The 115,464-nt window shown below is 40.2% G+C and overlaps 1 protein-coding gene across 8 annotated transcripts; it reads right to left on the bottom strand.

The window, feature by feature from the left end:
- Positions 1–13,744: 13,744 nt before the first annotated feature.
- On the bottom strand, positions 13,745–112,697 carry KLHL2 (kelch like family member 2). 8 transcript variants are annotated; one of them, XM_073232625.1, is made up of 16 exons: positions 112,378–112,696; positions 100,758–100,883; positions 93,392–93,508; positions 91,228–91,334; positions 83,462–83,583; positions 53,832–53,994; positions 36,104–36,198; positions 32,269–32,385; positions 30,993–31,142; positions 25,974–26,091; positions 21,299–21,496; positions 20,654–20,755; positions 19,244–19,372; positions 18,481–18,621; positions 15,953–16,096; positions 13,745–14,852 (listed from the first exon to the last, which is right to left on the bottom strand). In XM_073232625.1, the coding sequence occupies exons 1-16, from the start codon at positions 112,401–112,403 to the stop codon at positions 14,824–14,826; spliced, it is 1,884 nt and encodes a 627-aa protein (XP_073088726.1). In that variant the 5' UTR covers positions 112,404–112,696; the 3' UTR covers positions 13,745–14,823. The 8 variants fall into 8 exon arrangements, with proteins under 8 accessions (XP_073088726.1, XP_073088725.1, XP_073088727.1 ...); XM_073232624.1 differs by having other exon boundaries at positions 36,104–36,213; positions 112,378–112,695; XM_073232626.1 differs by lacking the exon at positions 20,654–20,755 and having other exon boundaries at positions 36,104–36,213; positions 112,378–112,697.
- Between the last annotated feature and the right edge of the window lie 2,767 nt (positions 112,698–115,464).

Raw genomic sequence — 115,464 nt, 5'->3', positions numbered from 1 at the left:
ATGCGACCTTGGGCAGCCCTGGGAACGGCGAGATCAGCAGACTCACCTTCCAAGGGCGGAGGACTGGGAGGAGCCTCTGCCACGGGAACCAGCTCATGAGTGGGCCATGGGCCATGTCCTCCTGATGGCCTTGCCTGGGATCACCCCTGCCTGCAGTTCCTACAGTCTCACACGCCCCCCTTTTGTAATGTGCCCTGGGTCAGAAAGGGGCGTGGCCCCAATACAGGCACATGCAAGAGAAAACACAGTTTAGGAGGAGGATGCCCAAACCAGTGACAGTCTGTTAAGTACTCCTGAGTGATCACAGGCTCTTTCCCCTGTGACTCATTCCCTCCTGAGGGGCTTCCCCTGGACGTGCACTGTGTACCTGCAGGAGCTGCCGCTCTGTGGGGTTTATCAGATTTCTGTCTACTTTGGAGCTGAGACAAAAGCCCAGGGGTAATCTCCCCTTCTGTTGACTCTGCCACAGTGCCTGACCCCTCCTGTCCAGACAGAAACCCATAACTCAAATGGTAGCCCTGCTTAGGAGATGCCCTTTAACCTGCCTCACTAGTACTTGGCCTCTCAAAGGCGGCCTGCTGCTCTGCTGCCTAGTCCCACTTGTGCCCTTTCTTTTCTAGGTGGTGTAAGAGATGGAGATATTACACCAGGTGGAGAATAAAAGTCCTCCAAGCCCCAATCCCCACAAGGGATTGCACCTCTTTCCCATACTTGGAGGTTGGATAAGCTTGCACCTTATCAGTCACAGCTTCTGGCATCACACATCTTATCCAACCAAACAACTCCCAAAACCTTAAGGCAATGCCTGGGCCTTGAATTTTCTGTGGGTTTACCACACATCCTCTCCCTCGTAGATGCTCCAGCAGAGCCTGCAGGTGCTCCTGCTGAGCATCTTCATGTCTTAACATATGTTGTTGCTGCAAGGGGCCCCTCTTACTAACGTGGGAGAGGGAGATGGGGCAGGTCCTGGGCCATCCCCCATGACACACAGTGGGCTGTGCAGGTGCACTTGGGGAAGCACTTGAAAGCACCATTATTGCCACTCATATGTGAAGGGACATTGATCATGTGACTCAGTGTCCACACTGGAAAAGGTATTGCTGAGTCCAATGAGGGGGCTGCACTTTTAGGACCGCGGCCGAGGGAGCTAAGATGGAGGCCCTGTTGGCCCAGCCACGTGGGTGGGTGGCACTCCCTAGTTCAGTTCTTTGTGGACCACCCTCGTCCACCATGAGCCACCTGGCTTTTTACTGGCCACTCTGGCTGTTGAAAGCACTGTGGGTGGGCATAACAACTCAGCTCGGCTCTTGGACAGTTTCTATGTCCTTTTGCTCCCATGTGATTTATCCTGTTTGATGGTTGCCACTCAGGTAGTGGCAGGCCTGCCAGATCATAGTTGGCATTTCCCCCAGCACTGCCTGCTGTGATTCCTCTAACCAGGAGGCAAAATTCATGGGTGTAGGTTAGCAGGGTCTGACCTTGGAGGCTTTCGATGTCTGGGATCTTCTCTGGTATTGGAGAGAAAAAGCTCATACCTCATGGACGGGGTGGGCGCACCCAATTTGCAGTGTCCAAGGACCTTCCTGACCATAACTGTTTGCCATCTATAACCACTGTGGGGCTCAGAAAAGAACAGAGGGTGACTCCCTATCAGAGCACATTCAGCTTCAGGAGCCATCAGAGCCACTGGCTTCTGTTTATTTCTGGGGAACCAGGCAACGATGAGTTCAATGTGAGGCCTCTGACCACCTACATAGACCTTCACCTGGAGGCAGCCTGACCTGTGTCCTATACCTGGGGCGTGGGAGGCACTCACCTCAAATAGGACTGTCCCTGAGGCCTCTTCTGGGACAGGGGAGCACCAGGGAGAGTAGGGGCAGTGGGGCAGGTCTGAACTGTCACTCAGGTTTTAAGGTTTCCCACACAGCACTGCGTTGTCGGTCTACCTGTTGAGGCAGGGTCTCTGTGGCAGTGAGGTTAAACCACATCTGCTTCTGGGTTATTTCTACAGGACCCTTTTTGCTGATTGGGAGAGCTTTTGGGTGTCTGGGCCCCTTCTCTGTCTCCAGTCTTCCACAGCTGGAATTCATTCCCAGGAATTGTCAATTTCCCCCAGATCAGTAGTGGGTTGACCAACTTAAAAAATATCTTGCCCCATAACTGGGCTCAGTGCAGATGTCAGTGTCCAGTTCCAGGTTCTGGAGTGGACTGGAGAAGCTTGGCTTTCATTCCCCCAGCAAATGTGACCTCATCAGGGCCTGTCAAGACCTGTCTCAATCCCAACACCCTGAGAACTGGGACCTCCTCTATAGATTCCCAGGGAGGTTCCCTCCTGGCCCAGGCCCCCTGTGGGCTAGAATAATCCATCTGTAAGGGGGCATGTCCCCAGAGCCCCCAGGAGGGCAGAGCAGTGCCACAGCTGACCCACAGCTCCCTGGCCACGCCTGACACTCACCCGCCTTTCCCTGGAACTGGCAGCTGTGCAGTGAGTGCAGCAGAAGTGTTCTCTGTCATCCAGGCAGTCCTGCCCTGGGGCTGCCCACCTGCATGCCTGGCTGCTGAGCTTTGCTGGCCTTGGGATGGGGTTAAGGCAGCCCAGACACACTGGTGAGGTCCCGCAGCACCCCCGCTTGCCCTCTCTTCTCCAGGGACTCTGCACAATTCCTCAGATGGGCATATTTAAACGGCCCCATTTTAGGGACATCAGGTGGTCATGCAGCAGTCCACTGGTCACCCCTCCCCACATAGAGGTCATCTCAGCGTTCCCCATGTGGATGCCTCTTTGCCAAGAGCCATTTCTTCAGTCTCCCAACTCACCTGCCAATTGTTGGGTCAAGGCCTCCTCTGGAGCTTCCTGTGTGATCTGAAATCTGCTTCCTTACACAAAGGGCAGGCAGAGACCCAAGAAAGAGGCAGGGGGTTCCAGGCTGGTAAGTGGCAGGTTTAATAACGAAGGCGATGTAGATGTATTACATATGCACAATGGAATATTACTCAGAAGAGTGAAATCCGGCCATAGTAACAACATGGATGGACCTAGAGGGCATTATGCTGAGTGAAATGAGTCAGACAGAGAAAGACAAATACCAAATGATTTCACTTACATGTGGATTTGAAAAACAAATGAACACACATCAAAAAAGCCAGAAAAAGACTCACAGATACAGAGAACAGACTGGCAGTTGCCAGAGGAGGAGTGAGGGGGTGGACAAAACAGAAGGGTATAAAGTACAAACTTTCAGTTACATAGTAGGAAGTCACAGGGATAAAAGTACAGCACAGAGAATATAGTGTTGACCATGGAAGAGGGGAGAACCAAATAAAAGCTTTTATTTGGGGTCTTAGAATTGCAATTTGGTGGGCACAGATTCAGGTAGCAAACCAAGTTGTGTCCCATAGGGAACAAAAATTAGGGGTTTTTAAAGGCAAAGGGGAATGTATAAATTGTTAACAAAAAGAGTTTTGATTGGTGTTGGAGACAGTAAACTAATCTCGGTGGAATACCATTGGTTGCCATGGCGATGGCCAAGCCACTCTCATCTGCTGCAGGTGCAGGTGTTCAGGTTGAATCCTTGGAGTTTTTGCAGTTTAGCCCAGTCCAAGTTTATGGTTCCACCATCAGGGACACGCATAGGCCCATCTCCTTAATGGCCTCCTGGCTCTATTTTAAAACCCCTGGACATAAGTGACTCCATTTCCTGTCACCTTCTATAAGAGTTAATAACAAATGTAGTAGCTTTGTGTGGTGACATGTACAGCGAGCATTTTGTAATGGAAATAAACATTGAATCACTATGGTGTGCACCTGAAACTGATGTAGTATTATGTCAACTATACTTCAATGGAAATTTTTTTAAATTAAGAAAGGGAATTTACATACCAGACTTGGTATGTAAACTCTACACACCTACCTGCCAAATCTTAAGTGTATGTAGAGGCTGTAACTGGGCTCAGCCATGGGTGCCATTCAGATGGACTGATGGTATTCCCATCTGCAGGCTGTGTCCTTGGGCAGCCCTGGCTATGGAGAGGTCAGCAGACCCACCTTCCAAGGGCGTGGAGGGGAAGGGGCTACAGTTGCCAGGACCCCACTCATAGTCAACCAGCGGTCATGTCCTCTCCATAACTTCCCCAACACTTGTGCAGTACCTGGGCTGAGAATGCCCAGACGTTGTAGGGCCTGTGTGGGACAGAGTGCTAAAACACTCCTAAGTTTGCCTATGGTGCCAACCTCATCTCAGGCACTACAATACTGTGCATGGGCTACAACAATGTGTGTGGAGGTGTGATTACACATGAATTTAAACCCTTTTAAAAATTTGCACAAGGGTACCACTTGGGCTAGTTGAAGGCACTTTCTATACAGTTTCTAGAAACAGGATGGTGCTGTTTCTCTCATGGCCCTGCTCAAACCAGCTCTTCTGCCAGAAACAATCAACCATCTCGTCCCTGACCCATCCATCCAGGTACAATCTGCTTGAAGGGTCCTCTCTCTAAAGGATCCTTTCATCAGCACATCATACAAGTCAGCATAGAGGCATTTTGCTCAAGACCAAACTGAAACAAGAGGGAAGCTTGGCATCCCCCCTGTGCAATGTTATGCTCCTTTTGTTCTAAAAAATTAAGAAGGCACATAACTCAGCAGCCGAGATTAAAAATACCTGGGTCTTCATGCTGTAAGGGATTATAATAAATACCAGGAATCATGCCAGAGTCCATAAGGACAGGACCGAGTCTCCTGGCATTATACATACCTCTACCCTAGCCATCACTGCTTTCAGCCAAGGAATAGGTCAAAGCAAAGCAGGCTTACAGAGTTGCTCACGATGCAGGTTGCAGGCACACCCTACTTTACTGCACTTTGCAGACACTGTTTTTACAAACTCAATGTCTGTGGCACCCATGTCCAGCCAGTCTGTTGGCACCGCCTTTCCAACAGCATTTGCTCACTTTGTGACTTTATCACATTTTGGCAATTCTTGCAGTATTTCAGAGTTTTTCATTATTATTGCATTTGTCATGGTGACCTGTAAGCAGTGATCTCTGATGTCACTGTTGTGACTGTTTTGGGGCACCATGAACTGTGCCCATGAGGCGGCAAACTTAAATGATTGGTGTTGTGTGTGTCCTGACCACTCCACTGGCCAGCCACTGCCCCTACTCTCTCCTCGGGCCTCCCTATTCTCTGAGCCATAATACTGAAATTAAGCCAATTAATACTCTACAATGGCCTCCAAGTGTTCAAGTGAAGGAAGAGTTGCATGTCTGTCACTTTCAACTAAAAGTTAGAAACGATTAAGCTCAGTGAGGAAGGTGTGTCCAGAGCCAGGACAGGCTGAAAGCTGGGCCTCCGGTACCAGTCAGCCAACTTGTGAAAACAAAGGAAAGTTCTTGGAGGATGAAAATTGCTCCTCCAGTGAGCACACGAATGGTAAGAAAGCAAAACAGCCTGTTGCTGATGTGGAGAAAGTTGGAGTGGTCTGGAAAGAAGTCAAACCAGCCCCAACAGTCCCTTAAGCCAAAGCCTAATCTGGAGCAAGGCCCTCACTCTCTTCACCTCTGTGAAGGCTGAGAGAGGGGAGGAAGCTGCAGAGGAAAAGCTGGAAGCCATGCAGTGTAAGGAAAGAAGCATCTCCATAACATAAAAGAGTAGGTGAAGCAGCAGGTGCTGATGGAGAAGCTGCAGCAAGTTACCCAGAAGATCCAGCTGAGATCAGTAATGAAGGTGGCTGCACTACACAACAGATTTTCAATGTAGAAGAAACAGCCTTTAACAGAAGATGACAACGAGGGCCTTCATAGCTAGAGAGAAGTTAATGCCTGGCTTCAAAGCATCAAAGGATGGGCTGACTCTTTTGTTAGGGGCTAATGCAGCTGGTGACTTTGAGTTTAAACCAATGCCCACTTACCGTTCTGAAAGTCCCAGAGCCCTTCAGTACAGCACGGAGAAAACAAGTAATGACTCTATAGCATCTTACTATACTGATAGACAGTGACTACAATAGAGGGGGTGGGGACTTGATAATATGGGTGAATGTGGAAACCAGTGTTGTTTATGTGAAACCATCATAAGATTGTATATAAATGATATTTTAATAAAAGAAAAGTCCTAGGGCCTTTAAGAATTATTCTTAATCTACTCTGCCTGTGCTCTATAAATGGAACAAGAAACCTGGATGACAGCCTATCTGTTTACAACATGGTTTACTGAATATTTGAAGTCCACTGGTGAGAACTACTGCTCAGATAAAAAGATTCCTTTCAAACTATGACTGCTCATTGATGATGCACCTGGTCACCCAAGTGCTCTGATGGAGATGGATAACAAGATTTATGTTGTTTTCATGCTGGCAAACACAGCATCTATTTGCAGACCACGGATTAAGGAGTCATTGCAACTTCAAGTCTTATTACTTAAGAAATGCATGTTGTAAGAGTATAGTTGCCATAGACAGTGATTCCTCTGATGGATCTGGCAAAGCAAATTGAAAACCTTCCAGAGAGGATTCATCATTCTAGATGCCATTAAGAACATTAATGGTTCATGGGAAGAGGTCAAAATACCAACATTCACAGGCATTTGAAAGTTAATTCTGGCCCTCATGGATGACTTTGAGGGGTTCAACAAACATTTCAGCTGAGAAAGTGACTACAGATGGGGCAGGAATAGCAAGAGAACTAGAATTAGAAGTGGGGCCTGAAGATGTGGCTAAATTGCTGCAATGTCATGATCAAACTTGAATGGATGAGGAGCTTTGTTTTAGGGATGAGTAAAAGAAGTGATTTCTTGAGATGGAATCTACTACTCATGAAGACTGTTGAAATGACAATAAAATTTAGAATATAAATATATTTGATAAAACATAAATATAGTTGATAAAACAACAGAGGACAGACCCGAATTTTGAATGCTTTGTGGGTAAAATGCTTTCAAATAGCATCACACGCTAGAGAAATCATTCAGGAAAGGAAGAGCCCATCAATGTAGCAAACATCACTGCTGTCCATTTTAAGAAATGGCCACAACAGCACCCCCTTCAGCAGCCAGCACCCTATCAGTCAGCATCAGCTTGGAGACAGGACCCTCCAACAGCAAAAATGTTAAGAATTGCTAGAAGTTCAGATGATATTTCAGCAATATTTTCAGTTAAGGTATGTGCACTGGCTTTTTAGATGTAATGCTGTTGCACACTTAATGGACTACAGTATAGTGTAAATATAACTTTTTTTGTCACATTTTTATTTGAAGAATTTCATATGTTGGGGTTCCTTCCACTGATAATAGCCTTTACTCCTCCAAACCTTGACTCACGATCTTCATGACAGTCCTTTTAAAATCACTTTGGGGGATTAAACAAGATGGCACTGGAGATGTGATGCAGAAACCTCCTTTCAAAACCACATATAACAAGAAAATACAGCAAATACAAATAATCCTGAAAGAGCGACCTGAAAGACTACAACAGACTGCCTACATCTGGGGAAAAGAGAAGACCTTACAGAAAGGGTAAAGTAGCAAAGCTGTGATCCAGCGGCACCCAAGCCCTCCCCCAACCCCAGTTCACAGACAGGAGGAAGAGAAACAGAGCAGGGAGGGAGTGGACGCCAAGGGCTGCCGAATACCAACTCCTAGAGGTCTGCTCCAGGAGGATGGAGCCACATTACATGGTGCTCTAGAGATTAGAGGGGTTGGAAAGCAAACAGGCAGAATACTCGGAGAGACTGAGATTCCAGCCACTTGTGGGGAAAGGTACCCACAACTGGCCCCTCTGGGATGAAAGAAAGGTGGGCACTTGAAAGACTGCCCAACAGCGAGAGGGCCATTAAAGGGGAAAGGATTACACAGAGCTTGCTGCTCACTAGAAAGGACAAGTAGACATAATCGTCCCAGCACACTCAGCCCAACAGGTTGGTAACTTTCAGGAGCTTCAGGTGCTCCATTCCCCTGGTTGGCAATGCAGTGCTGAGGCCCGCCACTGCGATACGCAGACTGCCGCTCCTCCCTCCCAGCAGGCACCAGTTGGCAAATGTACTGCCCCAACCATCATGCCAGGCCATTGGAGGGAGACCCCATCTACAGCAGCTTCAGCAGTGTAGCATAGAGGCCCTCCCTGCACAGTCTGCCCACTGGCCCTGGCAGTGGAAAAAGCAGGAAAGAGCTTTTTCCTCCTGGCAGGCACTGGCACCACTTGTCTGCAACCCCCTCTATTGCTCCAGGGGCTGGGCAGCTCCAGAGAGCACACCTTCTGGGCAATACACGGTGTCACCTACATAAAGTTATTTTTCCATGGTAATCATTAGAAATATGAAACAGCAAAAGTACTTTGTACAAACTAAAATCCCACTAACACCAGAAAGAGGGATGAGTGAAACTGAAATTACCAATCTTCTTAAAGATTTCAAAATAAAAGTCATAATCATGCTCACAAAGCTACAGAAAAATATTTAAAACCTCAGGGAGGACTTCAAGAAAGAGACAGAAACTTTGAAAAACACAGTATCTGAAATGAAACATACAGTGGAGGGATTTTAAATCAGATTAGATGAGGTAAAGGAGATGGCAAATGAAATAGAAATTAGAGAAAGGAATAAAAGAAGCTGAGGCACAGAGAGAAAAAAGACCACTAGGAATGTAACAATATTAAGAGAACTGTGTAACCAATCCAAACAGAACAATACTTGCATTATAGAGGTACCAGAAGAAGTGAGAAAAAAAGGAATAGAAAGGGTGTTTGAGGAAGTAATTGCTGAAAACATCTCCAATCTGGGGAAGGAAATAGTCTCTCAGGCCATGGAAGTGCACAGATCTCCCAGCACAAGGGACTCTATGAAGACAACATCAAGACACATAATAATTAAAATGGCAAAAAACAAGGACAAGGACAGAGTATTAAAAGCAGTCAGAGAGAGAAAAAAAGATCACATAAAGGAAAACACATCAGGCCATCATCAGACCTCTCAGCAGAAACCTTACAGGCCAGAAGGGAGTGTCATGATATATTTAATGCAATGAAACAGAAGGGCCTCAAACCAAGAACACTCTACCTGGCAAGATTATAATTTAAATTTGAAGCAGGGATTAGACAATTACCAGATATGCAAAAGTTGAGGGAATTTACCTCCCACAAACTGTCTGTACAGTGTTATTTTGGAGGGACTGCTATAGATTGAAGTCCTAAGGCTAAACAGCTGTCACTAGAGAAAATAAAAGCACAGTAAAGGAAGTATTTACAATTAATTACTAAGCAAATGAAAAATTATATCAACTCAACTACCCCAAAAGTTAGTCAAAGGATACACAAAGAGTACAAAATATGACACCTAATATATAATGAGTAGAGGAGGAAGGAAAAGAGGGAGAAAAATAAAAAGAACCTTAAGATTGTTTTTGAAATAATGCAATAAGAGAGTTAAGTTAGACTGTTGGATAGTAAAGAGGCTGCCCTTGAACCTTTGGTAACCATGTATCTAAAGTCTGCCATGGCAATAAGTACATATCTATTGATAATCACTCTAAATGTAAATGGACTGAATGCACCAATCAAAAGACACAGACTTACTGAATGGATAAAACAGCACGATCCATCTATATGCTGTCTACAAGAGACTCACTTCAAACCCAAAGACATACACAAACTAAAATGAAGGGATGGAAAAAGATATTTCATGCAACTAATAGGGAGAAAAAAGCAGGATTTGCAGTACTTGTATCAGACAAAATAGATTTCAAAACAAAGAAAGTCACAAGAGACAAAGAAGGACATTACATAATGATAAAGGGGTCAGCCCAACAAGAGGATATACCCTTTATAAATATCTATGCACCCAACAAAGAAGCTCCCAAATATGTGAAACAAATACTACAGAATTAAAGGGGGAAATAGAATGCAATGTACTAATTTTAGGAGACTTCAACATACCACTCACTCCAAAGAACTGATCAACCAGACAGAAAATAAGTAAGGAGACAGGTACTGAATATCACATAGAACAGATGGACCTAACAGACATCTACAGAACACTCTACCCAAAAGCAGCAGGATATACATTCTTCTCAAGGGCACATGGAACATTTTCAAGAATAGATCACATGCTAGGCCACAAAAACAGCCTCAGTAAATTCAAAAGCATTGAAATTGTACCAACCAGCATCTCAGACCACAAAGGTATTAACGTAGAAATAAATTATGCCAAGAAAGCAAAAAATCCCACAAACACATGGAGGTTTAACAACATGCTCCTAAATAATCAGGATCAATGACCAAATAAAAACAAAGATCAAGCAATATAAGGAGACAAATGAAAACAACTCCACACCCCAAAATCTGTGGGATGCAGCAAAGGAAGTTCTAAGAGGGAAATACATTATCTCAAGAAAGAACAATCCCAAATAAACAGTCTAAGCTTACAATTAATCAAACTAGAAAAAGAAGAACAAATGATGCCCAAAGTCAGTAGGAGGGACATAATAAAGATGAGAGCAGAAATAAATGAAAACAATAGAATAAATGAAACCAGGTGCTAGTTCTTCGAGAAAATAAACAAAACAGATAAACCCCAGCCAGACTTATCAAGAAAAAAAGAGAGTCTACACACAAAACAGAATCAGAAGTGTGAAAAGAAAAATCACTATTGACACCACTGAAATACAAAGAATTATTAGAGAATACTATGAAAAACTATATGCTAACAAATTGGGTAACCTAGAAGAAATATACAACTTTCTAGAAAAATTCAACCATCCAAGACTGACCCAGGGGGAAACAGAAAATCTGAACGGACCAATTACCATCAATGAACTTAAATGGGCAATCAAAAAACTATCTAAGAATAAAAACGCTGGACCAGATGGCTTCACTGCTGAATTTTATCAAACTGAATTTAGAGAAGACCTAATACCTATCCTTCCTAAAGTTTTCTAAAAAGGAGAAGAGGAGGGAATACTTCCAAACTCATTCTATAAGGCCAGCATCACTCTAATACCCAAACCAGGCAAAGACACCACAAAAAAAGAAAACCACAGAACAATAGATGCAAAAATACTCAACAAAATATTAGCAAACCGAATTAAAAAATACATCAAGAGGATCATGATCTAGTAGGATTCATCCCAGAGATGCAAGGATGGTACAACATTCAAAAGTCCATTGACTACATCAACAAAAAGGGCAAACACCACAGGATCATTTCAACAGATGCTGAAAAAGCATTTGACAAAATTCAACAACCATTCATGATAAAAACTCTCAACAAAATGGGTATAGAAAGCAAGTACCTCAACATAATAAAGGCCATTTATGTCAAACCCATAGCCAACATCATACTTAACAGCGTGAAGCTGAAAGCTTTTCCTCTAAGATCAGGAACAAGACAAGGATGCCCACTCTCCCTGCTTTTATTCAATATAGTACTGGAGGTCCTAACCATGGCAATCAGACAACACAAAGAAATAAAAGGCATCCAGATTGATAAGGAAGAAGAAGCTAAACTGTCACTGTTTGCAGGTGACATGATATTGTACATAAAAAACCCTAAAGAATCCACCACAAAGCTACTAGAACTAATAACTGAATTCAGCAAAGTTGTAGGATACAAAATTAATATACAAAGATCTGTTGCATTCCTATATATGAATGATGAACTAGCAGGAAGAGAAATCAGGAAAACAATTCCATTCACAATTGCATCAAAAAGAATAAAATACCTAGGAATAAACCTAGCCAAGGAGGTGAAAGACCTATACCCTGACTCATGAGAGAAATTAAAGACACCAATAAAAGGAAATACATTATGTGCTCATGGATAGGAAGAATTAATATTATCAAAATGGCCATCCTGACTAAAGCATTCTACAGATTCAGTGCAATCCCTACCAAAATACTGACAGCATTCTTCAACGAACTAGAACAAATAGTTCTAAAATTCATATGGAACCACAAAATACTCTGAATAGCAAAATCAATTCTGAGAAGAAATAATAATGCTGGAGGTATTATGCTCCCTGACTTCAAGCTCTACTGCAAAGCCACAGTAATCTAAACAATTGGGTACTGGCACAAGAAGAGATCCATAAATCAATGGAACATTAGAGAGAGCCCAGATGTAAGCCCAAACATATACGGCCAATTAATATACAATAAAGGAGCCAATTAACATACAATGGGGAAATGACAGCCTCTTTAAAAACTGGTGTTGGCAAACCTGGACAGCTACATGTAGGAGAAAGAGACTGGATTATTGTCTAACTATACACAAAGGTAAACTTGAAACAAATCAAAGACGTGCTTGTAAGTCATGAAACCATTAAACTCACAGAAGAAAACATAGGCAAAAATCTCTTGAATATGAGCAATTTTTCCCTGAACACTTCTCCTCGGGCAAGGGAAACAAAGGCAAAAATGAACAAATGGGACTATATCAAACTAAAAAGCTTCAAAGGACACCATCAGTAGAACGGAAAGGCATCCTACAGTATGGGAGAATATATTCATAAATAACATATCTGACAAGGGGTTAACATCCAAAATTTATATATATAACTCACATGCCTCAACCTGGTGGTCAGACCTGGTGCTATTTCCTTGGTCGGATTTCTAAAACAGGATTTCTCTGCCTTAACTGTTGACCTCTCTTTTTTGTACAGTAATAGAGTAAGCTGGTAACACTTTCATATGCAAAAAAACAAAAACAGAAAAACTCAAGATGTTTCAAAGACTCGTGTGGGAGAGGAGGATGTATCCACAGCTTTGCTATTATACAGTTAGGAATACAGTCACTGACAAATCTTGGCAAACTTCTCTATAGTACAGCTATTAAAGCTGAAAAGAAAAAATAAAGACAAAGGTATTTGATGTACTAAGTATATAGTAAGACTTTGTTACCCTAATAGATATTTTCAAGAAAACCTTAAAATTGTTTTTAGCTATTTGATACATTCATGAGGCATTTCACGGACCATTTAGCTGTTTGCAAGTGATCAGGAGATAATGGCATTTTCCCTGGTGCGAGTCGGAAAACAGTCAACAGTGCTTCCGTTTCAGCAGCGTTCTAACATGTTTTTGTTGGCAGCGGATGTTTTTGCTTGAAGCCACAGTAATTCAATGTGAGCTGAGGCTTTTTCTTTTTCTGATTAAATTCTTCGTATTCCCACTTACAATAGAAAGCTTAGCCAAGTATTCAAATAAGGTTTTGTATTTAAATTAGAACACTCTATATTAACCAAACAGGAATGTTACCATAGGTGTAATTCTTTCCTCTTTATTATCACTTGTTCTAGCTTATCTTTACTCATGCTAACTCTTTAAATTCCTCTCCTGAGAACAGCCCACGTGCCACCTCCCAGCAGGGTCCTGCCCCTCTGCTCTCCTTCACACTCCTCCACCCCCATTTCCTCAATTCATTTGGTATCGGAACTATAATTTATTCCTCCATTGCTTTAAGTAGGTATTTTTTCTTTGATTTTCTTTTTGGTCCAGTGCTATTTCTTTTTTCGCTGTCTTGTGCCCTGCCCTTATTAGGCGCAGAAGAATATAAAGACTAAATTCCAGCAACACGTGGAAGACTTCCTGGATGGCTCAGGCACTTCCTCGGAGAGCAATTTCTAGTGACTTCAGTTACTGATAACACATTTGTCTTGTAAGTTACTTTGACAAACTGATTTGTGAAATTAGAAAAAAACAGAAGAGATGAACAGGCAACCTTCTTAATATCAAATTAAATAGATAAAAATCAAGGATAAGTGAAATAAATAATATACAAACTTTTATTCAAAGATAATTCAAGAAAGACATGTTTTGGTCATTTTTAAAGTGAGACTAATTAAAGATCTCAGAAAAATTGTATCTGATCAACATACATGGCTACTCACAGAAAGTTCTCTTCTGTTAATAGCTAAATGTATACACACAGAAAAAATTCTTAAGACCATGCAAATTCAGTTGAATTCCATACATTCATGATATTCATCAAAAACCTGCAGTAATGTTCATGCCAAAGTGTTACTTTAAGAAATTAAAAATACACTTCAAAACATGACTAAGATTAAACTGAAGAAAATAATAAATAAGCATAATTTATATTTTATTTTAAAAAGTTTGGCATCACACATCTTCATGTGTGTTACACCATGTTCATTCCTTGGAAGTGGCATTTTAAAGTGTTAAGCATTGTTAAATATCAAAATATACAACTCTGTTTTACAATGTAGTACTGGCATAATTCAAAGTACTGTGCCAATTATAAATAGTATAATCAAATTTCAAACATCTTTCAAACATAGTTAAAGGAAAGCATATAGACACACATTTATATGCACACAATTTATTATACTCATGTAATCAAATATTTTATAAAAGCAAAGTTTTATCCCTCAACTAGTTTGCATACTTACATGGATTTTAATACCTATTCAAAGATTTTCAGTTTCTGTGTATACAGATTTCAGGAGAAGGAATAAAGTTCAATTTAAATTTTACAAGAACACGTTACTTTATCCACCTTCACAAAACAATCCATAGCCATCCAAGGTGGATAAGAACTAGTCTTCATGAGAGCAACTGATGTCTAAGACAGCAGGGCAGGGCCAGTGCTGTGGGCAGGTGTCAGTAAAATTCAGTCAGCTGCTACTCACTGCAGAAAAAGCCTATACGGAGCTTCTACCAGAAATAATCTTCAGCATCGAGGCCTGTAAAGGCAGACGGTTGTGTCTTCTGCTGAGACTTAAAGTGCAGTCACAAGTGGAGCAGTGCTAGATTTCCAGTCACTTCAGAAATACCTATTTAAGTCTTTTTCCATGTATAAATATGCTGAAAATGTCCTTCATGCTCATAATGGTTTATCAATAACTGTGACTCCTGAGCAAAGAAATGAAGAAATAAAACAGACGTTAGGCAGCATTCTATATCTGAGAAGATAATGAATTCTTTATTACTAAAACAGGGACTGAACAAATCATGTCTCAAAATCTCTTAAACTTTAGTACTTCTATTTTAACCTAAACGACAGTGAAATCTGTTTAATTATGGATCAAAAAACAACATCAGACTATTTATCATCAGAACTGGTCTTCTGCTCTCTGTAGTTACAATTAAGGGAAAATGATTTTACTCAGGAAATACCAAAATCCACCTAATACCCAAAGGGACACAAGGAAACTTTTGGGGGTTATGAATATTATCATTATCTTGATTGTGGTGATGGTTTCATGGGTATATACGTATGTTAAAATTAGTAGAATTGCACTTTTTAAAATGTATGCTGTTTATTTTATGTCAGTTATATGAAGCTGCTATTTGGGATCCACTTTACCTAGTTCTTATAATAAATGTTGTTTTAGATGATACATAAACAACAGTGATGGTTAATTAGTAAAACTTCTTTCAATATTTGAAAGTTACTGAAACATTCTAATATTTAAAGAAACATAAATATCATAAGCATAATTAATGTGCAACATATAGTTTAAGAGACTCTTCATTGTATTTAAAAATATTTTCTCTTGCTAAGAGAATGGGTCAAAAAATCGTGTAATTCAGCCAGGACTCAGCTAAGTAAAAGAAATTACCCCACAGCCTCACTATAATACTATCACATGGGGTCCTGCCAGGGGAGGTATAGGGCCATATTTCTTAGATATCTGAGTAATTAAAGCCTTGGCATATAATAAGTTCCACTCCCTGTATACAGAGGTTAATCATATTAAATTTTATTGTGTGGGTCTGCACTAGAAAGGTTGGGATTTTGAATACAGATCACTGTAAAACAAAAGAACACTACTAATGTAGTGTTTTATCAAGAATATATACATCCAATATCAATTATTTTAAGAGTAAGAAATAAAATACTTTGAGAAATTACTGTCATTTTAAAACAGAACATTCTTAATATAAAAATTATAATGATGTAATCTTCTGTATTCTAATAGAAGACTATAAGAAAATTAGACAATTATTACCTGCATAACTTCGCCCTGTGCTCATACAAGATGACACAACGGTCCATTTATCAGTCGTTGGGTTATAATATTCTACTGAAGCCAAGTTACAGGAACCATCATCCCCTCCAACTACATATAACAGGCCATTAACTGCACAAACTCCTTTAAAAAATTATGCAGAGAGAAAACAGTTATTTTAAAAATATGGATGAGAAAGAATGATTCAGAGACACTGTTTCCTTGAATGGCAGCAAAAAAGAAAAAAAAAAGATGGTGAACATGGAAAAAATTCCTTTTATATTTGAAAGTCTAAAACCACTTCTGAACTCCTATTCATGTCCCATTATACTTCAGAGCTCCTATTTATACAGAAGTGGCTTTATATATGTATTATTTCATTTAATCTTCACAATAACCTTACTTTACAAGGCCAGAAACTATTGTAATCCCCATTAAAAAAAAAGAAAAATTAAGAGTTAAAGTAGTTTAATAGCTCCCCCAATAGTCAGCTTATCAGGGAACTTTAAGGAAAAAATATATATTAGTAGAAGGTAAAAATGATTCTGAATTTTAATTATTATAATGAATGGTTAACTATTTTTATCTCCTTTAAAAGTAGAGAACAATATTATTTCATTATTAGAATAACTCATTTTTTTGCAAATTCAAAACATCTAGAAAGGTATGTTTAAAAAAAGTGATCACCTCTAGTCCTATGCTGGTTAGAAGAGTGACCATGAAATTCCGGCCTCACTTTTGCTGACTCTTTCTTTTGCTAATAATCAGAGTCTCTTCTCTCCAACTTCAAAAGGGCTTACAGCACAAATGCTACTTTATTACTCCCACCAAAAAACAAATCTTGGACATTTCCCTAAGTTAATAATATAGATCTACATAAATTTTAATGGGTGCATAGTACCCTATGTATGATAATACCAAAATTTATTTGTCTTTTCTAATGGTTATAATTTTCAGTTTAGTCTATCAATGATGCTGCAATAAACAAGGAAGCCTCTTGCATACTTTTTTGCATACTACTTGTACAACTTTTTTCTTAATGTAAATTTTTACAAGAAAAATTGCTGAGTTAAAAAATAAACACCTCTTAAAACCTCTTTATTTCAATGTATTTTTTAAAAGCATACTTAATAGCTTTAAACAAGGTTCCGAGCTACTATGACCTGGTACTAGGATGGTCAAAACATCCAGAATGAAGCTGTCCACACATTGGTCTCTGTAGTTTTGTAGATAGTTTTGCTAGCATAAATTTTTTTAACCTAATAGAGCTGTGCACAGTAGCATCAGCATCCTCTGTGTCAATGGGCCCGGCCACCTCTATTCCACCTCAGCTGGGTCACTACTCCAGTCTGACAGGAAGCAAACTTTAAAGTAGTCCAAATACTTGAAAAGCTAGTAGGACAATGACAGCTGTACACATGCAAATTATCTTATTCTTCATTGCTGGAAGAAATGGGCTAATTTTGATTTGAAAACAATAAAACACAGATAGAGGAAAAAATATTATTTCAACCTGTAGGAAAATAATAATGGAAGTTCAAAATGCAAGTAAGTTTCCTAATCTTGGAAGGCATGTGCACACATTACTGTGGCTTTTCCAACTTACTACGCACTGGGTCAAGCCCTGACTCCACGGGGGGCCTCACCATGGCTCTGGACTCTACAGCTCAGGGCTTCAGTGCCTCACCAACTGACTGGAGGAGCGGCAAGGTCAGATAGAATTAAATATAAATCCACTCAGTCCCACATCCTGAGTCTCCCTTGGTTATCACATTAAAGAGAAATTGAGCACTTTGGGGGGGCTGAAGGTGCATCTTGCAGCACCATCCAGTGTGTGGAATAAGTTTGAGAATCATCAGGAACTTATTTTGGACTTTGGGAAATGGCATGAAGATAATGGCATTTTAAAGAAGACTGGCATCTCCTGAAAGGACTGTCTGGCTGTCCTGAAGCCGTTTTCCATTGCCATTTCCCTTCCATGGGTCTTCTTTTCAAGTAGTTAGTTTTCTAATCTTGAAGCCTTCAGCTTTCTTGAAATTATTTGTTTTAGCTTTTATTTTCTAGAAATCCTGGACTGTATTAAATTAGGGTTAGCTTCTTCAGGCTTCCCCTCCAGATTCAGATAAGCAACTAGCTTTTTAACCTGGTATATATCTTTACTTCAGCTAGACTGAATTCCCTGAGAACTGGGCTCTCCAGTACGTGATACATGGTAAGTCAAAAAAATATCTGGTTAAGAATGAATGAATTCAAGCATCAAATAAAGAGGGCTTGTCTTCTAATTTAGTCTCCGTATTCATCGCTGGAAGTAGCCACTAGTAGAAATTGTAAGTTAATGAAGTGTCAGCCTGCTATGTTCTAGACACTATGCTTGGCATTTACCATGTAGGATTACTACATAAGTTTCTGCCTTTAAAGAACTAGTCTATTAAGGAAACCAAATCTGTAAAAGAACAATGGAAATACAGTGATAATAGTAGAACTGAATATAAATCATCATAAATTTGATAATCAAACAAGAGCAATACCTGCATTTCTTCTGCACATGTTCATATCTGCAACCTGTCTCCATGAATTGGTGTTGGGATCATATACTTCAACACTTTTTCGCACTAAAGGACCATCATGACCCCCTACAGCATACAGTAAGTTGTTCAACACACCAACACCTATAACACAGAAACAACCAAACAACCAAACTGTAAGAGGGATAAGACATTTATGAAGTATTAAGACTTTTTCAAATGACTAAGACTTTTGATATTATTATTTATAATAAAAGTAAGTCAATGTTAAACATACAACCTAAGAACTGGAAATGAATAGAATTGACAAATGAGAATCTCAGTAAGAGCTATTCTAAAAAACATGTCAAATAGAATAAAAATAGCATGTAGGTGAAACACAGGGAGGAGCTGTGTGATCCTTTAACAATCGTTTTGAAAACAAGTTTCATGATAAAAGCAAACTACTATTAAAGCAGAAATTTGTAAGAAGCAAAGAGACTTGATTATTACACAAGTTCCCCAATAAGTACTAAAAACAAAAAAACATAAAGGAATACCAAGCAATATAATGAAAAGGGACAAAGGCTTTAAGATAGCACCTACAAGTTTTATAAACTGAAAATTTATGGGCTACCAGCTACATAATTTAAGAGATAGTTAAATGTCATTAAAATCAGTATATAAAATATTTTCTGGTAATACAGACAAGCAACGAATCATTTCACTTGTTTGACTCTCTTCCATCATTTCCATGGTCCAAGTGCTAAGCAAGGCACTCATTCACCTGCTCCACTCCGCCTCGTGCTCATTTCTGCTGTGTAGGTCCACTCATTTGCTGCAGAGCTGTAGCACTCCACGGTGCTCAGACACTGCCGTGAAGCCCCATCATAACCCCCTACCGCATAGAGCAGACCTGCACATGGGGTCACAAAGAAAGCCAAGTTCATAAACAGCTGTTGATTCTCAAGTCAGGAAATGATACATCAGCTTCCACGGGAGGGAAGTTTCCCTTCAAAGTGTTAGTGGGTTTTAAGACTATTAAGGTCTCTGCTAATGGTGATAAATAGTTTCCAAATTACATTATGAAGATCTGCAGGGTATATACTATGACATTAACTTAACATTTTCATCAATAAATGAGGCTGATAGAGAAAGTACACTCATTACATTTTTGAACAACACTGGCAGGTGAACAACATCTTGGAAAAGAAGAATTAAGTTATCAAAGTTATCTTAGTAAATTGGAAAAAAAAAGGTTAAACTAAGTTAGTGCCAGCATGCAATGAAGTATTATTTGGCAATAAAAAGAAATGAGGTACTAGTACTTGGTAGGAATGGATTAGCCTTAAAGTCATTACATTAAATCAAAGAGGCCAGTCACAAAGAACCACGTCATGCAGGCATTAATATGAAGTGCCTGGAAACTGGGAATTTACGTAGAAATGTAAAGTAGAGGAGTAGTTACTGAGGGCTGGGAGGATGGGGGGTGACAGCTAAGGCAGTACAATTGCTTTCTGGGATAATAAAAATGTTCTGAAATTAATTGTGGTGAGGCATACATACTTAAACAGGTGGGTGAACTGTATGGTACATGAATTATCTCAAACTATTAAAGAAAAATTCGTGCATAAAATTATACCCACAGTGGGCAAGAGGTGGGAACCCACAAACCTGGCCAAGCCCCCACTGCCCCCACCCCCAGAAAAAAACCAAACCCACAAAACTATAGCTTATCTTAAACTCTGTTGGGGAATGAAGTAGGATATAAATAATGTGACTACCCATCCCTTAAACATTAAACACCCCTTCTCCAGATACAAAATTTTATATATATTTCATCTGATTTGTTCTCCAAACCATTATTAAGTCAAGTTAACAGTTTTATATACATTACACAAACACTCCCAGATAAAGAAGAAAGTGGGGGAAGGGAGAGGGAGGAAGGGTGGAAGACGGGGAAGGAGGGAGGGATTGGGGGGTGCTTGGGATGGAAAGGGGGAGGGGGAGGGGGGTAGGGGACTTCTGTAGGTCAGCTGTACAAACAAGCGGGTTTCGGGGAGGATGCTCAAGAGCTTCACAACCGCTGCTTTCCCTTTCCGAGAGGTCCCAAAGCGATCCCGGTTAGGGAGTGCTGGCTGTCGCTTGGGACCAATATGGGCCTGCAGCCACGGGCACCGGGGTGCCCCGTGCCCACCTCCAACCACGCCAACGCCCACGCTGCTCCTACGCGTGTTCATCGGGGCCACGTGGAACCACTCATTGGCCTTGATGTTGTAGGCCTCTACCGACGACAAACCTGCAATGAAGCATCACCATCTTCATCTCGTCTGGGCAGACCTAAGAAAATGTTCTTTTACACCTCCTATTAGGGAACAACTCAGGAAGGCTGCACCAGGCTGATGTTAAGGGTATAAACTGTGCAGTGCAAATTGGGCTAAAACTAAGTGGAAATGGTGCAGTGCAAACCGGACTAAAACTAAGTAGAAACAGTGCAGTGCAAACCGGGCTAAAACTAAGGGGAAATGGTACGGTGCCAACAGGACTAAAACTAAGGAAAAATGGTCGGTGCAAACAGGATTAAAACTAAGGGGAAACAATGCAGCGCAGAGGCGAGATGCAGGATTTGCAAGGCTTGCCCCCTTGGGGGCTCCCATCCTTGGGGGCTCCCATCCCAGCCCCTGGGGTCTCTGGCCTTCACACCTGGGCCCACACCTGGTGGGTGACTGACACTGAGGTACACCCTCCACACTCCTCAGCACTGCTGTTCCTGCGGGGCTCTGGCTGCCCCCCCAGGCTGCTAGGACTCCCTGCTCCAGCGTTGCCCTGGGGAAGGGTTCACCTGTGCTCCCGTCGAAGCCCCCCACCGCGTACAGCAGCCCGTTGAGCACGGCAGCCCCCAGGGTGCTCCTCCGGTCGCGCATGTTAGCCACACTGGTCCACTGGTCCTTCACAGGGTCATAGGAGTCCACGGTGCGCACTCGCAGGGAGCCGTTGAAGCCGCCCACAGCAAACACGAGCCCGGCCATGTAGACCATCCCTGCCAAGGGCGAGCAGGTGAGGGCGCTGTTCCTCAGCCAGCCCGCATACCACCCCCTACCCATCCTCCTTGCTAAGATCACTGAAAATGCACAGTAGACTATGGAGTGATTTTGACGGTCCTCTTTTCAAATACTTATTTACAGACTTAGGTAATGAGCCAGTATTTTCCAACTGCTTGAACCTGTATGTGTCTCCCAGGGTTTTCGATTTGGGGCCTCCTGCTCTATATACTAAATTTGAATAACATGCTCCCCTTTTATCAGTGAGTTAAATCAGGTGCCAGTAAATTATAGCCTCCAGGCTAATTATTTTTGCAGAATCTGCATGAACTACAAATGGATTTACATTTTTAAATGGCTGGAAAACAATGAAAAGAAAATGAATATTTAGTGACACATTAAAAATGATTAAATTCAAATTTATCCACAAAGTTATATTGAACACAACTGCACCCATCATTTATTTACATAGTGACTATGGCCGTGTTGCACTAGAATGGCACTTGAGTAGTTGTGACAGAGTCCACATAATCCACAAAGCCCCAAATACTCTCTGGTCCCCTATGTTTGCTAGCCCTTACACTATCAATACTAAGGGACCCCTGGACAGGAAAACCAGATGCCTTTTCATTTCACTAACTGTGTTCCTGCTGCTGCCCTCATCTGGGAAGCCCCTCTCACCATCTGCTTCCCTCAAGTTCCACATCATCTGTGAGGACTTCCGGAACCACTTTAGCTTGAAGGAATGGCCTGTACTGTAGCTCCTGAACCCCTCTAGCACAGTATCTATAAGTGCATTTGAGGTTAATAAATCTGATACAGTCTGCACTATCAGTGCTCTAAACTGCTCCAGCTTTTATTTTTCTTAAGTCCTGTAATGTTAAGAGCAGGCGCTGTGCCTCACTGTCCTCGGAATCCCAGTAGGAATAGCAATTAATGTTTCTGGGGTGGTGTGCACCACTACCCCCTATGCTCTTAGCCCTGGTGCTTTATCCCCACCCCCAAAATACATACATAGAGGTGCAGGCCTTCATACAGCATCAAGATACTTTACAATTCAATGAAGCTGCCTGTTGGCAGCTCCCTTTCAGGGGAGGGAGCCCCTGGCTCAATCAGAAATGTACACTCAAGCTGCTTTCTGGAAAATCTAGTGTTTGATAAGAGCTGTGGGCATGGACATTTTAAGGAGGCAGAGAAATATCAAGTGACTCATTTGTATTTCCTGAGTGTCCCCAGCAGCGGATGTGATACCTCTCCTGGGAGGGCTGGGGGCCTGTGAGCAGGGACAGCAGGCAGCATCCTTCAGCAAGGAAATGTCCTGTTTACAAAACCATAAGTAACAACACTGAGGAATGCTCACTGTGGGAATGTGGGTTCATTTCCTTTTCTCTACAAACAAAACAAAACAAAATAAAAGTCTATTACCTTAAAGATGGTAGAGTATGCCAGTTGCAGGGGGGCCATCAGATGAGAAATTGGGGATCAACAGAGGTGAGGCTTAGAACCTCAACCCCCCTTTTTTGAGAGAAATCTCCTGCATCCGTGGATGTTTTAATGCCCTTGTCTAGCTTGGATTAACACATAGTCTACAGGCACACACCTGATCATCTACATCTGCTCTCTTACAACACCAAACTATGTTTTCTGCCTTTATCTTGCATCTACCTACCACTTCAGCATTTTATTAAAAATAAAAATAATAATAATAATAAAGGGAGAAATGTGGGATCCACATATAAATCAAGTATAAAAATCAAACGAATATTCATATTTGACCTGATTGTTTAGTTCATAATGCGTGATCAAAACCGAAAATTTCTGTGATGACTGCCCTTGTACCATTCACCATGTAAGAACTTATTCGTTATGCTTCAGAAGATTGGAGACTGACGAGAATTAGGCTTGAGATGGATTAATGATTGTGCATTGAGCATTGACTTCCCTATACAGAATTTTATTGTTGTTAACAACCATTTGATCAATAAATATGAGATGCCCTCTCAAAAACAAAAGAATAAATAAATAAATAAAAATAAATAAAAAAGAAAAGAAACCAAAAAAAAAAAAAAGATGGTAGAGTATGCTTCCAAGTGTTAGGGGATTTCAGGTGACAGGGAAAAATAAAATATGTGAATGCATCTACAAGGTGAGGTTTCCCCCAAAATCTCTGGAGAGGCAGGGAGACCTGAAGGAACTGGTAATCCCCCTCATTTGTGGGGAACCCAAGCACCCAGAAGTCTCAGTAGTTTGGCAAGGATTTCTTTTAAAGAGGGTAGGGGTTGAGGTATAATGAAGGTTGGTTCACTCCTGAACTGGACCCAGTCCAGTGACATACAGTGCAATGAAAAGGAAATTGTACCAGAAACCACATATGAATTAAGAAACCAGTTATAAGTATCATGGAAGATTCTACTGCTGATAGTAACAATAAACTACCTAAGAATAAACTTGTCGAGAAACATAGAACCTTATAAAGAATATGTTAAAAGCTACTGAAGGAAGTCGTGAGTCCTATCACTAGTCCCATCATGTCTTAACATAGAGTATAAAGCACAGTAATTAAAATTGCTGTTCTGATGCATAAATAGGCAACACAAATCAATGAACAAAATTTAGAATAAAACCAAGTACATGTAGAAATTTAGTGTATGATAAAGGCATTTCAAATGAGTGGAAGTAGGTAGGTTAGTCAATAAAAGGTGTTGGGACAACTGGCTAGCCATTAAAAACAAAATCCACGTCTTACTTTTTGTATCAAAATAAGGTACAGATGTTTTTGATATGAATATTAAAAATAAAATTGTAAAAGTACTAGAAAAACTCATGTTTTTAAAACATAATTTTGTTATAGGGAGAAACCTGGCAGACACCACCCTAAATGACCAAGGTTAATGACGCCAGAAACAATTACAATAATAGCAACCTAATCATGAGAAAACACTAAACTCAAACTGAGGGACATTCTTCAAAATGATCACGGGCATGAAAGACAAGGAGACTATGGAACAAGCTGCAAATCAGAAGATACTAAACATGACAACTAAATGCAACGTGAGGCCCTGAAAGGAACAAGGACATTACTGGAGGACCTGCTCCAGCTGAAAGCAGTCTGCAATTACATCAGATGTCCAGATTAGGAGACGAGGGTTCCAGAGCATTCTGGACTATCTTTGCAACTCTTCTGTGAATGCAAAATTACTTCAACATAACGGGTTTTTTAAAAATGTGCTGCATACACACACAATTCTGGAGTAAGGCTTTTCTAGACAAGAAACAAGCTCAAGTCCAAAGACAAATTCTGATGTACAGAACTTCATAAAAAGGTAACATTTTATATGGCACAAGTCAAGTCAAAAATTTTTTAAAATAATACAAATATTCTCACCACATATCATACATACACATAAAGGCTACTTTCCTTTACATCTGTCAAATCACTAAAACAATAAAAAATGGAAAATACCATGAACTGACAATTCAGAAAGATGCTTAACTTTCCTTATAATAAAAAAAGTAGAAAGATGAGACAGCACTTTTAACTTACCAGATTGGCAAAACACCAAACATTTAAAATGAAAAGATGTTTTTAGAAATGTAGGGAAACTTGCACCTTCATAAGCTATTGTCAAGAAGTAATAACAGGTGCATCCTCTTAGGAGACCCTTTGAATTAGTGATCCTTGTTTCAGAGTTTTATCCCAGTGAGTATATTAGCATATGAACATAATGATGTGTGTATAAGGAATTCATTTAACATTGTTTATAATGTAAGATTAAAAACAATTTTAATGTTCAAGAAAAAGCTAGTACAAGTTGTACTACATCCAGATCACCTCCCTGCAGATACCAGACAGTTCTTACAGAATGTGGTGACTCCGCTAGCACCCAGGATCTCCAGGACGCACTGTCAATACCATGGTGACAAGGGTGCCCTACACTCAGAACTCATTTTGCTATGGGACGGACCTGTGACCTATGGATCCAAGTTCGAGTCACAGGAAGACTTCTTAGAGTTTGCAAATGCCTTTTCTGATTGCAGTTCTGGCTAAATGAGGTCTATTTCAATGAAATATTTGTAAAATGCATGCCGGGAAGAACGCAGCTGTGGCTTACGGCTCCATCAGGAATCTCTCAGAACTCTCTCAGGGTCCTGACCTGAAGAACTCCTTCCTTGGCATTTTAGCAAAGGTTAACTAGGACACTGTCCTAGCACATGGCTAGCTGATCCACCTCACATTAGAGAACCAGAAAGATGTATAAAGATGAAGACAGACTGGCTAGCACCATCAATACCTTGTGAGTTGTATGCTACTCCTGATTCACTGTTTAACCACACAGCTTTTTAAATCAATTTTATACTATTTTCTATTTACTCTACTTCAATATTCTAATACTCTTCTACTTAATAAAGTAAGACCTGAGAGAGAAGTTCCCAGTGGCCCAGCAGGAGGGAAAGGACCACATGCACCAGGCTTACCTGCCCTACACCTCCTGGAAGGTAGCTCGGCGACCTGGTGCCACCGCTCTTCTTTGAAGTCGTAGCACTCCACACTTCGGATAGCCTTTGGTGCTTGGCCCCCCACCACCACCATCACCTGGAAGGGCAGAAATATAAGCACTTGAAGAAACTACTGCATATTCACACTGAAATGTCTCACAAAGACACTGATGTGGGGTGCGTTAGGATGAGGGTGGCAGGGTGCGTTGGGGGGAAACAACCACCTAATCAACATTTAATAAACAAAGGGGCACATGTTAGAACTACATTTCTATTCTCTAGCACATTTAGTCAAAATAAGGATTTCAGAAACTAAAATAAGTTTCTGATCCTTCAAGCAAAAGCAGTGTTTAAGCCAAAAAACAGCAGGCAGTCAGCACTGGCAAGGCTACAATATGTTGCTATGAACTAGATCCTGGCTTTGTGATGACCAGTGGTTACATCTCCACAATCCAGGAGAGGAGACAGAAGTGAAATTTATGTTAGTGGGAAAGTAAGGTGAAAAGAACAGTAAACTATTAAAAGAAAGACAGAAGAAGAAAAAAAGCCTATTGAAAAAGGAGTCACTGCATTGGCGTTCACAAGAGAGCAGACTGCTCAGTCTCGAGTAGAGGCCTCCCGTGATACCCACAAGTAAAACAACTGAATGGGCAGATAAGGAGACACCAGCAATAATGAATGAGTGCACAATAGCCAGTGTGCAGAGCAAATGAGGCCTAAAAATTTGTTCAATTCAACTGAGTCCGACAGCTTCTTGGCGAGTGCCTATCATCTGTACTTGTCCAGAGCTGCCTAGGTGTTAGGCATAAGAAGACACAGTCTCTACCCCAAGAGCTTGTAGACTTCCCTGAGGAGACAAGACTCATGAAGTAATTCAAGAACAATATTCCATTATATATGACCAAAAAGCTGTATTATTAACACAGACATTAACTACTGCTGCTGATCAGAAAATGGAATGTGCCCTAATTTAGTGAAAGCTTCCTGGAGGGGGTGAACCCTGGAGAGAGGGAATTAAGCAAACGGGTTGCCTTCACTGAGTACAGATGGGCATTCTTCAGTAACAATTAAAACACAACTGTCAAATCAGAAGAACATAAAAGTTAATGTCACATTAAACTATAAAGAATGGCTAGGAGCTTGGGGGAAAGATGTTGTGATAACAGGAGAAACTGATGTTCAAAAAAAAAGTCAAAATAAGATGGAACGACTCATACATACAGCAAGGGGAGGTTTGCAACCCTGACTGAACAATGACCTACCTGGAGATAGATGAGCACATTAAAACATGACCCTTGAATCAGTAAGTCTCAAGTTTCCTGGAAGGACCTATTTTAGCATTTATTAACTGGACAGTAGAAGGAATTTTAAAGGACTTAAAAATAAGACTGAACATATACCAATTAATGTGATTTTTTTTCCAGATCTGCTATTTTTCTGGTGTTGAGTGCAAACAAATAAAAGGAAGAATGAACAGAGAAAATCTGCAATACCCTCCCCATCTATCACCAAAAAGAAAACAAAGGGATGGGGGCAAGGTTGTAAAGTTATGGAGGTAGAATAGACCACAAGCTTGGGTCTGAGTCTGGGGGTTTATATACGATCTATCTTTAAACATGTTAACCCATGTCTGGCAGTTGGACAACAGTTGCAAGAGGCTTGGTTCACATCGCTGATGAAGATTTTTTTAAGAAGTCTCTGAAGGGAACACTTTACAAAAACTCTGGTTTATTAGATTTCATGATTCTTAAGCTTCGAATTTCATGATCCCCATGCAGCAGCTCACTTCCGTACACCCAAGGGAGGGTGGAGGGAAACCATGGTACTGAGTCCACAGAATGGCAGAAGTATCTATCCTTTACTCACCGAGGAGAGGTAAAACGGAGTGAGATGTGGTACTCCAGAACTCAGAGGTAACAGGGACAAGGGAGGCTGTGTAATGGGAAGACAAGACAGCAGGGATAATGCAGGGGTCAAGAAACTGCTGGAGCCACTGAGCTGCCATGGAAGATGTGCCCCCAACTCTGACACCTAGTTTTCTGCAGAAGACTCCTGATTGCATTTGAAAATCACTGAACTAATTCTCCTAATGTAAAGGAAAAGAAAACTAGGAAGGCCTTTACAGAGAAGTTAAATGGGACAGACATATTTAAGGAAGGAAATGGATGGGGTTAAATTCAAGTGACCATCCTGAAATGTAGGTGAATGAACCTTTTTTGTTTGATTTTCTTCATCTGTTAAACATTAGTTAAAAACTGCTTCCCCCAAAATCCAGTTTTGTAATTTTCCAATTGGAAATCTCAACAGATATTCTGGGTAAAATACAGAAAAACATATACACAGAAATAGCAGGATAGCCTTTGTAAAAATACAAATTCCAAAGGAAAAAAAATAGTAAGCAAAACATACATGGCTTTTCATTATGTTGCTGAAATGCAAGAGTGCCTTACACAATCCCAGTACCATTTATTGAAGACAAAAAAATAATGTTTGAGATATAAAAGGAATAATTTATGATATAAAAAGAAAAATTAACATGAGTCCATAGAATCAGAGCCTAATATAAAAAGTACTAAGCCACTGTCATGGTTCAAATATTATCAAAACGTTACAATATACTTTCCTCAGCACCACCACATTTTGTCTGATTTGACTTACTGTTACGATAAAACACATCCTTTACTATGAAGTAAGCAAGGATGAGAAACTAATCTCTGCTTCGTTCTTACCTACCTAGTTAGAATTAATCTTGACTATAACCACTCTGAAATGAAATCCAGTGCTGTTGCAAGAGCATCCAATACAAACACCTTTTCAAAAACATGTGCAGGTAAACAAACCTTGAGAAGGGATTATGAAAACGCCAAGTCAAAGCACCAGAGTAGCTCACTGCTGTCCGCTGTGTCTGCCGCCACCCCCCCCACCCCCCCCCCACCCCCCGCCTCCAGCCCAGAAACAGCAGGATAACAAAGAGCCCTTAGGGATCAGCATACCCACAGTTAAGATAACAACCGAGAAATCCCAATGTTTAATACACTTGGAAGGGCCACTCCAAAACCATATAGCCAGGGAAGCCCAGAAACAATGTTCACTGAGTAGGTGAGCACAGTCTACAAGAGAAAGTGAGATGCTCAGTAGGATGCTACAAAGAACTCCTTAGAAGGTGTTCAAAGATGATATTTACTCCAAATTAGAAGAGAATCTGTTTTCACTGTAAATGTCTCTGAAGCATAGCTAAGAGAGCAAAGCTAAAAATGTCAAGAGACAGGAACATACAGTCAAGAAGAGGTCTTTTGTAATATAAAATGAAATAATCAGAAAGCCCTAAAGATAAACTATTTAGAAGGAAGTTGCAAAGATTAACATTAAAGAAATGGTAATTTAAATGGGCTAAGACCAGGAACACTTATCAATTTTTTTTGGTTAAGAACAAAAACTGACACCAAATAATATGGACAAATATGAAGTGATGAAGACTTATAAAGATGGCTACTTATAAGAGCAGGTAAGGGTATTTGGAAAACGTAAACATTTATAAAATCAGCAGACCCAGATTGCATGCATACTAAGGTGTTATGGGAACTAACTAATGTACTTACTGAGCCACTTACAATTATTTTTGAAAAATCTTGGAGAACTGAGGAGAGATCAGAAAATTTAAAAAAGGCAAATACCAATTTTCAAAACAGAGTAGGAAGTGAATGCCTTGTAAATATCTTTTAAGTGATAATAAGTCTCAATAAAAATTTAGAATATTTTGAGAAAAACATTTGAACTTCTAGGAGTCGACAAAATGATGAGTAACACAGAGGGAAGTTAAAAAAAATCATGCAAATCTGACTCTATTGGATTCTAAATCTCATCATATGGAATAGGCCAAATTACTTATTTTTTGCTTAGATAATAAACATAGTCTATTGCCAGAAATTTTCTACAAACGAACTGTATCAGTGAGTGGGTATTTCCAGGGAAGTGCCACAAGGGAGTGTGCTGAGGTCTGTTGTAAATTATTTACCAATGATCTAGTAAAAGGAGTAAACAGCACATTGGCAAAATATGCAGGTGGTTCTAAATTGAGAACTGTTGTTAACTGACACTGATCAAAACAGAAAAACAATACCAATACAGATGTGGAGCAATGAAAACGTCCACTCCAAAAATAAAACTTGAAAGAACACTAAAGGCATTAAAGCGAAAGACCATAAAAGACAGAATTTAATGGAAAGGACAGAGTAATAACTCAAGATAATATATGAAAACAATGGATAACTGAGTAATTCTTATTTCTTAATCCATTAGTTGCCCCAAACACGTAAGAGCTAAAAATAAATGCAGAAATAAAAGCACGGATCATTGTGAGTATACCACACATAAAATGGCACTTAAGGTGTTGGTCTTCTAGTGTTGTAAAGATGAAAACAGCAGAAGGGATTGCAAACAGACAGAAATGTAAGGGAAATGAAATCAGTCAACACAGATGGCTTCAACTTAACAGGAAGAGGTAGAATATGAACTTTCACATACGAAAATAGAAACTGGAGGTCAGGGAGACCTATGGGCAATCTACATGGAAATGGCTAAACACGATGGGTAGGTGAGCCATCAAATAGTGTACAACAGAGATTAGGAAGGAAATAATTTATCATCCTTAGTCCTAATATGCAATTCTGTGAAATGACTTGGTTTTCAGTTATAGAAACACATAGCTGTACAGGGAAATCTTTCTACCTGGTCTGATTTTCCTTTCTACTATAACTAGACCTAATAAAACTCAAAAGGGACAAAACCAGTTGCCTTCTGTTCCAGAAGAGTGACATCCCATGGCTTACAAGGGTTAAGTGAGCCAAACAACCCCACCCTGCAGACAAAGTCCAGGAAGTTGAATAATATGCACAGCAATGAATTCCTAGGCACATGGAAACTCAAATGAGTAGAGTGGGCAGCCTCTCTATGGGCCTTTCAGATGGGGTGACAGCAAGCACAGGCTATAGGTCCTACTTTGGGAAGGCTCATGGGTGTCCTCAGACGGGTCCGGGAACTCTTCATCAACATACGTTGCTCCGTTGGCAGCAAATGGTACTTCATGGCTTCAATGAGGTAATCTTTGCAAGCACTGCTGTTCTTGACCAAAGCCTCCTCCTCAACCCTCTGTAAGGAGAAGTAAGATTAAGACCCACCCCATGGTGGGACAGCTATTTCATGATGAAACCAACAACAGAACAGAAGTAAAAGAGAAGAAAAGGCAGTAACTGTCCTCTCCAGTTCAGTCTAAAGTAAGAGAAAAGAGTTTATAAATACCAATAAGAGAAAAAAATGAAGCTGAACAATGCTCAAGTATCTGGTCTGCATAGAAAAATACTTAGGTAATAAAGAGAAGAGCTGCAAAGAAAATTTTGGATTTCAGTGCCAGCTACAGGATACTCTTTAGGTAATCACTTATTTCTTACTTTTAAACATTAATAGTAAAAAAAAAACAAGAAAAAAAATTTAGATCATGAGTCTTTCAGGTGGGGTAGGCAATCCTAATACAGACACTTTCTCGAACACAAGAAGTCAATGAAAATATCCAGAAAAAGGATTCATAATTTTTGTAACCCCGAGCCTATACCATAAATACGTCTTGTCCTTGCTGTCTCTGATCTCACATGCAGGACAGGTCTTTTCTGTTCATTTTCTTCACTGCAGAGCACCAATGATTACACACGTCACAGCAGATAATGAAATCTTTGAGAAATCCTAAAATGCTCAGATCTAATCTCTTAATAAATGTTTCCTTAGATGGTTTAATTATAAAAATACTGAATTGTCCTAGAAAAATGCTAACAATAAAAGAGTAAATTTAAAATTGTTCAAATCTGTGGACTACTACTGACCCATCTATTCTCTTTATTTCAAATAAGCTGGTTTTTCTCAGCTTGGGAATTAAGATAGAAACAAATGCACGGCATTGCGAAATTACAAAGCAGAATTAAACAGTACAAATGCAAATTTCATTTCTGCAGGGAAATCAGAAGAGGTTATTGAAATGAAAGTAAACAAGATGTGGAGCAGCGATGTGGAGCACAGGTGCACTATTCACAGGCACCTGAAGACCAGACACGGCCTCGTTAGACCCTGACACATGCTTACCCAAATCAAAAATAGGGGGAAGGAAATTTATGAGAACTGGGAATGGCCTCAGAGGGAGCAGTTGGTTGTAAAACGCAGCCGGTAAATTCACTGTCCTCTGTCCTGCACCCCAGAGGCCTGGACTGCGTTCTGCACATGCTTTTACCTGAACTAAATACTCCCGGGGAAGCAAAGGTAACCGTACATGTTCCATCAGCCGAGCCATAAATTCTTGCCTTACATCCTTGTCATGGTTCACCCAAGCTATTACTGCTTCAAACACCTTGCAGAAAATACAGAGAAAAGAAACATAAATAATGAGTTATATACCAAGGCATGTGAATAAAATATGGTAAGATTACATCTTACACACAACTCTTGCTAAAATATCCAAGTTCAATACATGGCTCAAATTTTTTCAAAATCCTGACGTGGGAGGTACTTAAAAAACCATTCACTCCATTTCTTTCATTCCTCTTTTCATTGGTATTCAGTAAGTACTTTATTTTTTTCTAGCTTTTTGATATATAAATGACAGATAACACTGTGTAAGTGTACAACATGCTATCTGATACATTTACATTGAAAATGATTACTACCTTAGCTTTAGCTGCCACATCTAATCACGTCACATGATTACCATTTCTTTTTTGTGGTGAGAACATTTAAAATCTACTCTTAACAGCTTTCAAGTTTATAATATAGTATTGTTAACTATAACCACCACGCTGTGCATTAGATTCCATAACTTATTCACCTTATAAGTGGGAATTTGTACCCCATTTCCCCATCCCCCAGTAACCACGACTCTACTCTGTTTCTATGAGTTCAGCTTCTTTAAATTCCACATATAAATGGTATCACACAATATTTGTGTTTCTCTGTCTAACTTATTTCACCCTGTCTTCAAGGTTCATCCATGTTGTCACAAAAGGCAGGATTTTCTACTTTCTCATGGTTGAGTAATATTACACTATATCTGATATCTGTGTACCACATATTTACCCATTCATCCATTGATGGACAGTACATTGTTTCCAAATCGTGGCTATTGTGAATAATGCTGCAGTGAACACGGGGGTGTGGTTATCTCTTCAAGATTTTCATTTTCCTTGGCTATATACCCAGAAGTGGACCATATGGTAGTCCTACTTTTAAGTAAGTACTAAAAAGTACTTTTAGTACTTCTATGTATTTAGTAAGCATTTTTCATTTAGTATTTTCTAAACATTTCACTAAGTATATTATCTAATCTTCTTGAACTTGAGTGGTAGCTGTGATAATTTGATGATATATGATCTAATTCACCATTGATAACCTTTCTATATTGAACCTGGTTCTACTTACTTAGATTTACATCTCAAGTCCCTCTAAAATAAAGTATGCAAAATAATAAAGCAAAATGATACTCTGCAATGAAAATCATGCTCTCATAAACAACTCATATTTGGCTTTTTCTTTAGGGTTACAAGTGTTGGACCATACAGTTCTAAACTGAGGGTGAGCAGAATAGATAAACTCTCCTCTGTCACTGCAGAATATATCCAAATGTAGTATTTCTAAGTTAACAAAAAACAATAATAAGGGCATTATGACTTATAGCATATAGCTATGAGAAAGCTAATAAGTATTTGATCACATAATTTCCTTCCAGACTGACAACTATATAAATCCAATAATCCTTAAGGGGTCACAGAAAATGTTTGATGATATGTAAATAGATTACTGGAGCAAAAAATAGGTTATTTTGAAGTAGAAATAGAATAAGATACTAAAATAATCTACATATTATAATTAACATGTCTCTTTAATTTGTTCAGTCAACAAGTATTTACCAAGTACCTCCAAGTGTTAGAGATAAAGAGGATCCTATCAATTCCCCTGCTAGTTCCCTGCTCTGTCTTCTCTTTGCCTCAGTCTCTACCATCATTCACAATGAACTCTACTGCTCACTGGTATGACGACCTCAAATCCTCCTATCAGACCCTCATGGCTCTTGTGGTCATTCTGCATGCCACCACTGTGACAGGTAGTCTCCAAAGATGTCCCCTAATAAACCAGGCCTCCCCATGTCCACACCTTAGATAGTTACCCCCGACAGAAGCTGGCCTGTGAAGCCAATGGCAGGTGGGGGGCGTGGTGCTGTGTGACCTCACAGCTGGGTTCTAAGAAGACTCAGATTTCACTCTGATGTCCTGAAACGCTCATTTGGGGGAAGCCAGATGTCACGTAAGAAGCCTGACTATGTGATATCACCATACGATGAGGAACCACAGAGAGGAAGGAGAGAGGAGTGGGAAGAGCAGAGAGGGAGATGAAAGAGAGGATGACAGAGAGATGCAACCACCTCCAGCCCAGGAGCCAGACATGGAAGTGAAGGAGCCACCTGGGATACTGCAGGCACCCAAGAGGCCACGTGCAGGAGGATACGCTCCAATGGAGCCATGCCAGCTACACCCGGCCATTCCAGCCAAGCCAGCTGAAGCCCCAGACACCTCAGAGCAAAGTATCCCTATATGCCCTGCAGGAATCCTGCCCACAGAATTGTGAGCATAACAAAATGGTTACTGCTTTATGTCACTACACTTTGGGGTGGCTTGTTATGCAGGAGCAGAAAACCAGAACAGCCTTCAGGACATTCCTGTAATGTGAGTATTACCAGTGCATTCTCCTATTAACTCCAAACCCTCCAGAGGCTCTTCATCACTAGGATAAAGGCAATTTTCTTTAATATGGCTGAGAAGATACTTTGTCATCTTCTCATCCTATCTCCCAACACTCTGCCAAGCATATTCTAAACTCTAGTCATACTGAGTCAACTGAATTCAATTATTCTTTAACAAGACCTTACATTTCACATTCTGTTCCCTCTACCTGAATGCCCTTCCGATCTCTACTTCCCTGGCAAACTCAGACTCACCTTTAAAAACTCAGATCACGAAAAAAAAGCTTGGATCATATGAGCAGAACTCCCATTCCCATCCCATGAATGACTAAATGCTCTTACGAGGCCCACTACAGCACTCTGCAGTCATCTGTTTACCCCACTGTTTGTCCTCCAAGTCCATTTTGTTAATCCTGCATCTGGGACTCCACTGCAGCCTGCCTGGTGCACATGTCTACCAGCAGGAATATGTCTTCCTCTCCTCCTTATTTCTAGAGTGCTAAGGTTACACACATCTCACAACCACTCTTCACATACTTTTCCATATGGCATATTAATTAAAGTAAATGAGTCTTTTTACCACCAGGCAGAATAATTATCCCTGAGGAACAGAACTAAAGTTTATACAACTTTAAATGCAAAGCACACAAAGGGAAAACTCAAGCTTCATTTCCTTCAAATGCAGCGTGTTCACAAGCTTTGTATCTTGATCCCCAAGGGCTAAGAGAAGTTTCTCTCTCCACAAATGTGAATGGTGCAGGTAGCTGATAAAGGCAACACCGAAGCCAGGGAGAACAGCCCTACAGTCAGACAAAACAGCTGCACAGAACTCTGGAAGGGCACGTGGAGGCACTGCAGGAGTCAGTGTGCATGGCTGGGGACAATCTAAAGGCAGAGGATGATCAAGGATGTTCAGTCTGGAACTGGCTGCACTTTTCCACTTTGGGGAACTTCTTACAACTCTCATGATGGTGAAATTACTTTGGTTTGAGAAATACTGCATTTAGATCACAATTCTTATAGGCATTAGTTGTGGGAAAAAGCCCAGTTCCCAAAAGGCACTTGTTTCAGACAGTTTAATGTGTGCAAGCTCTTGCTATGGGGTCAAGTACAAAACTCTAATGCCTAACAATTCAGGAGTGAGATTTACTTTCAACCTCCTAAGGAGTGAGGAAACAGTCATTTACAGACAATCAAGTCAATTAGCTGAGTGTCTGAACTTCCAGATCAAAGATTACTGGCTATCATTACAAGGATCACAAAGTTACAAAAAAAAGCGAAATTAAGAAAGGGAAATACTACATCACTGTACACAGGGAAAGAAAAGTATACTTACCTTCTCTTCTGAGGAGATGGTGAGTTTGTCACTTGAGATTAAGCTGCACACTTGTTCAATGCCAAGATTGAGAAATTCTTCACTAAGAACAACATCTGCAAAATGTTGCTCTGTTTAGAGGTTAAAAAGAAGATCCATTAACACTAACATTCCATTATCATAGTTTCAAACTGCTTATAAAGAAGAGGGTTTTTTAAAATCTAAATTAAGAATGAGAACATCAACTGTACCTCCTCAAGGCAAGAACAAGACAAACTCGAACAAACTCACCAAGGGAGTCACAAAACCGAAGCCCAGGTGGGAAGGTGCCCACGCTGTGCTCCCAGTGGACGCGCGTCTGTTTTACAGGGCAGTTATTTAAGAGTTAAACATCTATCCCTTATATGGCAATAAGACTGTTGGTATTTAAATTTGTAAAACCTTTTGGCTACATAAATCAGATAAAGTGGTGTTCTACATTGACTCTTGATATGTTATATAAAACAACAGAGGGGCCCAGAACATAATGGAGTAAGAAGGGAAACCTGCTTTATTTGAAAACTAAACCACACAAAGAATCTTAAGTGCTAGCTAGTCTGAAAATATGACCATCATTTAGAAAAAAAGATTTGGTTTATTAGATATAGATAGCTCTGAAATCTATGTAAACAGTTTATTTGGGGATCAAATTACACTATTATATACTTTCCACCCCCTTCCAGAAACTAGTAAAATTAGTAGCTCTTAAAATACTAAAAACCTTTCTTTGATTTCATGAATATACCCACTTCTCCAAAACAAACAAATAACCTATTAATATAATAATGACTTAAAACTTGAAAAAAAAAAACCCTAATCATTTCAAAAGTATTCTTTCCTGCAAATCCAGCTCTGATTTATGCACTATAAGCTGATGAGGATATGTGGTGATTTGGACTTCGGAGACACACACATACCAGATCTGCTGTGTGCCGGCTTGTAAAACTATGAATAAGTTATGTAGTTGCTCTAAGCCTTGGTTTTCTTATCAGTAAATTGCAGTTTAAAAAAAATGTCTTGTCTAATAACATTGCTGTGAGGATTAAAAAACTAATGGTTTATAATGCACCAGGAACTGTGTGGTAGACAGTAAGCATTCAATAATTTAGCTCTTATTGGTGATACTTAAACTCTAAAAAACTTGTCAGGAAATTGTTTTTCTAGGTCTGCACAATTAACCATATTCGAATTCTTTTTTAAAAAAGGCTTTTCTAAGGTGAAATAAAAGATTCAAGTACGTGTTTACATACCACAAAAAAGGACTAGTTGGCTTCCCTTTCAGAAACACTTGAGAAATAAAACCTGCATTTACATAAACCCCATGAATAAGGATTCACTTTAGGAAAGGTTCATCACAAGATGACTTTAAAAATAATAAGCAGCTTTAGGAGAATATAAAATGGTTGAAATTACAAAAATCAAACTGCCATACAAATTTTGGAAGCCCAAAAGTCTTGGTCAAGCAACGCATTGCATTGAAATAAATATGAACATGAAGATAAAAAAGAAAAATAATTTAAAAGACAAAAATCAATGCGACAGAACAGAGCGCCCAAAAATTGACCTACACACACAGTTGACAAAGGAAAAAAGGCAATTCAGTAGAGAAAGGATAGCCTTTTCAGCAAATTCACAGTCAGGAGGCCCCCTGGTCAGAGCAGCCTCCCCCTGCACCACCCTCTCACATCACTAAGGCCTCTTCCCAGCACTTCCTCTGGCCCAGGACCTCACGCCTGGCTACTGGGAAAAATTACAAGACATTCCAAAGGCAGCCAATGTAATCGGAAGAGACAGCAGCACAAGAACAAACATGACAGGGATGCTGGAATTACCAGGATGGGAGTTTTAAAACAACTATGATTAATGTGCTGAGGGCTGTAGATAAAGCAGACAACATCCGAGAGCAGACGGCAGAGCAAGTGGAGAGATGGAGATTCCAAGAAAGGCCCGAAAAGAAATGCTAGAGATCAAAGACCCTGAACAGAAACACAGCATGACATTGAAGGGCTCAGTAGTGGACAACAGGGCTGTGGAGTGACCTCTGTGCTTGAAGACAATGGTGAACACACATCATGTTTGTCAAAACCCAGAGGATGTAGAGCACAAGCAGTGAGGCCTAATATATATTATGGTCTTTAGATAATAATGTATTCAGTGTACTGATAGTGGCACATTAACTGTAACAAGTGCATCCCACTGAAGCAAGATGTGAGTAACAGGCAAACAGTGGCGAGAGGGAACTTTCTGCACTTTCCAATTTCCTATAAACCTACCACTGCTCTAATAAACAGAGTTTATTAGTTAAAAAAGAATGCACCAAGAACAACATGAATGAGAAGTGTGTAACTGAATCTATAATTGATCAAAGGTCAAATTAGAAAAAAATCAAATTGGTATTCAAAAAAATAGTGACTAATGATTAAGATATTTAAATTTCTACTGTTAAGAGATATCACAACCTAGTATGATCAAACCTAGTATATCAAAACCTAGTATGAATTCTTTAATAGGATTACAGATTCTAAGAAACCACCATGATTAATTACAAGTAAAAGCAACCATGATTAATTTCTACATCTGAAATGTGATCCTATTTCCTGACCTCACTAGAAGGGTATATTAAGACAATATTTCAAAAGTATTTTATACATAAATAAGGGGAAAGTTTTTTTCAGTAGTTGGATTTGCTTTTTAAAGAATGAACATAAGAAAAGCATAAAGGGATTCTTTGTATTAAAATTCCCAAACATGGAGAAACAAATTCATTTTTGTGAAAATCTGACAAACAGCAAATAAATTTAAAGTTATTTATGACAGCAAGTTAGAAATTTAAATAGGAAATAGACAGTAGTTACTGAACAAAAGCTAATACAAACCGTTTTCCTATGCATAAAAATATTTTTACTTCCAAATATATGCCTATTATGATTTTGCACCAAGCTTCTGTAAATTTTAAATCTGAAAGTAAGAGATTGCTGGCCTCCTTACACTTTTCATGGAGGAAGAACTCTCCAGTGGTAAACAATGTAACAGAGAGAATATAACCTTTCTATCGCATGACTACACAAGTTTTCCTTTTTTTTATCCTTTTATTTGCTTCATCAATCAGAAAAATGGACTTGATAAAAAACAAACTTGGTAACTTTTAAAAAATATCAGCAATTATATAACATCGAGAAGTAAGGGCCTTAGGTAAGTAAGGAACAATAAACTCTAAGGAAAGTCAAGTTTGGATCTAAATTCATTGTATACTCTTTATAGTGTTAAAATAGTGAACGATTATATAACAGTACTGTTAAAACTGTAGCATAGCTGTTACTCAAATTAACCCCACCACTTCACTAAAAAAAAAAAAAAAATTGCTCCAAAGGAAAAGTGAAGAAATGTTCAAAGAGATTTTCATTGTAGACATACAGGTTTTTCAGCAATTCCAATTCTCACAAAGACTTTCTACCTGAACACCTCTCCTTAGTAAAGTCCTTCAATACTGGTATCTGATATTTACATGTCCACATTAAGCTTTCTTCAGAAGCGCGTGGGAACTACGTGGAGCATCACTTGGGTATGAGGGCACTGTTTGGCAATATCAAGAGTTAAGTTAGTCTGCCTATCTTCTACTTGTATTAACTGTGTGATTCTTCAAATGCTCTCCTGTATTAGCCGGCAGGCAACTGGATAGATTATTGCATGCTAACATGCTCTCCAGGGACCAGCTGCACCCAACAACTGGGTGAATCACTGCAAAGCACTCTGAGCATGTGTGTGGATAAAATGAAAGGTCCTGTGGCCAAGATTCTCACCTGGCCCTGGTTGGCTGGCTCACTACACATGTGTGGGTGATATGTTACTACTGACTCTATATAAAGAGCTCTGCCCAGTGCTCTGGGCGACACGGTGGCATGGGTGCAAGGTTGTAGGAAAGCAGAGCAGAGGCTGGAGTGGTGGCAGTGCCGAGGACAGAGCCAGAAGATGGCTGTGCGGGCAGAGGGGCCCAGAGGATGGCTGTGTAGGCTGAGAGGCCTAGAGGCTTGCTGCATGCAGACTCGCGCTGAGTGAACGGGATTTTAGTGATTGACCTGCCACCATGGAAATTCAGGTATAACCCTTCCACCCAAGACTGTTTTACCATCATTTCTTTGGTCACATTGAATCCATAATGAACTTGCCCAGGGCTGAAACCCACTGGCAAGACAACTTGTGATGCCTCCACTTTCTCTGGCTACACAAATTTACCCTGTGAATAATCTTCCCGTTTTAATGTCACCTAATTGTAGCATTTATTGACCTTTCCCATGCAAACTGAAGATTCTACCTGCTTACCTACAATAGCTCACACAATTTATGTGGCTTGACTCCATGCCATAAACCAGTATGACTAATAGATATCCTAGGGCCACAGAATGAACTCCTTTTCCCAGAACGGTTTGTGCTTCAGTGCCACCGACCCTCTGTTGCCTTACATGCTCTCCTGTCTCAGTTTGCAGTTACTCTTGTTTCCTACCAACCCATGCTTGCTCCACATGATCCTACAACATTAACACTTCAACCAGTCCAACTGGTATCAAACTAAAAACATTAAAGACAGTATCTAAACCTATTACAGCATTTTCAAAAGCATCTTATCATTTCTCCTTTCTTCTTTGTAAGCCTTGTGCTACAAGAAAAGATTTAGTGAAAAACAGTTTCATGACTTTTGCTTCTAGCAAGTACTACTATAAACTGGGAATAGAGGAGTGAATTTACTATTGCTCAGTTAATGAAACAGTTCTAATGAATGGCCAAGAGAACACATACAGCACCTCTAGACAGTGTGCTAATAAACTCTTCTGTCAATGACATCAGACTACATTTAATCTATTACCTCACAAAGGTCATTCTCAAACTCCACACTGAATAAGTAAGACAGTTCTACTGTTGCCACCACACCATCCTGCTTTTCTGATTCTGGGCTAGAAGTGACCTACTTCTAGCCCAGAAAAATTCAGAGTGTTTCAAAATGTGCGAGGTTCATTATCAAGAGGAACCACTGCATTTGTGTACACACACACACACCACATGTATGCTTAGATGAACCTACCAGCTACTCGTTATCTCAATGTAGTTTTACACCTCAGAATGCTATGGGTAAGGAGAAAGGAAAAGAGGCTTGCCTTAAAGTATCTGTAACTCATTCTCTTTAGCTAAAATAAAGCAAATCTTATCATTTGAATGGAAAAAGTTTTATTTGATGAAGGAAAAAATAAAAAATGATGTCATATCTGTAAGGGTAACAGGAGGTCTGCAAAGTTGTTATAGGAACATATAAAATCTGTACTATGCTTACCAAGGGAATCTTTTGGCCATCTCGAAGGAATGAGTGAGATGAGAAAACATTAGTCAATTTATGTGAGACACTTACCATAAGGTAAACCACTTTTCCAATACATTAAACAAACAAACCCAATGCTTCCTAACAATACATTTATGTGAATGAATTAGTAAAACCTTGGGTCTGTTTTCAAAAAGCATTACAATAACATGAACCTGACATGACTGACAGTGGCAATTCTCAATTTTAAGATTCTTGTACACATATCAAATTTCTAGGTACCAAAAAGCAGTAGAAAGCATGTTTGGATAGGAATTGGTTCATGGGAATTCCGTGAGAAGAAAAGCAAGAGTTAGTGCTGCCCATCTGTTATATAGTATGTTCTTGATAAAAATCACTATTTTCTCTAAGATTTATTAATTCATGTTGTTAAATGTCCTAATATTACCACTACTGCTAATAAAAATGATATTATACAAAATTAATGGATAAAGAATATGTGGTACATATACACAATGGAATATTACTCATCTATAAAAGAGTGAAATCTTGCCATTTGCAACTACATGGATGGACCTACAGGGCATTATGCTAAGTGAAATAAGACAGACAGAGAAAGACAAATACAGGATGATTTCACTTTTATGTGAAATCTAAACAAAAAAATTAGCAAACAAACAAAACAGAAACAGACTTTTAAATACAGACAACAAAATGGTGGCTGCCAGATGGAAGGGAGATGGGGGTATGGGTAAAATAGGTGAAGGGGATAAAGCAGGACCAACTTCCAATGAGATAAGTAAGTCACAGGGATGCAAAGCACAGCACAGGGAATATAGTCAATGATTCTGTAATATCTTTGTATGGTGACATATGGTAACTATACTTATTGTGGTAAGCGTTTAGTAATGTACATAGCTGTCTGATTACTATGCTGTACAGCTGAAACCAGTGTAATATTGTATATCAACATATTAAAAAATGGTATTATATCAACATTTTTTATCTGGTCTCAAGCCATAAAACAATATAGACCCCAAAGTTAAAAACAAACAAAACAAAATAAAACCCTACTATGAAACATTGTCCTATTTCATACTGCTAGTAAGAGTATAAATCAGTGCAAGCTCTACAAAAAGCAATACTGAAACCTTTCCCCTCAAATATGCTTAACCACTTACAAAATGACACACTCCAAGTTATGCACTGCAGCACTGTTTTTAATACTGCAAGAGTTCATCAGTAGGCATTGGATTGAGAGGGTACAACTACACAATGGAATATTCTGCATCTGTAAAAAAAAAAAAGAGTAAGAGGGGCTCTCTTGTCCCCTCCTGGCACGAGCCAGGAGCTCTTTCCTCTCACTTTATTTCTAAATAAAAGCCTGTACCTTACTCTCCTAAAAAACAAAAAAAAAGAGTAAGAAAGCTCATGATATGACAAGAGCTTCAGGAAATAATGCCCATTAAGAAAAAAAGGGGACAGAACATAGCATATAGTATGTTATCTACCTTTTGTATAAGAAAAGGGAAAGAACACTATAGATTTATTTCCACTGGAAACCTGTAAGTTACCTATGGAAGGCATTAAGGAGACAGGAATAGGACAGGTGTGGAAACAAACTTTTACTGTGGATAGCTCTGTACATTGTGGTATATGAACCACATAAACAGATTATTTAGCTTCTCCCACCCACAAAACAAAACTAAAGCCAAAAAACAAAAGCCAGAAACTAAAACTAGTGATTGCTTTTACAGAGGGGAAAAATGAGGGGCAAGAGTGAAAAGGAGACTTTTTAAAGGTATACCTTTCAAATATTGTTAAGCCTCATGTATATAGTTAAATGATGTTTGACAAGGGGGCCAAGACCACTCAAAGAGGAAAAGACTATCTCTTCAAAAAACAGTGTTGGAAAAACTGGATATGCACATGAAAAAGAATGAAGATGGGCTCTGATTTTACACCATATGCAAAAATTAATTCAAAATGGGTTAAATACCCAAACCTAAGACCCAAAACTATAAAACTCTAGAAGAAATCTTAGGGAAAAAAATTTCATCATGTTTGATATGGTAATATTTTCTCAGCTATGACACCAAAAGCACTGCAACAAAAGCAAAAACAGACAAATGGGACTACATCAAAGTAGTGTGGTGCATTAAAGAATACAATCAATAGAGTGAAAGGCAACTTTCTGGGAGAAAATATTTGTATATTTAATATAAAATATTAATATAATAACCCCTACAACACTATAGCAAAAAAAACCCCAAGTAATCCCTCTTTAAAAAACTGGGCAGAGGAACTGAATGGACTTTTTTTCCAAAGAAGACATACAGAAGGCCAACAAGCATATGGACAGATGCTCAACATCACTATCACCAGAGAAATGCACATCAAAACCACCAAGATATATCCCGTGACAACTGTCAGAATGGCCACTATCAAAAAGACAAGAGATAGTAAGTACTGGCAAGGATGTAGAGAAAAGGGACCTCTGTGCACTGATGGTGGAAACCTAAGTGGGTGCAGACACTATGGAAAGCTATATGGAGGTTTTAGAACTACCATATGACCCAGCAATTCCATGCCTGAGTATATATCCAAAGGAAATGAAATCAGTCTTGAAGAGATACTTGCACTCCTGTGTTCATTACAGCATTTACAGTAGTCAAGACATGGAAACAAGCTAAGTGCCCATCAATGAATGGATGAATGGATAAAGAAAATGTACATACATATAGTGGATTACATATATACATGTGTATACAGTCACACACACAAATGGAGAAAGAAGGAACTCCTGCCACTTACAACATGGATGGACCTTGAAACCATTATGCTAAGTGAAGTAAGTCAGAGACAGATAAATACTGTATGATATTACTTATATGTGGAACCTAAAAAAGCCAAAATCATAGAAACAGAGAGTGGAGTGGTAGTTGCTAGGGCTTGGAGGATGGGAGAAATGGGGAGATGTTAGTAAAACGGTACATACTTCCAATTACAAGATGAATCAGTTTGGGGCAGCTAATGTACTGCCCCACTTATGTGGCCCCACTTATGAATTTTTACTTTTGTCACTTGTCCTTTTGGTGTCCTATCTGAAAAACCATTTCCAAGGCCAATGACAAAGACTTACTCCTTATGTTTTCAACTAGGAGTTTTATGGTTTCAGGCCTTATGTTTAATTCTTTAATCCATTTTAGTTAATTTTGTGGTGTGATAAAATAGGGGTCCAATTTCATTCTTCTGTATGTGGTTATCCAGTTTTTCCAAAGCTATTTACTGAAGATGCTATATTTTCCTCATTAAATATTCTTGGCTTCCTTGTCAAATATTTGTTGATCATATATGCAGGGGCAACAAGAATTACAAATCTAACACTCCTGAGATTTTGTTAATCCTCGCTTCTTTTCCTCCCAAATAAACATAAATCCTAACAGATCTAAATAAAAAGAACAAGCTGGCTTTCCCACTCTCTCCTCACCCGCTAGCACTGATGGTATTTAAACATAAGGCAAGGAAGTTCTTTTATGTTTTAGAATACTTCTGAACTTTTAGTAGTGAGGTTTTCAGTCTGTTGTTTTTCTGGCGGCAGGGGAGTGTCAGTTAAGAGCACAGAATCACTTGCTCGCCTCCCTCCTCCTCTCTCTCCCTTCTGCCACTGGTAGGCTGCTTCCACATGCTCCCTGATCTGATTCTGCACAAATGCTTAATAAGGTTGTAGTGATTTAATACAATTAGGAGTGTTGCTCACAAATTATCCAATCCATTAACACTCTAGCAAGGAAACAATTACAGAGGAAATGCCAACCAAATTAGAAAACACCTGGCGATGGGTACAATCTGTTCAAGCACTCACTGAGGTGTATTTTTATACCTACTTTTGAGTTTTATACATTTCAGAGCAAAGAAAAATGGAGGTAAACTGCGTCACCTGAGAACATTCCTCTTTGTTCGGCCTCTGTAAGTGGAGATGATCATCACTCTTGGCAGTTCAGAATCAGTTTCTGACTGAGTTAAACACTCAAGGATTCAACTCTCACAATAACTATCTGAACTTTCTCATCATAAGGTGGATATACAAACACATCGAAGGAAATCTGAAAATGTGCCCGGCTGCCAGGGCTAAAGTCCGGCCGAATCCCCTCGAGAGCGGAGGGTGCGCCGGGCGCTCCCAGGCGGCAGCTTTGCTTTCAAGGCAGCGACGAGAGAAAGCTCAAGGGCCGCACCCAGGGCCAGACCCCGTTAGGTGCCAGCAGTCGCCCAAGTTCCCGGCAGCTCCCGGGGCCAGGGGAGAGTCCGGGGTCCTCCTCGCCTGCCGCTGGCCCCACGCGGCCTCCGGCGCTCCCGCGGGAGGGGGCGGAGCCAAGACTCGCCCTCCGTTCCGGCTGCACCCGCCGCCGCCAGCCGTGGCGGCAGCCGTGAGCACGCGCGTCCTGCCCGCCGCCTCTCCGCCGGCAGCCGCGAGCCCAGTCCCCGGTGGCTCCGAGCGTTGTCCTTGCTCCCGGAGCGACGGGCGGTGCCCCGCGGGCAGGCTGAAGAGAGCGCCCATGCCGGGCGTCAGCACCCAGCCCCGCCGGCCCGCGTCCAGGCGCGCGGCGACCACGGCGCCTCCGAGAGGAGGATCCCGGCTTGCGGCCGCCACCGCCGCCGGGCCGTCACCCGCGGGGGCAAGCGGCGAGGCGGGGTCCCATCCTCTCCCCCCAGCCCCGCCGTGTCTTCTGTTCTGCGCCGGCTCCCGGGCGGTGACGCACTGTGCGAGGGCTGCGCCTCGGCCAGAAGTTTGTCCGGGTCGGGAGCCGCTAGTAGCTTTGAGAGCGCGGCGGGCGGGACGAGCGGCCTGCGGCCCCGCGGCCACAACGAGGCGGCTCCGTCCCAGCCGCCGGTCGGCAGTGTCACCCAGCAAGGCCAGGGGCGCCCCGAGTCACAGGGCCCGCGCTGCACGGCGGCTCAGCTGCCGGCCGGAGGAAGAGGCAGGAGCTGCGAGCATCGAGCCCCTGCAGCCAGGCAGCCTGGCCCGCCGGCCTCGCGGGACAGACTCAGTGCTGTCCCCGGGGGCACTACTTAGTAGGACGCGCTCGGCCGCTTTGCTGTGCTTCCGCCGTCCAATTTACGTATTTTTGTATTCATTAACAAATTACTGCAGCTATGATTATTTTCAATACCCATCCTTCAATGTTAATACCAGAGTTGACACACTACCACATTACGGTATTTCTGAATTCGACTACGTATTCACCTTGACCAGTGTTCTACACATTCATACGTGTTCATGCTACTAATTAGCATCCTTTCATTGCAGCTTGAACTCCTTTCAGTATTTCTTGTAAGGTAGCTCTAATAATGATGAACTCCCTCAGCTTTTGGGTCTGGGGAAGTCTTTCCGCTTTTCTGAAGAACAGCTTTGCTGGATTAAGTATTTTTGGCTGGCTGGTTTTCTCTTCCAGCACTCTGGCACATCATCCCACTTTCTCTAGGCCTGTAAGGTTTCTACTGAAAAATCCACTGATAGACTAGTAGGGGTTCCCTTATAAGTTTCAAGCTTCTTTTTCTCTGGCTGCTTTAAAGATTATGTCTTTGTCTCTGATTTTCTGTTTTATTACAATGTGTCTTGGAGAGAATTTCTTTAAATCGATTTTGTTTGGTGATCTAAAAGCGTCATGAACTCTTGGATATCCAAATCTTTCTCCAAGTGGGCTTTCTACCCACTTCTCCCTCTTCTTGTTCTGGCCTCCAGTGATTCACAAATTAGTCCTTTTGATGTTATCTCAGAGATTACATATTCTTTTTTTTTTTTTTTGTTCTTACCCCCTTAGTTTCCTCTGACTGGATAGTTTAAAAGTTCCTGTCTTCAATATCACTAATTCTTTCTTCAGTTTGATCAAGCCTGTTGTTGATATTCTCCACTAAATTTTCATTTCATTGACTGAATTCTTCAGCTCCAGAATGTTTCTTTTTTTTATGATTTCTATCTTTGTTAATTTTCTTATTTTATTTTTGTGTTTCCCTGAAATCATTGAATTGTTTCTGTGTTTTCTTGTAGTTCTGAGTTTCCTTAAAACAGCTATTTTGAATTCTTCATCAGGTAAACCATAGATTTCTACATCTTTGGGTTTAGCTACCAGATTACTGTGGTCCTTCAGTGGTGTCATGTTATCTTGATTTTTCCATGTTTCTTGGAGTTGAGAGTTGCTGTCTTTGCATTTGAAGTAGCAGTCACTTCCTCTATTCTTTACTGCCTTTCAAGTTTTTACTGCCTTTGGGGGAGAAAAAAATGCCTTCCTCAGCCCTGCTAGAGATTCTTAGGCTTTCTCAGGCCATCTATGGATACATCTTGTTCCATGCTTCTCAGTCCCTCTTGTGGAAGAATTCTTAAATTTGTAGGCCTTCTCTCAATCCTGTAACATACCAAGCTGAGTGTTAACAGCCTCTCTTTTGTTTTCTCAAAGGTGGCACTATAGCTGAAGTATGTGGTCTCTCCAGGCCCAGAGATTTGAGCCTGCTTTCTGCAGAATGTGTTCCATCTGCCATGTTCCAAAGCTCACACTTGCTGCCACCTTCAGGAGCACACACAGAGAGCTGACTGCAAAGTGTGGGGTGTGGGGGAGGGGTTGTGGCACACAGAGGCTGGGGGTGCCTATGGGCCCTGTCAAGGAGATCCATGGGTTAGACTTTCCCAACAGCTCATGGCTGGGCTTCTTGAAGCCCATCATGGAGTTAGTAGGATGGATCAATGTTGCTTTAATGTCTTCCAAGAGCTCCATGTGCCACTTTCCCAGACTTCCTGTTCCCAGTCATGGAGCTTCAGATTTAGTACTCTGGATGGGGCCAGAGAGACACATGCTCCTCTGGCAGCATCCACACAGCTTGGGAAGCTGGGTGCTCACTATATACTCTCCCTTTCTCCCACAGGAGGAATCACGGACTGAGAGTACAAAATCCCATCTGAGAAGTGAGAGTAAATGCCTGATAACAACAGTATTTTAAACTCACAACAGTTCATCCCTGAGAGACAGTGTTTTCAGGAGAATGAAAATACCTTTCTTCATTTTTCTAATAAAATGAAAGTGTTAGACAGCTGCTAAGGTTCCCTACAAGTACAAACACTGTGATACTTTCATTCTGAATACTATTCGTCTCTAGGGGAAAAAAATTTCACATACCTCTCACCAGCAATTCCATTAACACAGTTTTGGTGAAACCTAAAAACACCTAACTCATCTCAGCTAGAACTGTCAACAAAGCAGAGCAGAGACTCCATGTAGCTTGCCAGGAAATAAATGAGGATCGTAACGAGTAGACAAATATAAAAATGATTCTTTTAAGAAGTGTCATTAAAGCCAGCATGAATTCAATCAGGAAGTGCTTGTACATCAAATGCTTTCACAGTTCTCCAAATGAAGAGCCTTCTGTATCAGTAAATTAATTTTGCAACAGACCCTTGAATAATCAACAGCTATTCTTTAGCATGTGTATCACATAGTCAAGGCTAGTAATACTATTATTAAAACCACCCTCTCAATACAAGTATCTCATAAGAGGGCAGCTTTCAAAATCATGAGCTTATTTTGTCAGATGTTTACCCCAAGCAGTGATTCCTAGCCTAAATTTTAGAAAGGTAGGCAAATGACTCAAGTGAAGTGATTACAGAGGAAAATGTTATGGAAACTGCTTTTACAGAGAATAAGGTATAATATGGATATACTAAATTCAGCTGTGAGTTGACTATTACTGGCCTATAAACTACTTTAAGGAGGGATTAAATCGAATTGAGCCTGTCATCACCCACGGCTTTCTGTGCAATGCCAGACACATACAAGAGGCAGTTTTGAAATGACAGACCTGGTTCTAAGCTGAGCACTCAAGAGACAGCTAGGAGAGCTGGGATCAGAGAGTACAGATTTATAACAAAACCCAAGAGCATGAGAAGGGAGGAATATAGTCAGGTCAGAGACTGAAACCTTGGAGTTCCAAATTACTAACATGGTTCAACATGCCCTGGAATTTTGTTTTACAGTGGCAGTGAGTTTATGGAGGAAAGACAGTAATCACAAGTAACTGCTAAGAGGGAGTCTCAAAGAAGCCAACAGCAAAGACCTTGAGGTTGCTAACAGCAAGAGAAACAAACTATAGAGGGCAAAGAGAGAAGTATGCTTGAAGGCCCAAAGGGAGAATGGTCTGTAGAGAGAATGCTGGAGATGAATAAGGCAGCCAGGACAGAACTAAGGATAGTGACAGTGACAGAACAGTAGTTTGGAAATCATACTTCTATATCTCCCTTCCCAGTGAATCAGGAGAAGTGTCCTCTTAAAGAAGTTTGCCCTTACCATGTGGGTCTAGAAAAAAGGTAGTTTCATTAAAGACAAAAAGGAGAGACGAGACACATGAAACAGCTGGGCATCCAAAAATTGTGATCATTGTACAAGCGCTGTGAAAAGGCTAGAAGTAGGGCAGTGTGGGGTGCTCGGACAGGGTAGAATGTATGAACAGAAAACAGAGTTGAGAGAATGAGAAATAAACTGAAAGCCTCTCAGTGACTAAAGAAGAGGGCTCCTTTACGGGTAGTCCCATTACTAAGCATTACAGAGCTTCGCAATTTTTAGTGTGGGGAATGGCGAAATGTAGGAATGACTAAGAATCTGAAACTATTGTTTCCCTTAAATATTTTGAAATTCTTACAATCAACATTGACAACTTATGCATCAACAAGGAAGGTTAAATAGAATTCATTTTCAGGATAAAATTAAAATCTAACTTCTAAAAAACCTTTTGAGGGAAGTACTAATAAATGCATCTAAACTGTTAAGTTCAGTTTTTATGTCCTCTATTTAGCCTGGTGAAAATGCTAAAAACAAAGGCCTTACTGATTTGGGAAACAGTTAAAATATAGGAACCACTCACAAAATGAGAGGTCTAAGAGTCCACAAACCAGCATTCTCTAAACAAGTGTGTACATTTGGACTTAGGTGTGAAGATTTTCACTTTGGGGTATGTAGCAAAAATAACTTCATACAGCTTTTTAGCTAAGAAAATAATCATTCAAGAGCATAACAAAGGCTGACTACAGTCCAGAACACCAGAATATGACACCCCTGCACAAGTTACTAACCCGGCTGCTCTGATTGCCTGTGCTATATGTGGTTTGGAGCTGTCTGCTCCATGCCCTGGGGAAGCAGCGCGGGTTGGTGTGACAGGCTATGACATTAGCATCATGCTGCCAAACCGCCAGAGAGCATCAGGTTGAGCGGCATGGATCCCATGCACTGCCTGTTCAGAATTTCTACCCTCCCTGTTTGGTTACTCATGTTTTCACTTTCTCTAAAGATACTGGTATTATGAAAAATAAGCACAAGCTCATAGAAGAGATTTCCATGGAACACTTCTTTCATTACACCTGTACAATTTAACTATACCAAATACTACAGAGCTCACTTCCAATTTGCAAGAGAAAGGAATGAAGCAGCACCTATGTCCAGAATATCTGGTGAGTTTTCAGAGGATAAGGAGTACTTGTCTCTCAAGGGCAGGCACACCTGGGCTCAGAGGACCTGAGGTTGTGTAAGTTCTCTCCTCCCCAACCTCCCTCCCCTCAGCACCCCTGTCCCCCACTTCTTCTCTCCACATGTGTATGTGTGTATTAACTCTCCTAGTGCTCTTTTTCTCTTCCTTTTCCTCCTTTCATGCCGAGAAGTCTGTCACAGGCCCTACTTAGCCCACTGCCTATGATATGAAAAAAGAAAGATAGGAACTTTCTCTAAAGCCACTGTCCCCCTTTACTCTCCCAGATCTTTTCAAAGGCTGTACGATTTGAACTTGAAAGTAACTCAGTAGACTTTCAGGACACACAGAGTCCTTGAATTATAAAAAGAAAGGAGGGAGAGACTAAAAAACAATTATTTGTTTACAGCAGAAGAGAACTATAGATATCTTCCTACAATGGACTCCTTATGTCCCATCCTCTATTTATTTAAGATATAAACAATAATCACATATTTTTACTATGAAAAATGACTGCTTTTTAGTATTTATACTGGAGTATTTATTTTAGAAAGTTTTTACAACTAGTCATCAATACACCAGTTATGGAAATAGCTTCAGTATAGGAAGGTGGTCACTGCAATTGTATTATTTTTTAATTATAAGAAAGAAAGATATGGATGAAACAATGTTATGGAATTGCTTCAAAATAATACAAGATGATGCAAAAATTCATCAAACTGTAGGCTTGGTTTATGTACTTTTCTATATGCACACGAGGCTTTATTAGAAAGTTTACATATAGAAAAAACAACAGAGCAGGGGAAGTAAAGAGGGGTACATTTGAAAAAAGATAATCCATGAGTTGACAACTCTTAAAGTTGGATGATGAATACTATTCTACTTTTGTATGTATTGCAATTTTTTATAATACAAGGTGTTGAAAACGGTTACTTATAAACTTAGGCAACTTGAGCAAAAAGATTCAGAAGCAAGGTATAAAAGTAGTACATCCTTTAAACTCAGACTTTGATTTAAGATATAGTGCATTAAAAATAACCAATTTTTCTTTATAATTTTGCTGAAAGTGACAATTTTTCTAAGAAAAATTCTTGGCATAATTATGAAGAAGAACTCTACAAACTAAGATACAGAGGTATTCTAATTCTGGTGGAAAATTGTTCATATTTTGTTGTATACTACAATAAACTTAAGACTTTAAATAAGAGAAAGAAAGAATAAAATCTATCTCCTAAAAACAAAGCGAATGAGTTGGTTCTGATATGAGTAAAACTAAAGAGTTTTCATCATGTCAGCTATGTGCGGACGTCTTTTGCATTAACCCTGCTGCACTCATTCTCCCCCCCAGCCCCTCTCCCTTTCTCTCAGGCGTCAGTAATGTTTATCAAGTTCTAGGAGACAACTAGGAGCCCAAGAAAGGATATGTTAAATAGTGATTGCTGCATGCAGAAAACTACCGAAAAATAGACACGCCTCCTTGGTTTTCATAATATAAATCACTTAGAACAGGCGCATTATATCTAGCAGTTAGAAGATCTTATGAATTTAAAAGCAGTATTTTCTATTTAGCTGAAGAATAGAATTGGCTGCACTGGAACACATCAATGAATTCAAATTTGTCTTTGATTTTTCTTAAAATGCCTCATCCCACTCAAAAGGATTATATGAACATCATTACAATTACAGGTATTCCCCAACTTACAGAAGGGTTGTGTTCTAAAAGTTTACCTGTAGTAAGTTTTCTGGAACTCAAATCACATTTTCTCACTGAAACAACTTTATAAAAGGTAGACAGGCCAATCAGACCAACCCACCTACTTCTATAAGCTCAAATTTATTGGACCTACTATGTTTTACTGCAGTACTGTGGGGTTTTCTCCAATTACCACCTTGCACCATTTCTTTGATAGATGCAATAGGGACTCAGGTAATACCACTCCTCTCTAATGTCTGTGCACATGTGTGCATGCACACCCCTTATCCAGGTCTGTCAGCCAAAATTACTTTACTCACCAGTGTAAGCATACTGGAGCAGTGTGAGGTGAGGGGCTCTGCATTTGTAGGCTGGAGGAAGTCGGGGTTGCAGAGCTTATTAAGGGCAGTGGGTCATGGAAGGTCTGTAGTTAAGTGTTCCCATGGGGCCTCACAGAATCAGGGTAGAAACAGTAGATTCTAACTCCCACCAGGTTTACCTTAACAGAAAGATGGCTAAAAAGTATTAGAAACTTCCTAATAATCTATTTTAATACATACTTTTTATAAACTCAGAGCAAACTATAGGTTACTTTGTATACTTTAGCTATATCCAAAGCTGTAACAAGGGTCTCTCTTCCCCAACTGGAGAGATGGAGGAGGGTCCTACACAGCAACCAAACTGATGGCCTCCTTGACTATAGCAACACACCGTCCCCAGGCCATAGGAGAAGGTAATAGCAAGAGGTCCTAGAAACCAGTGTCTAAGGAGAGAGCTGCCTGTATCTGGGATCTGCTTTCTACTCTACCTAAAGGCAACTGAATTTCATTGCTTAAAGATTCTTAAGCCACAAGACTGTTTTCATGGCTACAAGAAAAGGGTATGATAAGCCGCAGAGATAAAATGATTTAATTTCAAATGCAAATTCTTTCTAATATGCCTATTAATTTGACTATTGAAAGAAAAATACATACAGATTCAGTACTTGCACAAAACTAGGTATTATATTATTTAGGCCTAGTACCAATTTGCATATATTCTTTAAGTTCAGGACTTTATGAACACCATTCAATTACACAGTGCTACCATAAGATTTTAACTGTATTTTTAGAAAGTCCAGATCCAACTTTCCAGAAATCACTATACAATCACATCAGAGTTCCAGATCCCCCATCTCAAACTCAGCTGAGGTCTACTCCACCTGCCTGCATAGGTGTTGGCCTTGTTCACGAGATCGGTGCACGCATGCATGTCAGCAAAGGCCCGGATTCCTAAGCAGTTGACAGGGTGAAGCTGAGACTCCAAAAATTCACAACAAGTCTTCTTCACATCCTGTAACTGTAACAGACCAGCTGCTGGGAGGAGCACCTGCAACACAAAGGCAAGCACAGTCAGGCAGCTGGCAGGGAAGGACTCACTGTCACCACTGCCACCTGGGCACAGGGGACCTGGCATCCAGAGCAAGTATTTCACAGAAAAGTAACATGACAATTATTTGCAAAAAGAGGGTGATGCCTCTCACTCTCCATAATTTCTAAGAAATCTTTCAAAAGTCTCTTCTTGGTCACAAGAATATGAGAGACATCATATGATATTAGATTAATGGTTCTTTTTATAAGCATTAACAAAACATTCCTTTGAATTTTAAAAACATAAATTATTAGGATGCTAGGGGGTGCTATGGTTCAGTGAAAATGGTTTTGTTCCTTTAGTCATTCATGAGCTCCAAGTATTATAACCACAGTCTCATTTTGTTCTTCCACTATCTGAATGACAACAAACTGTTTTCCTTGAGGGGTAGAACAATTTAAGTCAATCGTCTGGATCTATAAGATAGTTTCTCTAAAATGTAATATATGTGCTAAAGAGGAAAACATAAAAGGTAATTGCCTAATAACTTTTCAATTCGTATTTTTATTTGAGTAACTCCAAAAGATTTTTGTATTTTAATTATAGGTGATTCTTTGGGATTAATCAGGATCTTCACTATATATACTACATGCAGCACTACAACTGCTTTTCAAATAGGTTAATAATGGAAAGATGTTTCTTTATAAGTAAATTAGTATGATGCTATGTTAAGGACCACATTTGAAAGTCAAATTAAGGGGGAAATTTCATTAAAAAGTTCTCAAACATTTGTTCTTTTTTAAGAGCCAATAGAAAAAAACCTCAATTATCAGAACAATGGTCAATTTTTAAAAAGATCACATTAGCATTAAAAAAAAAAAAACACCAAGTTACCGCAGGAACTGACTTACATTTATGCCAGGCTGCACCAGAGAGAAAGAGAGAAAAGACGTAGTTTTGAATATTTTTTGCAATTTCCTAAATCTGTAATAAATTCTAAATGTGGAAGAGAATAAGTATGTTTGTATCCTTTTGTAACACAAACTACTCTATTTTCTTAAAGGAACCATAGATCTAAAAGCTGCAAGTGTGTGTGCCCACATGTAAGCAATGAAGTGGTCATGAATTAAAGACTAAGAGGATAACTTTTTGTGTTTTAGTCCAACTCCACCAAATAATATTAGTTTTCTCTGAAAACATGGCAACAGTGACTAGTAATAATGCCTTTCCTTCTGAATTTAAGAAAAATAAGTGCAAATAATGCTCTTTATAGTCAAACCTTTTTTATAATGTGCACAGTGTGTTTCATAATGTTATGAGAATGAATCTCCACGGAAGGCTTTAATTGTTGATAATTTGCAAATTGGGGGTTTTTCTACACTGGTATAATTGTACTCTGAAGCAACATACAGTATATTCCAAGATGCCTAATACTGTAGCCATTTAATTCAGCAAATGCATATAATTAGGAAGTGGTCTTCAGCGTAAGATTCAATCTCTGTGAAATTTGCACAAGTCGTAATCATCAGTCATCAAATCAGCATTTTCTCAGAGACAACACAGTGTTGTATACAGGAGTATTCAAATTGCTTGGTAACACAGAAAGACAGGGATCCTTGGGAGGAAATATAGCTGAGCAGAAGCAGATGTTCCCTCCTGCATTGCTGGTAGGAGTATACTGTAATGGTTCAATGTTCATGAAGAAAAATTTGTCTATTTCAAAGTACAAATGCAAATATCCTCTGGCCCAGCAATTTAACCTATAGATACACCGACATATGCACAAAACCTCACATGTCAAGACACTCATTACAGTATTATTACGAGTAAAAGAAAAAAGCCTGACTGTCCTCCATACTAACCTGGCTCACACTTAACAATGATCCATTCAGTGAACACTGCAGTCACTCAAAAGAATGAGCAAACAATAGGAATGGCACAATTTCTAAGATACATTCTTGAAGTAAAAATCAGTGATTGGTTCATAGTATGTCAACATGCATATACACATGCACACTTATATTATACACACATCCATCTAAAAAAGCAGCTATTAGTAGGCTTTCAAAAATTTTCTTTTCTTGATTTCAACTTCATCACTAACATGTCCAGATCTACCTTTTCAGGAGACTGAAATTATAATAAAATTAGGAGAATCTCAGATCTGGAAAAGATATAACAAGTCATGTAGGTCAGGGATATAAAAGTCATTTCAACTGTAGGTTATGTGGCTAGAAATTCACATACTATTTTTTTTATTGATGGCAACGATGAGCCAAGTGGATCCATGCTTGGAAACATATATTAAATATAACTTAAATGTCAGTCAAATGTATAAAACAAGTTTATTCTTATTTTCCTTTGTCAGCAAATCCTTCAAGAATGCATCATTTTTATGATGTAATTTTACTAGGATAAAACTTCAACAGGTCTTGATTATTTAATTAGTAACATTCAGCTTCAAAAACAGTAATCGGCCCAGCTACTAACATGACTCCTGATAACCTCAGTTACTCATGATAAAAACAAGAGAGTAGCTGGGGCCACATCAACGTTCTAGATTAGTTTATTGTATTATACAGCCAGCTGAAATAAAAATGCTCTAAATTTCAGATGAACCTTATCCCACAATCAAAACCACATAATATGCGGGCAGCCCGTGAGCTGGTCAAATCAAATCAAATCTCCTAAATTGTCTGATGAAGAAACCAAATCGAAAGGACTTGACCAAGTTGTAGAGCTGGTCAGCAGAAAGCTTTGTATATAATCCAACTGGCCAATTCTTTGGTCTGTTGTCCCTTTCACTACCTTGAGCCCCATCGGTAGGTGTGAAATGGAAGGGCTTGTCTGATTTCTGCTCTTTTTAGCAAAAGTAATAAAGATGAAAGTCAGTCCACTGTCTTGTAGTTGCTTCCATCTACTGAATAATCACTATGTCAGACACTGTACTAAGCAATTGGCAGGCAATACTATCTCATTATCTCCAATATATACAAGTGAGCACAGAGGCTTAAGTAACTTGCCCAAGGTCACATGCCTGGTACTGGGCAGATTGAGTCTGCTACAGAGCAGTTTTAGCCAAAGCAGGTATAATGATTTTAGATGGCACAGATGAACATTCTCATGTTAGTAGCTGGGAACATGTTTTTAAAGTTACCATCTACTTATTTCAATAACATAATTTCCTCTTTAAGTAAATTTATTTGAACAAAATTTGAGTCTAAATATAGAGAAAAACATTAAATATTTAAGTGATAGCAGTACTGACAAAATCCTGAAAGTGGCACACAAATTACTGAACTTTAGAAAATCCTGATTTGGGAGATCAGATTTAATATTTTAATCTTTCAATATCTGATGTCATTCTGATTCTTATAGTTTTTATATATCACTAAGAAGAAAGAATGTGCTTTAATCTGGGGCTCTCGTAATCCCATGGATTATTTTCCACAAAGTAGATAAACTGTATTATACTACTAGCAACAAGTTTGGGAAACACCTGGCAATGTAAAGTGGTTAATTTGCTATTTAGATCACAAAAATATCTTGGACATACAATCATTAGGGGGTTTGAAGAATAAAACAGTAACTTAAAAACAAATTTTTCTGAGCTCTCTATGCTGTGCTTCTTACATGAAGAGGGATTATACTGATACAGCAAACCCCAAGCCACACAGCATTACAATCTAATGGAAAATTTCCATGTTTCATTTCCCATATGCTTCACTAGTATTAACCCTGAAATTGATGAAAATAACCCTAAGGCACTCTAAAATAGTGAAGTTTTCCAAAACATCAAAGAAAAAGCAATTATATTTGCCATATACTCTGAATGTTAATGATGTAATCTAAGAGTCTAGAAGAGATTAATTCACACACAATGCATACACTGAGGGAGGGCCACCTTCCAAAGCTAAGGCATCTCTCCAGGGTATGGTGAGCCCTAAGGAAAAATGTGAAGTAGGCAGCTTGCCTTGGGCCAGATCCTGCCCCTCCTTCCCCCAGCATTCTCCCAAACATGCCACTCCTTTAGTTCTATTCCATCAAGCCTACAGGGCTGCTCTGCTCAGACCCGTGTTCTCACCTTGGTCTTGGCCCCTTCCAGGTCATACTCACAGCACTGCTCCGTTTTGCTGCCTGTGTAACACCTGCCACGATCAGAACAGATCTACGCATGTGCTCATGTTTACTGTCTCTCCCTGCAGAAGAATACAGCTCTATGACAGCAGGGTCACATCTATTTTACCCCCCATTATATCCTCAGGTATTAGAAGAATATCTAGGTGTGTAGTAATGAATCAGCCTGAATGTAAATTAATTTGTTACTCTCGTGGGTATTTGTATTTTAAAAATACAATTATGGATGTGCTTTGACCCAGAAATACGAACTCTTATTTCTAGAATATATCTGTATGGAATACTTATGTCCTACTGCAAATCCTCTCAGCCTCACCTCTTGCTCAAGCCACCACTACAGCAACCAGGTCCACGTGGGCTTGGATCACCTTTGTGAAGATGTAACTTAACAGTTCCTCACCCCAGCCCTACCATGCCTCTCTCCAGCGTCCCACCTGGGGACTCACACCTGAACAATCTGGAAGCCCTGGGGAAAGAATGCTTGGGGTCACCCCTGACCTGACCACAGGGGAAACGTCCAAAGGAAAATGGTGAATACATGCCTCCCCTTTTTATCCCCCAAGCAGAAAGTTCTGAGACACACTTCACAAGGCTCTTCAAAAGGTCCTGTGGAGAATAAACATGTCACACGTAACTGTGGCCAGACACATGCCACATTCTGAACCATCTTCTCCCTTTCCAACTCCAAGCCCATACCCGGTCACTGTGCCCTCTTGGATCACTTTCCAAATAAACTGAATGCACAACAGCTGGACTTTCAGGGGGCCCCAGTTCCTCATGACAGTAATACATGGGATAAACTGTCAGTGTGGATATACTTAGTTGTAAGAGTATTAATGACAGTGCTCTTTACAGTATCAAAAATTGAAAAGAACTTGAATGTCCAATAACAAAAGGTCAAGCAGATAAGTTGTGTATTATCAATAAAATTGAGTATTTTATCAGTATTAAAAAAGCTATAGTAGACAGATACTTAATGACTTGGAAAAACTTTCTAATACATTTAGTATACAAAGCACATTCTAATACATTTAATATACAGTACAGCCCCCATTTGTTAACTCACATATACCTAAACACAGAGACATGTTAGAGAAACACAGCAATTGTTAATAGAGATTATCTCTGGTTAGTGGTAGTGTAGAGGCTTTCTATTTACTTATGACTTTTCTAAATTTTCAGTAATGAATATATACCATTGAAATGGTTGTAAATTATTTAAAAGAAAGCCAGGGAGAAGCAAGTACAGGAATGCCTTTGTGGAGCTCTAGAATTCTAGCTAACAAACCAACGGTAAGGGGAGCTATTTTCTTAGTGACTATCAGAAACAGCCTCCGTTTGGCCTGTGCTTTGAGTGCCATTAGTCTCAAAGGCCTTTGATCATCAAGCTGGTATTTTGTAGAACATTAAGCAGGCTCCACACATTACTATTCTTGTTCATCTCAACAGCAATCTCTGTAAATGCTTGGGCAAACATGAAGTAAAAGGACACAGACAGCTGATTTAAGTAAACTTAACTTCAAATGCTATTATTTTGCTAAGTAGAAAAAAAATTTTCATCTAGTTATGTTGATTCCAACATATGGAGACACATCAGCCTAAACACTTTATACTAGGGAGATGTTTTCTGCAATGAACAAAGTAAGCTACCACAGATTTGTGAAGACAAGCTAACACCAGGTGTGAAAGACACCCGAGCTGAACCATCAGGCCCGTATGACAGCCTTACCCCAGCTGCACGTTTTAGAGCAAGATGCTTTCATCCTACTGCAGGGTGTTTGACAAGCCCAATCACACACAGGACACTTGGCTTAGACAAGTACGCTCCTTCTGCTTGGCTATTAGGATCGTAGTTTATTTTCAGCTTGAGCATTTACTCCATAGGAGGAAATTATTTATGTAGTAAGGCTTTTAAATCCTGGGCCATTAGTGTGTTTATTAGAAAAGGCCACAATGGGGCCTGCCTGCTCCGTAAGATTTCCAGTGTCTATGAAAGCATACAAGCCTAGTCACTGCTAACCTTACAGTTAAGTTCAGTGCTGAAAAACAGAATTTATTAATTTCCCAGACATTTTATATTTATATCAGAGGCACCTGTTTATTTAAAGTGCAAGGCCCTTGCGTGCCAGGAATGACCTGACCACAAACAGGCCAACAGCTGTTCAAAGAGCATGAGCAAAGAGAAAAAATTATCCCCAAACTTAAAAACACCATATGTTATTGGGCTAAAACAGTCTCCTTATGAAATACAACCTAAAACTTTCATTAGAATACATCTAAAATCTGCACTTAGTTCCCAAGTCATAAATAAGTCATGTTCCACAAGTAACAATTTTTCAACTGGCTGCTTGACTCTCACTGCACATTTACTCAGAGATACAGTATTGAAAATTGCTATAAACCACAAAAATAAATGAAGTAACGTTGACTGCTGTGACTTCCGGTGGCGCTGGGTCAGGAAGGAAGGAAGAAAGTCTCCTTCCTCTTTCTGATGTTGGCCTGCCAGTGCAGAGCTTTGAAATGGGAAGTGATTGTCCTTGGCATCCTGCCACGTCATTTGTAGTTCACACCTCAGAGCAGCTAACTCTCAGCCACCAGGAGCCAGCCCTGTGCTCTGTGCACCCAGCTAACTCTCCATCCAGATGCCTTTCCTGATGCTAAGTGTTCCATCCTCTAAACATACCCACCTAACCTCCTCCCAGCACAGGCCTACCCAAGTTCTGTCCTTCAGGAGAGCTACTGCCAGCAGAGACAGGAGAGCCATCTAATTATTAATTCATATTAATGGTTCATAATGTATTACTTTCCAGGACAAATCCCTTCTAGAAGTGTTTAAAGTTTTAAGAGGCACACACAACCCATCTCTAACTCTTGTCCTTTCCAATGGCATGATGAAGGGAATGGAAAAGCAAAGGCGGAAGAGGAGGAAAACTGTGAGGGCAATGCCGCTCTCAGGCATTTCCAGTGTCTATGAAAGCATACAAGCCTAGTCACTGCTAACCTTACAGTTAAGTTCAGTGCTGAAAAACAGAATTTTTTCAGTCCTTCCAACGGCTGCTGCTTCCATTATTTTTCACTGAAGGTTTCTCTGAAGTCTCACACTTACTCAACAGTGGCTCAAGTGTATAATGAAGACAGCACTTCCGTCACAGAGCTGCTGAAGAAATTAAGTAAGTTGGTCAACTCCCCAGCACAGTACCCGGCACTGGACAGAGAAGCACATGAGCTCTAAACAAGGTTTTCTTCCTGGGTTGAACTGAACATTCATTTCCATGACAACAGAATGCCTTTCTCCCTCAAAACAGGATTTCCTTTCTCCCTCAAAAGACGATGTTCTATGCCAGATCATTCATAATAAGCATAAGGTTTCTTTATTTTCTGATCTAATGGTCTAAAAGATATAACCTGGGACAACTTATAAAGAACAAGTGGAAATACAAAAAATGGGAAATATATTTGGTTCTTCACTAGTTATCAAGTAAATATAAATTAAAATAATGAGAGCATTTTGTGACTATTGATAAATATTATTTTAAACAACATACATTCAGATCAGAGTATAGTAGCCTCCACCCCTAGCACATTTTTGCTTTCAACTGTAAACTAGTCAACTATCTTAGGAAACAGGCAACATTCATCAAGCTACCAAAAAATACTAAAGTTTAAATTCTTTGACCCTGGAAGTATGTTTCTGGGAATCTACCTTGAAAAAATAGTTCAAAAAATGGAATAGGCTACATCCACATATTTTACTTTGCCATTACCTACAGCAATAGGGAAAAAACAAAAACAACTAAACATTTAACAATATGGCAACTATCTTAAGTAAGTTATGGCAAACTCACATGAAATATTATAATCAGGGGCAATGAAGACTAATAATGGTTTTAAAAAAGCAAGTATTACTAAAATATTTGGAGTAACTATCGTATTATAAAATCAAATGGATGACAGCTGTAATCTATATCAGAAAAACTTAACGGACATCCTTTGATCTAAAGGAACTTGGTAAGACAATGCTGACAGAGACAGAAAGAACAATTAATTACACATTTCCACACGATCTGATCTGTTTTTTTCTAACACAGGGCAGACATAAGTAAAGACAGTGGTCCATGGGTCTCTTTACTGACAGCTTGGGTCCCTGCCCTTCGTTTCCACAGCTAACAGCACTGAATCTGGATCCAATCCTGTTTCTACTCAGAGAGAATGTCCAGGCTCTAGCTAAGTAGCTTGACCTGGTCCACTTTATGCCAATCCCACTTCCATTCCACCCATCCCTTCCTGCCTCTAACTAGGACCCTTCCCCTAGTGGGAATCAGTAACCTGACCCTAATTTACTGTGCATGAACCGGTTTGCTCAGAGGCTGAAATCCCGCCCCTGGGTCCCTGCCCAGAAGACTCACAGTGCTTGTTTCTGGGTTCCCTTCCTCCTGTCCTGCCAGGATCTCCTGCCTGGCTCAGACTCTATTCACCAAATAGCGCCTGTCTATCCTATAGGCATTCCCTCATTATTTATTTAACAGATATTTATCAAGCAATAACTATATAAATAAATGCCAATCAATACATAAATACAAATCACCAGTCCAGGTTCTACGGCTACAACAGTGAACAAAGTGGATAAATACATCAGCTTTCAGGAAGGATATGTATAGTTCCTATCATCCCAGTGCTCCTGCCCCTTGAAAGTGGTCTTTGGATCTCAAAGTCTAAAGTTTACAAGCACCGAAGACTCAGGAGCTGTCGATATTAATCCTTCATTTGTCCCTGAGTTTCCGAAAGGCCTCAGAGGAAGAATGGAGTTAGTAGGAAAAGAATGGAGAATGGAAAGCATACCACAAGCTCCAGAGTCAAAGAACTCCGGCCTCGAATGCTGGATATGGTCCCTACCAGCTGTGTGACTCTAGAAAATCACTTGCCACTGAAATGCAATTCTCCAATTAATGGAAAAAAAAAAAACCCTCTTCCAGGATGTTGTCAAATCTACATGAGGTCAGTATTTAGCGAAGTGACTGGAACACAGAAAGTAGGCTGCTCCTTCTTCCCAAATGAGTATTTTATTCTGTTTCTACTATCATTCCTCAGAATTAGTCCACTTTAATCTCCTGTCTTTTAGTCCCTCCTCTCCAAAAACACTCTAGAGCAGAAAACATGACTGTTAAGTCTCTTAACTAACAAGCATTTACTTCCAAGGATCAGAGTTTCCTTCTGTGTCTGCACTGGATCCTCCAGGGGTCCTCCTTTCCACAGCCTCAGAGAGCCGTAACTGCAGAGCAAGCTAGCAGACACCACTGACTCCACACTCACCACCCAGAAACTAAATTAGAACTGGTTAGAGCAGGATGAGACTGAGGCTCAGACCACTGTCTAAAGAGAGAACAGAAATAACAAGCACAGTCAGTAGGCCTCAAAAATTCTAAAATAAAAGCAAGCAACTTAAGGGACAAGATGATCAGTTGATTGAAAGACGTGAGATACAATTCTAAGTACAAGGGACTACTGACACCTCTGGCTTTTCAAAGGTGCTACATGGATATATGTACAACTGTGGAGGATAACCACCAAATCAACTGCCAAATATTGTCAAAGTGATTTGTCTTCATTGTCTCCTTTTATGGCTGACGCTCCCTAGATGAATAGGTAGTGTGCAGGTTCCCACAGCACTGTGCACCAGGTAACTGTTTACACCTACCCCGCCCATACCTTTCCTTCCCTCTCTCCTTTTCTATTGCCTGCTCCTTTCTCATCTTCCTTCTAACTTGATTTATATTATCCAGAAGCCTCCATGGGTTACCAAGTTTATTCCAATGGAGTTTTTTCAAGGTCAAACAGACTACTACTAATAACTTCATCTACCTTGCTGATAGCCTCTCCATGACCCAAACTGGAGCTTAATTATAGAATATGTGTTCAATATTCCCTACCAAAGTGCTTTAAGTATTTTTCGTAACAGCCAAAGACTTTAAACACATATCCACTAACACTCTTAAGTAGGAGCAAATCCATACAAATGGAGTATTCAGTATCTATAAAGAGGAACTACTGGAACATACAACGACACAGATGAATCTCACAAATGTTATGTTGTATCAAAGAAGTCAACCTCAAAAGAAGATATTCTGTATGATTTTATTTATCTGAAGTTTAACAATGGGCAACACCAATTTGATATAATCAAAATCACATCAGTGGTTGCTTGGAGTTAGGGGTGAGGGATTTATCAGGAAGAGGATTAAAGTTATTAATGCTCAAGATCTTGATTTGTGTGTAGATGAATGGGTGCGTGCCCTTGTTACAACTTAGCAAACACAACAGCTAAGATCTATGATATGTAAAATATAGCCCAGGGGGAAAAAAATGAGTGCTTTAAGCCCATACTAAGATTAACCAGAGGTCATTAGAAGGCAATTATAAATTATGAAACAAATGTTTTAGATGGAAAATTATTCTTATATGATAGAATCCAAAATAAGTAAACAACAAAAACAATGTATTGTACATTACCATATTTCTACACTAATACTCATAAAGTTAATTTAAAATTATGTTTTAGCATGTTAATGTATACTAACATATATGTATTAGAACTATATTTTCACAAAATTAAGTTATTGCAAATTATATATATATAGATAATAGATCCTGAAGAAAGGCACAAGTACTCTTAAATCAGATAATCAGAGCTCATTTATTTTACCAACCTAACAAAGGGATTAAGACATTGAAATTCAAAAAAGTAGTAATATTTTTTAAAGTAGTTATGTCAATAATGCTAGGGTTTAAAACCTTTAACTTACCTCAATGATGCCAGGACCACACATAATTCAACTCTAGACCCTCACCGTCAAAAAATAATATGGAGAGAGGGGTCCTGAACACTGGCCACAAGCCTCATATAAATGTGCTTCCTCCCATACAGGCTCAGAACTAAGTAACATGAGGCAAAAATCAAAGATCAAGAAAAAAATCCACGTAATAAGGACTTTGATTTATTTAACATTTTTCATCCTCCCTCAAATTACTACAACACTGCTATAAGATGCTAAAATTCTAAGTCATGGTCAGGATTAAGATTAGCCATTTTTTGTTCATCAAGAAAATGACTTTTTGTATCACATGAAGCAACTTAAAACATGAATTGTAAAATGACCGACCATGTGAACATCTTCAAAGATTATATATATTAATAATATAAAGCACAAGTAACTTAATTACTAATGTTTCTGGAGTACCTAGTTTTTCTCCAAACTTAAAACTCACTTCAAGTTTGATGTCCATCTAGTTTTGAAAGGTGTTCTTATAATAAAGTTTCTAGATTTTCTCAACCTAGCTGGCCTCCAACAGCTACCTGCACTCTAAATTTTAAATAATAAGCTTTCATCTGTTCTGTACTCTTAACTCATACAGAATAAAACATAATCTAACTGGCATGATTGGAGTATGGATATTCTAGGTGGTCAAGTATTTTGATTAAAATAATGAAAATTACCAAGATCAGACTTAAAATATAATAAAATATAATTAACATCAAAACTCAATTGTAAGTAATTTAAAATTCTGCATTAACTATTAATGTAAAAGAAACTCACTGTTTTGTCTCTCAATAATAATAAACTAAAATTATCATTATTCTGCTAAAGCGATAAAATGCTAGGTCAACAAATTTCTCAATATTGAATGTCAGATAAATTCACTTCAGTGATAGGATTTCCCACTGCTGTTCCATAACCACTAAACTTGAAGGTTTGAGTCAAGGCACTTTCATGTATTTTTTTAAGTTTTAACCTGTTTTCCAAGCAGCACATCACCTACCAAACTCTTTTAGTCACAAAAAACTTATTCTCTACCTCATAAAACAAACACACATGAACAGAAAAGCAGTAAGCTTTCCAATCACTCTATGGGAAAAAATAACAGTTTTCCTCCAGCCACCACATGTCTACCCAATGAAAAAGGCTGTTAAAAATCGAAGATATAAACTGGTACAGAAATAACCCCCAGTGCTGTCTCTACAAAAACTCAAATGCACAACACTGTCTAGATGGAAATTCACAGCAAAAAAATTTTTTGCTCATAAACATATTTCCTGATACAGAATATAGGGAGGGAAAGATGGCACAACAATTTCTGACCAGCAACCCCAGCTCCCAGAGCCCCTCCCAGTCCGGCATCCCCTCCCTCTCAGGGCCTCTCTTCCTCCCATCCTCAAGTCTTTTTATTGGCATTCTCAAAATTCATAAGCATTTTAATATCTTCACAAGCTTTAAATTGTACAATTTATAGCATTTTTATGGGATGTCCATGCTTTATTAGCCTCATTTAATAGCTTAAAACCAGAAAGGTTACTGTCTACTCAAGGCCATTCTTAAAGTCAGTGTTAAATTCAAGTCTGAGCTCTGATCAGTAATGCAGTAACTGGCCAGTGTGCTCACTGTGAAGTTTTCTAGCACAGGGCAAATCTAAGGGAACTCATTATTGAAACATTATATACTTAACAGGCTACTAAAAACACTTATAAAACTGCTCTCTAGATGTTTCGTTCACATTTAAGATAGTTTTCCACTGAACTTCTTAGGACCTGAGCAACATCCAAATGTTTGTCTGACAATGGTAAACAGTCATTCAATCAGTGTTAACTCAAGGGCAGGTCTGGTGGTGACTGTAATTAAGTTTGAAGCATAATCATATATATACACAGTTACAGAATCTGTCGGAAGAAATTATTTTTAACATAAACACATAATAGTCCATATTATTCAATCAGTATATGGAGACAGATGATAATTCAAAATACCGTACCCCTGCCCTCTGGCTGAGAATCCTGGCCTCAACAAAGCCACTATGCTGGTAAAGTTTGTTATATCCTCAAGTGCTTGAGAGCAGAAAAAGACAACTACCAGATTATAAAATGCTCAGAAATATGTTATCTTAAGAGCAGTTATTTGGCAGGGTTTTTCTCGGTACCACACAGGGTGGAGAGATACTGCATTAGACAGCACTCAATTGATATTCTGGTCACTGAAATGTGTATTTTGTAGTGGGATGGTAATTCTTTAGGGCCCTCCTTTATCTGTTTGAGGTAAACCTCCTTCTCTGTGACTCCAACTCACACCAAATGGTCTTGTGATTACTAATTCGATCACCTAGCTCCTGGGAATGATGCACCCTGGAGCATTACAGATGTACACATCTATAATCCTTGAAAACGCCTACCACCCTGCAGAGGAACAGGCTGTGTGCAAAGCAACAGACTGTGAAGTCTCTCAGGATGGGGTCTTGTCTGCCTTGCTTGATACTCCATCTCCAGGGGTTGGAACACTGCCTGGTGTAAAACAAATGCTGCATACCATTTTAATGAACAATTACTGAAAACTAGTTCCTTTGGATCAATGCTGGCAGTGGAAAAACAGGCAAGCTTAGTAGCTCAAAGTAGGAAAGGGAAAGAAAATCCATGCATGAAAAGCAGTAACATGGTTTTAAGCCTTACCTGGTCTAGCCAGATCTTAAAAGCCTTAGATCTTCAGGCTCAGTGCAGTTCAGCTCTAAACTAATCCTGACCAAGACTACAAAGTTTATTAGGAGCCTAATCAGTGTCTATGGTCTACCATTACTGCTACTGCCCTAAACATGGTGTGCTCTCCAAAGCAGCCTCACACTTAGCAAGCCACAATGTGAGTCCTAAAGCCCCACAGGACTGCACATGGCCCCAGATCCTCGGTGTTTGCTGTCTACTTCCCCAAGACTTTCCACAATCCCAAACTCCCCTAGCCCATACTAAGTCGCTTTCCAGACAATCTAGAACACAGGAGCTGTAGACTTGAATCATTGTTCACTCAGGGATACTCTGTCTGAATCAAAGACTATCATCAGCCTGAGCAGGTACCACCACCACTACCAGGAGACTCCTGCTGCCACGCCTCCTGCAGCACCTCATTCAGACCTGAATTTGTCACTCACCCTTCAACACTTTATTTTGGACTGCCTTCTACCCTCACTTTAAAAAATATTTATTGAATACTCCAGACATTAACCCAAACATATATGGTCAATTAATATTCGATAAATGAGCCATGGACATACAATGGCAAAATGACAGTCTCTTCAACAGATGGTGCTGGCAAAACTGGACAACTACATGTAGGAGAATGAAACTGGATCACTGTCTAAGCCCATACACAAAAGTAAATTCAAAATGTATCAAAGACCTGAATGTAAGTCATGAAACCATTAAACTCTTAGAAAAAAACATAGGCAAAAATCTCTTGGACATAAACATTAGCAACTTCTTCATGAACATATCTCCCCGGGCAAGGAAAACAAAAGCAAAAATGAACAAGTGGGACTATATCAAGCTGAAAAGCTTCTGTACAGCAAAGGACACCATTAATAAAACAAAAAGGTACCCTACAGTATGGGAGAATATACTCGTAAATGACAGATCCGATAAAAGCTTGACATCCAAAATATATAAAGAGCTCACGCACCTCAACAAACAAAAAGCAAATAATCCAATTAAAAAATGGGCAGAGGAGCTGAACAGACAGTTCTCCAAAGAAGAAATTCAGATGGCCAACAGACACATGAAAAGATGCTCCACATCACTAATCATCAGAGAAATGCAAATTAAAACCACAATGAGCTATCACCTCACACCAGTAAGGATGGCCACCATCCAAAAGACAAACAACAACAAATGTTGGCGAGGTTGTGGAGAAAGGGGAACCCTCCTACACTGCTCGTGGGAATGTACATTAGTTCAACCATTGTGGAAAGCAATATGGAGGTTCCTCAAAATGCTCAAAATAGACTTACCATTTGACCCAGGAATTCCACTTCTAGGAATTTACCCTAAGGATGCAGCACTCCAGTTTGAAAAAGACAGATGCACCCCTATGTTTATCGCAGCACTATTTACAATAGCCAAGAAATGGAAGCAACCTAAGTGTCCATCAGTAGATGAATGGATAATGAAGATGTGGTATATATATACAATGGAATATTATTCAGCCATAAGAAGAAACAAATCCTACAATTTGCAACAACATGGATGGAGCTAGAGGGTATTATGCTCAGTGAAATAAGCCAAGCGGAGAAAGAGAAATACCAAATGATTTCACTCATCTGTGCAGTATAAGAACAAAGGAAAAACTGAAGGAACCAAACAGCAGCGGAATCACAGAACCCAAGAATGGACTAACAGGTACCAAAGGGAAAGACACTGGGGAGAATGGGAAGGTAGGGAGGGATAAGGGCGGGGAAGAAGAAACGGGGTATTATGATTAGCATGTATAATGTAGGAGGTGGGGGAAAGGGGAGGGCTGTGCAACACAGAGAAGACAAGTAGTGGTTCTACAATATCTTACTATGCTGATGGACAGTGACTGTAATGGGGTTTGTGGGGAGGACTTGGGGTAGGGGAGAGCCTAGTAAATGTAATGTTCTTCATGTAATTGTAGATAAATGATAACAAAAAAAAAAAGAAAAAAAGAAAGAAAGAAATGGGTTTCTCCAAAATAAAAAAATATTTATTGAGTGCTAGCTCCCCTAGATCAGGCCTGATTCCTGGCCCCATTCATTTCTGGCTCAAGCCTCAATTCAAACTGGGCTTTGAATAAGGTTCTAGTATGTGTCACATCAACATGAACCTTATTTAAGAGCTTATAGAACATCAAATGATTCACATTCCACAAGCTCTTATATAAGAAGAACTGAATTATTTCAGACAAAAATGAGGCTCGGAGAAGAAATTTGGACAAGGTCACACAGTTTTTAATTACCAAAGCCAAAATACAAATCTAGTCTAAACCTATACTTAATTTAATTGTGCTTCATTCCTTGTTCATTTTTTGTAGCATCAATACCTAGCACCGGACTGAGTATTTAGCAAATACTCCATCAATGTCTGTCTTCAATATCCATTTTAAAAATATCCATCTAATAGGAACTTCATTTCAATGTATATCTATAAAATACAGATAGATATAGATAGCAAAGGCATTACCCACCTCTGCTTACCTACTCACCTGATGAACCAACTCTCCCCGCCCTCTGCATTCTCATACGCTTGCACACCTCCCTCTGCACTCTCTACACTTACACACCTCCCTGTGCACTCTCATATGCTTATACAGTCCCTGTGCTCTCATGTTTGCACACCTCCCTCCGCATTCTCATATGCTTATACACTTCTGTGCCTCCACCTGAGCTTCATTTCACCAACTCATGCATGTTGGATTTGCCTCCCAAATCTGTTTATTATACCTTTACTTGTTATTGAAATTATGTAATTTAAATGCATGTAATCCAATTAAATATGAGTGTAAAAATAGCTGTTTCTGTGAAACTAAGTTGACTGCTTTAGAATGACTTGATTATTGTGCTACTGAAAATTTTTTTTTTATCAAATTATAGACATGGAGGAATGAAAAGGAAAATGTATAATTTGATGGTGACTTTGCACTGAGATTTCTTTTCAAGTGTCTCAGTTCTTGTTACACTTTAACAAAACTGGGAAGCCAGAACTGATGTGCCATTCTGGTGTGGTATGTCCAAGCATTAGTGTACAAGTTAATATACTCTCCAGCAGCTAATTACAGTCAGTCTTACAACAAAAGCCACACAATTATAAAGTTAGATGTTTTAGGTTAAAATAAACTATTTAGGGTACACGTGTATTCTTTTTTTTTTTTTTTGAGAGGGCATCTCTCATATTTATTGATTAAATGGTTGCTAACAACAATAAAATTCTGTACAGGGGAGTCAATGCTCAATGCACAATCATTAATCCACCCCCAGCCTAATTCTCATCAGTCTCCAATCTTCTGAAGCATAATGAACAAGTTGTTACATGGTGAACAAATTCTTACATAGTGAATAAGTTCTTACACGGTGAACAGTACAAGGGCAGTCATCACAAAAACTTTCAGTTTTGATCACTCATTATGAACTATAAACAATCAGGTCAAATATGAATATTCGTTTGATTTTTATACTTGATTTATATGTGAATCCCACATTTCTCCCTTTATTATTATTATTATTATTTTTAATAAAATGCTGAAGTGGTAGGTAGATGCAAGATAAAGGTAGAGAACATAGCTTAGTGTTGTAAGAGAGCAAATGTAGATGATCAAGTGTGTGTGCCTGTAGACTATGTGTTAATCTAAGCTAGACAAGGGCAATAAAACATTACGGATGCAGAAGATTTCTCTCAAAACACGGGGGGTGAGGTTCTAAGCCTCACCTCTGTTGATCCCCAATTTCTCACCAGATGGCCCCCCTGCGACTGTGCCTGTCTTAGGTTGTTCTTCCCTTGAGGAATCTTACCCGTCTCTGGCTAACCAGTCATCTTCCGGGACTATACAGGGAAATATAAAGTTGGTAAGGGAGAGAGAAGCCATATTGTTTGAAAAGGTTAGCTTTTTACTTCTTTGCAGATTTATGCCCTGTGGCTTCTATGCCCAGCATTTGTCTTGAGGTATCTTTACCACTTGGAGGAATTATGATACTCTGTGAATTCGATATGAGGCACAAATCCTATTTAAGGGTTGTAATTAGGAAGGAAGAAGAAAAGCTATAGGAGTAGCAGATGCAAGAAAACATGGGAAGATTGATTATTTCTTTGACATATCTTCTTGTAGAGTAACTTAAGCATGTATAGGTTTTAAACTACTAATTAAATTGTGCACACACATTAACATAATAGGAATACAGTTACATAACCAAAGCAGATCTATAATTACCAGCCATCTCCAGTGAAGCCAAGAAAACCAGTTAGGCACCCTAGGCATTTGTGAAATCTATGATATAATGGATATTGTCCAAACATACTTGAACAGTCTGAGAGAAATCAGACAAATTAAAACAACCCATTCCTGGGAACTGTTCACATTCCATATGTTCTTTTAACAGTAGATAGTCTGTAGTTGTTAAGATTTTGGAGCGCTACAACTTGCACTTCTCCTAATTCTTGGCTGAGTTCCAAAAGTATAGATCCAGTCAAATTTGTTGTTTTACTGTATGCACAGGCCAGCTAAGATATCTCCTTCTTCATTCCAATGGCAAGTCCAGGAACCAGCGGGATGAATGCAGCTACAACTGCAGCATCGCCTGGATCTTTGTTGAGGATTTTTTGATGATCATCCTCTGGTATGACTCTTCCAGACAGTGCTGATGTTGGAAGTTCTTCTTCATATCGTATCTTAGTTCATTTTCTGGGTAGCCAAATTAGGCTTTGATCCTCTGTATGAACACAAACAGACCCTTTGCCCAAACTTTGATACGCCCTTTATACCATTGCGTAGAACTCATTGGAGGTAACCACACAGGAACTGCTTGTTTTTTTTTTAAGAGAAAGATGTATTATCAGAAAAGTGTACCTCCATAGCCGATCATCTGACACCCTTTAAGTGATCAAAATTAAGGATATTAAAAGCATGCATTAATCGTTGATTTACAGTTAGTTTTATCCTATCAGGGAGTAATCCTTCTTTTTCTTTTTTTTATCTTTAATCTACACTTACATGAAGAATATTATGTTTACTAGGCTCTCCCCTATACCAGGTCCCCCTTAAAAACCCCTTTACAGTCACTGTCCAACAGCATAGAAAAATGTTGTAGAATCACTACTTGTCTTCTCTGTGTTGTACAGCCTTCCCCTTTCTCCCACCACCCCCATGCATGCTAATCTTAATACCACACTTCTCCCCCCCGCCTTATCCTTCCCTACCCTCCCATCCTTCCCAGTCCCTTTCCCTTTGGTACCTGTTAGTCCATTCTTGGGTTCTGTGATTCCGCTGCTGTTTGGTTCCTTCAGTTTTTCCTTTGTTCTTATACTCCACAGATGAGTGAAATCATTTGGTATTTCTCTTTCTCTGCTTGGCTTATTTCACTGAGCATAATACCCTCCAGGTCCATCCATGTTGCTGCAAATGTTAGGATTTGCCCTCTTCTTATGGCTCAGTAGTATTCCATTGTGTATATGTACCACATCTTCTTTATCCATTCATCTACCAATGGACATTTAGGTTGCTTCCAATTCTTGACTATTGTAAATAGTGCTGCGATAAACATAGGGGTGCATCTGTCTTTCTCAAACTTGATTGCTGCATTCCTAGGGTAAATTCCTAGGAGTGGAATTCCTGGGTCAAATGGTAAATCTGTTTTCAGCATTTTGATGAACCTCCATACTCCTTTCCACAATGGTTGAACTAATTTACATTCCCACGAGCAGTGTAGGAGGGTTCCCCTTTCTCCACAGCCTCGGCAACATTTGTTGTTGTTTGTCTTTTGGATGGCAGCTATCCTTACTGGTGTGAGGTGATACCTCATTGTAGTTTAAATTTGCATTTCTCTGATAATTAGTGATGTGGAGCATCTTTTCATGTGTCTGTTGGCTATCTGAATTTCTTCTTTGGAGAACTGTCTGTTCAGCTCCTCTGCCCATTTTTTAATTGGATTATTTGCTTTTTGTTTGTTGAGGTGCGTGAGCTCTTTATATATTTTGGATGTCAAGCTTTTATCAGATCTGTCATTTACGAGTATATTCTCCCATACTGTTGGGTACCTTTTTGTTCTATTGATGGTGTCCTTTGCTGTACAGAAGCTTTTCAGCTTGATATAGTCCCACTTGTTCATTTTTGCTTTTGTTTTCCTTGCCCGGGGAGATATGTTCATGAAGAAGTCGCTAATGTTTATGTCCAAGAGATTTTTGCCTATGTTTTTTTCTAAGAGTTTAATGGTTTCATGACTTACATTCAGGTCTTTGATCCATTTTGAATTTACTTTTGTGTATGGGCTTAGACAGTGATCCAGTTTCATTCTCCTACATGTAATTGTCCAGTTTTGCCAGCACCATCTGTTGAAGAGACTGTCATTTCGCCATTGTACGTCCATGGCTCCTTTATCAAATATTAATTGGCCATATATGTTTGGGTTAATGTCTGGAGTCTCTAGTCTTTTCCACTGGTCTGTGGCTCTGTTCTTGTGCCAGTACCAAATTGTCTTGATTACTATGGCTTTATAGTAGAGCTTGAAGTTGGGGAGTGAGATCCCCCCCTACTTTATTCTTCTTTTTCAGGATTGCTTTGGCTATTCGGGGTCTTTGGTGTTTCCATATGAATTTTTGAATTATTTGTTCCAGTTCATTGAAGAATGTTGCTGGTAATTTGAGAGGGACTGCATCTAATCTGTATATTGCTTTGGGCAGGATGACCATTTTGACGATATTAATTCTTCCTAGCCATGAGCATGGGATGAGTTTCCATTTGTTACTGTCCCCTTTAATTTCTCTTAAGAGTAACTTGTAGTTTTAAGGGTATAGGTCATTCATTTCTTTGGTTAGGTTTATTCCTAGGTATTTTATTCTTTTTGATGTAATTGTGAATGGAGTTATTTTCCTGATTTCTCTTTCTATTGGTTCATTGTTAGTGTATAGGAAAGCTACAGATTTCTCTGTTACTTTTGTATCCTGCAACTTTGCTGTATTCCAATATCAGTTCTAGTAGTTTTGGGGTAGAGTCTTTAGGGTTTTTTATGTACAATATCATCTGCAAATAGTGACAGTTTAACTTCTTTACCAATCTGGATTCCTTGTATTTCTTTGTTTTGTCTAATTGCCGTGGCTAGGACCTCCAGTACTATGTTAAATAGCAGTGGGGAGAGTGGGCATCCCTGTCTTGTTTCCAATCTCAGAGGAAAAGCTTTCAGCTTCTCGCTGTTCAGTATGATGTTGGCTGTGGGTTTATCTTATATGGCCTTTATTATGTTGAGGTACTTGCCCTCTATACCCATTTTGTTGAGAGTTTTTATCATGAATGGATGTTGAATTTTGTCAAATGCTTTTTCAGCATCTATGGAGATGATCATGTGGTTTTTGTCTTTCTTTTTGTTGATGTGGTGGATGATGTTGATGGATTTTCTAATGTTGTACCATCCTTGCGTCCCTGGGATGAATCCCACTTGGTCATGGTGTATGATCCTTTTGATATACTTATATTTTATCAAATATTTTTGTATCTACATTCATCAGGGATATTGGTCTGTAATTTTCTTTTTTGGTGGGGTCTTTGCCTGGTTCTGGTATTAGGGTGATTTTGGCTTCATAGTATGAGTTTGGGAGTAGTCCCTCCTCTTCTATTTTTTGGAACACCTTAAGGAGAATGGGTATTATGTCTTCTCTGTGTGTCTGATAAAATTCCGAGGTAATTCCGTCCGGTCAGGGTGCGTTGTTCTTGGGTAGTTTTTTGATTACCCTTTCAATTTCTTTGCTTGTAATTGGTTTGTTTAACTTTTGTGTTTCTTCCTTGGTCAGTCTTGGGAGGTTGTATTTTTCTAGGAAGTTGTCCATTTCTTCTAGGTTTTCCAGCTTGTTGGCATATAGGTTTTCATAGTAGTCTTTAATAATTCTTTGTATTTCTGTGGAATCTGTTGTGATTTTTCCGTTCTCATTTCTGATTATGTTGATTTGTGTTGATTCTCTTTTTCTCTTAATGAGTTTGCCTAGAGGCTTATCTATTTTGTTTATTTTCTCAAAGAATCAGCTATTGGTTTCATTGATTTTTGCTATTGTTTTATTCTTCTCAATTTTGTTTACTTCTTCTCTGATCTTTATTATGTCCCTCCTTCTGCTGACTTTAGGCCTCATTTGTTCTTCTTTTTCCAGTTTCTATACTTGTGATGTTAGACTATTCATTTGGGATTGTTCTTCCTTCTTCAAGTGTGCCTGGATCGCTATATGCTTTCCTCTTAGGACTGCTTTCGCTGCATCCAACAGAAGTTGGGTCTTTGTGTTCTTGTTGTCATTTGTTTCTATATATTCCTTGATCTCTATTTTAATTTGTTTGTTGATCCATTGATTATTTAGGAGCATGTTGTTAAGCCTCCATGTGTTTGTGAGCCTTTTTGTTTTCTTTGTAGAATTTATTTCTACTTTTATATCTTTGTGGTCTGAAAAATTGGTTGGTAGAATTTCAATATTTTGAATTTTCCTGAGGCTCTTTTTGTGGGCTAGTATGTGGTCTATTCTGGAGAATGTTCCATGTGCACTTGAGAAGAATGTATATCCTGTTGCTTTTGGATGTAGAGTTCTATAGATGTCTATTAGGTCCATCTGCTCTACTGTGTTGTTCAGTGCTTCCGTGTCCTTACTTATTTTCTGCCCGGTGGATCTATCTTTCGGGGGAGTGGTGTGTTGAAGTCTCCTAGAATGAATGCACTGCAGTCTATTTCCCCCTTTAGTTCTGTTAGTATTTGTTTCACATATGCTGGTGCTCCTGTGTTGGGTGCATATATATTTAGAGTGGTTATATCCTCTTGTTGGATGGAGCCCTTTATCATTATGTAGTGTCCTTCTTTATCTCTTGTTACTTTCTTTGTTTTGAAGTCTATTTTGTCTGATATTAGTACTGCAACCCCTGCTTTCTTCTCATTGTTGTTTGCCTGAAATATGTTCTTCCATCCCTTGACTTTTAGTCTGTACATGTCTTTGGTTTTGAGGTGAGTTTCTTGTAAGCAGCATATAGATGGGTCTTGCTTTTTTATGCATTCTATTACTCTGTGTCTTTTGATTGGTGCATTAAGTCCATTTACATTTAGGGTGACTACTGACAGATATGTAGTTATTGCCATTGCAGGCTTTAAATTCGTGGTTACCAAAGGTTCAAGGTTAGCCTCTTTAGTATCTTACTGCCTAACTTAGCTCGCTTATTGAGCTGTTATATACACTGTCTGGAGAGTCTTTTCTTCTCTCCCTTCTTATTCCTCCTCCTCCATTCTTCATATGCTGGGTGTTTTGTTCTGTGCTCTTTCTAGGAGTGCTCACATCTAGAGCAGTCTCTGTAAGATGCCCTGTAGAGGTGGTTTGTGGGAAGCAAATTCCCTCAGCTTTTGCTTGTCTGGGAATTGTTTAAGCCCGCCATCATATTTAAATGATAGTCGTGCTGGATACAGTATCCTTGGTTCAAGGCCCTTCTGTTTCATTGCATTAAATATATCATACCATTCTCTTCTGGCCTGTAGGGTTTCTGTCAAGAAGTCTGAGTTAGCCTGATGGGTTTTCCTTTATAGGTGACCTTTTTCTCTCTAGCTGCCTTTAAAACTCTTTCCTTGTCCTTGATCTTTGCCATTTTAATTATTATGTGTCTTGCTGTTGTCCTACTTGGATCCTTTCTGTTGGGGATTCTGTGTATTTCTGTGGTCTGTTCGATTATTTCCTCCCCCAGTTTGGAGAAGTTTTCAGCAATTATTTCTTTCAAGATACTTATCATCCCTTTTCCTCTCTCTTCTTCTTCTGGTACCCCTACAATACGGATCTTGTTCCTTTTGGATTGGTCACATAGTTCTCTTAGTATTGTTTCGTTCCTGGAGATCCTTTTATCTCTCTCTATGTCAGCTTCTATGCATTCCTGTTCTCTGGTTTCTATTCCATCAATGGCCTCTTGCATCTTATCCATTCTGCTTATAAATCCTTCCAGAGTTCGTTTTATTTCTGTAATCTCCTTTCTGGTGTCTGTGATCTCCCATCGGACTTCATCCCATTTCTCTTGCGTATTTCCCTGCATCTCTGTCAGCATGTTTATGATTTTTATTTTGAATTCTTTGTCAGGAAGACTGGTTAGGTCTGTCTCCTTCTCTGGTGTCTCTGTGATCTTGGTTTGCCTGTAATTTTGTCTTTTCATGGTGATAGGAATAGTTTGCAGAGCTGGTACAAGTGAGGGCTGGAAGAACTTCCCTTCTTGTTGGTTTGTGGCCTTCCTCTCCTGGGAGAACAGCGGCCTCTAGTGGCTTGTGCTGGGCAGCTGCGCGCAGACAGGGCTTCTGCTTCCTGCCCGGCTGCTATGGAGTTTATCTCCGCTGTTGCTCTGGGCGTGGCCTGTCTCAGGCTGCTGCTCCAATGTGGTGGAGTTGCGTTGGAGGGGGAGCGGCAGGGAGGCTATTTATCTCTGTAAGGGGCCTCCCTGCTCCCTGCAGCCCAGGGGATCAGAGTGCCCAGAGATCCCCAGATTCCTTACCTCTGGAGTAAGTGTCCTGCCCTGCCCCTTTAAGACTTCCAAAAAGCACCCGCCAAAACAAAATGACCACACACACACACACACACACACACACACACACACAAAAAATGGCGGCTCGTTTTTCTTAATTCTCCGGCTCCAGCCTCGGGCACCCGCTCACCGGTCTTGCTGCCCTGTTTCCCTAGTACTGGGGTCCCTATCCCTTTAAGACTTCCAAAAAGCGCTCGTCAAAACAAAACAACAAAAAAAAACAAAGAAAACAAACAAAAAAAATGGCTGCTCGCTTCTCTTTTGTTCTCCAGCACCAGCCTCCGATACCCGCTCACTGCCCGTTTCCCTAGTATTGGGGTCCCTGTCCCTTTAAGACTTCTAAAAAGCACTCGCCACAACAAAACAACAACCAAAAAAAAAAAAGAAAAAAAGATGGCCGCTCACTTTTCTTTTGTCCTCTGGCACTGACCTCCGGTACCCGCCCACCGTTCTTGCTGCCCTGTTTCCCTAGTATCCAGGACCCTGCACATGCACTGTGTCTGCGCTCTGGTCCGGATGGCTGGGGCTGCGTGTTCAGCAGTCCTGGGCTCCTTCTCCTTCCAGCTCTGACTCCTCTCCTCCCGCCGGGAGCTGGGGACCCGCTGGACCGGGGCTTGTATCTTACCCCCTTTGCGAGGCGCTGGGTTCTCACAGGTGTGGATGTGGTCTGGATGTTGTCCTGTGTCCTCTGGTCTTTATTCTAGGATGAGTTGTCTTTGTTATATTTTCATAGATATATGTGGTTTTGGGAGGAGATTTCCGCTGCTCTACTCACGCCACCATCTTGGCTCCGCCTCCCACATGTATTCTTTTTTAAAGCTTTCTCCAGTTTCTTTTTTTGTTTGTTTGTTTTATTAAATGGTTAGTCATATCAACACCTCCTACCATGGAAGCCCCTCCCTACAATGCCCTCCTTGTAGAAACACATCATGGGTAAAATGTTACACAACAGCATACTGCTAGCACTTCTGGCCTGAAATAAGCAAAAACAACCTTCCCTATACCACCAACGAAATGGACACACTGTTGAATTTTCTGCTGTACTGAGACTGTATTAAACACTATTGGTATGTTTGTTACCAATAACTCATTTGAAATGTCTCTTGAAAAACTCCTAAATTCTATTCCTTTTCTAAAAGAGTAAGATTTTCTATTTCAATTTCAAGTTATGCAGCATGTAAGTTTCATTAGCTGTTTAAAATCCATTCAAAGTTATTAAATGCTTCTTAAATTCTTGAGATGGTAAAATGTAGACTGAACCTATAGATAAACACTTAGAATATTAATTTGAGAATAAAAGCACTTACTTAGGTTGGCATTGTCTATTAACATCCTTACCTTTTTTTCCCACTTAGATAAAGTGAAAAACACTTGCCTACTTTTAGCAAGCCAAAACAAATACCCAAAAGCTGGGAAGTCAAAACGTATGGCATATAACCACAGAAACAGGAATGAAGTAAATGTTTTAAAAAATTCAAGATCCTTTAGAATTCTCCAAAAATGTATTAATCAACACATCAAATAATGAACCTTCAATAAGTTTTGAATAATGAATAAAATATTTTTCAGTATATAGCTATTTTTATGTTTGAATTTATAAACTCTCTTTTTAAGCAACACTTACAACTTGATAGTTGCTGTGTGATGCTTACCTAATTAATTAACGTTCCTGAGCTTCCTCATTTGCAAAATGGAGTAATACCTGACATGGTGTATAAAATGAGACCCATGTGAAATGCTTACCACACAGCTGAAAATAAACCCATGTGAAAACCCTTTGTATGTAAAGAGACAAGTGTTTCTAATAGTTGGGAGGAAGGAACAAAGCAGGTGAATTCTCTGAAAGTGGCTGCAAAACCTTGTGCATATGCGCCGATGTACACTTTACTTGGAAATGGTCCACAGTTTTTTATCAGATTCTCAAAGGAGTCCATGAATCCAAGTTTATAAGGCCCTCTTTACAGAAGCATTTTGCTTTCTCTGTCCCAGATGTGGATAAAATGAAAGGTCCTGTGGCCACGATTCTCACCTCTCACCTGGCCTGGTTGGCTAGCTCAGTGCACAGGTGTAAGCAATATGTTATTATTGACTCTATATAAAGAGCCTTCCCAGTGCTCTGGGCAATATGGCTGCATGGCTGCAGGAGAGCAGAACAGAGGCTGGAGTGGTAGCAGCATTGAAGACAGAGGCCCAGAGGCAGAGACCAGCTTGCTGCATGCAGACTCGCTCTGAATGGACGGGATTTTATTGATTACCTGCCACCATGGAAATAAAGCTGGGTATAACCCTTTCTTCCCAAGAATGTTTTACTGTCATTTCTTTGGTCACATTGAATCCATAGTGAACTTGCCCGGGGCTGAAACCCACTGGCAGACCCATAGAGTTTGTAAAATTTGACTGTAAACTCTAGACATAAGTTAAATTTAAATTATTCAATAGCAACAACAAAGAAATTCAATTAAAAGCTTGGTCATGGTAAGACATATATTCTTTTGCTTCTTTGTTCTTTTAAAGTAAACAAACAAATTAATTTGGCTCAAATTTTTCCCCAACCTTGCTATTAATAAAAGGGAATACCCAAATTCAAAACAATAGTTGAAAAATCTAAACAAAAACACAGTAACACCAACATCCCTCCCCCAAAAAAACAATACCAGGGAAACCTTAGCCAATAATTCAAGTCCTATTACTTACATAATACAGTAACAATTGTTCCTTCTTTGGAGTTTTTCATATTACTTCATTTCCTCATTCTGACTCAAAGTTAACAACCTTCACTTCAAACAGCTATTATGTATATTTTTAAGTTGTGTAGTAAAAAGATTGTATGGTGTTACAGAAGGGACCCTAAACAAGGAATCTGGGAAACTGGGTTTATGGTCCTGCTCTCTCACCAACTGACTCTAAGACAGCTGAACCTCAGCATTCTTTGAGTCTACATCCAAACATGCATTCCCAAAGTAAACAACTAAGATCCTGCTATCCTAAAACTGCCCTTTATTACTAAAGCAGAAACTTATCAAAGGGAGGTTCACCTGACAGGAGATTTGATTCTAGGTCTAATGGGAAAACACACTTACCACAAACCTTTGAATTACATAAAGTCCTGTCCCCACCATCAGCACTCTCAAGGCAGATATATTCAGAGCAGATCTTCTAGTTGAGGCCATTTAAAAGTTTAGCTTAACATTAATAAAAACACAAGGTATTTGGCGCCTTTCCTTAAAGTGAGCAGCACTTACAAGAAAGATTTAACAAAGTGCAGACAGACAAAAACACACAAAACAGAAAAGAGCAGTACGGTGTATCTTGATAGGTAAACCCTTACTTCGTATTTCATTAAAAACTACTTGCTATCAAAAAGGCAGCTTAAATTAATCAAATTTTATTCTCCCAACTGCCTTTTCCAAAACAAGTATTTTTCAATGGAATACAAAACAAGGCTTTATATACCAAGATATTCCTATGCTGAACAGACATCCCTCTTCAAAATAAACTACAGACATTAAGCACTTATGTCTGCCAAGTACACCTCTTTGAATGGATTACTGTAAGAGCTGAGCACTACACACAAAAGGCAACTCAGTAGGGCAAGAGGTTTTCTGAAAGGCTGTGATGACTAATATTTCAGGACTGGAATATGACAGTTATTAAAGGAAACAGGGGAAGTGTTCTTAGTGCCTCATCCCATGTCTCTCCCACAGGAACCACTGCAAACAGCACTCACGGCTGAATTCTAGTCTCTGGCCTTAATCATCTTTTGCATTTTCCCTCCATGTGACATGACGTATTATGTGAAGGAAAGAAATCTATCAGTAATTCACTTGTTGAAGGTCAGACATAGAGCACACATTATTGAAATGATAAAAAAGAAGCAAAAAGAAACCCATGGGTCTCCTTGAAGACAATGCCCCTGGACCCAGAAAACAGTATGGCTTACAGAAAAGACAATGAGACATGTTGGTACATGTGCTGAACACTTTCATCCAGGTGGAAAACACGCTCACCGAGCAAGTGACTCATACCCTCCCTATGTGATTTCAACATTAACTGTGGTTTTCCAAATGCCGCACCCGCAAACAGCTCTTCCAAGCAAAGGCAAACGAGGCCATCTGGGAGAAGCCAACAAGAGGCCTTACCATGCCAGTGCTTCAGATTTCATAATCACACATCTTAAGTTAAAGTACAAAGATTTCAATCTCAAATTCAAATATTTTGTAGCACTACTAGGGACTAATTACGAGGGAAAAAGTTTGAACCCACAATTTCCTATTTGTTCAAGTACAACTTGAGAGTTATTTCTTAGTCTCAGTTCTTTCTGTTCTTAAAACAGTTTACCTGTTTGGAGGAGTAAAAACACAAACTTTCAGATGGCAATTTTGCATATCTATCAACAATTAAAACATGCATGTATCCTTTGATCCACAAGATGCATTTTGAGGAATCTATCCCATGAAAATTTTGGAAGCAAACATAAAAATTTTCATTTGCTGCAGCATTTTTATAAAGGTGAAAAATGATATACTGATTAACATATGGGATACCACAGAAAAGAATGAGCTGGACCCATCTGTACTGCCAAGTAAAGAACTCCAAGGCCTTTGTTCAGTGAAAAAAATAAGTTACAAAACAACAGACATAGCATAAGTATACTTATGCTGTCAAGAAAATTGTGTGTGTGTAACTACACAGAAGATGGTCTAAAGGATTCATGCCAAACAGGTGAGAGAGTCTACCCTCTGTGGAAGGAGAGTAGATCAATGTGTGTGGCTGGGTGGGCATGAAGGAGAGGGCAGTCTTAAAAAAGGACTCTCACTTTCTATTAAATATACACCTGTATTATTTGAACATTTACATCATACATGTAAAATACTTGTTCTTTAGAGAAAGAAAGATACAGTGTCAAGCTTTAGCTAAAATATTGAGATCTCTAGAATCTCTGACAGAAGATGCTGGAATAGTAAAAGAAATAAAGGTAGTCAACATCTTTCACAGACCATAACTGCAAGGGAATAGAGAAAAATGTGGGCAGCATCAATCAAGTGAAAATGAGTATGACAGTGTTTCCACAAATGAACAAGCATCATTCAGAGAACTAAGAATTTGTATCTTTGAACTTTAAGAACATAAAAGACACTGAAATCAGCAGGATTAAGGAAATACAATCATCTTAAATGTCTCTTGGAAATGCAGTTTTAACAACAAATTCTATTACTTTGGTACAAAATGTATATGGGTGTGCTCTTTGGATTTAGAGAACCAGCATATATAAAAAAACCTAACGGTATGGAGGTGTCTACTCTTACCTGAACATTTTCTTCTGTAACCTGAATTTCTGCAGTGTAAACATAATCAATTAGCATCCGCAGGGTCCAGCCATCTACCTCTTTTATTCGAACTTTCTTGGCTCGGCTCTCACTCATCTCACCTAAAACACAAAGGAGTGAGAGTGACACTACAGCAACACTGCTGTGGAACACGAGCACCAAGAAACACTGACCCATTTTCTTACCAGTCACTGTATTCAGCAGGTCCCATTATCAGCCACTCTTCTGCAGGCCTAAAACATTCCCCTACTTACCCTCCAGGCTTATCTGAGCAAACCATAAAATGTACTTTTGCAACTCACTGGTACCTGAAAATCACATCACCACAATGAGCATGCACATGTCCAATCGCATGAACTACAGTACTTGTGGAATGACAGATTCAGTATCTGATGCTACCCGTTATTTTTTCAAACAGTTCACTCTATTTCTGTATTTCTGCTCACAACTAGAAGAGTCACAATGTCGCCGTCTCCGGCAACAGCGTCCAGCAGCCTGCCATGGGCATTCCTGTGCTCAACAGAGGCCCTGCCCTCACTGGGGAGGACACAACCCTCGTGCAGGAAACAGAACACTAATCACATAAGATGCTGAGGGAATGGAAGGCAAGGGGAGGATCAGGAAAGATTAGTAACAAGGCTGTTACAGAGACCTCCCAGCCTAAGTCCTGTTCCTGCTCGTCATCTGCGGTAACTTCATCCTGAAGTCATTTCCATACTAGCATTTACTACTGAAGCCAGACACCCTTCTACATCACTGCTTGCTTAACAGTGGTACAAGGCCTCCCTCCTAATACCTACGGAACGAATTAACCATTCAGGGATCATAAATAAGATCCTCTTTTGTGGAAAGAAAACAGGGAAGCGGAAAAGAGAAGGGGACTTAGGGAGAGTAAGAAGCAGGTTTGAGCACCCATGTGTGGACAACATAAAAAGACCCAAGATATAGGACACATAAGCAATCAAATGTGGGGACAACTTCACTTAGAAATGACAAGGGCAATCTACAAATAGTGTTGAGTGCTGTGGGACACCTTAGCTGTAAGGTTCAGTTTTAGAGTCCATTAGGTTTTAAAGATAAAAGCAGCATGAAAAAAATGCTGCCATCCCTCACCTTTGTCCTAATCCAGCATCTGCTGTTAGAAAAACACAATGGCCTCAAGATTTCTTGAAAGTTCATTTCTTTTTCAGCTATAGTACATCCTCAGTGACCACAGACTATCAGAAGAGCCCATGGGAATCCTAATTACACAAAATTCCTTAGCAAACACAAACCCTGGGAGGAGGGCAGTAATACTGATGTACTCCTAACGACATGCTTCCCTGGAGACTGTGACAAGATATCCGAAAGAAGCTCCTAAGAGCTAAAACATCTCAAAACCTACATGCTACTCCCCAGGGGACAAAGCATCCATTGGTATTAAAGAGAGGGAGAAGAGCTAGTAAGAGGGGTATGTGCCCATATAGCAGGGAAACAAGCGCTGGGCTAAGCGTCTGCTGCCTTGGCACTTTTTTTTTTCCTCCCTTAAAGAAAATAGAGTAGTACAGAGTCTAAGAAAATGAAAATGTACTTCTTCATCTTTGGGAATTCACACTTGGACTTTAGACAAAAGCCACATCTAATTCGTCTGTAGGGCCCCTGCAGTGTGTGACGCCCTGCAGGACCAGAGCCACACAAGCATAAAGCTATGTACTTAATTCTCAATGACTGAATTCACTCTTCAGGACTTAGCATGACTGACTTAGCTTAGACAAAAACAAGTATGACATTCATGTACTTATATGGCTGAAAAGTAGTCCACTACCAAGCAGTTTTCAATATTACAGTTTTTAAGGTATTGTTCTAAAATGAACTTTGCTAATTCATATATTTCTTATATATCATTTTAATATTAATTACTTCTCTCCCTAGAAAATTGTATCTACTTTCAACAAATTCAATCTCTATCACATACTCCTTTAGAAACATTTTAATCTTTATTTTTCATATTAGTTCACAAAAACAGGAAACAAAAACAGCTTGTCACAGACTGCACTAATAGTTCAAAAATTTCAGCAACTAAGAATCAAAACACAAACTAAAGAGAGTTGTAAAAGCTATCTAGATCTAATTCTAGTTGCTATTTATTACCTTAGTTACTGCCCTATGCTCTTCATAGAGGAACTCTTTAAACAGTATGGTTTTGGGAGATTTTTGATAATGAATTTTCAAAAAATATCCAGTGATACTTTACAGTTTACCTTAATCATTTTTAACTTCCCACGATTTACCTCCAGATTAGTGTTTTGCTTCTGTGTTTTGATCATGTAGAACTCCAAAGCTGTCTGCTTTGACTGTCCCCTCCTCTTCCTTACCCGCCCATCCCATCAATCACCAAAACTTGCAGAATTAACCTCAGATAGAGCTCAAACAACCTCTTCATCCCATCTGCCACTGCCCAGCCAACACCAGCTCAGCAGCCTCCTAATTCTCCCCCTGCCTCCACAGACCTGGCCATGGCACTCAAAAGCCTTCAGCTGCTCCCACCCCTGCTTCACTGTTCTGCCCCCGCTCTCTCCCACTTGTAGTCTTAAAATATATTGAAAAGGAACTTTCCGTAGTTTTCCACACACCAAGCAATTTCCCACCTGACACCTCTGTTGAGCCTAGTCCTCTGTCTGCCCATACCCTCACCACCCAGGAGATCCCCACACATTTGCAGGATTCAGCTGGAACCTCTCCAGGTAGTCTTATTGTTGGGGCCCAAGGATGGGTTAGGCTCTCACCCTGAGTAGTACATCTGGGCAACTCCTGCAAACCTTTGGCATAGCACCTACTTCTCACCGGCTTCTTGAGCTCACTGAGAGCCGAGATGATGGTTTTCTTACCTGTGTATCCTACATGGCTGACATGCAGTAAACACCCAGTGAATACTGGCTGAATGGATGTCCATGTACAATTTTAAGTGTAGCATCTTTATTAACATAGCTAACAACACTTAAATTAGTCTTTAACATGGGTATTCTAACTGTGAAAGTTTTTGGTCAACAAACATTTCTTAAATATCCACTGTAAATGCCAGCCAAGATAGGCACTTTCACCAGGGAACACTGCACCATCTCTACTTTATTTGAGGAAAAAAAATATGAAGTCCTCCAAATTGTAAGAGCTTAAAGACTATGTGTGGAAAGCTATGAACTTTCACTCAGGACTCCTGAAGCCCAGCACAAACTGATGACTTTATTTATCCGTTCTGAAGTTCTAAAAAGTGAATAGGTTTAAGAGGGCAAACCCTACAACCCATTTTTTTAAAATCCTATGATTCTAATTTCAGTTATTGTTTAGCATATAAAAATATCTTGAAAAAATATATGTAAGTGTAATACAGAAGCTTTTACTACGCTGAAACCCTAAGATGTAAATGATAAATTTACAGCTCTACTAATGAATAACCTGTATTCCATTAATTTTTAAGTTCCATTTGCCATCACAACCATTATTGCTCTTTTGTTCACTATCAGTCTTGGGTTACAAAGAAGCTCCAGACACACAGGTATTTCATTTTGGCAGCTGACGTGGAATGCCCCTGCCAGCCACTTTCTAGGGCAGTCGTGGGACATAATCCCCCAATTTCATAGCTAATCTAAGACAAGCATGGTTAAATGCATTTCCCTGCCCGTTCTGGTCTAGCCTGAGTAACTTCTGGAAAAGGATTCCTAGCTCCTGGAGAGACAAACAACCCTCCTACTTCCTCAAGATGTTGGGTCCCCTCTGGTAGGCACCTTGCATTCAGGACTGAAGGGTGGAGAGATGGAAGGAAGTGGATCCCTGATGAAATTCCCAAGCTGCAGATCCAACTGTGCCTGGAGGCCAGACTACTTCACATTAGGAGAGACTACATTTCCTTACAGCTTAAACCAGTTTAAGTGGAATTTTCTGCTTTGTGCAGACTGAAGCATTCTAACTTATGCTCTTCGTGAAACACCTTGTCAGTGATATCAAAAATTATCTTTTTTTTTTTAATGTCTACTCTCTGTCTATCCTTTCCTCCTCTTCCCAGTAAGAACCATGTGAACAGGGGCTTGTCTGTCTTGGTCATCCCTGTGATCCCCAAGACCTAGGATAATATTAGATACTCAATAAATATACCTAGATGAATGCAATCACAAATCTTTGACAAAAATAACCATATACACAACTTTTTAAAATTCTCACTTCTTAATCATTCAAATGATCTATTTTTTCCTATTCTAATTTACCTTAATAAATCATATTCAGTACGACAAATCAAAAAAAGAATAGAATTAAAAATTCAATACTTTCCACTGGATTTCAAGATATTTTAGCCCATGGCACCAAATAAGCATCAAATGTGTTTATAAGAGAAACAGCATTTTAAATGCCACATTTATGCCAAACAATTTAAAAACACAAGAACTCAATTTGATATTTTCTTTCTGAAGTAACAGTTAAACAACCTGGCAGTGCTCTAAATAGGCCCATATTTCACAGTAAAAAACCTATGACTGGATCCCAAAATTACTTTTCACCTCCCTTCTTTACCCAGATACTTGGAACGACGAGTAACAGATGCCTTTTTTAGGTGACAGAATGAAAAATTCAATTACAATTTGTGGGAGATTAAAAGCAAGGGCCAAAAAAGAGCATCTGCATACATTTCCTAATAGGTGAGTCATAGGAAAATGAAAGAAGAGCAAGCAACACCCTGTACCACTGCCAGGGCCTCTGATCACCCAGTGAGCCAGAGGGTATAAACCCACGGCGTATGGTGGAGTGGCAGCATGCAAAGGTGAGCTTACTGGCCTCACTGCATTTTTATTATGAAGTTTTAACAGGGCCTCAGAAGAAGAAAACAGACAAAGAAGCAGTGGACTCATATTCTGGCAAATCGTCAACGAATACACATATACTAAAACACCTAGACCAACTATCCATGTCTTCTCTACCCAATTCCTACGAAAGCACTGACACTTTAGTGGAATCAACAGTAAAAAGATACAAAGATTGTCAAAAAGGTAAACAACAACTGTTGCTGAAGAACACCACTAGTCATCAGGGAAATGCAAATCAAAATCACATATAAGAGATGCCATTTCACACCCATTAGAATGACCACAATAAAAAGGGAGAGTAACAAGTGTCAACAAGGCTGTGGAGGAATGGTAGGCAGCCCTAGTATAATGCAGACAGGAGTATGAAATGATGCACCCTGGCAAACAGCACAGCAGTATTTTTTAAGTTCAATATAAATTATAACTCAGAAATTCCACTGCTAGGCATCTACTCCCATGAGAAAATATATGTCCAGAGAACTGCATATGAATGTCCATAGCAGCATTATTTAAAATAGCCAAAAATTAGAAAAAAAAAAACAAATGCCCATCAGCTGGTGAATGATATAGTCAAAATGTGGCAAATCCATGCAATGGTATCTATTTAACAATAAAAAGGAATAAGTTGATGATAGGGAGTATTACATGGATAAGCCTCAGAACTATTATGTGGCAATACAAATGTTCTAAAATTGATTTATGGTGATGGCCATACCACTTAGTTAATATACTAAAAATCACTGAACACTGCACTTGAAAGGAATAAATTTTATGACATATATGCCTCAGGAAAATTTAAAAAACACAAGTGTGGCGTTCATTTTATATGTGCCATAAATTAACATGGTATCTCTATTTTGCACCTACTTTGGCACACAGCAGTCTGAAATTCAATCAAGTATAGAAGGTATATATTCTCAAGTAGAGAAGCTGAACTGCAAGAAGTAGTACCCCCCTGCCAGCTGAACTGAGATACACTAGGAATATTTATAGAATCAGAATGTCCTCAGGGCCTCATTCCATCATTAGACAAAACTCACATACTCATAAATTACATATCAACTAAAACAAGAAGAGCTGAGAACCATTAGACAAAAAAAAAAAAAGGGAAACTGAAATGTAGTTGAGACTAGAAAGTAAAAAGAATAGAAAGATAAAGTCCTAAGATTCCTTGCCTCTTTTCCTAGCATCCCTGTCTCTCGATACTAAGACTTGGGAGACTGGAGATGTAGCCTTCTGGGAGAAAGGAAATTGACCCTCATCTTACAGTTTTAAGTTATTCACTGTATTTTTGTAACTGTGGAAAATAAAACTTTTATCAAAAAAATCTAGTCTTAAGCTTTCTCAATTTTCTATTCTTACAGAATATAAAGGCATTTAGGATTCAGAGCAAAAAGAAATAAAGATGATTAACTATAATTATTGCCAAAATTAATCATGCATTTTCTGTGTGCCAACTAAAGGGCTAAGAAATTCACATATATGATCCCATTCAATCTTTACAACAATCCGGGAAGCGATTAATATTATGACCCCCATTTTCCAGTGGGAAAACGGAAGCACAAATGACGAAGTGAGTTTCCCACAGGTCCAGCAATGCAGAAGAGATGCACGAGCAGGCCATGTGAGGGACGACAGCTCATAGGGGACAGCTCTCTGCTAGGGAATTCCTAAGTGAGGCCAGCACATTCTGGACCAAACCCTCCTATTACAAGCCTAGAGACAGTTTAGAAAGTTGTCCAGGAGTAATGTGTCAGATGTCAAGTACAAGACTCAAGTGAAACCCAGGACATGAAGATTCAGAGTCCCACTTAGTTAGCATCAACTTTTCAAATCAGCATCAGCTAAAGCCATCATCCCAAATCACTTCCCAAGCGTGGCTCACAGCCCCTCTGCTATCCTTCCTACATTCTTGATTGACTCTGTTCAGGAACAGCAAGACTGCAATAGGCCAAGAAGTGAGGGGCCTCCAGACTCCTCTCTCTATACTGAAACACTAAGCCCATTCTCTCCACATGGCCTTCCGCCCAAGTCTGTGTAAACCCTCCCTGTCTGTTAGGTCCAGAAAATGTCAGATGTCCTTCTGCCAGTGCTACCACACAGCCTCAGCATCTGTATCACCACTTTGGGAACACAGACCTTCCACACACAACATCTAACACTTACATGTTTTGTATTTCCTGAAATATCTACCTAGCAAAATATTAGGCATAGGAAATACTTAATAGTTTCTTAAGTATGGATAGCTTTGTATATGTGCTTTGTTGTATAACTACTTTGTATTTATAAGTATTCTGTTTGTCCTACAATATTCTAAGATAATAAGCTCACTGTTGGAACAGATAGTAACTTCATTTCTTTGTATAGTACTATGTTAAAAAAATTAAAAAGAAAATAATGTTAAGGACCTCAAATGTTGCAAATGTAAATTACATTTTTTCCAGAAGTACTAAAATTATTGTATATCTTTTTATGCCTAAATATCCACCTTATTTTCTTATATTTTTGTATCAATGGACACTAAACAAATGTTTCTTTGTTCACTGAAAATACTCAAAGAAGTAAATGTGAAAGTCATTTGAAAAAAATATCAGCTAATAAAAGCACTTTTCTTTTGCCAAAATAATAAAGCACCAAAAGCTGTTACAAATGACAGGTAAGTAAACTAAGACAATAAATATAAATATAAATGTAGAGGGGGGTAACTGTGCATAAATCTGTGAGTATATGTATGCAATGTACACACATCCACAACATGACTGCAAAAATGAAAAACAAAGATGAAGAGGAATTTGAAACAAAGAGCATTTTCCTCCATTACAATGCTTAATTTCATAAAAAATGTTAATAAAGGAAAAAAAAGCCCAGAAATGTATACATTTAAAACACACCCATAACTAAAACTTTTCATACCTGTAAACATGGCGTGAAAATAAGGACTACAGGCAGCCAGCACCACTCTATGAGCAGAGATTTCCATGTCTTCAGCCACAATTGTGACATCACACAGCAAATTTTGACTGTTTAGAAGCAGAAAAAATTTTAATGATACTAATAATAAATGTACTGAATATGCTATGCAAAAATACTATAGTAAAAGCTTACTTTTCTGAAGTTGAGACCAACTTTAAAAACAGCCATCCTCTAGGACAGCATTCCTAGACATGAAGCACATGAAAACAGTGGTGACAAAGGCCCATGGGCCCTCACTCAGGATCCTACCTTTGTTTAAAGGAAATGTCTTCCCAAACTTGATTACTGATTTTTGAACCTGAAGGAATTATTGGTAGTAAACTGTCAATGGATTGTGAAAGGGGAGATTATTTGAATTAAGACAGCATCAGCAGAAGTGGCAGACAGTAGTCTTACATTAAGATAAAGAAAATAAAACATGTAGAAAACTAAATTAGGTTAAAGTATGAAAAAAAAAGAGGTATTTAAAATGACTCTGGGTCATCAAGCAAATATATTATACTCAACTACATCTGCTGCTTAAAAGGCATACAGATATTTGAAGCTTAATCAGAACATTTTCCCAATGCAAAGTGTCTCATTCTTCAAGGCCAGAAAATACTACCACATATAAAATTTAAAAGTATTTTGTTACCTTAAAATAAATCACTATTCAGCAAACATAACTATACCCCCAATTCTAAAATATCCCTTTTAAAGCATTCAAATCCATGTGGTGAACACTTTTCAGAGTTTATACAAGCTACCAGATGAGACAAAATAAGAATGTCATTGAATACCTTTCTGGAAATAGGCTGTTGACACTTATTTAGAAGAAAGAGGACTCCAGGTCCAAAACTGACCTTACTAGTAGTCATGTCACTCATGACTGAAATAGGTGTGGTGAAACCAAAACTCTTTTCTGCATCTCAGATATCCAAGCACTGAATGTCTAATATACATAGGTCACACTCCCCACCCCAGCCCTGCCCCTTCCACTATTCTGCCTATTTCCCACAGGGTAGCCTGCCTGCTTCTGTGATTTTCTGGTAGCTCACAGGCAACATTTTCACATGAATTTAACCAAGTACATGAAGTTTTCCATTCTTCTGCACTCCCTAAAATTTGTTCCTGTGGAGTTCACACCAAAAGTTTTTGGAGACCCTATTGGCATCTATTTTCTCTCCAATCAAGGATTAACTAGGAAAAATAAGCACCACCCACCTCTAATCTCATTTCAGGGCCTCACTGACTATGCCCTTGCACTGCCCTGTGGCTCAAGTACAGATGGTGGGTGGTGTAGATTCAAAGGCTAAGGACACTGTGTGAGACATTAGGCAGGTCCCACATTAGGGTCCTAAATAGTCACATCATGTCACTAATCTGTGAATACTCCAGATCGCTAATTTGTGATTCCTCCAGTGTGGAAAACTGACAAAGTCTACCATCTGCTCTGAGAAGAGAAAACCATTCTGTGATTCTAAGAAACCTATGGGCTGCACAAACAAGCGGGGTAGGGGTGGGGGGAATCGGAGGTGCCTTCAGGACGGCTCCACACAGGAGCTTTACCCGCATGCACTCTCTCACTTAGATCCCTCCTTCACCTTATAACTCTATCGTTATGATTTTTACCCCAAAAGGCATTGCTAGGGAAGCCAAGGTTGAAGAGAACAGCCAGTCTCATTTCCCCTGTAGTGGAAATGCCAAGATTCAGATCCATGGAGTCTAGCTCTACAGCCTCTTAACTACTGCACAGAAACACCTAAAGCTGTGTGCTTTTAAGACTTGTTCAAGCTTAAATAAAACAGGGACAGATGGCCAGTTATAAACAACACCAATTTATTATCTGACTGACTATACATTGGAAACTACTTTTTAAAACTCCACATATGGTTTATAAAAGTCAAAATTTCAATGGGTTTTTAGTACTACTTCTACAAGCATATTTAGAAAACTCAAATCCACAAAGCACTGCAAGATTGCCTCTATCCTTAAGGTTTAGCAGAGAGGACAGACAGTGCGAAGACTGCAGGGTGAAGCGGAAAGTGCCTTTGTAAAGAAGCTATGGGAACGGAGGCACATCACAACAGACTGGAGTCAGAAATGGGTTCCTACAGCTACTGACCTTGCACTGGGTTCTGGAAACGAGTAAGCACTGGCTGGACACAGAAGGAGCAAGAACTCCAGACTGAACAGTGTGTGTTGCTGGCAAAGGCCTGAGGCAGCACAGCACAAATGGGACCTGAGCATGAGGAGAAGAGGAACGGGGTGAGCCGATGAGAGGAGGGGTAGGACGGGGGTCAGCAGATGCACCCATGCTCTCAACAACAGGGTCATCCAGTTCTTCCTCCTTGGACAACTCAAAACAGAAGTCCAGTGCATCCTTATACCTGTTTCCCTTTTGTCATAAACCTAGTGCTCTAGTTTTGGGATGGAACTTCAGTGGAGTTACACTTGAACATGAATACCTCAAATTACATAATTAATTATATTCACCTTCAATTATAATTACTCATTGATCCAAACCTTCTAGCACAACACCTGGTGGCTGTCACTTGTGCAATTAGCTCAGTCTTTCTGGTTTATTAGCTGATGTTAGTTAACTAATAAAGTACAAACAATGCCAACCTAGTATGCAGACATTATCCAGGTTAGGTCACATGGAGTCTAAAGGCCATATTCCAAATCACATTTCAAATACTTAGTGTCAGTATGCAATTTTCCAATCTTTTTTGTCTCTAACAATAAATTATAAACAGCACTCAATGATTAGAGAAATCTGACCAGCTTCCTTATCTTTCAGCCAGTGTGTGTCTACTGAGTCTCCCCCTACCTCTTTCCAAATGTGCGTGTTCACAGGAAACTGAATGACTTCGGAGTGAGAAGAGGGCTACAAATGAAGTCTGGCAATAAAAATAAGAGAAACTTGTTTTAGCAGACCATAACTCGAGTCTACATAGTGCATTTCTGAGTTTATGTTCCTATTATTTGAAGTATAATGAGGGGATGGACTACAAAAGGAAAAGCCTTTCAGAAAATGAGATGTTGCTATTTAGCAAACTGAGCATTCATTTAGTCACTCATCAAATACCCAGAGGGCGGCTGTGCACCAAGCACATTATACAATGAACATGATAATGTCCATGAAGTTTCCATTTCCAGCAAGAAATTTCCAGTACAGCAGGCAACTAGACAAGCTAACAGGTAACTACAAAGTGAACCTATGGCTGTTCAGATGGGATGTATGTGTGATGTCTGGGAACACAAAAGAGAGGCCTAGCCCAACTTAAAGAAGCTTTGCAAAGAAGTCACTTCTAAGTTTAAATCTGGAGGAAGATCAGTTACACAGGCCATATATAAAACTCAAATGGCACAGAAAGATGAAAGGCACCCCATCTCCTAAATGAGACATTATGAAAACTGGTCCTTCTCAGGAAAATTGAAAATTAATGAAACATGCCTAAAGATAATGATATCCTTGGGTTTTCTGATATAAAATGAATGAATTCATAAGACTAGAGAAACCTATCACTGCTGTGTGTATATCTTCTTATAGGACAGTGTGCCATCAGGCTGAGGTATCAAAAATAATTAGGAGTCACATGAAACAAGAATTTACTTTCTAATGGAAGTGGGGGTGATGGACAGCTTACGTGCCCCCATCCACCTTTCTTCCTCGGGTGCCAGGGAAAATCTGGGGGCACTTTCTGCCACGTGGAATAATCAGGAATCGGAGTAACAGTCCAGGTACCAGGCTGGTGAGATGGGCGGTTAGCCAGTCCGTGAGGCAAAAACAAACCACAGCTTGAGGAAGTGCCCAAAGTCATCTTTGAACAGCATCAGGTGTTAGGACAAAGAAAGAAGAGCAAGACATAAATAGAAACTTAGCAAGAGGTCAGAAGCGGAGGAAACTAAGAACTACTCAGGAGCAGATGTTGCACCAGATGCGGGGCTGCTGTTCAGGGCTGGTATCACCAAGTGTGACTTCTCAGCAAGAGGTGGAAGGGGGGACCAGCTGTCTTAAAGGTGAAAGGCTTCCTGACTGCAGACTTAAATTAGTCATACTTAGTCAAGCCTCCTGTAACTAACAATTTCATTTAACAGACAAGGGAGTTGCACTCTGGCTAAAACATCAGCAATCTCCAAGAGGACAGAACTCCATGGCAAGTGAACTGCCCTTCCTTTTCCTTTCTTGGTTTGAGTTTTAATTTGAATTTCTGTGCCAGTGAAGCACAAGGAAAACCTAGATGCTAGATTTAATAAGATTCACCACCGCAGTAAGAGTCCTTAGAAATGGATCCACACCTGCTGAGATTTTCAAACTGGAAGCCTGAAGCGGACAGTCAACTAGGAAAGTCAAAGGGGACCTACCATGGACACTGACTGAGACACTGCTTTAAACTGTTTAACAGGTCTCAGAATAACTCTAACGGGTCTGTCTTTGTAATCTCAGAGAAACTATCGTGCTTCTGAGAGAGAACTGAGACAACAGAAAGACAGTGAAAAATGACAAAATGGAACCATAAGAAGACAAGGGGGAAGCATGTTACTGAGTGTCTGGAGAGGAGAGAAATGACAACTCTAGGTTCACAGCCTTGCAAGAACATTTGGTCACAGTTGAGAAGATGAAAATAATAATTAGAAATAAAGTGAAAGAAAATACTAGGGACAGAGAAAAGGGCAGGGAGGGGGTAGAAGAGACATGAAGGAGTTAAAGAGTTTTGGGGACAGGAATGCCAAGGGGCTCTCCGACTGTGGGGGTGAAAACCTGACCACAGGGTGGGAAGTGTAGGCTATGTACAGAGGAGATGTCCTCATTGAAATTTTTTTTTTATTTGGTGAAATAAATCATGAGATAGACTTTCTTAGCTATAACATTTTAAAGTAAAAAGCCAAAGTATAATGTTCTGTTGTTTGATTCAGAGGATGCTGAAGGGAACTCTGAAGCAGCACTGTCTCACCATGTAGGGATTCAGCAGCATGGAAAAAGGGGGAGGAGATAAACTGGATCAGTGAACTCACTTATTACTATCCATTCTTCACATTCCTTGAAATGGTTAATGATTCTAGCCACACTCAATAGACACCACTTAAAGAGATCAATCACAAGTGCTTAACACCTTAGAAGGCTACCAGTTAAGTTGAGGCTGTAAGCTTCACAATACCTCTTATACTTTCTAAATAAACAAGCTTGTTTCATTTGGGGGCTCTTCCCAGTGGCTGTTCTTCAAGGAATGTTTTGTATTCTACTCTAGGACAACTGAGAACAGAAGAACCTGACATCTTACTATTTGAAAAATACTATTTGAGTGATTGCAAATTCACATCCTATGTAATTTCCTAAAATCTTTTTCAAAAACAGTGAAAAAAGCACTGAAGAGAAAGACAGACTCCCTTTAAGTCTGTTAATGCACCCGACATCTAAGCAACAAAGTACAAATAACCAAAGAGCAGTAACTCAAGTTTTTCATAGATGCACAGCAGATAATCAAATCCTAGGAATAATCTGGATCTATGATGGCTCAAAGTCCTGGGGGAGAACCCAATAAGCAGCCCTTTAAGAGATAGCGTCAGGCTCTTTTGCTTAAATTATCTTCTGGAATGTAAAAACCACTGTTATAATTGAGCAACTAAATATTTACAGTTACATGTGATAAACAGGTAGGCGTTTGGATTGGTTCCTATCATTTATTTTTACTAGGACCTTCAACTCCTAAATATAACTTAAGGATCAAAATAATCTTCCTTCCAAACAAGTAACAGTTTGGTCCCACTAATATTGACATTTTTAAACTCCAAGACAATTTTATCCCATATCCTAGAAAACAGAAGTTCTTTTGTTTTAAATTTATTTTAAAGGCAAAATGCTACCTTTTGACATTTCCTTTTCTGATTATCTCAAAACCTCAGTATGATGTTCTCAACAAACTTGTCTGGGATTTAGTCTGCTTGTCTTCTCCACAAACCCCATACCATGTGCACATAAGCCCTCTGTAAAGGTCTATTGGTTTGATTTTTAAAATGTTAGTGTTTTGAAAAACTCCTACTGCCACCAACTCATGTTTGGGAAATTTACAGAGCAGGCTCTCCTGGCAGAGGTGGGCTGCAGGACCAGACGGGCCTTTCGTGCGCGGCCAGGTTGTTCCTCCAACACCACCCATCCCACAGTGCCTCTCCCTTTTCCAAAACGCTCACTGATTCCCACTGCCCACAGAATTAAATCTAAGTCCTCCTGCCATTTCAGCCTCCCCCAGTTTTGTCCTCCTTGCGCTTTCCGGCCTTCCTTACAGACCCCCAGCAGAACTCTGTCCAGCAGTGATGTCTATGCCTCCTTGGCTTATGCAACCGCTCAGAGCAGGGGCTGCTTTTCCTTCAGTCTTCCATGAGCCCTGCTACATGCCATCAGCCCAGCCAACACCACTCCTGGGGACCTGTGCAGACCCCTCCTGTGTGCGTCCCTCAGAACTCACATTCTGCATTCTCTGCTGCCCCATCCTCTTCTCTCACACCCCCTGCTGCAGTCCAGACACTCCAAGGGTAAGGGCCAAGTCTGATATTGTTTGGACTCAAACACAGCCTTCTGGGCACAAGAGCTGATTTCAAAGGAGAACCAGGTGCTTACAAATACTTGAATACATTGTTTAGAAGTGAGTGCAGGGCTTGTAAGCAGAGTAATTTTAAGACACTGAATCTCATATTGGACTGGCACAAAGAGCTATATCTGGGCCTCCTGTCTAAAAAAAAAAAAAACTAATGAAAATGTAACATTTCTCTTCTGTAAGCTACATTAATTTATAGAACTTTAAACCTCACAAAATCCCTGTCCTCCCACTCCCCCAAACACACCTCACGCCAGCTATAATTGGAAGAAAGGTAATGTTTACTCCTAAAATTTCACTTCCACTAGCTAAAGACTCATAAAAAAATATGAAAAGCTCTAAGCACAGCTTTTCTTCTACCAATTGGGGGCAAGAGCCCAAGGGCAGAGCAGTAAGAACAAGGAAGTTCTCCCTTCCCAGAAGTCCGGAAACCATGCTCAACCACCCTTTCCTGGCACCAGGAAGCTGATGCAAGAGCAGGGAGTAATAAAGAGTTTTGGTTGCACAGGAGGAGGCCTCTTCAGAGATTTTTTTTTAATTACTCAAATGGGCTCTAAGGGATGAAAGAGAAGAAAATGACATTAAAAAAATAAAAAGGTTCTAATGAACCCCAAAGCAAGTTCATGTTTGAAAGCACTGTCTATCAGCGACTACCAACAGCATTCTGGCTACAGACCTGGCAGCCAACGCTCTCCGGCTATTCAGAAGACATTCTTTGTTCTGAAAAACAGCATCAACTACTAGCCTGGTGACAACTGGCTCCTGAAGTGGTGAGACACAAAGAGCAAGAAGGTCCTATTTCACAGCCATATAGTTCACACCCAAAATGGGGCAAGTGACAAGGGGTAGAGCTAAATAATCCCTGGACAAGACAAGGACACTCATGATGTGCGGGTAAGCAGGAAACATCTCATAGGTCTGGAGACCCACAGAGCAGGAATGAACCTTAGACTTATCCTTTCCATTCCCCTCATTTCAGAGTGAAGGCTCGAGAGGCCATAGTCTGTCCCAAACCTTGGGTCATTCACTCAGGGGAAGTAGGGGTCGGTGTGCCCCACCCCTGCAGTTTAGGGAGTCAAGCCTGGGTCAACAGAGGCCCACTCACACACCATCAATGGAAGGCCACACTGCCACGCCTCAAAGGAGTGCAGAAAGGAAATGCCAAGCAATCTGTTAGAAGTCAGTCTTTCTAGACTTTTCAAAGAAAAAGAAAAGCCATTAAAGATCTCAGTCTTAAGATAACCAGACTATTTTTCTTATTTGTCTTTCAGTTCCACTTCATAACCACCACATTTTACAACTCTAATTTAAACTACTTTTGCAAGGGGATCAAAAAACAAACAGCACAGCCAGACCTGCTGGATTGTCCCAGCTACATGTTCTCCCAAGGACTAAATGGGAGCCCACGTACTATAAATGAGTGCAGGGCCAGGAAGCAAATCAAATATGCAGTTTAGCTTTCTCCTGTCCCTCTCTCCAGTCTATTCTCCACCCAGCAGCCTGTGTGTTCTTTTCAAAATACAAATATGACCATGCCTCAACCTTGCTTAAAACTCTCCAATGGCTTCTTCCCGTGACAACTCCTGATAAATGTGTATGGTTCTACTGTGTTGGCCCTCACCTCCTCCTTGCTGGGACTCTTGGCAATCTGCACTCCCACCACCCCTCAGTTCCTGCAAGAGGCCAGCTCCCTCCCACAGGAGTTGGGCAGTGTGTCCCCTCTGCACCCACAACTGGTCTCTGACCTCTCCCACCCTATCCTGCCTTACCTCTATTTGCTTTCAGATCTCAGCACAATTACTCCTACCTTCTCAACAAAGCCTTCTCAACAAAGCCTTCCCTGACCACTGTTACCCATCTTTATAGCACCAGCCAGCCTTTCTCTATACACTGACTGCCCTTAAAATCTACAGTAAATTAATGTGTGTGACTCTGATTAATGCCCGCTTTCTGCATTCAACTGTAAGCCCCATGTCTATGCTTACCAATGTATTTCTAGCACCCAGCAGATAAATACCTACTGAATCTGTAATTTAAGTAAAGAAGCAAATAATAAAGGATAAGGATGGGTTTTCAGGAAAACATGACACACAGGGGTAAAGGAAAATTTAAGTCACTTCCTTGTTAAGGGCCGAATATTTTAAATGAGTGTGGAATACTTTCACAAAGGCAACAATGGGAAAAATATATGCCTTTGCTAAGTGCCAAGAAAACAAAACCAAGCCTGTTAACACATACATTAGTCTTTTAATTAAAGAAAAAAAGTGCTACTCATTTTTCAATCAACTTTTTAAATAACCCTTTTCCTTGCAAATATTTTTAATATAGCTGAGAACTGCTTTTGCAATATGCAGGTCACTAGTCATCAAAATTACTACATGTATGACGACTATCCCCCACCCCCACTGGAAAGAGAGTTACATTTTCCTCTAAAGTTTTCTTTCCATATTCTTTGTGATAAGTGAGAAAACCCTAGACCAGCGCTATTCAACAGAAATACAATGCAAGTTATAACTTTTTAGTGATCACATTAAAAGTATAAAAAGAAACAAGTGAAATTAACTTCGATACTACATTCTATTAACCCAAAATATCCAATATTATCATTTCAAAATGTAATCAGCATAGCCGTATGTGGCTAGTGGCTACCATAGTGCACAGAGCAGTCTTATACCATTCACACTTCTGATGCACAGAGCAGTCTTATACCATTCACACTTCTGATAAATAATTTGCTCTCTTTCTCCCTTTAAAAAGCCTGCAGAAAAAGCTTTTAAAGTTTTCTGTATCAAACAAAAAAAACAATGAAGGGTCAGGAGTACATTCACTATCAGTAACTAAAAAAATAAAGGGAGGAGACCCAATGCTACATGCATTTCAATATAATGATACCTTCTTAACTCATTCATGACTTTAAAAGCTTTCTTCATATGCCACGGATTCACTGTCACTGGGCAGTGTTTCTCAGTATTGTCGTCTTTTGAATCGAGAGGCTTCTGGTGACCCTGCTTTGTGCACCTGTACATAAAGAAAAAGAACCAAAAACAAACAAACACAGAGAAAGACCTTATTAAAGATAACGTAGTTCAGGTTCATCAGGCTTCTAGAGATAAACGAATGCCCCAAGACTCATTTAGAGGGTGTTTCACAGTACATCCCACGTGAGACTAAGACACAATTCAGAACATTTTCTGATGGTCACTTTATGATTTTAACAAAGAGGTGGCTAACTACCCCCCTGGTGCCAACACTAACTAAGATGTGCACAGAGGATGCAGTCAAAGTGGTTCAGCAGATACTGCGGAACAAAAATGCTGAGACTCTTCTCTGCTGGAAATTAACCTGCTTCTACAGTTGCTGTACTCATACATTACATACAAACCGAGACAGTATCCTATTTTACCCAAACTTCTGAAACACAGAATCTGACATGAATTTCACTCTCTACTTGGGAGGTAATTTACTCCACATATTTTGGGCTTGCTTTAACAGGAGATACTTGTGTTGCCAAAGTGTACTATCTGGCAGCCAGTTTACCTGCAATATTTGTTACTCTTCACAACTCTGTGAGCTAATTACTGTTATCCCCATTTAACAGATGAAGAGACTGAGGCAAAAAAAACAATGCAGGTAATCTGGCAAATGGTAGAGCTGGTAAGAGTACAGCCAGCCTCACTTTCAAGCCCATTTCTTTGAACTAATAATATTCAATACCATTTCCTACATTAGGCAATGGATATTTAATTTCATATTTAAATTTACAATTTTTAAGAGCACAAAACTATGTTAGTATTGCTGTTTAAATTATTCTTTCAAGATTTGGGAACCAAAATATTAACAAATAAAATCAGGGTTCCATGAGGAGGAGAGGGAATTAACTGGAAACAAGGGAACTTTTTGAGTAGACGGTTGCACAACTGCAGCAATGTACTAAAAATCAATGAATTGTACAATTATACTGAGTGCATTTTACAGCATGTAAATTATACTTCAATAAAGCTATTTTAAAAAATCGGGATACCAAATTGAGCCTAAAAAAAATACTTGTACATATACCACACAAACAACAGGTAAACACCGCTATCTACTGCTGCATTGCTCTTCAGTGAAACCTCTTTCTTCAATGACCCATTTCTGAAAGGCTGATGCATTTTTAAAATATTATCTTTCATTAACACATTAGCACATTTTTTGAGTGCCAACTATGCACCAAGCACTCTATGGAGACATGAAATACACTAATGAAGAAAACAAAGGTCCCTGTCCTCACAGAGCCTGGGGTGCAGTAGGAATGGGGTGGCGACAGCACATAGATCAGTAGAGTAGGTGGTGTGCCAGAAAATGGTGAGAGAGATGGAAAAAAGAAAAGGGGCTGGGGAGAGAGCCGAGAGTAGGCAAGGAGCACCTCGCAGTGTTCAACAGGTAACCAGAGCAGGCTGAACTGAGGTTTGAACAAGAACTAGGAGGTGAGATAATGTCGGGAAGAAAGGAACAGCTAGAGCAAAGGCCAGGATGTGCCTGGTGTGTTCCTGGAGCTGCGAGCCCGGGGCTGGGCTTGGGGAGAAGGGAGTACAGATCAGGTAGGGACCTGCAAGGCTGGCTTCTACCCTGAGTGAAGTGGGAGGCACTGTAGAAGAGTGACACAACCCAACTTAAATTTTCAAATGATTGCTCTTGCTTGAGAGTAGTCTAAATGGGTCAAAGACGGAAGGCGAGAAACTATTCAGAAGAGGAAGGCAGATGACAGTGGCTCAGAGCAGGGTGACAGTGGTGGAGGCAAAAGCAGTGATGAGAAGTGGCTGGTTCTGGGTGTATTTTATTTATTTATTTATTTTTTCTGGGTGTATTTTAAAGGCTGTGCCAACAAGGTATGTTGACAGAATGCATGTGGCATGTCAATGGAAATCAGAATGACCCCAAATTATGGCTTGATAAACTGGAAGGATTGATTGGTTTCCGGTTAGTTGGGAAGGGGAAGACTGAAGTGGAACTGGTTTGGGGGCAGGAAGATTAAGAGCTCAGTTTTTAAATATTTTGATTTTAAGATATCAGACATCCAAGTGAAGATGTTAAATCAGCAGATGAATACTGGAGTCCAGAGTTGGAGACAGGAATGTGGGAATCATTGATTACACAGAGGTACCTGATGCCTGAAACTCCAGCACTGGAACGTTAAGGTGGCCTCTACCACTCACCGTACAAGTCACCCTTGCTCCTTTGCCACCCCCAGAATCAACACAAGGTTGAGGCAACTGCCATTTTCAAAGGGGCCTTATAAACCAACACAAAACACTGCCTCCAGTGGGTGAGTCCACGGCTGGAGTGGAGAATGGATGGTATGCTCTACACTCCATGGCCTCGTGCGTGCGCGCAGAAGGATGCTTACACCTGCCTAACAAGTTAGCAAGTCTAAGCAGACAAAAGACGAGGAGACTTTCATACTGTAAGACATACTCTTATAATGCCATTTCCCACCATCCCTGCATAAATAGTAGGAAAAAGGGGGGATTATGTAGATAAATGCAACCTAGACAAACTTTCTGACCATACCAGCTTTGTGCTCTTAAAAACTGTGAATTTAAAATATGAAGTGAAATTCAACCATTACTAACACTAAATGTTCACATACATAGCAAATTAATAATGTGTGTATGTGCTTCTAGATAAAGAGTTTACAACAGAGGGAAAATATAATATTGAGGATTGGCAAAAAATCATATAAGGCTTCTCAAATGCTCAGAATGGAAGCAAAAGCAACTGTGCCCTGAAAGAATATCATTAAAAGTGAACAGTGTTCATATTTAACTAAGAAATTAGGAATTAAACCATTAGTGAATTAACTTTAAGACAGCTACAATACAACCATTAATGTTGATACTGGTGCTCACTTAGAGTATTTTAAACTCCAGCTTTTTCTGATGTACTCCAGAAACTCTGCAAAAAAAACTTTATTCAAAGGCTTAAAAGACTAAGTAACAATACTGAATTTTTAAAAATGTTTAAAAATTAAGTAAATACCCTGCTGCAAAGGTCTACATTTTCAACACTTAAGTCCTTTTCGTAATTTTCCATTTCCTATGTGGTTAGATAGTCTCTCATTTGGAAGCAGAACTGAGTAACAGATATGACACATCACGTCTAAAACTGCAGATGTGGAAAATAAGCATATACTAGGGAAGCAACCAGGTGGGAGGCAAAGGCTCGCCCCTTCAGCTGGACCAGTAAGCGCAGCTGTGCCTCCTTTCCTTCTGAAGCAAACAGGTGGCCTTTTCCAGAAAAGCTGCTCCTTTATGAGTACTGTCTTCTTCAAAATATCTGAAGGAGATAATTCTGCAAGGTCCTTTCACTTCTAAGTTTTTCTTCAATTCTACATTCCACAACCAGTCTTAAAATAGTCAAAAAGCCTCTAAAACAGCTGAGGTTTCCAAGGGTTTGGATCCCAACACACCCCTAATGCTTCAACAGATAATCTTCAAGTCTGTTTTCAATGACTGACTCTTCTGCAAATTCCCAGCTGCGGGCAAGGCTGGCTTCTCAGATCAGGTTATTTTCTAACACTACTGATGATAACCGACTTCTCAGAGAAGAAGAAAATAAAGACTGTAACCAGTCTGACATCATAATACCACCAATGAACACTTCAGTATAGTACATGTACTGCTAAGAGCTGTGTTTCCAATTTCCCAGACCTGGAAAGGAAATGTCTAGGAAATTGGGAACAGCCTAGATTCTACAACCAGGAAGAAGTTTAAATGTACTGCACAAGTATTGAGACTGTCTTAGAAATGAGGTATAGTTTCTTTAAATGTAAATTATTTGCTTTGGAACAATGATTTCCAATGGTGGAGAACAGAAGGATCAGAATGACCCAAGCCAGTTTTTCAACTACACATAACCATCCCCCTTCACATGAAGATTCAGGCAAGCCCTTTTATAGGACTAGATACATGAGAATGACACAGCACCTCCAGGAGTAGGGGTGAAAAGCAGCTGTGTAAAATTACAAAACCAATTATGCCCCTCCACCCACTTACCTCCCACCCCAGGACAATCATCTCTCAGATTAAGAACAAACACATTGGAATATATGGGTTATGTTTTTAGGATTTTCAACAATGCTACAATTCATGTGAATGATACAGTTGGAAAATTTAACAGGGGACCAGATATTTTCACATTCAGGAGACAAATACTTAGCCCCTGGGTGGCCACCACCTCTGCTCTCCCCTCTGCCTAATCACCTCAAAAGCTGCAAGACTCCCCTGCTTGCAATGAGTCACCAACATTACTCACAAATTCATGCCAAGTTCAAATCAGCAGTCGCAATGCATGCTGTACTGCTCTTAAGTTTCTCCATCACTCGACCAACTCTTCCATTTTCTCTGCTGTCTTCCTAACTAAACTTGCATGCAGAAGCTGGTTATCATATTAACATTGCTTCCATCCACAAGCCCAGGGTATGAGAAGTAGGGATTAACCATAACTAACCTTTTAACCAGTATTTGTTTTGTCACTCTACAGTTTCCCAAGAAAACAAGTTCACATCCTCATCTCTCCCAAATAACCACAACTACTTAGAGGTTATACAAGTGGAGGGCTTTCTCTACTGGAAAAATGTTTTGGTTTGTGGTAGAGTTGTGGTTTCAGTTTCTGCAATTAGCTAAAGGCAGAGACATGCTCTGCAAATTTCTTCAAGTGTTTGGAAATTCAAACTTTTATTAGGTACAGAGCCAGCAGTCTATGAACTCTATCTATGAACACACGTCCTGTTACCAAATAAACCCAACTAAGAAAAGTTAACGTCTGCCTTGGAGATTCCTAAGAACCTGGATTATACCTTCAGTATGCAGACTTCAGAACTGAGTATGAAGCATGTTGTGAATTAAGAAACCTATGCAGTCACAGGACACCATAGGGAGATCATAGTAATGCCACTGAACACTTCAGTATAGTGGACGTACTGCTAAGAGACATGTTTCCGATTTCCTAGAGCTGGAAAGGAAATGCCTAGGAAACTGGAAATGCCCAATTTTCCTAAAAATGGATTTGCAATTAAGCAGACACAGCACCTACTACAGGCCCACCCCTCTCTGCCCCCCACCTCAAGGGCTGGGTAAAGGGGGTGGGGAAGCTCTGCAGCAGGAGGTGGCTGAAGTCTGAGGAGAGGAGGAAGAGGAGTAATTGCTCTCTGACAGAAGAACAATAGAGCTGTAAAAAGCTCTGCTGTTCAGCTCAGCTCGCCCCCCTCTTTCCCTCCCACCTACATGACAAACAGCACAATCAGGCACTTTTTGTCCCTGACAGTGACTATTACCAGGAAAGGGACCACAGTAAAAGCATGTCTTATGCAAGATCAATCTTATTTTAAAGAATATGTATAAACAACAAAGCCCTGTCAGAGCAGGCTATCTGTGAGGTGCTAAAAGAGGGAGGCTGTTAATGATCCATTTCAAACATTTCCGTGTCCTTTCATTACTGCATTTCTGACCTGTCCTCTCCACTTTTCCTAGTATTGCCATCTCTTGGCTGGTAAGAGGGGAAGCAATAAGACTTGTCAATTCGGTTGACTGACCCTGACCTACTTCTAATAAGTACATAATGAAAAGGCACTAGAAAGGACCAGAACCAGCTGGAAGCCCTGAACTGCAGTCCTGCCTACCGAATAGGGAACAAGTGACCTTAGGTTGGTCATGTAGCCTCTCTGGGCTTCAGACTGTTCACTTATAAAATAAGGTTTTGTTATTCCACAAATGTGTCCCATATGGAATGTAATATGAAAGTCAATGATAACATCTCTCCTACTTGTCTTAGGGAGCTATACAAGCACTGAATACTACTACTTAGTGCAACAGTTAATGCAAACACAGAGTTAAGACAAATGTTGAGGTTAGGAGCTAAACTGAATACGGAGATACATTTTTATGGATTTTATTGGCCTTTTTCATTTTTAATTGCAATATTCAATTAGAAGTTACTAGCAATATGCAAGACAACTACCATTAAGTGCAGTGGGTGAGTACTGCCTAGATGCCCACTGCATGGCCTATACTCAGCAGGTCAAGGAATAAAAGGAGACTAAGCACAGAAGCCTTCTCTAGCTACAACCAACTGGGGGTGGGGGGCCATCCCTGAAACCACCAGGAAATGGTACAGGGCAGCACATAGGTGCAAGGATAGAGCTACCAACTACTACAGGAATGCAAAGAGGAGCTAGAAGGAGCTTAAGCAAAACTGAAGATTCTGTGAAGGAGACAGAGTTCCAGAGCAAGGAGACAGAGTCTTGGAGATATTCCAAATTGTCTTAATTGGGGACAGCATAGGAAAAGGCTGGAGACTTTTGGCTCATGATAAGGCAGAGTTCCCTATAGGAGAATAAAGCACATAATGATTTTGAACATACAAGGTATGGCCAAAATGATGGAGGGATGTGACTACTTGGGCTGAGCTATCTGGTTTTGGTAAATCATCTGATGTAATTCTAAGATGTTTGGGGGTCAGAATAGTAGGAGACTGAAAGGTAAGGAGGGAATACATAGAGTTCTACAGGAGAAAATGTAGAAGAAAAAATTCCAAATTCCAGGTATCAAGTGATGAAATCTCTTCATCAGAACAGCAGCAGTCAGAATGGACACTTGAAGCCCAGACTGTATACAGTTCCTGGGAGCTGATGGGATGTGGTGGATGATGGAGGAGACAGAAATCAAAGCCCATTCTATGGCTTTGGGTATCCAGAACTGGAAAAGTGATTATTTTAATTGAGTAAGTGGAGACGTTATCAAGGGAAGTCAGTTGAAGAACAAAGATCATGAGCTCAGTTTTAGATATGTTGAATCTGAGCTAGGAGCTAAGAGTAGATGTTCTGTAAAAAGCTCAAAATTGAAGACTGAAGCACAGATCCAGAGCCCAGACTTACCATACAGAGCCACAACTTAGTTATTAAGTTGACTGAAAAGAAGAATTGGCCAATGCCTGCATCTGTGGACAGCTACTGACAAGGAACAGCAATAGGAGAGAAGACATGTAAAAAGAAAAAGGGACCAGCAGAGTGAGATTAAGAGTCCCAGTTTCTCCTCTACTTGATAAGCTTGGAAAAGTAATTTAATCTCTCAAAAACATAATAATAAGACACCTACACTATAAGTTTGTTGACAAGAAGAGATGAGATAAAGTAATAAAATAAAATAAATCACATTTAGCAACCTAAAAACTATAGGAGGAAACCAAGGAAAAAGTAGTGTTATGAAAAAAAAGCAAGGGCTTAGTTTTCAAGACAGAATTAGTGAGAAGATCTGGTCAAAAAAGAATGCTTTAGCAAATGACAACAGTCTGAAATATAAGGAGGTAAAGAGCATAACACAAAAGTATACGGACCTACCCACTACAGTAATTGTTATACACTTGGTAACTATCAGTCCCAACATGAGGAAAAGAACCTTGTTTTGTTTTCCAAGATATCCCCAAAGCCTGGTCATAGCAGACAACCAATATATTTGAATTAAAAACACTGAATTCCCTCATTATAAACAATGAATACATTTGGAATTTGGTAGAATTCTACAAAAAAGCATCTGAAAGGCAATTTTCATTCTGTGGATCACCCTGAACAAAACTTTCTCCTGATCTTAGGTTTAGCTGTTTTCATAAACACACGTGATGCAGTTCTCTTAACAGCCACAAGTGAGTAAATTTAGTCACCTTCACGAAAGCACATTTACTGATACTTACTGAATGCCTACTTTGTACATTAGAAAAAGAATTTAGAAAAAAGGTTTGGTGCTGCTTGGTGGCTATTTGATTTCCCAGCATTAGAAAATTTTAACACCACTACATAAATGTTACCTATTTCCAGAATCCACCTCTCAAGTTTCCGACAAATTTTTCTGTATATATAACTCTTCCTTCAATACACACTGATTCATATGTTTTCAACATTATTTTATGAGACATTACTGCTTCTAAATATTTTAAACATCCTTGTTTATCACTGAGGGTATTCCCTTATGATCTGAGAGACGCCTACTTTACATTTATGACTAATTAAATAAAAACAAGAATTCACTGCAATAGGCTATAAAAGGCAAATGAATTTTGGGGTAACTGCGACAAGGTTCCAAATTCATAGTAATTTAACCTTAGAACAGTAACGGTCATCTGACACAGTGGATCACAAACATCAGGCTTCAATGTACTTTTTCCTGGTCTGTGACAAAATGAGGACAAGGTTGAAGGTTTTCACTAAACTAAATTAATTCAAGAACTAACGTTTAGTCTGAGATTGTGTCCTTCTTTGTAATTGTGAAGGGACATTAAAATGTCCTTTCTTTTAGAGAAAGATGGTAATAGCTGATAATTATTATTTTATCATTTTCTTTTGTTACTTGGCAAAAGAAAAAACTTAGCAATTCTATTTGTGATTTCAATTTTTAAAAAAGTTGCAGGTCAGTGAAATCCAAAAATCTAAGATCCTCTGCTCTCAATCTATGAGTCTTTGCTGCCTAAGTCCTTTAGGACACAGGAAGATGTTCGCCTGCCTTTGCTTGAATAACTTGATGACAAGTCTCCAGCAATGTGGAGCCATCTACTGAAAAAAAGATATGGTTGTATCTTAGGTATGTCTGCTCATTTTTTTTTTGAAGGAAAAGCAAAAAGTAAAACCTACAGAGAGAAAGCTAACTTGTGAGAAGGAACCAGTAAGAAAACAAAGGCCAAGAAACTGTTCAGTGAGGGGTGGTCAAAGCAATGCACTCCATCCTACACTTCACAGCCTTCCTTCAGCTTAATTACTGTGAAACACCTTTACAGAAATAACTCTAACAGCTCGAATGTGGCAACATTCCTCAAGTCAGGGCTCATCAGTGCACATTTCCTTTTTTCACATCTCAGTTTACTGCCTGAAATTCCTTTCCTAATATACATCTAATTTTTTATTGCACACCTTCAGGTTTAAGCAGAGGGATATGTCCTGTGGTCTTAATATCACCCTGACCCCAAAATGGAACAGAATCTAAATGTCACATATAAGATGCAAAAAACAGTTAAGCAGAGATATGAAGCCCAACGGCAATCAATATGAAAATCAAAAGGGATAATGGGAACTTGGAGGCAAGGAGTACAAAGAGCACAAGAGATAAAACCTAATTTCAACAAGCCCACCCTTTAGGAACTGGGAGCCTGGGCACAGTCACCTCCATCCCTCCAAGACATTGTGCTCAAAGGCTGAAGGGCAGTAAGGTGGGATCTGAGAACAATGTAAAACTGACTGTTAAAAGAGAAGCATGGGCAAAAGCACCCCACACAGTGCCAGGCAGAGATAGGAATTCAAGTATTTGTAGAATTAGTGAATTAATAAACAGATGCTTGCACATAAAAGATCTAAGTCCCTGCTTCCAATCACATCAGCCAAGGCACTTTAAGTCCAATCAAACATCTTTCCTTGCCTTAAAGCTCAGGCTGAAAATCAAACCTTATGTAATAAGCAGAGCCCTCCCTAAACTTCTCTACACTCTGTCCTCGCCCAGCTCTCTAGCCCAGTGAGACCCAATGAAGCTTCTTCCCAAAGACACTGTCTGCATTTCTCAAATCCCATAATTCGTGGTAGAAGGAAAAAATAAGTTAATGGGAGTGGAGGCAAATACGCCAGGGGAGAGAAGGAAAACTATTTCTGATCTACGAAAGGTAAAAAAAAAAAATACTCCCATGAGCTCTGCAATAATGGTTAGTCTTAGATAGCCCAAATGAAAATAAAACCTATTTGTATTGATTAGTAAATGAACAGCAACAATGAAAACGTCTAATAACCAACTTCAGCCACCCATGACTAAAAGTTCTAACAATTCTTTAATCTCTGCCAGCATTCCAGGTTTCCCGTGACATCTCAGCCTGTCATTGTTCCACCATTACAGATGTAGTCTCAAAACCAAAGAACTGGGCTAGACACCAACAGTTTGATGACTTGATCTGTTCTAGATTCAGTTTGCATGCTCCATTCTATCTCATTTTAAATTATTTCTACTTAAATCATTTTCTACGTTTGTCCTCCCTCCCTCCCAGTCTACTTTTCCACACCCCTTTTTTCACCTGATTCTAAGATCTCCTGTCTTCCCTTTAGCTCCCTCTGCTCCCGAAGTAAAAAGGGAATGCAGAGAACTGATAAAAAGGGGGTAGGTTTACTACAGCCACCATGTCTACATGGCATATTCTACATACTATGTGCTGTTTTCATCCAGGTCCCTTTTCTGCCTTGAGTGCCTCTGAACCCAGACAGCACCCACGTGGTGCTGCACCCCCACTACTGATGCTAACAATCCACATGTTTCCTATAGGCTCAACAGCCTTCTGGAACCTGCTGAAGAACAGGACCAGCCTTAAAGCCACAGCAATCACCAAGCAACTGAGCCCTTGCTTCTCTACCAGCCCAGGAGGGTCATTTCACAAGTCTTACCATCTACTCCTTATATCCCCATATCTGTTCCACTCAAGCTAAATATTTTGAGGTACTTTTAGAAACTGTAGTCCCAATATCCTGGTAGCTGTCCTAAAAGGACCCATCATCAAAAAATTGTTCAGCCAAGCCAAATATCCATATTTTGGCTGAAATTCTGCCAAACAAGAGGCTGGTACCCTACAACTACCATGGAGTGAAGCTGACCAAATCTCAGTGAAGAGCAAGGCCCCATGAATAAACCCTAAAAAGGTACGTCGTTCTTCAGAATGAGGTTGGCTTACAGTTTGAAGAGTCAGGTCCAAATGGCTCTTGAACCTTCATAAAGGTTAAGCTAAGGAAGGCAAATTAAAATTAAAATTTTCAAAACGCCTCAGGATTTATGGTCCACTTTTACCAAGTATTTAAAAAATTACATTGTATTAAATAATGTAAGTCTTCAACATCGTCAACATAATTGTCCAGCTGTTGTTATTTCTGGAAAGTTAATCTTGTTGCAGGATGATCTGGAATGTATCTGGGTACCAAGGAAAAAGACACCTGTGCCTATCAGGTCACTACACTAATTAGCGCAGAGCGCTAGAGCCACAGACGCGGCGGACACGGCGCGGCGCCAGGCAAAGGGGCGCAGGCCCTGGACAGCCGCAGATCATCTGGTGATGGGCACGACCCTCGGATGTCAGTTTTGCTGGAAATTCGAAGCAGCAAGCTGAGTCAGTTCACCCCGGCGCCGGCGCCTGGGGCTTTGCGGTCTCCTCTCAGGACTCCGGGCTCTAACCCCGGAACCCGGCGGCAGGCTGGGGAGCCAAGCCCGCGCGTCCCGGCGGCGCGCAGCGCGGGCAGGGGCCCCGAACACGGCCCCGTCCCGGACCTCCACTCGCCCGGGCGGCGAGACCCTTCCCTGGAAATGCCGAGCAGCGTTCCAGTCACGGCCCGGCCAGGCTGTTCCGTCCATGTGCACCTCCGGAATGCGGGCGGCGCGCCCCGCGTCCTTCCCGAGCCCCGCGTCCTCCCCCGGCTCCGCGTCCTCCCGCCACCCGGGGCCCAGCGTCAGCCAGCCCGCTCACTCACGCGGGAGGCAACGGCGGCGTCTCCATTGTGGCTCCTCTCGGGCTTCAGAACGCGGGCTTCGGCCGCTCCAGCACCATTCCAGCCGCTGACGCCGGCTCCGCCCGCCCGCCGCGCCGCGTTCCATCCGCCCCGAGGGCGCCGCGCTCCACTCACCGCGCGCCCCCCGCGGCGGCCCCCGCGGCCATGGCCGGGCCGGGCGCTCCGTCAGCCTGCGCGGCCCCGCGCTCGCCCGACTGCGGGGCGGTGGCGGCGGTACCGGCAGGCGCGCGGCTCGGCCACTTCCGGGTTTGCCCGGCTCTGTGACCGGACGGCGCTGCGGCTCCCGCGGCGTCCGGGACCCTCCCTCGGCACCGCCCCTTCCTGCCGCCGCGGAGGGAGGCGCGTGCGCGCGCGCGGGGTTGGCTAGGGAGCCTGGCAGCCCCCGAGGGAGGCGGGTAGACAGGCGCCGGCGCGGAGCGGGCTTGGGGCTCCCCGGGCGCGGACAGACGGGGGGCGGGGTTGTCCTCGCAGGAAGGGAGCCCGAAAGACCGCGTGGGGACGTCCACCTACTGCTCTGCCTCACAGGCTTGTGCACTTCTTTTGGTTCGGGCCTGTGCCTCTGGAGACGGAAAGGCAGGCAAACCGACCACTGCCTTTACAAATGGGAAACAGGCAAGAAGAAAGGAATCTGCTGTCCAGTGTCCCCAGCAAGAATCTGGGCCTCGCTCTGCAGTGTATGACCTGTCGGCCGGACTCTGTACTGTGGAGCGAGCCCTGCTGGAGAGCTGGCGGTGTAGACCGCTGCGGCAGCGACCGCGCCTGCCGTGAAGAAGTCGGGACGAGGCGGTGGGATACCCTGTGAGGAGTGGTCGCGGAAGGCTCTTTTAACAGACGGAATGAAATGGGTCTCGAGGAGAGCAGAGTGTCAGGGCGCGGGGGCGTAGTGCGGAGACCCGGGCGGCTGAGGAGTGCCGGGTCGGTGTGGCAGGTGGCTGTCCAGGCGCCCGCGGACAACGGCTGCGTCCCGAGCCTCAGACCTGCGGCGCATGCGGTGGCGTCCGCAGCCGCAGCCCCCAGACGTGCACCTACCCACCCGGTCTGGGGGTCTGTCTCCGTGCAGCCGCCAGACGTGCACCTGCCCACCAGGTGTGGGAGCCACCACGAAGGATGTGGCTTTTACTGAGAAGGGAAGCAACTGGAAAGATGTGACCAGCTTGAGCTGATAATTGAAAGGATGACTTTGCTGATATTTTCTGTAAAATATGCCAGTAAAAAAGGGAGGGTAGAGAATAAAAGGAGGAAGACCAGCAAAATGTCAATTTTTGTTGTGGAGGTGCATGGGGTTGGTCATCATTTATGTGTATTTGTGTGTGTGTTTCAAAAGGTTGGTAATAAAAATTATTTTTCCTTAAAAATGACCAATTGCCCTGTGAGCAATATACATGGGCAAGCAAGAGAGTAAGCAAGGAGAAGAGCCCAGCTGGAATGAAAAATAAGGATGGCCTGGACCAAAATCAGAGCGATGGGGAGAAGTGGTCAGATTGATTCCATTTAGAAGATAAAGCACACAGGAATTGCTGATAGATTAGATATAAGAAAAAGACTGAAAGATGGTACCTAGGGTTTTGATCTGGGCTCTTGGGAGTGGAGCTAACATACACTGCACTTGGAGAAAGGCAGAACAGATTTGCTTTGGGGAGGAGAGTATTTGTAAACTGATTTAGAGATGGTAAGTTTGAGGAGTCTTATTAAACATCCGTATGAAAACAGTTGTAGGCAATGAAATATATATACCAATTTGTCAGCATTAGATGGTGTTTAAAGTCATGTAGGTAGAGAAGAGGACCAAGAAGTGCTCCCCAGGGCACTCCCAGTAAGACTAAAATGAGGAGGATTCAGCAAAGTAGATGGAGGAACAGCCAGTGAGGTAAGAGGGCCAGTTGGCCTAGTGAAGTGTCCCAGGAAAAAAGCAATACCTTAGTACACCTCAGCATGAGCTAATCTCTATAATCTGGCAGCCTTATTGGTCCGCCATGAGTAAGGCATACATAATGAGTTGTTTCTCAAGTGTTAGTGATGGTTTTTTCCAATCCAGAATAAGACTTCCTACTTTATAAGGTATTTGTAATAATTATATGAAATTATGTAAAAAGTATATAGCACTACATATATTATGGAAAGCACTTAATAAATGTTCATTATTTCTACATCTTTCCATAACCATCAGTTACACCTGACACAGGTAGGAATTGAGTTTAAATGCTAGACTCACGAGGTACACACTAACTTAGGTTTGATCAAACCTTTGGCCTGACTTCTGCTGAATTCAAGCTGAGCAAGCAGGTGTAACTCTTGGGGGGAAATATGTTCCCAGCCCAGGGCAAATAACCCTTGAAGCTGAAATCAGTTAAAGGGAGAAATAAAGTGGGAATAACCTGTTTATTGCTTACAAGCAGTCGTCCACTTCAGCTCTCCAGTGTCTCTCCTGACCCTGCTGCAGAAAGGGCCTGACAAAACCTCTCTGATCCAGAAATGCCCTCATTCCCCCACAACTTTGTAGTCACCTATTGATACGGAGATGGAGTACTTCTGTCCAACCCTGGGAAACACCTACTGATCAGATGCACTAAGGCCAGGCAAGAGATTCTGGAAATATTGCAATTTTACCCACAGCAGGGCTATTTGATCAGCCATTTTGGGGGCTCTTTCAAGAAAAACACAAACATAGGAAACCTCTTTCATTCTTTTTGTATCTTCCCATATAAAGTTGTGTTAATATATACTAAAAATGATATGTCAGATCTGACAAGACCATGGTCCCTTTCATATACCCTGGATTCGTTTTATCTGTTACACTTTTCTGCTTCTTAAGGGATTCAAGTCATCTAGCATTGTAAATGCCTACCCAAAGCTTTTCTTTTTCACACCCATCCCCAGATTTGTAGGCTTTACCAAGTAGTCTGGGAAAAGAAGACTTTTTTTATCCTTGCTAAGAATTAAATGTCTGCCCACGAGCTCTTTTATCCTAGTGTGGTGGCCACCAGGTAGATTTGAAGACAGTCCATGTTCCTGATCCAAATCTCTGCCCTGGACCCCACTCCCTGCAAA

The sequence above is a fragment of the Manis javanica genome, chromosome 3, assembly GCF_040802235.1.
Source record: "Manis javanica isolate MJ-LG chromosome 3, MJ_LKY, whole genome shotgun sequence".
Taxonomy (NCBI): domain Eukaryota; kingdom Metazoa; phylum Chordata; class Mammalia; order Pholidota; family Manidae; genus Manis; species Manis javanica.
The sequence above is the reverse complement of the archived record's forward strand: the minus strand, read 5'-3'. Positions and strand labels throughout refer to the sequence as shown.

Bases quoted from the DNA above. Each gene is read 5' to 3' on its own strand.
- KLHL2 (XM_073232624.1), bottom strand. From the start codon at position 112,403: ATGGAGACGCCGCCGTTGCCTCCCGC. The intron at 18,622-19,243 runs GTGAATGAGTGC...TCTGTGTTATAG, and splicing joins CACGAGGCGGAGTGGAGCAG to GTGTTGGTGTGTTGAACAAC. The intron at 16,097-18,480 runs GTATTGCTCTTG...AATTTTTTAAAG, and splicing joins CATGTGCAGAAGAAATGCAG to GAGTTTGTGCAGTTAATGGC.